Here is a 144,179-nt window from a genome sequence, read left to right as displayed (position 1 = left end):
GGCACCTGGGTGGCTCAGTTGGTTAAGCGACTGCCTTCGGCTCAGGTCATGATCCTGGAGTCCCAGGATCGAGTCCCGCATCGGGCTCCCTGCTCAGTGGGGAGTCTGCGTCTCCCTCTGACCCTCCCCCCTCTCATGTGCTTTCTCTCTCTCTCAAATAAATAAAATCTTAAAAAAAAAGTTCTTTAGAGAAAAAAGTGATAAAGGTCAGAAACTCAGATCTATGCAAAGAAGAGTATCAGAGAAGAAATAAGTGATAAAATAAAAATAAGTTATAAAATAGAAGCTTTTTATTCTTAATTGATGTAACAGATAAGTTGGTTCAAAATATTAATAGCCACAATGTGTTTGATTATATGTGGTTTTTATTTATATATAGTTATTTAATATACATACATTTAATATTAACATATTTAAATATTAGTATATTTGATATATAGCGAGAGTTATATAAGCTTAAGTATAAGAGAAATGAATGACAGCAAAAATAGAAAGAGCAGGAAGGAGGAAATCAAGATTATTTTGTTACTATAAGGTACTCACACTGTGAAATGGCAGTGTTACTTGAAAGTAGACTTGAATTAGTTGTAAATGTATATTTCAAACACTAGGGCAACCACTAAAAACGTTAAAAAAAAGAGTATAATTAAAATGCTAAGGAAGGAAGATAATTAAATTATTTGAAGTGCTCAATTAAAACCACAAAGGTCACAAAAAAGAGTGGAAGACAAAATAGGAACAAAGAACAAGAGCAACAAATAGAAACAGTAACAGTTATGGCAGATATTAATATAACTATATCAATATAGTTATCACTTTGGATGTCATGGTCTAGATTTATCAATTAAAAGACAAAGATCATCAGAGATAAGACCCAGTTATATGTTGTCTATAAGAAATCTACCTTAAATATAAAGACACATACACATTAAAAATAAATGGATGGAAAATATATATGCCATTCTAACACTAATCAAAAGAAAGAAGGAGTAGCTACATTAATTTCACAAAGAGCAGAGTTCAGAGCAAGGAAAATTATCAGGGATAAAGAGGGGGCATTATATAATGATTACGAGGTCAATTCACCCAGAAGACGTAACAACCTTTAGCATGTACGTACCTAAGAATAGAGTGTCAAAATATATGAGACAAAAAACTGATAGAACTGCCAGGAGAAATAGGTGAATCCATTATTATAGTTGGATATTTCAACACCCCTCTATCAGAAGTGGACAGACCCAGCAGGCAGAAAATCAGTAGGGACATAGTTGAACTCAATAGCACCATTAATCAACTGAATATAATGGGTATCTATAGACTATTTCATCTCAGAAGAGCAGAACACACATTCTTCTTAAGCGCATATGGAACATTCACCAAGACAGAGCACATTCTAGGCCATAAAACACACCTTAACACATTTAAAAGAAGAGAAATCATACAATGTCTGCTTTCAGACTACAGTGTAATTAAACTAGAAATCAATAACAGGAAGATAGCTAGAAATCCCCAAGTACCTGGAGATTAAACACACTTCTAAATAACACACAGGTCAAAGAAGCAATCTCAAGAGAACTTTTTAAATTTTTGAATTAAATGAAAATAAAAACACAACTTATCCAAACTGTGGGATGCAACAAAAGCAGTGCTTAGAGAGAAATTATATTATTGAATGCATATATTAGAAAAGAAGAAAGATCTAAAATTAATCATCTAAACATCCACCCTAGGAAACTAGAAAAAGAAGAGTGAATTAAATCCAAAGTCGGAAGAAAATAATAATAAAAATCAGAGCAGAAATTGAAAATAGAAATAGGAAAAAAACACAATGAAACTAAAAGCCTGTTCTTTGAAAAAAATAAATAAAATCAGTAAGTCTCTAGCCAAGCTAACTAGAGAAAAAGAGAGAGGACACAAATCACTAATATCAGAAACAAAAGAGGGGACATCACTACAGACCTCATGGACATTAAAAGAATAATCAAAGATTATGAATAACTTTATGCCCACAAATTTGATAACCTAGACAAAATGGATCAATTCCTTAAAAAGTATAATCTGCCAAAACTCACACAAGAAATAGGCTATGTGAATAGGCCTATATTTATTAAAGATATTGAATCAATAATTAATAACTTTCCAAAATAGAAAGCACCAGTTCCAGATTGGTTCACTGGTAAATTCCACCAAACATTTATTTAAGGGAAAAACATTACACCTATTCTCTATAATCACTTTCAGAAGACAGAAGCAGAGAAAATACTTCCTAACTCATTCTGTGAGGCCAGCATTACCCTCTGACTAAAACCAGACAAAGAAATGACAAGAAAACGACAAATTTTACAAAAATCTCCCATAAACATAGATGCAAAAACTCTCAACAAAATGTTAGAAATTGAATCCAATAATGTAAAAAAAGAAAAAAAAGTATATACTGCAACCAGGTGTGATTTATCTCAGGTAAGTAAAGCTGGTTCAACATTTGAAAAACAATGTAATCCACCATATCACAAGGCCACAGAAGAAAAAAACCACAAGATCATCTCAGTATGTGCAGGAAAATTATTTGACAAAATCTAACACCCACTGATGATTTTTTTAAAAATCTCAGTAAACTAAGAATAGAGAGAAACTTTTTCAACTTGATACAGAATATCTATAAAAAAAACCCTACAGATAACATTATAATGGTGGGAAACTCAAAGTTTTCCCACTAAGATCAGCAACAAGGCAAGGATGCCCCCACTCATCACTGTTTTTCAATATCATACTGGAAGTCTTAGAAAATGCAGTAAAATAAAAAAAGGAAATAAAAATAACAGATCGGAAAGGAAGCAATAAAACTGTCTTTGCAGATGACACGATCATCTAGGTAGAATAAAAAAAATCAACAAAAGATTCCTGGAACATTGCAGTATACAAAGTTAATACACACAATTTATTTGCCTTCCTATATATCAGCAATGGACAAATGGAACTTGAAATTTAAAATGCAATACTACCAGGGTGCCTGGGTGGCTCAGTCAGTTGAGCCTTTGACTCCTGGTTTCAGCTCAGGTCATGATCTCAGGGTTCTGGGATCGAGCCCTGTGTCAGCTACAAACTCAGCAGGAAGTCTGCTCCTCTGCCCCCTCTCCCTTTCCTCCTGCCCCTCTTCCTGCTCACATGCTGTCTCTTTAAAATAAATAAATAAGTCTTTTTTAAAAATAGATAAATATTTTTTTATATTTATGCCTGCATGGCTCAGTCAGTTAAGCATCCAACTCTTGATTTCAGCCCGTCATCCCTCTCACCTTCTGCAGCTGGTCTGTCCAAGGAGGCAGGGCCTTCTGAGTACTGCATGGCTCAGTCAGTTAAGCATGGCTGCATGGTTCAGTCAGTTAAGCATCCAACTCTTGATTTCAGCTCAGGTCATGATCCCCGGGTCATGGATCAATCCCCTTATCATGCACCGCTCAGCACAGAGTCCGCTCTGGATTCTCTCTTTTCCAATACCCCACACCCCACCGCTTTCAAATAAATAAATAAATCACAATACTATCTACACTTGCACCCTGAAAAATGAAATACTTAGGTATAAATCTAACAAAATATAAACAAGATCTGTTATGAGAAAAACTATAAAACTCTGGTGAAAGAAGCCAAAAATGGGGGTGGGAGCAAGATGGCTGAGGAGTCGGAGACCTGGATTTCATCTGGTCTCAGGAATTCAGCTGGATAGGGATCGAACCATTCTGAACACCTACGAACTCAACAGGAGATCAGAGAAAAGAATAGCAACAACTCTCTGAACAGAAAAGTGACCAATTTCTGGAAGGTAGGACGTGTGGAGAAGTGAATCTGAGGCGATATTCAGGAGGATAGATGGCGGGGGAGGGGGCCTCCGTCAGCCGCTTCTGCCAAGTGATAGAGCCCCAGAGCACAAAATCAGAAATTTTACAAGTCGGCTTTTCTGAGGGACGTCGCTCCATTGGCTAAGCGGGGTGGAACCCTCACAGGACAGTGTGGTCTCAGGACCCTCAGGGTCACAGAAAGACCGGGGGGTGCTGAGTGTGGCAGAGCTCCCAGGTATCGGAGCAGGAAAGCCGGCTGCAGAGACAGAGCTGAGGCATGGGCTCTCAGCTCGGGGTTGCCAAAAACTGTGGTCTGTGGCACAGTCAGGCCACTGCTCCTCCAGCAGGGACCCAACAAGCGGCAGGTCTGGGGAGACTCCCCTTCCTCCCCTGGGAGCAGCAGTGCAGGAGCACACCACAGGGATCTGCTGGGTTTGGAGACTCCACACCCAGTCGGGTGCCAGAGATAGAAATGTTCGGTCACAGGCCGGGTGAGCACAGAGTGTGGCCGGAGACCGGGGAGACGGGAGTGACTGACTGCTTTTCTCTGGGGGCACACTGACGAGCGGGGCCCCGGGTTCTTGGCTTCTCTGGGGCAGAGATTGGGAGGCCACCATTTTCACTCTCATCCTCCAAAGCCGTACCGAAGGCCTGAAGGGAACAAAAGCTCCCAAGAGCAAACCCGAGCAGATTGCTTAGTCGGAACCGGCAAGGGAGGGGCATTTCTGCCTCCAGCAAAGACATTTGGGAACCACAGCAACAGGCCCCTCCCCCACAAGATCAGCAAGAACCACCAGCCACGACCAAGTTTACCGGTCAATGAAAACAGCAGAACTCCAGCACTAGGGGAATAATACACATAGAATCCATGGCTTTTTTACCATGATTCTTTAATCTTTCAAAGTTAATTTTTTTAACTGTTTTTTTTTAATTTTTCTTTTTCCCTTTTCAACCAACATCTTATCAATCCCTTTTTTAAAAAACATTTTTATTTTTCATTTTTAGAGTCATATTCTATCCCTTCATAGTAGTAACCCTTATTTTTGGCTTATATATAACTTGTTCTCTCTTTAAAATTTTGAGATACAGTTTCTTCTAACAGATCAAAATATACCCTAAATCTCTAGTGTATGGCTTTGTTCTAGTCTCCTGCATGATCACATTCTCTTTTTTAAAAATCCTCTTCTTTCTTTCTTCAAACAACTTCTTAACTTATCAATTCCTCTTATAAAATTTTTTATAATTTTCATCTTTACAGTCGTATTCCATCCCTTCATCATATTAACGCTTATTTTTGTACATATATAAGTTTTTCTTTCTTTAAAATTTTGGGAGGCACTTTCTTCTAACAGACCAAAATACACCCACAATCTAGTGTGTGGCAATGATCTATGTACCGGACTCATCATATTTGATCATATTCTGTTTTTGTTTTGCTTTTGTTTGTTTTTATCTTTTTCTTTTTTTTCTTTCTTTCCCTTTCTTTCCCCCCAGTTTCAGGTCTTTCCTGATTTGTTTAGAGTATATTTGCTGGGGACATTGTTATGCTGTTAGCATTCTGTTCTCTATCTATTCTCCTATGGACAAAATGACAAGATGGAAAAAATCACCTCAACAAAAAGAACAAGAGGCACTACCGACTGCCAGGGACCTACTCAATATGGATATTAGTAAAATATCAGACCTAGAGTTCAGAATGATGATTTTAAAGATACTAGCTGGGCTTGAAAAAAGAATGGAAGTTATTAGAGAAACCCTTTCTGGAGAAATAAAAGAACTAAAATCTAACCAAGTCGAAATCAAAAAGTCTATTAATAGGTGAAATCAAAAATGGGGGTGCTAACTGCTAGGATAAATGAGGCAGAAGAGAGAATTAGTGATATAGAAGACCAAATGATGGAAAATAAAGAAGCTGAGAAAAAGAGAGATAAACAATACTGGATCACAAGGGCAGATTTTGAGAGATAAGTGATACCATAAGATGAAAAAACATTAGAAAAATTGGGATCCCAGAAGAAGAAGAAAGAGAGAGAGAGAGAGAGAGAGAGGCAGAAGGTATACTGGAACAAATTATAGCAGAGAACTTCCCTAATTTGGGGAAGGAAACAGGCATCAAAATCCAGGAGGCACAGAGAACCCCTCTCAAAATCAATAAAAATAGGTCAACACCCCGACATCTAATAGTAAAACTTACGAGTATCAGAGACAAAGAGAAAATTCTGAAAGCAGCTCAGGAGAAGAGATCTGTAACCTACAATGGTAGAAATATTAGATGGGCAGCAGACCTATCCACAGAGAGCTGGTAGGCAACAAAGGACTGGCATGATATATTCAGAGCACTAAATGAGAAAAATACGCAGCCAAGAATACTATATCCAGCTAGGCTCTCATTGAAAATAGGAGAGATAAAAAGCTACCAGGACAAACAAGAGTAAAGGAATTTGCAAACACGAAACCAGCCCTAAAAGAAATACTGAAAGGGGTCCTCTAAGCAGAGAGAGAGCCTAAAAGCAACATAGACCAGAAAGGAACACAGACAATATACAATAACAGTCACCTTACAGGCAATACAATGGCACTAAGTTCATACCTTTCAATAGTTACCCTGAATGTAAATGGGCTGAATGCCCCAATCAAAAGACACAGGCTATCATATTGAATTAAAAAACAAGACTCACGGATATGCTGTCTGCAAGAGACTCATTTTTGACCCAAAGACACCCCCAGATTGAAAGTGAGGGGGTGGAAAACCATTTACCATGCTAATGGACACCAAAAGAAAGCTGGAGGGGCAATCCTTATATCAGACAAATTCGATTTTAAACCAAAGACTGTAATAAGAGATGAGGAATGACACCATATCCTATTGAAAGGATCTATGCAACAAGAAGATCTAACAATTGTAAATATCTATGCCCCTAACATGGGAGAAGCCAATTATATAAGGCAATTATAATAAAAGCAAAGAAACACATCAACAACAAAAAATAACAGTGGGGGACTTTAACACCCCCCTCACTCAAATGGACAGATCATCTAAGCAAAAGATCAACAAGGAAATAAAGACTTTAAATGACACACTGGACCAAATGGACTTCACAGATATATTCAGAACATTCCATCCCAAAGCAACGGAATACACATTCTTCTCTAGTGCCCATGGAACATTCTCCAGAATAGATCACATCCTATGTCACAAATCAGATTTCAACTGGTACCAAAATTTTGGGATCATTCCCTGCCTATTTTCAGACAACAATGCTTTGAAACTAGAACTCAATCACAAGACAAAAGTCAGAACTCAAATACATGGAGGCTAAAGAGCATCCTACTAAAGAATGAATGGGTCAACCAGGAAATTAAAGAAGAATTAAAAAAATTCATGGAAACCAATGAAAATGAAAACACAACTGTTCAAAATCTTTGGAATACAGCAAAGGCAGTCCTAAGAGGAAAGTATATAGCAATACAAGCCTTTCTCAAGAAACAAGAAAGGTCTCAAATACACTACCTAACCCCACACCTGAAGGAGCTGGAGAAAGAACAGCAAATAAAGCCTAAACACAGCAGGAGAAGAGAAATAATAAAGATCAGAGCAGGAATCAATGAAATAGAAACCAAAAGAACAGTAGAACAGATCAATGAAACTAGGAGCTGGTTCTTTGAAAGAATTAACAAGATTGATAAACCCCTGGCCAGACTTATCAAAAAGAAAAGAGAAAGGACCCAAATCAACAAGATCATGAATGAAAGAGGAGAGATCACAACCAACACCAAAGATATACAAACAATTATAAGAATATATTATGAGCAACTCTATGCCAGCAAATTAGATAATCTGGAAGAAATGGATGCATTCCTAGAGATGTATCAGCTACCAAAATTGAAGCAGGAAGATATAGAAAACCTGAACAGACCTATAACCACTAAGGAAATTGAAGCAGTCATCAAAAATCTCCCAACAAACAAAAGCCCAGGGCCAGATGGCTTCCCAGGGGAATTCTACCAAACATTTAAAGAAGACTTAATACCTATTCTTCTGAAACTGTTCCCCAAAAAAAATAGAAATGGGAGGAAAACTTCCAAACTTGTTTTATGAGGCCACCATTACCTTGATCCCCAAACCAGACAAAGACCCCATCAAAAAGGAGAATTACAGACCAATATCCTTGATGAACATGGATGCAAAAATTTTCACCAAAATACTAGCCAATAGGCTTCAACAGTACATTAAAAAGAATCTTCACCATGACCAAGTGGGATTTGTCCCTGGGCTGCAAGGATGGTTCAACATCCGCAAATCAATCAACGTGATACAATACATTAATAAAAGAAAGAACAAGAACCATATGATCCTCTCAATAGATGCAGAAAAAGCATTTGACACAGTACAGCATCCTTTCTTGATCAAAACTCTTCAGAGTATAGGCATAGAGGGTACATACCTCAATATCATAAAAGCCATCTATGAAAAACCCACAGTGGGGGCACCTGGGTGGCTCAGTTGTTAAGCATCTGCCCTCTGCTCAGGTCATGATCCCAGAGTCCTGGGATCGACCCCCGCATTGGGGTCCTGCTTGGCGGGAAGACTTCTTCTCCCTCTCCCAGTCCCCCTGTTTTTGTTCCCTCTCTCGCTGTGTCTCTCTCTGTCAAATAAATAAATAAAATCTTAAAAAAAAAAAAAGAAAAGAAAAGAAAAACCCACACCGAATATCATTCTCATGGGGAAAAACTGAAAGCTTTCCCCCTAAGGTCAGGAACACAGCAGGGATGTCCACTATCACCACTGCTGTTCAACATAGTATTAGAAGTCCCTAGCCACAGCAATCAGACAACAAAAAGAAATCAAAGGCATCCTAATTAGCAAAGAAGTCAAACTCTGACTCTTTGCAGATGATATGATACTTTATGTGGAAAATCCAAAAGACTCCACCCCACAACTGCTAGAACTCATACAGGAATTCAGTAAAGTGGCAGGATATAAAATCAATGCACAGAAATCAGTGGCATTCCTACACACCAACAAGACAGAAGAAAAAGAAATTAAGGAGTCTATCTCATTTACAACTGCACCCAAAACCATAAGATACCTAGGAATAAGTCTAACCAAAGAGGCAAAGAATCTGTACTCAGAAAACTATAAAATACTCATGAACAAAATTGAGGAAGACACAAAGAAATGGAAAAACGTCCATGCTCATGGATTGGGAGAACAAATATTGTGAAGATGTCAATGCTACCTAGAGCAATCTACACATTCAATGCAATCCCCATCAAAATACCATCCACTTTTTTCAAAGAAATGGAATAAACCTAAAATTTGTATGGAACCAGAAAAGACCCTGAAGAGCCAGAGGAATGTTGAAAAAGAAAAGAAAAGCTGGCGACATCACAATGCCAGACTTCAAGCCCCATTACAAAACTGTCATCATTAAGACAGTATGGTACTGGCACAAAAACAGACACATCAATCAATGGAACAGAATAGAGAGCCCAGAAATGGACCCTCAACTCTATGGTCAACTCATCTTCGACAAAGCAGGAAAGAATGTCCAATGGAATAAAGACAGTCTCTTCAACAAATGGTGTTGGGAAAATTGGACAGCCCCATGCAGAAGAATGAAACTGGACCATTTCCTTAAACCACACACAAAAATAGAATCCAAATGGTTAAAAGTCCTAAAGGTGAGACAGGAGTTCACCAACATCCTAGAGAACACAGGCAGCAACCTCTTTGACCTCAGCCGCAGCAACTTCTTCCTAGAAACATCGCCAAAGGCAAGGGAAACAAGGGCAAAAATGAACTATTGGGACTTCATCAAGATAAAAAGCTTTTGCACAGCAAAAGAAACAGTCCACAAAACTAAAAGACAACCGACAGAATGGGAGAAAATATTTGCAAATGACATATCAGATAAAAGGCTAGTATCCAAAATCTATAAAGAACTTATCAAACTCAACACCCAAAGAACAAATGATCCAACCAAGAAATGGGCAGAAGACATGAGCAGACATTTTTCCAAAGAAGTCATCCAAATGGCCAACAGACACATGAAAAAGTGCTCAACATTGCTCGGCATCAGGGAAATCCAAATCAAAACTTCAAAGACATATAACCTCACACCAGTCAGAATGGCTAAAATTAACAAGTCAGGAAACGACAGATGTTGGCGGGGATGCGGAGAAAGGGGAACCCTCCTACACTGTTGGTGGGAATGCAAGCTGGTTTAGCCCTGGAAAACAGTATGGAGGTTCCTCAAAAAATTGAAAATAGAGCTACCCTACGACCCAGCAATTGCACTGCTGGGTATTTACTGCAAAGATACAAATGTAGGGATCCAAAGGGGTACGTGCACTCCGATGTTTATAGCAGCAATGTCCACAATAGCCAAACTGTGGAAAGAGCCAAGAAGTCCATCGACAGATGAATGGATAAAGAAGATGTGGTGTATATATACAATGGAATATTATGCAGCCATCAAAAGGAATGAGATCTTGCCATTTGTGACGACATGGATGGAACTGGAAGGTATTATGTTGAGCGAAATAAGTCAATCAGAGAATGACATGTATCATATGACCTCACTGATATGAGGAATTCTTAATCTCAGGAAACAAACTGAGGGTTCCTGGAGTGGTGGGAGTGGGAAGGATGGGGTGGCTGGGTGATAGACATTGGGGAGGGTGTGTGCTATGGTGAGCGCTGTGAATTGTGTAAGACTGTTGAATCACAGACCTATACCTCTGAAACAAATAATACATTATATGTTTAAAAAAAAAAGAAGATAGCAGGAGGGAAAGAATGAAGGGGGGGGAATCGGAGGGGGAGATGAACCATGAGAGACTATGGATGCTGTAAAACAAACTGAGGGTTCTAGAGGGGAGGGTGTGGGGGATGGGTTAGCCTGGTGATGGGTATTAAAGAGATACATTCTGCATGGAGCACTGGGTGTTACACGCAAACAATGTATCATGGAACACTACCTCAAAAACTAATGATATAATGTATGGTGATTAACATAACATACTAAAAGAAAAGGAAAGAAAAAAAAATGGATGAGCCTTGAAAACATTGTGCTAAGTGAACTAAGCCAGACATAAGACAAATATTACGATTCCACTTACATGAAATATGTAGAATAGACAAATTCATAGAGACCAAAAATAAATTAGAGGCTACCAGAGGCTGGGAGGAGGCAGAAAGGGAGAGTGATTGATTAATGAATGCAAAGTTTCTGTTTGAGTTGATAAAAGTTTTAGAAATAAGATGGTAATTATGGTTGTACAACACTGTGAATGTAAATAATGCCACTGAATTGTATACTTAAAATGGAAAACCCTGTTATATATATTTCACTATTATAAAAAATATCTAAGTAAATCCCAAAAAGGATAAACCTAAAGAAAGACATGTCATAGTCAAATTCTGAAAACTAAAACTGAGAAATAATCTTGAGAACAGCCAGAGAATAATAATAACTTGTCTACAGATAGAAAAAACATCTGAATGATAGCATATATCTCTTCAAAAGCCATAGAAGTGAAAGGAAGTAGCACAATATTTTTCAAGGCTGAAAAATAGAACTGTCCATGCAGAATCCTGTATCTAGTGAAAATATCCTTCAGGAATAAATGGAAAATCATGGCATTTTTCAGATGAAGGAAAACAAGATTTGGCATCGTTTATCTATCCTAAAAATAATAAAGATGTTTTCTAAACACAAAAGAACTGGAATATCAGGAAGTGGGAGGGAGGGAGGAAGGGAGGGAGGGAGGAAGGAAGGAAAGAAGGGAGGGAGGGAGGGAGGGGAGAGGGAGGGTGGGAGAGAAAGAGAAAGGGGAGAGGAGGGAAGACAGGTAAGCAAAAATATGGTATCACATTGATTTTTTTTTAAAGATTTTATTTATTTATTTGAGAGAGAGAGAGCACACACAGAGGGAGAGTGAGAGGGAGAAGCAGAGTCCCCGCTGAGCAGGGAGCCCAATGCAGGGCTTGATCCCAGGACCCCAGGATCATGACCTGAGCCAAAGGCAGATGCTTAACTGACTGAGCCACCCAGGTGCCCCAATATTTTGTTTTTTAATTTTTTTTACTGATATATAGTTGACACACAATGTAACAGTAGTTTCAGGTGTACAATATAGTGATTTTACAACTCTACCATTATGCTATGTTTACCACAAGTGTAACTATCACACCAATTGATATTTTAATATTAAACCAGCCTTGTATCCCCAGAATAAACTCCATTTGGTTGTAGTGTATAATTCTTTTTATATATTGTTAAACTCCATTTGCTAATATTTTGTTAGGATATTCTCATGAAGGATATCTGACTGCAGATTTTTTTTTTGTACTGTCTGTCTAGTTTTGGTATCAAGGTAATACTAACTTTATAAAATGAATTGGGAAGTGTTTCCTCCTTTCCTATTTTCTGGAAGAACTTGAGAATTGTCTCATTCTTGATATTGGTAATTTATGTCTATTTTTTTCTTTTGTCAATATTGCAAGAAGAGTGTTAATTTTATTGATCTTTTTAAATAACCAGATTTTTGTTTCTTCTATTTTCTCTATGTTTTTTTTTTCCATTTCATTGATTTCTGCTCTTTATTATTTCTTCCTTTTGCATACTTTGGGTTCTTGCGGTCTTTTTTCTCTAGATTCTTGAGAGAGTTTACATGGTTGATAACAGACTCCCTCTTTCCTAATATATGTATTTAGGGCTATAAGTTTCCCTCTTTTCAATGTTTTAGCTATGTCCTACAAGTATGACTTCCATCACTCTTATTCAACATAGTTCAAGTTCTAGCCAGTACAATCAAGCAAGAAAAGGAAGTTAAATATATACTTATTGAAAGGAAGAAATAGAACTGTCTCTAATTTTTAGATGACATGACTGTCTTTATATAAATTTACAAGAACTATTTTTTAAATGTTTTAACTCATAGAACTAATAATTCACCAAAGTTGGAAAATACAAATAAACATACAAAATCAATTATATTTCTATATCCCAGCAAAATACATGCAGACACCAAAACTGAAAACACAACACTATTTACAATAACTCAAAAAAATCTAACAAAATATGTACAGGATTTATATGCTAAAAACTGTAAGATTCTGATGAAATAAATCAAAGATCTAAATTAATGAAGAGACATACCATGTTCATAGATTAGAAGACTGAACATAGTAAAGATGACAATTTCTCCAAATTGATATACAAGTTCAATGCATTTTCTACCAAAATTTTAAAAAAAATCTTGTGGATATAGACAAGATTACTGTAAAATTTATATGGAAAAAGTGAAGGAACTAGAATAGCTAAAGGCAATTCTGAATAATAAGAATATTCTACTTGAGGAATTTCTGGGTGGCTCAGTCGATTAAGCATTTGCCTTCAGGTCAGGTCATGATCCCAGGGTACTGGGATGGAATCCTGTATCAAGCTCCTTGCTTCAGCGGGGAGCCTGCTTCTCCCTCTGCCTGCCGCTCCCCCTGCTTGTGTTCTCTCTGACAAATAAGTAAAATCTTTATAAGAACACTTTACTTGATTCTAAGACTTAATATATAACCACAGTAACCAATACTGTGTGGTATTGGTAGAGAAATCAGCAGATGGATCACTGAAACAGAAAAGAAGACCCAGATACAGGCCACATAAATATGCAAAGCTTATTTGTGACAGAGGTACAAGAGTAATTCAGTGAAAGCAAGATAATTTTTTCAACAAATGGTACTAGATCAGTTGCACAACTCTTAGCATTAAACAACAAAATCCACCTTGACCTAGGTCTTACCCCTTAAGCAAAACTCAACTCAAAATATACCATAGGCTTAAATGTAAAATAGAAAGCTATAATGTTTTAGAAAACAAGATAGGAACATCTTCAGAATATAGGGCTAGGCAAAGAGTTCTTAGACTTGATACCAAAACATGATCCATATAAGTAAAAACTGATAAACTGAACTTTATGAAAATTTTAAAAAATATGTTCAACAAAAGATCTTGTTAAGAGGCTGAAAAGACAAGCTACAGACTGAGAGAAAATATATGCAGATCATATATCTAATGAAGAACCAGTATGTAGAATATATAAGTAACCTAATTCGACAGTAAAAAATATAAAATAGGGGCCCCTGGGTGGCTCAGTCAGTTAAGTGTCTGCCTTCAGCTCAGATCATGATCCTGGGGTCCTGGGATCAAGCCCTGCATTGGGCTCCCTGCTCAGAGGGGAGTCTGCTTCTCCCTCTCCCTTGCTCTCTCTCACTCTCAAATAAAATCTTAAAAAAATAAAAATTTAAAAAATAAAAAAATAAAAACAAAAAAGAAAATATAATTAGATAAACAAAAGACATAAAGAAACATTTCATTAAAGTAGATATAGAGATGGCAGATAAGCACATGAAAATATGTTTAACATCATTAGTCATTAGAGAAATGCATATTAAAATCACAATAAGATCATTACACATCTATCAGAATGACTAAAATAAAAAATTGTGACACCAAAGGCTGGGAGAATGTGGAAAAACTGGATCATGCATTCATTGCTAATGGGAATATAAAATGGTACACCCAGCTCTGGAAAACAGTTTGGCACTTCCTTCAAAAACTAAACATGTAACTACCATACAACCCAGAAAATGCACTCCTGGGAATTTGTTGTGGAGAAATGAAAACTTACATTCACACAAAAACCTACTTAAACATTTATAGCAGCTTTATTTTGATATTTCAAACTAAAAACAACCCAGGTGAATGGTTAAACACACTGTGGTGGTACCTCCGTATCATGGAATGCTACTCAACAATAAAAAGAAACAAACTACTGACACATGCATCAACCTGGATACATCTTCAGAGTATTATGATGAGTGAAAAAGACCAAAAGGTCCTACATTATTTTGTTTACATAACAATTTATGAAATGACAAAATTATAAAAATGGAGAACAGATCAATGGTTGTCTGAAGTTAAGAAGGTGCAGGCACCTGGGTGGCTTGGCTGGTTGGGTGCCCAACACTTGATTTTGGCTCAGGCGATGATCTCAGGGTTGTGGGATCAAGCCCCACGTCAGGCTCTGCACTCAGAGTCTGCTTGTCCCTCTCCCTCTGCTCCTCCCCCCACTCTCATGTGCTCGCTCTCTCAAATTAAGATAAATAAATTCTTCAAAAAAAATAAAAGAAGTTTTGGAGGGGGTAGGGGCAGGAGATAAGTGAGATCCTCTTGATGATGGGAATGTTCTGTATCTTGACCAAATCACATCAATATGCAGGTTGTGATATTGTACTATAGTTTTAGAAGATGTTACCATTGAGGAAAACTGGATAAAGAAGGGTAATGTAGATCTCTGTGCGTTATTTTGTACAAATGCATGTGAATATACATTTATTTCAAAGTAAAAAAGTTAATTTTTTTTTAAAAAGTGTCTGGACAGCATGAGCTGGAGACCTGAATTTTTTAACTTTCATCCATGGACCTTAGGCAAGTCACTTCACCTTCCTGGGCTTCAGTTTTCTTACCTGTGGAGCAGAATGGCAAAAGCTAGCTCAAAGTTCACTTGACTTTGATGTATAAATATAGAAAGCAAAAGCAGGATGAAGGAAGTGTGCACACAGTGATATTACCAGCCTTGCCTACCTTACAGGGATATTTTGAAAATAGTATGGCAGAGAATATCCCGAAGTGAACTGGAAACAGCAAAGTATTATGCCAAAATTAGTAATTATTGCATTCTTTCTAGGCCAAAAAAAAAAAAAAAAAAAAAAACAGGGGAGAAGGATCTGGATACATCCTGAAGGATATAACAGTTAATAAAATAATTGGGTTAAATTGCCTGAGATTACCATGTGGAAAGAATAACATTTGATATGGCTTTATTGTGTCTTGTCTCTTACCGTTCTACTGCTACACCTTCAGTCTCCTAAGGCTGGACAGAGATTCTCACAACCTAAGGCTGTAAGGTTTGGGAGTCTCCCACATCCACACAGGAAGGAGGAGGACACTTACTGTACATAACAACAAGCGATCTCCTGAAAGCTAACCATATGTGTCGGCACCCATTCTCCATTCTTAAGACAGGATCCACTTCATCCTCTTGAAGAAAAAAAAAAAAAGAACAATATTTTATAGATCGGGGGTGAAAGAGAAGCAGAAATAATAGAACTAGAGATCTCAAGTCATCCAACGACCACTGGCAACCCATATGATGAGCCCTACAACACTCAAGAAAGCATTGCTGCGGAGACAGAGAAATAAAGGGAGCAAAGAAAAGGCAAAGGTAACTTAGCACCACAGTCTAGAGAATTACAGGCTTTTTCTGACACCTGGCATGTGGGCAAAAGGATAGTCCAACACCAACAGATAAGAAATTACTTTGCCACCCATCATAAAAACACAGCAGTGGCCACTTAGGGGTACATTTATAACCCCTTAATTGCAGAGAGATACGCAGCAGGAGACAGCAGGTCCACTCGGTCAAATAAAGGGAAGATGGGGGTGTTTGTTTCATTTCTTCTAGGGCACCTGAAGTAAAAGAAGGAAGAGAAAAGATGCCTTAGGACACTTGAGAGACAGAAATAAAGGAAAGCCCTCCAACCTTCTCTGAAGATGTGAGGTCTTCCTAAGCCTGGGGCCTTCACACCTCTAGAGAGCCCAGGACAGAGCTTCATGTGAAAAGAACCAGGGCAAACTGGTGGATAATTGGGCACAAGACAAATCCCTTTGCCTCAACTGGTTGTGAACGTTACTGTTCAAATAATTTCCACAGTTCCTTACTTACTGCCATAAAGAACTTTTAGAATTTTATGGAAGCACCTTACAAAAAGAAAACACAATACTTTTCTAGGGAAAAATTAGGATTTGTCAGCAAAGGGCATTATCGAGTAAATGGCCCATTCCAGGATGCAAGAGGGTATTCCAAACACCTTGAAAAGAAACAATGTAACTCACAGAGAAAAAAAGATTACTTCCAGATGGAAAACTGTTCTTTCTCCTCCACCAATCCTGAGAGTTTTATTAAGATGTAATTACCTTTAAAATATACAATGTGATGATTTGGTATACATATATATTGTGAAATGATTACCACAATACGATTAGTTAACAACTCCATCACCTCACATAATTACCTCGTGTGTGTATGTATGTGGGGGGGGGGGTGGTAAAGAACATTTCAGATCCACTCTCTTAAACTTTCATGCATATAATACAGTATTGTTAACTATTGTCACCGTGTTATACATTAGATCCTCAAAACTTATTCATCTTATAACTGGCAGCTTGCACCCTTTGACCGACATCTCCCCATTTCCCCCAATTCCCAGTCCCTGGCAACCACCATTCTATGCTCTGTTTATATGAGTTTGGCCTTTTTAGGTGGAAGATTGTTCTTAAGTTCCATTCCAATTCATATATTGCTAGCACTGTGGTAGAAACATATGAGAGGGAAAAAAAATTTTTAAAAACTGTCTATATGCAACAAGTTGATAATCAAGAAAAAAACCAAAGAGCCTTGTGTATAGTGAAGACCTAATGATTAACTTATATATTTCTTTTTTTTAAAGATTTTATTTATTTTATTTGAGAGAGAGAGCACACGAGAGGGGGGAGGATCAGAGGGAGAAGCAGACTCCCTGCTGAGCAGGGAGCCCAACGCGGAACTCGATCCTGGGACTCCAGGATCATGACCTGAGCCGAAGGCAGTCACTTAACCAACTGAGCCACCCAGGCGCCCAACTTATATATTTCAATCTATTAAAGATAGCTCAGAGATTACATACATACATATTTTTACATATATATTATATGTGTAAATATAAGCATAGAATATTTGAAAGTGGGATTTTCTCCTTGGTTCCAAATATATCTACTCAAAACATTTACACAAACTCCTGCTATGTGGTTAGCAGTGTGCTGGGCACAGGGTTGCAAAGATGACTGATATACAGTCAAAAAGTAGAGAGAGATGGGTGCTTATAATTACAAAATAGTGAACTGTTTGGGGGTGATGGCAAGAACAAGACAGGATGATTCACAAAAAGGGATGAATAGGTCGGCGGAGCAAGATGGCGGAGTAGGAGACCTGGATTTCGTCTGGTCTCAGGAATTCAGCTGAATAGGGATCAAACCATTCTGAACACCTACGAACTCAACAGGAGATTGAAGAAGAGAGTAGCAACAACTCTCTGAACACAAAAGTGACCACTTTCTGGAAGGTAGGACGTGTGGAGAAGTGAATCTGAGGCGATATTCAGGAGGATAGATGGCGGGGGAGGGGGCCTCTGTCGGCCGCTTCTGGCAAGTGATAGAGCCGCGGAGCACAAAATCGGAACTTTTAGAAGTCGGCTCCGCTGAGGGACATCACTCCAGTGGCTAAGTGGGGGGTGGAACCCTCGTGGGACAGTGTGGTCTCAGGACCCTCGGGGTCACAGAAAGACTGGGGTTGCCTGAGTGTGGCAGAGCTCCCAGGTATGGGAGAGGGGAAGCCGGCTGCAGAGATGGAGCCGAGGCACGGGTTCTCAGCTCGGGGTTGCCATAAACTGTGATCCGCGACCCAGTCGGGCCACTGCTCCTCCAGCAGGGACCCAACAAGCGGCAGGTCTGGGGAGACTCCCCTTCCTCCCCCGGGAGGAGCAGCGCGGGAGTGCACCACAGGGATCTGCTGGGTTTGGAGACTCCACACGGGGTCGGGTGCCAGACATAGAAACGCTCGGTCACAGGCCGCGTGAGCACAGAGTGCGGCCGGAGACCGGGGAGATGGGAGTGATTGACTGCTTTTCTCTGGGGGCGCACTGAGGAGCGGGGCCCCGAGTTCTCAGCTCCTCCGGGTGGAGATTGGGAGGCACTATTTTCACCCTGGTCCTCCAGAGCTGTACCGAGAGCTTGCAGGGAACAAAAGCTCCTGAGAGCAAACCCGAGCAGCTTGCTTAGCCCGGACCGACAAGGGCGAGGTAATTCCGCCTCCAGCAAAGACATTTGGGAACCACGGCAAAAGGCCCCTCCCCCAGAAGATCAGCACGAACAGCCAGCAAGCCAAGACCAAGTTTACCGATCAAGGAGAATGGGAGAACTCCAGCGCTAGGGGAATACTGCACATAGATTTCATGGCTTTTTTTACTATGATTCATTAGTTTTTCAAAGTTAATTTTTTAACTGTTTTTTTTATTTTTCTTTTTCCCTTTTTCAACCAACATCTTATCAATCCCTTTTTTCAAAAAACATTTTTTATTTTTCACTTTTAGAGTCATATTTTATCCCTTCATAGTAGTTACCCTTATTTTTGGCATATATATATATATATATATATACACATAAGTTGTTCTGTCTTTAAAATTTTAAGATACAGTTTCTTCTAACAGATCAAAATATACACTAAATCACTAGTGTATGGCTTGGTTCTAGTGTCCTGCCTGATCACATCTCTCCCCATTTTTTTTTTAAATCTTCTTCTTTCTTTCTTCAAACTACTTATCAATTCCTTTTATAAAATCTTTTATAATTTTTATCTTTACAGTCATCTTCCATCCCTCCATTGTATTAACCCTTATTTTGTACATATATGTCTTTCTTCCTTTAAAATTTTAGGAGGCACTTTTTTCTAACAGACCAAAATACGCCCAAAATCTAATGTGTGGCACTGATCTATGCACTAGCCTGATCATATTTGATCATATTCTGTTTTTTTTGTATTGTTCTGTTTTTGTTTTTATCTTTTTCTTTTGTGTTTTTTTTTCTTTCTTTTTTCTTTCTTTCCCTTTCTTTTTCCCTGGTTTTAGGTCTTTTCTGATTTGTATAGAGTATATTTGCTGGGGACGTTGTTAACCTGTTAGCATTTTGTTCTCTTATTCATCTATTCTCCTCTGGACAAAATGACAAGACGAAAAAAATCACCTCAGCAAAAAGAACAAGAGATAGTACTGTCAGTCAGGGACCTACTCAATACAGACATTAGTACGATGTTGGACCTAGAGTTCAGAACCATGACTTTAAAGATACTAGCTGGGCTTGAAAAAAGCGTGGAAGTTATTAGAGAAACCCTTTCTGGAGAAATAAAAGAACTAAAATCTAACCAAGTCAAAATCAAACAGGCTATTGATGAGGTGCAATCAAAAATGGGGGCACTAACTGCTAGGATAAATGAGGCAGAAGAGAGAATCAGCGATATAGAAGACCAAATGATGGAAAATAAAGAGGCTGAGAAAAAGAGAGAGAAACAACTACAGGATCACGAGGGCAGAATTCGAGAGATAAGTGATACGATAAGATGAAACAACATTAGAATAATTGGGATCCCAGAAGAAGAAGAAAGAGAGAGAGGGGCAGAAGGTATATTGGAGCAAATAATAGCAGAGAACTTCCCTAATGTGGGGAAGGAAACACGCATCAAAATCCAGGAGGCACTGAGAACCCCTCTCAAAATCAATAAAAATAGGTCCACACCCTGACATCTAATAGTAAAACTTACGATACTCAGAGACAAAGAGAAAGTCCTGAAAGCAGCTTGTGAGAAGAGATATGTAACCTACAATGGTAGAAATATTAGATTGGCAACAGACCTATCCACAGAGATGTGGCAGGCCAGAAAGGACTGCCATAAGATCTTCAGAGCACTAAACGAGAATAATATGCAGCCAAGAATACTATATCCAGCTAGGCTCTTATTTGAAAATTGAAGGAGAGATAAAAAGCTTCCAGGACAGACAAAAACTAAAGGAATTTGCAAACACGAAACCAGCCCTCCAAGAAATTTTGAAAGAGGTCCTCTAAGCAAAGAGAGAACATGAAAGCAGCATAGATTAGAAAGGAACACAGACAATATACAGTCACAGTCACCTACAGGCAATACAATGGCACTAAATTCACACCTTTCAATAGTTACCCTGAATGTAAATGGGCTAAATGCCCCAATCAAAAGACACAGGCTATCAGATTGGATTAAAAAACAAGACCCATCCATATGCTGTCTGCAAGAGACTATTTTAGACGCAAAGACACCCCCAGATTGAAAGTGAGGGGGTGGAAAACAATTTACCATGCTAATGGACACCAAAAGAAAGCTGGGGTGGCAATCCTTATATCAGACAAATTAGATTTTAAAACAAAGACCGTAATAAGAGATGAGGAAGGACACTATATCCTACTTAAAGGGTCTATCCAACAAGAAGATCTAACAATTGTAAATATCTATGCCCCTAACATGGGAGAAGCCAATTATATAAGGCAATTAATAACCAAAGTGAAGAAACACATCGACAACAATACAATAATAGTGGGGGACTTTAACACCCCCCTGACTGAAATGGACAGATCATCTAAGCAAAAGATCAAGAAAATAAAGACTTTAAATGACACACTGGACCACATGGACTTCACAGATATATTCAGAACATTCCATCCCAAAGCAACAGAATACACACTCTTCTCTAGTGCCCATGGAACGTTCTCCAGAACTGATCACATCCTAGGTCACAAATCAGGTCTCAACCGGTACCAAAAGATTGGGATCATGCCCTGCATATTTTCAGACCACAGTGCTTTGAAACTAGAACTCAATACCAGGAGGAAAGTTGGAAAGAACTCAAGTACACGGAGGCTAAAGAGCATCCTACTAAAGAATGAATGGGTCAACCAGGAAATTAAAGAAGATATTAAAAAATTCATGGAAACCAATGAAAATGAAAACACAACTGTTCAAAATCTTTGGGATGCAGCAAAGGCAGTCCTGAGAGGAAAATATAGAGCAATACAAGCCTTTCTCAAGAAACAAGAAAGGTCTCAAATACACAACCTAATCCTATACCTAAAGGAGCTGGAGAAAGAACAGCAAATAAAGCCTAAACCCAGCAGGAGAAGAGAAATAATAAAGATCAGAGCAGAAATCAATGAAATAGAAACCAAAAGAACAGTAGAACAGATCAACGAAACTAGGAGCTGGTTCTTTGAAAGAATTAACAAGATTGATAAACCCCTGGCCAGACTTATCAAAAAGAAAAGAGAAAGGACCCAAATCAACAAAATCATGAATGAAAGAAGAGAGATCACTACCAACATCAAAGAAATACAAACAATTATAAGAACATACTATGAGCAACTCTATGCCAGCAAATTAGATAACCTGGAAGAAATGGATGCATTCCTAGAGATGTATCAACTACCAAAATGAACCAGGAAGAAATAGAAAACCTGAACAGACCTATAACCACTAAGGAAATTGAAGCAGTCATCAAAAATCTCACAACAAACAAAAGCCCAGAGCCAGATGGCTTCCCAGGGGAATTCTATCAGACATTTAAAGAAGAATTAATACCTATTCTCCTGAAACTGTTCCAAAAAATAGAAATGGAAGGAAAACTTCCAAATTCATTTTATGAGGCCACCATTACCTTGATCCTAAAACCAAACAAAGACCCCATCAAAAGGAGAATTACAGACCAATATCCTTGATGAACATGGATGCAAAAATTCTCACCAAAATACTAGCCAATAGGCTCCAACAGTACATTAAAAGGATTATTCACCATGACCAAGTGGGATTTATCCCTGGGCTGCAAGGTTGGTTCAAAATCTGCAAATCAATCAAGGTGATACAATACATTAACAAAAGAAAGAACAAGAATCATAGGATCCTCTCAATAGATGCAGAAAAAGCATTTGACAAAGTACAGCATCCTTTCTTGATCAAACCTCTTTAGAGTATAGGGATAGAGGGTACATACCTCAATATCATAAAAGCCATCTATGAAAAACCTACAGCGAATATCATTCTCAAAGGGGAAAAGCTGAGAGCTTTTCCCCTAAGGTCAGGAACGTGGCAGGGACGTCCACTATCACCACTGCTATTCAACATAGTATTAGAAGTCCTAGCCACAGCAATCAGACAACAAAAAGAAATCAAAGGCATCCAAATCGGCAAAGAGGAAGTCAAACTCTCACTCTTTGCAGATGATATGATACTGTATGTGGAAAACCCAAAAGACTCCACCCCAAAACTGCTAGAACTCATACAGGAATTCAGTCAAGTGGCAGGATATAAAATCAATGCACAGAAATCAGTGGCATTCCTTATACACCAACAACAAGACAGAAGAGAGACAAATCAAGGAGTCAATCCCATTTACAATTGCACCCAAGACCATAAGATACCTAGGAATAAATTTAACCAAAGAGGCAAAGGATCTGTACTCAGAAAACGATAAAATACTCATGAAAGAAATTGAAGAAGACACAAAGAAATGGAAAAACCTTCCATGCTCATGGATTGGAAGAACAAACATTGTGAAGATGTCAATGCTACCTAGAGCAATCTACACATTCAATGCAATCCCCATCAAAATACCATCCGCTTTTTTCAAAGAAATGGAACAAATAATCCTAAACTTTGTATGGAACCAGAAGAGACCCCGAATACCCAGAGGAATGTTGAAAAAGAAAAGCAAAGCTGGCGGCATCACAATGCCGGACTTCAAGCTCTATTACAAAGCTGTCATCATCAAGACAGTATGGTACTGGCACAAAAACAGACACATAGATCAATGGAACAGAATAGAGAGCCCAGAAATGGACCCTCAACTCTATGGTCAACTCATCTTCGACAAAGCAGGAAAGAATGTCCAGTGGAAAAAAGACAGTCTCTTCAACAAATGGTGTTGGGAAAATTGGACAGCCCCATGCAGAAGAATGAAACTGGACCATTTCCTTACACCACACACAAAAATAGACTCCAAATGGTTGAAAGACCTAAACGTGAGATAGGAGTCCATCAACATCCTAAAGGAGAACACAGGCAGCAACCTCTTCGACCTCAGCCGCAGCAACTTCTTCCTAGAAACATCGCCAAAGGCAAGGGAAGCAAGGGCAAAAATGAACTATTGGGATTTCATCAAGGTAAAAAGCTTTTGCACAGCAAAAGAAACAGTCCACAAAACCAAAAGACAACCAACAGAATGGGAGAAAATATTTGCAAATGACATATCAGATAAAGGGCTAGTATCCAAAATCTATAAAGAACTTATCAATCTCAAGACCCAAAGAACAAATAATCCAGTCCAGAAATGGGCAGAAGACATGAACAGACATTTTTCCAAAGAAGACATCCAAATGGCCAACAGACACATGAAAAAGTGCTCAACATCCCTCGGCATCAGGGAAATCCAAATCAAAACCTCAATGAGATACCACCTCACACCAGTCAGAATGGCTAAAATTAACAAGTCAGGAAACGACAGATGTTGGCAGGGATGCGGAGAAAGGGGAACCCTCCTACACTGTTGGTGGGAATGCAAGTTGGTGCAACCCCTCTTGAAAACAGTATGGAGGTTCCTCAAACAGTTGAAAATAGAGCTACCATACGATCCAGCAATTGCACTACTGTGTATTTACCACAAAGATACAAATGTAGGGATCCCGAAGGGGTATGTGCACCCCAATATTTATAGCAGCAATGTTCACAATAGCCAAACTGTGGAAAGAGCCAAGATGTCCAACGACAGATGAATGGATAAAGAAGAGGTAGTATATATACACAATGGAATATTATGCAGCCATCAAAAGGAATGAGATCTTGCCATTTGCAACGACGTGGATGGAACTGGAGGGTGTTATGCTGAGTGAAATAAGTCAATTAGAGAAAGACATGTATCATATGACCTCACTGATATGAGGAATTCTTAATCTCAGGAAAGAAACTGAGTGTTGCTGGAGTGGTGGGGGGTGGGAGAGATGGGATGGCTGGGTGATACACAGTGGGTAGGGTATGTGCTATGGTGAGCGCTGTGAATTGTGCAAGACTGTTGAATCATAGATCTGTACTTCTGAAACAAATAATGCAATATATGTTAAGAAAAAAAGAAAAAGAAGAAGAGAGCAGGAGGGGAAGAATAAAGGGGAGTAAGTCGGAGGGGGAGAGGAACCATGAGAGACGATGGACTCTGAAAAACAAACTGAGGGTTCTAGAGGGGAGGGGGTTGGGAGGTTGGGTTAGCCTGGTGATGGGTATTAAAGAGGGCACATTCTGCGTGGAGCACTGGGTGTTATGCACAAACAATGAATCATGGAACACTACATCAAAAACTAATGATGTAATGTATGGTGATTAACATAACAAAAATTTTTTTAAAAAGGGATGAATAAATTCTCTGGTTGATGGAGAAGTTGTAGGGGAAAGATGGTGTGGTGGTGAAAGGATAGGAGAGGCAGTCAAAAAGCCAATGGTCACTCTTTAGCTATGACCTATAAGTGGCTTGAAATAGGAGAAGGAATTGTGTAGGCAGGAACTAGGTGCCTGACTGGTTCTTGTTGAACAAATTCCCAAATAATGATTATAGTTATTTCCCTGATATTCCCTGGTTGTATCTAATTTACTTTCCTAAAACATAAGAGCAACATTAGAATGACTTCTTCCATTGGACTTGCTTTATTGAATTTGATGATACTTCTGGTAAATTTTTCACTGTAATTTTCCCCCCTCTAGCTTCCCTAACATAGTATTTATCTGAAAGGAATTGCAAGAAAAGATGTAATCACCTTGACTCAAGGCATGATATCCCTGATTTCCTGGCCTTTTATCTTTTTCCTATAACTTTGGTACCGACCATAAATACCAGTGACTTGGAAGCAAACATACATGGAGATGGTTGTGGGACATGCTTTTCTCACAATGTCTAAACTCAACTTCCTATTTCTGGTCTGAAATACAATTCTTGCTCTGTTCACTTCCTCTTGTATTTCCCATGACAACTGAGACAAGATACCAGTTTGATTTTAGACCAAGCTGCATCAGACCACCTACCATGGGGAGTTCATACTAGAAACAAGGGGAGTCTTTCTGTAGCCAGAAGCCCATTCAGTTTAGAGTGAGGCAAGGGCAAAATCAGAGCCACTGGTTAAAAGCCCCAAGCCCACAATTTTCTCCTTTATTCACATTTTCTATTATGCACTTGGAGACATGCCCATGCACTGATGAACAATCGTATTCTGTGTTTTGCATTCTGCTTTGTTTGTGGAGACCTGGAGAGATTTGTGGACACTGGAATAAATTATGTGAAGTGATGTGACTATTCTTTACTGTTCCAGGTGATGAGAGCTGGAAGTCCATGGACATCTAGAGAAATTATTTTCAGAAAATGAGCAGTGGTGGCGGATCATGTGATGAACTCTAGGCACAGAAATAAATTATGATCTGAAACAGCTTGGACATTCGTTATTCCTGATGGAGCTAGGCCCTCATTTGGGTTTGGAGATTGTTGTGATGTATGTATCTCAAACAGAAAATTCCTCAACCCTTTGCTACAATATGAACTCCTGAGCTGAAGGTAAGGTATGAGCCACTGATCATCCAAAATTTGAGAGTTGTTTTCCATGCTCGTGTTTCCATATTTACTATATATTGAGAAGGGTTCTGAAAATTAACTCCTTCATCAAGACATTAAGCCATAGGAAACTCTGTTTTATACTGGGTTACAGGAATTTGAAAGTCCTTCTTCGAAATTCATGAAGCCAGTTAGGCACAAAAATTTCTCACAAGGATAATTTGAAGGGCTTTTCTGCTAAGGGACATAATAAAAACAACAGATCTTATTTTTCACTGGATAAAGCCATTATAAATTGAGAATTTCATTTGGGGCCACTGTAGATGCTTAATGAACCAATCGGAAGATGTCCTGTCTTGATTACATGATAAAAACCTAGGTAATTCTCTGATGTTGACTTTCCATGAATCGTGGCCCCCACCACAGAATAAACATTTAAAATAAGCAAAATGGAAAGTTTCAGTTTTCTGGCACAGAAGAGCATCCTTTTCTTCCTTCCTTTCCTGATTACAACAATCTCAGGGCATGGCACATTTCATTTCTATCAATTTGGATCTCATTTCTGGCCTCATGCCCATTGGGCCCAGTTATGTTCAAGGGCATTTTGGAATGTGTTAAGTGGCAGGTGTAATCACTTGTACTTTTATACCTCTGAGCATGGATGGGAAAGGATCCCCAGCATCAGTCTTCTGGATCCTTGGCCCAGGGTTGTGGTATGGCACATTTCATTCAATGTTTTTCTTGCTCAATAAAGGTCACCTAGCTCTGAGTAACTTTGTGTCAGGAAATTCTGAGATGTTAATTTTGAGTCAAGAACTTAGCTTTAGGAAATGAGTTGGTTTTGTTTTCTGCTGTTCTGCTAAAGCTGCCATCCTGAGTTTCTGATTACATGTGAAAGCATCGCCTATTATTCCACAGAAGGACCACTGTCAGCATCCAACTGTTGTGTCTAATAGGGAAGGCAGGACACTCTCTGCCTATAGAACCTGTGTCATTCTTGACTTGCCTGACTGCTTCCCCTTTGACTCAAACATGTACCTTATAACATTTTCCTTGGGAGCCAAAAAGAACAGTGAATAAGCAAATCCTCTGCTGGAGCTGAATAAGTGGCAAACCTCATAAAGAAAAAGATGATATGGGCCTTATACAGAACATCTCACCCTGCGCTGGCTGCTGGCATATTGGGGTGTGTGCTCCCTGGCTTATCTGGGAGCCCAGATGACCTGAGGCTGCCTTATCAGTCAGTCCAACTGTGACCTCACAGAGATCACTGATAGCTAATATTAAGTACCAAAGTGGTACCCATAGTTCTTGGCCTTAGCAGCCAAGGACTCAACTGCGTGGTAGGATTCACTACCTAAGCTTATGGCAATGAGCTTATTAGGAAGTAGCTAAAATGATAGGGAGTATGCACGACAGAGTGGGGAAGAGCATCAAAGCCAGGTGCACAGGCTTTGGGTTTGGACTATAACATTTAACATCTGGGTAACCTAAGACAAACCTTATTAATTCTTGATTTTCTCATCCATCCAACCACTTGTGTGACAAATGCACATTGAGCAACTATTATGTGTGAGGTGCCATACTAAGGACGGGGAAGCAATGAACAAAGTTGCATGGAGCTTGCAATCTCATTGGGGGAGACAATGAACAAAATAAATAAGCAAAATGAGGTATGTTCGATGGTAAGAATGGTCCTGGAATAAAACAGCACCTATTTCTTAGAATTGTTATGCAGGTTACATGAGATGGTATCTGGCCCTAAACAAGCTCTAATATTGCAAGTGGCACTAATATTAGGAAAGCACTAATAGGAAACAAATTATTTCTGTTTGAAGTCTGTCTTCTTCAACAAGTTTATAATCTACTAAGTGGGGGGAAGCAAGAATCCCAAGGAACTGAACAGATCACACAAAATATGACCCATAGAGGATCACTACTCTGTCCTAGGCCTCCCACAACCTTCCCCTTTCTCTCTTTCCATGAGCCTAAAGATTCAGGTCCTCTTGAGACCTGCCATGACACACCCAGGGCAAGACAAAAGTTCTTCTTCTCCAGCACTGACTGCTAGGAAGAATGGAGTCTCCTTTTATGATATGATGCAAAACAAGGTTTGCATCCTTTTCATTCAATGTTTTTCTGCTATTTCCACAGGAAAGCAGTTGTTCAACCATAATTACAAAAAAATAACAAACTTGGAGAACTTACAAAGCCTCCAGCAGCACTGTGTCTGGTCGGTGTTCCTGACCTCAGAGGTACTCATAACCTGAACATCCCAAAACTATTCTCTTTCCTCAACACCCTGCCCTCTGTCTCCTGCTCTTTTCTGGGTCCCTTAGACCTTTGCTACTCAAATTGTGGTCCATGGACCAGGAACACCAGCATCAGCTGTGCGCTTGTTAAAAATTCAGAAGCTTAGAACTTCTAAATAAAAATCTTCATTTTAACAAGATACTCTGGTGATTTGTGTGCACACTGACATTCAAGGAGGACCATTTTGATCCTTGTCTCTTGCAGAGTGAAGACAGGATAGCACGTGTTAAAAAGTGATAATGATAATAGTAAAAAAAAAAAAAACAGCATTACAACTACCACTACCAACACTAATAATAGGATTTACTGAGAGTGTACTACCTGAAAGGACCATGCTAAGGGCTTTCTATTCAATAGCTCCTTTAACGATGGACTCTGAAAAACAAACTGAGGGTTCTAGAGGGGAGGGAGGTGAGGGGATGGGTTAGCCTGGTGATGGGTATTAAAGAGGGCATGTTCTGCATGGAGCACTGGGTGTTATGCACAAACAATAAATCATGGAACACTACATCAAGAACTAATGATGTGATTATGGTGATTAACATAACAATAAAAATTTAAAGAGAAAAAAATAGCTCCTTTAACTAGTGCCTATTCTAGTGTCCCTTATGTCTCAGTAAACTTTAGGGTTTCCCATCTCAGGATATCCTTTGTTCCACATTTCATATGGGAAAAGTCACCTTAAAGCATAAACTCTCAGGAAATCCAGGCATCAGAGAAACCAGAAGCCTAGTTGGGTACAATGTCCACACAAATAGCAAGGAGGAGAGCTGCCAGAGTGGGCCAGATAAACAGATAGCCATGGGGAGATTCACAGGAACTGGAGTTAAGGGAACAGGGCCAGACAGAAAGAACAGAGTGAAGGATTGCTAGTGAGGGAGCCTGTCCCAAGTTCACTGCGATTACTATGCCTTACCCTCCTGAGTCTGTCCCAAGAAAGCTCAGCCTTCTACCTACAAGATAAAGGCATCTAGATACACACACAGACACACAACCACCCTGACTGAAAGTACCTAGGCAGAGTCAAAGAAGGGCAGGAAACAAACAGCTCCTTATGACTGAGATGGGACTAGAATCCAGATGTAGACAGATATATATATATCTGCCCCATAATGATAAAAGCCCCCACAATGGTGGGATGCTGCAGGAGACTGTGATTTGACAAATGACTGGGCCATAACATGAGGAAGCCAAGGTTGCATGTCACTTCTCATATGGGTCAGGCTAAGGTGGTCCACGTCCAAAGACACACCCTCAAAAGATGTTTCACAGTCTCACAACCAAAAGTAAGTGGACATAGAAGTATTGAGTGGGAAAGTGGCCACAGATACAACAAAAATGAACCTAAAGGCCAGCTGTGATAAACTTCACTCTACACTACATCTCTTCTCAAGACACTGTCTTCTAGATCATTGATCCTTACTCATAGATATGAATGGGTTTCAGCAGCATCTAATACCAGAATTGATGCTGGAAGTGAAGCCTACACCCATATTTGGGTTGTCAATCACTATCTCGTGTGTGTAACCTAAACGATGTATTGAACCTGATTGCCTAGAAATGCACTTGAGAAGGACTAGGTGACATTTCAAAGGAGAGACAAGATACTTTCAAGTCAATTAGAATCATCAGAGAATTCAGTGCCTGGGGGAGGAGCTTACCTCAAAGGAGCAGCCCCCTGAGAATGTGAATTAAGCCCCCTCTGATACACCAAGTCCTCCAATAACCTCCAACATCTAAGAGATATGGTTGCCTGCCCCATCACCCATGCTACCATCAAGATGCCATGGCTTTCTGCACCAGACCTGTAAGATGCAAGATGGTTGTGACTGTCAGGATAAATGCAGACTATTGACTCACATGGAATCCCAGTCTAAGCACCTAACATCTCAGGTTTGGAAGACGGTTGCTTTGACTTGATAAATAAAACATAATCCCTTCTATCTGCAAAGCACTCTGTACTTTTCAGACAACTTTAGCCTCTCATACTCTCAGTGGCACCTACTATAATCCTGTAAGAAAGACTCAGCTATCATAATTATGCCCAGATGAGAGGTGAGGAAATTGGGATCTAAAAAGATCCACCAATTTAGTCAAATTCACCCCATTAGGTAGTGTCCGATGTTCAACTAGAATCAGATTATCCCAGGGACCTTTCCATTTAATCTCATAGGCTTTAACCCTGACTAGGGTGGGGGAGGAAGCCTTAGGAAAGGCAAGCTACACCAGGGGATTTTAGTTCTGTACATGAGTTTAAAACAAGGTCCATTTATTAGATCTGCCTGTGACTTTAATGCCAGTCTTACAGTCAGGCAGAGTCCTACCCTAGAAAGGAGGAGAGCTCCCAAGAGCCTGGTTTCCCAAAGACAAGTCAAACACTCACGGGCAGATTTTCAGGATTTACCAAGCCTGAAGCTTATAAATTTGGGAATTCCTGTTTTAGAAAAGAATATAAAATGACAAACTCGCAGGGCAGGGTGTCTGTCTGGCTCGGTCAGGAGAGCAACTCTTGATCTCGGGGTTGTGAGTTCGAGTTCCACACTGGGTATAGAGATTACTAAAAAAATCACAACAACAACAAAGAAACAAGATGACACACTCAAAGTTAAGTAAGTGTAAAGGTAAATATTTGTTCAGAATGACAAAATAAATCACAATAAAGTATAAATTTTAAAAAGCTGACAAATACCACAAATACCAAAAATTTTTCAAATTTTAAAAAATAACCTAATACTGTTATTAATTGCTTGACAAATTCTACATTGCTTTTTTTCATATATTATTAAATGCATAATCACCTTTTCTGATGGCAGTTATAAGTTTCTATAGAGAGAACAGAAAGTTCAGTCTTTATAGCTGGCGACCATTTCTTATTAATAATTTAGAGAAGTTTCTTTCAGCTTCCTACTTGTAATTAGCAATGTCATGTAAATTTTTAGGATTGTTGGCAAATTCGGGAAAACTTCTGTCAAGTTTCTTTCATATTTGATCTGAAAGATTTAAAAGACTTTTCCATAGACTAGCTTCTGTTTCAAAACTTGTTTATTCTCCACCTACATCCAGCACCAGGCAAAATAGCACATCCTAATATCATGAAAAGACCTCCAGCCCTATAATTTTGGAGACTGGTGATGGTACCGGGGGTGGCAAAAATATTTCTAGAAGCCATTCCTATACTGAGGCAGCTGGCAATAAAGTAACTCCAAATGGAACCTTTGTGTTTTGTGCGTCTGTTAACAGACCCACAAAACACAAACTCAATGTCTCACCTCAGCTTCTCCTTAGCATTCCAAAATGCCCTTAGACATTCCAACATCTCCCTACACAAGGGCAGCAAGACAGAGCGGAACTTGGAGTTGAAAGAGCAATCTGAACCAACTATAATTTTAAAAAAAATTAATATCCAAAATGTATAATCATGAATGTATTTCTAGAGTGTCTCCCAGGTTCTTAGAAGGGGTTCTGCTATAGAGGCACTCTGCAAATGTCCCTTTTGCCCATTGGTGTTTTTGCCTATCAATAAGATGAGGTGGCCAATCATTTCCACTCCTCTAAGAGGATACAGGATTAACCTGGATTAGAGACGACTTCACAGGGACTAAACATGGGGGTTCTCACATCCTGATCCAGAATGTCCGGCATCTGCCACACCCATCCTCAGCTGGAGATGCAGGATAAAATGGGATCAATTGAATACTGTGTGGGGTATAGAAAGCACTTTGAACTACTTGAAGAAAGAACAAATTAAACACAAGTCAAACAGAAAGAATACAAACAGGTTGTTTTGTAGACTCCCTGGAGTCTGCTATTAAGCCTGCTTCACACTGATACTGAAAGGCTGGTCAATTAATCCCAGCACACCCTGGCATCCTGGCTTCCATGTCCCTCCAGTGTCCAGGCTTTAATGTAGATCCAGATAATGGCTCTCTCCTCCCTCCAATCAGGCCAGGCAGCCTCGTGGTGCTTTACTCCAACAAATCTCCTGCAGCTCCAGTAACTGCTGCCACTCACTGCTTCTTTAAGGGTCTTAACAAAACTTGCTTATCCTCCTGGCATGGAATCCAGCTGCAGCAGGGCAGGTTTTATGGAGTGTGTAATCACAGGATTTCGTGCCCGTCATTACAGGGGTCCAGCTTCCTTAGCCACCCTGCTGCCCTGTACACTGCAGGACTGTCCCTAGCACCACTCTGCTCTGCTCCTCTCCCCACCACTGCCAGGCCCTGTGGACTGAGTGTTGTGTGATTCTGTGCAGACAGAAGAAAGGGGAGAGGATAGGGGGAAGGGAAACAGGGAGGGAAGACAGAGGCAGAGATAGAGAAAAGAAAAAGTTAGAGAAAACTGTATCGAGTCCCTAAGGAAATCAGATGGAGGTGTTCTTTTAGCTCAGCCAAAGGAAAGAGTGAGCTTGTGTTTTTAAGCCCGCAGGCTGTTGGCAAGGAAAATAAACCTCAGAACAGCCCCTGAATCCGATGGTAGCAAGGAGGAAAGGATGGAAAACTGAGAACAGGAGAGTGGGGGAGTTGGGAGAAATGACTGAATTTTCCCTAAAGTATTGTAGAAGAATCCTTTGAATGCAGAGTGGCACTGACCGACTTCAGCCACTGACTTTTCCATGGAGGCTGTAGATCAGTAACTTAAGCATTTACATTAATGTAGTGATCAAATGGATGAATCCCGAGTGTATTTTGGGCCAGGGGAGGTGGGAACTTCATGGCATGCCAGACTCAATGGTTATCATTGTCACAAACATCATCATCAACACCACTTTCATCATTGTTGGTCTTTTAGTTGAGAAAACCCTTCAAGAATAGGCTCCTGCAATTCTGACTCCCCTCCCCACCCTATGTCTTCTGCATTAACAGACCCCAGGGCACAGCTGCAAAGACATTTCCCCATGTAGCTCTCTGCACTCTCCCCTCCCCCTTCAACTTTCTTCCCGGTATGTGATTGTGGGGATTCTGGTATAAAGCCAAATATCATGGAGTTGTGGATAGGAAACAAGAGAAAAGGACAAAGAGGGAAAGACCAGAGAAAAAGCAACAAAATTTAAACTTAGCATTGCCTGAAACACATAAGCACTGTTTATCTAGGTACTCAGAAACCATATGCAGATCACATGCAAATGAACCCATGGCCCTCTTAACTAATTTGCTACACCTGGATGTGGCTCTTAGGAAAAACCTAATGGAGACACCTGCTACCAACACTGAAGGAATAGTCCCCCTGGTAGTATTTCACCCCTTCTGTTTCTGCTACCAATTCTAACTAGGAGAAGTAATGAGCTGGCACAAAACAATAACTAAGAGCTGGGGGGGGGGGGGAAGTAACCGTTGAATTTCATTCAAGCTGTCAGTATTCTGTCCTGAGAAATTACCAGAAGGCATCAACCTACCCATCAAACCTCAAAATGCAAAACACACTTCATATCCTATACAAGGGACGTAGGGCACATTAGTCAGAGGTAGCCATGTTTCCAGCCTCTACCTTCCATGATGGAAGAGAAGGGGCCCCTTTTCTGCTGCCTGGGCTAGGGGAAGGGAGTGTCAGCCTTCATTCTCTCAGCTAGCTCCCAGCAGTCAGCAGGGGACCAGGAGAAACAGTTGGACCAAGCTGGCTTCTTGTTGGGAACTTCCTCTGATCTTGGACTGAGTGACAGGTCTGTGATGTTCCCACACTGCAGTAGGAGAAAGCAAATGATGCTCCCTCCTTCATCTGCCTGCCCTGCACTGGAGGGGTGCTGACAGGGTCTGCTGCACTAACTTCCCAGCTGAGCCCTTTCCTTGAAGTCTCACACGCACTTGGCTCCTGCAGAGAAGTTGGTCTTTTAGGATTAGGATGATTTAGGACCAGACAGTCTCAAATTTCCCAAAGATTTAAATGAAGAAGGAGGAACAGGGCTGGAAAAGGAGAAAATATGTACATCGAGGGGCACACTTGATAGGTACCTGGAAGAGGTTTTTGCAATATTAATACATTTTTCACCCAGCAAACATGACGTCTTATATGTGCGGACTATGTGAGATTTCGGGTCCATTTCCCAGAATAGAAAATGGAAAAACACGTTGGAGTATGCCCAGTCACAAGGACACTATCCTCAAGTCCCTAGACAGCAGTCGTAAGGGAATTTCATGGGGGTTCACATCTCTATTTCAACCTGTATCAGTCAGGGTTCAAAGAAGCAGAACCACTAGGAGAGCTGGTAGATACACAGGCTGGCAGGCAGATGCACAGACAGATGGACAGATGGGGAGACAGATTTATTACAAGGATTTGACTTGATACAATTGTGAAACCTGGCTAAAGGGCAGCTTGGAGACCATGGGGCAGGTGATCAGGACAGTGGGGGAAAGTAAGAACGAGCAGGAGGTCAGAAGCCACAGAATGGACTGAAAGGCATGTCAGTTCTTGCCTCTGGTCTCGGTGGCATGGCTCTCCTGGAGCCAGGCTCCTTTATCGTGGAGCCAAACACACACATCTGGCCTTAGAGTCAGGGAGGCTGGGAGATCCAGAAGAAGGTGGAACAACCCGGGCCCAGTCGCTGCTTCTCGCTGACGGATGTCCAGGAGCTACCCAAGGGCTGCTGCTTCACTGGCACCCTCCTTCACTTGCGTGAACCTCACCAGCAGCTTACCTGCACAAGAAACATACAGGAAAGGGAGTTCTGGGAAACCTAGTTCTGCCTGCCTGAGTCCACACATTGTAAAGCCACCACGCCATCTAAAGCTTCTCTCCCAGAAAAGACTAGGCTCTGGGCTTCACCTCTGCCAGCAGATGGTATCTTGTCACAAGCAGGAGCTCTAGGCTTTCAGGGCTGGCCCCTGACACGGCTGGAGGAAGGACACAGAAGCACATCTGAGGGAGAGAGTTTGCAGACTCACCCAAATGTGCCAAGGGCCAGTGATGGAGAGGGAAGCCTGGCTTGACACAGCCTCCACTCCTCTCCTTCCCCAACCCCGGGGCACTTGGACCAGTGAAGGGACACAAACTATCATCTTGCCAACCTCACTGGCAGATTCTGCAGTCTCCTCCTGGGCTGGGGACTTGTTCATTTTATTATTCAGCTCTGACTGCTTATAAAGAAAGGAGTCAGCCTTGCTGGAGGATGCAGACAGGAAGGCTCTCTTCATCCTCAATTTTCACTTTGATAGTGGGTTTCATTGCAGGGACTTGCAATCAGCTGTGTTCTACTAGTGCTACTGTGGAAACGAAGGAAAATTGCCTGGGGTTGGATAAAAAGGAGCTAGATGTCCTAGCCCCATGTTGGCATGCACAGAGATTATTAAACTCCTCATTAACTGAACTAGGGCTTTGCCAGGACCCCAGGCAAGTGGTGTGGGACTGTAAGCACATGCATGACTCAGAGGATGAGTGCATCCAAAAGGCAACACTGATGGTGTGGCTAATTCCTGACACTCCTCTCAGTGAGGCAGGATTCAGAAATGCCCCCTTTCCTGGATAGCCCCGTGGGAATGTCAGCTACTCAATCCTAGAGGGGCCTGTTTCAGCAAAACAGATATGCACCCGTGCTGATGCTCAATCTAACTTACCAGATGGCATTGAAAAGTCACAGCTTCCGTTTTTCTTACCCTGACAAGGTTGCAGAAGGGTAGAAATGAAACACTTATTCTAAGTGAAATAGTGTCTGTTCTGGCACTGGGGAGGCTTCCTTCCAACACGAGAGTGCGGAAGCTTGCATATGCGTGTGTGCACTTGTCTGTGTGCCTGTGTGAGGAGGTTGGGGCAGGGATGGTAGAACGTGTGATCCCTAAAACCCTACTCTCTTCTCACATCCTTGCAAACTCTAATACTCAAAAACATAGTCCAGGTCACAGAACAGGTACACAGCAACAGTCACAACATGCATCAGGTAAAAGCAAATTAAGTGTACAAGTAGTTAACTCAAAATCAGTCTTTGTAGTCTACAATATTGACAGCATATCTTAATCAGGGGTATCAAGAAAGTCAAACAGCCAGGACAAGATGGACCCAGGTTGGAGCTCTGTTCTCACTGATACGGCACCTTCGATTAGCAAGCCATGCCACACTGCTGTAAATTATGAGTTGCTCTGCAAAGTAGTCCAAGGCAAGCTGGTCAAGATCATCGGAGATGCTGGAGCTAACAGTGATACTGAGAGAAGCTAAGAAATTAGTGAATTGTGGCAGAATAGGCAGTGAGAGGTTCAGAAAACACAACTAGCTTAGTCCCTACTTCCAGAGAATGACAAGACAGATCCCCAGTTCAGGCTGTTGATGTCAAAGCCCACCTGTTCATCTTCATCGCCTGCCTTTCAATGCGATGATTGGCCACAGTCAGCCGAAAGCATTTCCCCATTCACACTTCTGGATTCAGGTTTCCTCAGATCTGGGACTTTGCAGAAATATGAGTAAGTTCGATATTCATATCACAGAGTTATGGAAGCTGCATCTTTGTTGCAGCTTACTGGAGCCTACATTTCAAAACTTCTCCCTGCCCCAACCTGTTCTTTAACCTTCAATTCTGGACCCCATATGCACCTCTTGGAACAATAATTTCCTAATTCTTTTCTTGCCTGAGACCTCCTAGACCTTCTTCCAGAGACAGAATCTAGTAACAGTGACCCTTAACTCTTTCTGAAACTCAGCCTTGCCTCTTAGGGTAGCTAACATCCTGTTTCTTCCAACATCAGATAAATGCATTCTGGGTCATGCATTCTTTGTGTCTGGCCCAGCAAAAACATTAGAGCCTCTGCACCTGAGTTGGTCCCAGTACAAAAAATACTACTCCTTCTTCTTGATAATCCATTTAGATTGGTAGGTGAGGTATCCACCGAGCACCAAGCTTGAGCCACTGTAGAGAAAGCTCATCTCTGTATTGGTCAGAGCAGGAGGAGGATGTAGCCAAATTTTGGCATCATTAAACTGGTCAACCAGCTGCAAGACATTACCAGCTGCTGTGTTAATCATTAATGAGGCAGACAGTGCCTGTTGCCTGTGTAGTGAACCAAACATTATGACTTGGGTTTTCATTTCATTTAAAATTAACTCACTGAATGAAGAATCAGTCACCAGCTTGTGAGACAGAGCTGTTGGCACAAAGAGGGGACTGGCAGGCCAGAAGCACAAAAGGAACACAAAGTCCTCACTGACATGATCCAACTGTTTGCATGCAGGCCATGTCTTTTAATTCAATTCAATCTCAGCTCCTCAAAGCTTCCGCTCAAAATATTTCTGTGTTCCCAAGCAGAGCCTCCACGTGTCACAGTTCCTTCCTGCTATGGCATGTGCTGATGGCTCTCCAAATTAGTTTTACTATGGCTTAAAACTCAGGCAAAGTGGGAGCATAGTCCTAATCTTTATTTTTGATTGTATTGTCTTGTTCAAGAAAAAGATATGCAATTTTTGGAAAACTTTTTATTGTGTTTAAACACTAAGTCAGAAAAAATATAATGAACCCACACACACATTTTCCTTTAGTAACAATCAATATTTTACCAATCTTGTTTTATCTATTTCCCCAAATTGGTTGTTTTTGTTTTTCCTAGAATATTTTGAAGCAAAACCAAGACAGCATGCCATTCAACCCCAAAATTATTTGGTATGGATTTCTAGCTGATAAGAACATCACCTATCTATCTATGCCCATATAACCACTACACCATTATTAAACCTAAAAAAATTGACACGTATTTATTACCATCAAACATGTAAACATTTCAAATTTCCTGGATTGTCTCAAAGTTGTCAGTTTACAACTGGTTGTTCTATCCAACATCTAAACAAGGTGCACACATTGCATTTGGTTGGTAGGTTTTATTTTATAACACTCTCATCCTTTTTCCCAGAACAGTTGGTAAAACTGGGTCATTTGTTCTTCTCTAAAAAGTCCTATATTCCAAATTTGGTTGATTGCTTCCTCATGGTGTTATTGGACTTGTTCTTCTATCCTCCATATTTCCTGTAAAGTGGAGGTCAAAGCTGGAAGTTTGATGAGATTCAAGTTCAGGGTTTTTTAAAAGTGAAAAGCATTCATAGATGGTGCTGTATATTTTTTATTGCATCATATCATAAGGTACATGGTATTTGGAGTCCCATTTTTAGTGAGGCTAAGATTAAACAATGGGGTCAGTGGTTCACTCTATTATAATATTCTTCATTAAACTTTCACCTAAAAATTGTGCATCACCTGATCAATTGATGACCCATTGTCTCATTAGAGGTTGCAAATGGGAATTTTCAATTCCATTAACTGGAATTCTGTAAAGAAGAACCTGTCTTTATCAGTCATTGATTTTCCTGAATACAGTTCCTACAGCAAAGGCAAGATAATGGCTTAACTCTTACCCATTTTTTTAAACCAATCTTCAGAGTAATGAATTGTGCCCTAGAAAGGCCCAATAGTGACCACTTTTGTATTAACAGTTTGAAGTCATGGGTTCTTGTATGTTTCATGTGTTTCAATTAAATGTGGTTAATGATCAACTTTCCCCATGTAAGCTCTACAAGTTGGTTTCATTGTTCTTTTGACATGACCATTAGCTTTTTAAAAATATTTTTACTGTGGTATAATACATATATATCATAAATTTTGCCATTTTATCCATTTTTAAATGTACAGTGGTATTTATTACATTCACAATGTTGTGAAATAATCACCACTATCTACTTCAAAACCTTTCCATTATTCCAAACAGAAACTCTGTACCCAATAAACAATAATTCTTCATCTATACTTAGAGCCTCTGAATAACCAATAATCTATGTTTCTATGAGTTTCACAATTCCAGATATTTCATATAAGAAGAATCATACAATATTTGTCCTTTTGTGTCTGGTTTAGTTCACTTAACAATGTTTGTGTTCCTTCACTGTGTCTCTGTCAAATAAATAAAATCTTTAAAAAAAATATTTTCAAGATTCATCTATGTTGTAGTATGTATCCATCTATGTTCACTCATTTTTATGGTTGAATAATGTTTCATTGTATGTACAGACCACATTTTGTTTATCAATTCATCTGTCAACATACACTTGAAATGTTTCCACCTTTTGGCTGTTGTAAATAATGTTGCAATAAACAATGGCATACATGTATCTGTTTAAGTCCCAGTTTTTGATTCTTTTGACTATATACCTAGGAGTGGAACTGCTAAGTCATTGGTAATTCTATGTTTAACTTTTTGAGGAACTGCCAAGTTGTTTTTCACAGCAATTGAACCATTTTACCACCAGCAGTGTACAATGGTTCTAATTTCTCCACATTCTCACCATTGTGATCCATTAGTCTTTGATAGCTTGCCAGTTTTCTGGCACAACATCATGCTCAAAATAATCTTGTACAATTATTGCTCTAAACTTGGAATCAGCCATTTCTCCAAGGAGTCCTTTCTTTAAATTAAGAATAGTATTTAGGGAACACAGGCTAGGTACTAGGGGTGCTCATAGATGCTGGGTTATTATTGCTTCTGAGTCATTTCAGTGAACAGAGATATTTACTCTACTGGTACTCTTTTAATTCCCAGCTTTTTCAGCTGGCAAAGGTTCTTTAAGTAAGAATAAAGTCAGGGCAAAGACCATTGTCAGTACAATGTGGCCTCAAGGTAAGGATCAAATTAAGAGTGGCTATAAGACTTCTTGTTAAGAGTTCAAAAGGATTTATGGCATTGTCTCAAATGCCCTCAAGTAAACAAAAACCCTTCTAAGGATCTTTCAGGCATCTTACCAAAGCACCCAATTTGCAGCTCAAACTGGAAAGAGATCTACTCATAGAGATCTGTAGGTGCCTTTCTAAAATGAAATGAACCCCCAGTAAGAGTCATAGAATAACGCCTGGATAGCTCAGTTGGTTAAGCGACTACCTTCGGCTCAGGTCATGATCTCAGAGTCCCGGGATTGAGTCCCGCATTGGGCTCCCTGCTCAGTGAGGAGCCTGCTTCTCCCTCTGACCCTCCCCCCCATGTACTCTCTCTCTCTCATTCTCGCTCTCCCAAATAAATAAATCTTTAAAAAAAAGATTCATGGAATACTTACAAAGTTTTAAAAGATAATTTTATAAAAGGCAATACAAGTTCAGATTAAGATGCACAGAAAGAAAGAAAACTTCTATGGACATACAAAAGGCTAAGAAAACTAACTCACTTGAAAAATTAAACCATTTCCTAAGGATACCTCAGAGATCCCAGCCCAAATCCCAGAAGACAGAGCCAAAAGCTGAAGAAGACCAATCCCAAAGACCAGAACTGTGCCTTTATCATGGACTATCCTATAGTCCCCAGAGCAGGGGGGTACTGTGGACATAAGCCCAACTGGATTTTATAATTGCTATGGGCCATTGACTGCCATATGCCTTACATTTCCCTCTTTTTATTTTTTATTTTTATTTTTTTATTATGTTATGTTAGTCACCATACAGTACTTCATTAGTTTTTGATGTAGTGTTCCATGATTCATTATTTGCATATAACACCCAGTGCTCATTGCAGTATGTGCATTTCCCTCTTTTTAAATAGGAGTGACTACTGCAGTTATTCTATCACTGTCTTATTGTTTTATGTTGGATATGGGTGTTGGGGGGGGCAGTAACTTTTTCTCCAGATTGAGAAGAAGTGCACTTGAGAAGCCTAATCCACATCTGGACTTGATGCAGATCATGAGATGCTGGAGTTCAGCCTGATGCCATAATTGGAAGAGACTTTGGTGACCTTGGAAGGGAGGTTGTGGTGTAGTTTTCACATGGGAGGGAAGTGAATTATTGTGGCCAGAGGGAAGAGTGTGATAGATGGTCTCTAAGATAGGCACCATCAATTCTTCCTCTCCTGTACACACATGCTACTCCATATATTAAGTGGTGACATCTAGGCTGAACTTGAGACTTGCTCTGAACAGAAGAATGCATCAGAAATTATGTTCTAGGACTTATGAGTCCAGACCTTAAGAGAACTTGTGGCTTCCACATCTTCTGTCTTGGAAATCAGGCACCATATACTAAAAACCCAATTATCCGAGGACCATCATTCCATGAGAAAGCCAAAGTCAGCAACTTGGAGAGGCCTGACAGAATGAGAGAAGGAAGACCAGTCAGCCACTAACTCTTCTGGAAAACTATATTGGTGAAAGAACTGCAGTTTTGAGTACCAAATATATGAGTAAAGAAACCCTCTTGGAAATTTGAGGTCCAGCAGACACCACGTGGAACAGAAGAATACCCAACTGAGCCCAGCCCAGACAGCAGAATAAGAAAACTTTAAGTTATTCTTTCAAGCTCCTGCTTGTGGCACCTTATAATGCAGCAATAGATAATTGAAATGCTGACTGAATAAATTCTTCATTTCTATTTTATTTTTTATTTCTAGCATGTCCACTTGATTCTTTTTTACAGATTCCATTGCTCCTTGAAATATCCCATTTATTTCTGTGTGTTGTTCACCTTTGTTTTACGAAGCCCTTTAATGTATTTATTATAGTCATTTTAAAGTTCTTTGATAATTTCAACATTTTGGCCATCTGAGGGTCTGCTTCTATTGATTCTTTTTCTTTTGATTATGTGTCTTATGTTCTTGCTTCTTCCACTGACCCATAATTTTTTACTATGTCAGACGCTTTTTGTAAAAAAAAAAAAAAATGGATTGAAAAGTAAATATATGTTCCCAGAAAACACTGCATCCTTTCTTCCATCAGGCCACTATTGTAAGGGTCTGTTTCCATCTAATCTGTATTAAACTGGGCTTTGTTGCAATTTTACTTAGATTTAGTTTACAGCTGAATTTAAATATTTTCAGAGCAGGATTAGAACTTTTCCTTTAGCACTAGCTTGGGATCAGAACACTAGGGAGACTGTAGAGGTTTTCTTACACTTTGTATCCCAGCCACCAGCTTTCAGAACAGTGAGAGACCTCTGCTTTGCAGCCTAACCACCAGCTTTTGGGTCACTGGGGAGTTCTCTTTTGTTTTTAGGCCCACTTTTAACTTTCTGTACTTCAGGAGATCACTCTGCACTCTGATGTCGTCTCCAGTTTTTAGAGAACTATAGCAATGGGTAAAGACCTGAAGTGCCTAGGAGGGATTTTTTTCCACCCATGTTGCTCTTCCCCCAGCTTTCAGGGAGCATCTCCAGTGCATCTGGGGAAGAGCCAGTGATAGATTCAGTGAGCCTTAGAGAGATTTCCATAAATTCTCTTACCCTGATGACAGTCTTCAGTGGGCCATTACTTTGTACTCAGGAAAGGCCCCATGCATCTAGGTGGAGGATTTGTTCAGTTCAGATGCCCTCCCCCAGCATTCATCAGGCCACTTCATTGCACTTGGAGAAGGTCCTCGCCTTTCACTTAGGAAAGACCCTATGTTTATCATGGAAATTTCTCTCAGCTCTCTTGCCCAGTTCCTACCTTTGAAATTCTTTTTCTGTGTGCTTATTGAAGATTCAAGATGGAGTTGGCAGGTAGGTACTAACACATTCCGTGACTGAGGATACCACTGCACCAGCACCCATGTGGTCATTAAAATCCATGGACAGTCAGCTTGATTTCTCTTTATACCTGTCTATGGTGGATTCCTCACTTTCCCACTGTTCTCCCAGTGAGGAACACAACCAGGGGTCTCTTTTATTCTCAAATATAACTCACACAGGTTTCTTTGCATCTTCAGCTCTTTGTTGGGTTTTCTTTAATTATGATTTCATATTTTACCCTGTTTGTTCTTGTTACTTAGGTGGTCAGTTAAAAAAGGAAGCTGTATCAAGAACTGATATTTTCAGACTTCCTATTGACTTAGTGAGTTTCAGTTCTACAAAACTCAGTTTCTCCATCTATAAAACAGCTGCCACCTACTACTCAAAAAGTTGTAAAGATTAAATAGTAAACAGTGGTAAAATACTTAAAAATGGGGAAGGAAGTAAAATGCCAGTTTTAATTTAGACTCAACCCACACACTTATTTGCTTCATCTTCCTCACACACTATACTCTATGGCTCCAATTTCCCTTCAGTAAGTTCCTTGAAAATATCATGTGCTCTAGCCTCTGAACATGCTGTTCTCTTTTCCAGGAACACTTGCTTCCTCTTCCCTCCTTTGGCCTTCCTAACTCTTAGTTTATACATTATTTCTTCCAGGAAACCTTCCCTGACTCCCACTCCTCCAATTAAGTACTTCCCCATCGGAACACTTACCAGTCTGTATTATAATTGTGTATTATGTGTATACACACCTCACTGGACTATAAGTTTTCTGAAAGCAGGAATTATGCTTGCCTTATGAGTTGTTACATCACAGCATATAACAATCTGTATATAGTGAGCACATATTAAGCATTTGTTAATAAATAAATGACTGAATGAATAATTCACTCAGAATAGTGCTATTCTTCCTTTAGAAAATATTTATTAGACACCTAATAGCATGATGCTAGGTGCTCTTGAAACAATAATGTATATCTATCTATAACACAGGGCTCCCAGCCTTAAGGAACATAACATCTAGCTGGCAAGAAGAGAGATAAAAGAACATTGGAAAATCTAAATAGCATTTAAATATTCAACAAAAATAAGGTGGTCAACACAGTACTAGAAATCCTAGCCTCAGCAATCAGACAACAAAAATAAAAGGCATTCAAATTGGCAAAGAAGTCAAATTCTCTCTCTTCACAGATGACATGATACTTTACGTGGAAAACCCAAAAGAGTCCAACCCCCAATTACTAGAACTCATACAGCAACTCAGCAACGTGGCAGGATACAAAAATCAATGCACAGAAATCAGTTACACTTCTATACACTAACAACGTAACTGAAGAAAGAGAAATTAAGGAATCGATTCCATTTACAATAGCATAAAAAAACCATAAGATACCTAGGAATAAACCTAACCAAAGAGGTAAAGGATCTATACTCTAGAAACTACAGAACACTTACATGAAAGAAATTGAGGAAGACACAAAGAGGTGGAAAAACATTCCATGCTCATAGATTGAAAGAATAAACACTGTTAAAATGTCTATGCTGCCCAGCACAATCTACTCTTTCAATGCAATCCCTATCAAAATACCATTGACATTTTTCACAGAGCTGGAACAAACAATCCTAAAATTTGTATGGAATGAGAAAAGACCCCGAATTGCCAGGAGAATGTTGAAAAAGAAAACCAAAGCTGGGGGCATCACAATGCTGGACTTCAAGCTATATTACAAAGCTGTGATCATCAAGACAGCATGGTATTGGCACAAAAACAGACACATAGAACAATGGAACAGAATAGAGAGCCCAGAAATGGACCCTCAACTCTATGGTCAATTAATCTTCGAAATGAGGAAAGAATATCCAATGGAAAGAAAACCATCTCTTCAGTAAATGATGCTAGGAAAACTGGAGAGCCACAAGCAGAAGAATGAAACTGGACCATTCTTACACCATACACAAAGATAAACTCAAAATGGATGAAAGACCTCAGTGAGAGAGAGGAATCCATCAAAATCCTAGAGGAAAACATGGGCAGTAACTTCTTTGACATCAGCCAGAGCAACTTCTTTCAAGACATGTCTCCAAAGGCAAGGGGAAAAAAAAGCAGAAATGAACTTCTTGACTTTGTCAAGATGAAAAGCTTCTGCACAGCAAAGGAAACAGTCAACAAAACTAACAGGCAACCCACAGAAGGGGAGAAGATATTTGCAAATGACATTTCAGATAAATTGCTCGTATCCAAGATCTATAAAGAACTTCTCAAACTCAACACCCAAAAAACAAGTAATCCAGTCTAGAAATGGGCACAAGATATGAACAGACACTTCTCCAAAGAAGACATACAAATGGCTAACAGACACATGAAAAAATGCTCAACATCACTAGCCATCAGGTAAATACAAATCCACAATGAGATACCACGTTACACCAGTTAGAATGGCAAAAATTAACAAAACAGTAACAACAAATGTTGGTGAGGATGTGGAGAAAGGAGAACCCTCTTACACTGTTGGTGGGAATGCAAGCTGGTACAGCCACTCTGGAAAACACTATGGAGGTTCCTCAAGACATTAAAAATAGAGCTACCCTATGACCCAGCAATTGCACTACTAGGTGTTTACCTCAAAGATACAGATGTAGTGAAAAGAAGGGGCATATGCATCCCAGTGTTCACAGCAGCAATGTCCACAACAGCCAAACTGTGGGAGGAGATGAGATGTCCTTCAACAGATGAATGAATAAAGAAGATATGGTTCATATATACAATGGGGTATTACTCAACCATCAAAAAGGATGAATACCTACCTTTTGCTTCAACAAAGATGGAACTGGAGGGAATTATGCTAAGTGAAATAAGTCAACCAGAGAAAGACAATTATCATATGGTTTCAGTCATATTTGGAACATAAGGAATAGCAAGGAGGACCATAGGGGAAGGGAGGGAAAACTGAGTGGGAAAAAATCAGAGAGGGAGACAAACCATGAGAGACTCTGAACTCCAGAAAACAAACTGAGGGTTACAGAAGGGAGTTGGGGGGCGAGATGGGGTAGTGAGGTGATTGGCATCAAGGAGGGCATGTGTTGTGATGAGCACTGCATGTTATATGCAACTAATGAATCACTGAACACTACATCAAAAACTGAACATAAGAAAAAATTATAATAGTTTCAATCAGGAAAGATGGGATCAACTTTTAACAGTACCAGGGTTGTTGATAAAAGATATAAAATCTGAGACTGTGCCTTTATGCTTGGCAGTTAAGAGGTTAACAGTGAACTCAGAGAGGAACTTCCAAATTTGGTGACAATAGAAGCCAGACTGCAGGGCATTTGGAGGGACACAGTAGTGAGAGAACTCAGTCTGTGGGTGGAGCCCACATATTCAAGAAGTTTGGCAAGGAGAGAACAGGGGACCACTCTTTTGGAGGCACTAGATCAAGCTTGTTTAAAGGCAGATGGGAATTTTCCCACAGAGAGGAAGAGAGACTGAAAATGCCCAGGAAAAGCAGATAGAACATCATTCTGAAAGAGGAGATAGAAACCAGCAGTACCTACTGGGGCCAGGAGTGAGCTTAGCAAAGGGTGACTCCTCCTCCAAAGATAGGAGAAGGATAAAGGCAGAAACTTTGAAGAAGCAGGTGGAAAAGGAGAAACTGACAGATGGCTCCCATAGTCTCAGAAAAGCACAGAGCGAGGCCATTTGCTGAGAGCAAAAGAGGACTGCTAATGTGGGAAACTTAAGGAGAGTGGAGAAGGTTTGGAAGAGCTAATATGCAGAAGTGTCCTTTCTTGGATCATGGTCTGTCAGATGTCCTTGTATTCAGCAAAACAGGGCAGATATATGAGGGACACATGACATAAAAACTTCCACCGTGATTGGGCTGGTTTCTCCCAGACAGGCTAATGAAGAACACTGACAGGGAAGGCAAAGGCATTTCCAAGTGCACCCTATGGCAGAGTAGTAGAAAAATAAAACCCAGAGGAGTGTTAAATCAGACCCCAGCATATATGAGAGAAATGCTCAGCACCAAGGTAAAGACCAAGCTGAATAGTGAAGACTGGAACAGAAGCTTCAAAGAAAACAGAAAAGGAGATAGGGATCAGAGTTCTAACTAGTGAAGTTCAGAGTACCCGGTTATTTCACAACATCCCAGGATGTTTGGCTATATTTTTATCAAACCATCCACAACTGCAACTATTTTCCTCCTAGAACATTTTAAAAGTACGCTTGAACAGAAAAGCGACCGCTTTCTGGAAGGTAGGACGTGCGGAGAGGTGATTCCGAGGAGATATTCGAGAAGATAGATGGCGGGGGAGGGGGCCTCCAATGGCCACTTCTGGCAAGTGATAGAGCAACGGAGCACAAAATCAGAACTTTTAAGAAGTCGGCTCCACTGAGGGACGTCGCTCCAGTGGCTAAGTGGAGGGTGGAACCCTCTCTGGAACAGTGTGGTCTTGGGACCCTCGGGGTCACAGAAAGACCGGGGGTGCCTGAGTGCAGCAGAGCTCCCAGGTATGGGAGCAGGGAAGCTGGCTGCAGAGATGGAGCCGAGGCGCGGGCTCACAGATCGGGGTTGCCATAAACCATGATCCGCCACACAGTCGCAACAAGCAGATCTGGGCAGACTCCCCTTCCTCCCCCAGGAGGAGCAGTGCTGGAGTGCACCGCAGGGATCTGCTGGGTTTGGAGACTCCACACGGGGTCGGGTGCCAGAGATAGAAATGCTCAGTCACAGGCCGGTGAGCACGGAGTGCGGCCAGAGACTGGGGAGACAGGAGTGACTGACTGCTTTTCTCTGGGGGTGCACTGAGGAGTGGGGCCCCAGTTCTCGGCTCCTCCGGGGCAGAGATTGGGAGGCCGCCATTTTCACTCTTGTCTTCCAAAGCTGAACGGAAAACTTGCAGGGAACAAAAGCTCCGGAGAGCAAACCCGAGCAGATTACTTAGCCCAGACAGGCAAGGGCAGGGCAATTCCGCCTCTGGCAAAGACATTTGGGAACCACGGCAATAGACCCCTCCCCCCAAAGATCAGCAAGAACAGCCAGCCAAAAAACCAAGTTTACCGATCAATGAGTATGGCAGAACTCCAGCGCTAGGGGAATACTGCACATAGAATTCATGGCTTTTTCCCCATGATACTTTAGTCTTTCAAAGTTAATTTTTTTAATTTTCTTTTTTTTTTAATTTTTCTTTTTCCCTTTTCAACCAACATCTTATCAATCCCTTTTTTAAAAAATCTTTTTTATTTTTCATTTTTAGAGTCATATTCTACCCTTCATAGTAGTTAACCATATATATATATATATAAAGTTGTACTCTTTTTAAAATTTGGGGATACAGGGGCACCTGGGTGGCTCAGCTGGTTAGGCGACTGCCTTTGGCTCGGGTCATGATCCCGGAGTCCTGGGATCAAGTCCCACATCGGGCTCCCAGCTCAGCAGGGAGCCTGCTTCTCCCTCTGACCCTCTCCCCTCTCATGCTGTTTCTGTCTATCTCTCAAATAAATAAATAAATAAAATCTTTAAAAAAAAAAAAGAATTTCATCTGCTGATCCATACTCAAAAAAGAAACCAAAAAAAATATATTTTTTAATTTTTTTAATTTGGGGATACAGTTTCTTCTAACAGACCAAAATATACCCTAAATCTCTAGTGTATGGCTTTGTTCTAGTCTCCTGTCTGATCACATCCTCTCCTTTTATTTATCTTCTTTCTTTTTTCAACCAACTTCTTATAAATTCCTTTTATAAATTCTTTTATAATTTTCATCTTTACAGTCATATTCCATCCCTTCATCGTATTTACCCTTATTTTTGTATATATATAAGTTTTTCTTCCTTTAAAAATTTGGGAGGCAGTTTCGTTTAACAGACCAAAATATGCCCAAAACCTAGTGTGTGATCTTTACAGCAGTCTGATCATATTTGATCATACTCTGTTTTTTGTTTGTTTGTTTGATCTTTTTCTTTTTCTTTTTTCTTTTCACTTTCTTTCTTTCCCTTTCTCTTCCCCCAGTTTCAGGCCTCTTCTGATTTGTTTAGTGTATCTTTTTCTGGGGTCGTTGTAACCTGTTAGCATATTGTTCTCTCATTCATCTATTCTCCTCTGGACAAAATGACAAGACAGAAAAAGTCACCTCAAAAAGAACAAGAGGCAGTACCAATGGTCAGGGACCTAATCAATACGGACATTAGTAAGATGTCAGAACTAGAGTTCAGAATGACGATTATAAAGATACTAGCAGGACTTGAAAAAAGCATGGAAGATACTAGAGAGACCCTTTCTGGAGAAATAAAAGAACTAAAATCTAACCAAGTCGAAATCAAAAAGGCTATTAATGAGGTGCAATCAAAAAAGAAGGCTCTAACTCCTAGGACAAATGAGGCAGAAGAGAGAATTAGTGATATAGAAGACCAAATGATGGAAAAGAAGGAAGCTGAGAAAAAGAGAAATAACTACTGGATCACAAGGGTAGAATTGGAGAGATAAGTGATACCATAAGACAAAACAATATTAGAATAATTGGGATCCCAGAAGAAGAAGAAAGAGAGGGGGGCAGAAGGTATATTGGAGCAAATTATAGCAGAGAACTTCCCTAATTTGAGGAAGGAAACAGGCATCAAAATCGAGGAGGCACAGAGAACCCCTCTCAAAATCAATAAAAATAGGTCAACACCCCAACATCTAATAGTAAAACTTATGAGTCTCAGAGACAAAGAGAAAATCCTGAAAGCAGCTTGGGACAAGAGGTCTGTAACCTGCCATGGTAGAAACATTAGATTGACAATAGACCTGTCCACAGAGACCTGGTAGGCCAGAAAGGACTGGCATGATATACTCAGAGCACTAAATGAGAAAAATATGCAGCCAAGAATACTATATCCAACTAGGCTGTCACTAAAAATAGAAGGAGAGAACAAAATCTTCCTGGACAAACAAAAATCAAAGGAATTTACAAACATGAAACCAGCCCTACAAGAAATATTGAAAGGGGTCCTCTAAGCAGAGAGAGAGCCTAAAAGCAACATAGACCAGAAAGAAACACAGACAATATACAGTAACAGCCACCTTACAGGCATACAATTGGACTAAATTCATATCTTTCAATACTTACACTGAATGTAAATGGGCTAAATGCCCCAATCAAAAGACACAGGCTATCAGATTGGATAAAAAAACAAGACTCACCGATATGCTGTCTGCAAAAGACTCATTTTAGACCCAAAGACACCTCCAGATTGAACGTGAGGGGGTGGAAAACGATTTACCATGCTAATGGACACCAAAAGAAAGCTGGGGTGGCAATCCTTATATCAGACAAATTAGATTTTAAAACAAAGACCGTAATAAGAGATGAGGAAGGACACTATATACTACTTAAAGGGTCTATCCAACAAGAAGATCTAACAATTGTAAATATCTAAGCCCCTAATATGGGAGCAGCCAATTATATAAGCCAATTAAAACCAAAAGCAAAGAAACACATCGACAACAATACAATAATAGTGGGGGACTTTAACACCCCCCTCACTGAAATTAACACCCCCCTCACTCAAATGGACAGATCATCTAAGCAAAAGATCAACAAGGAAATAAAGACTTTAAATGACTCACTGGACCAAATGGACTTCACAGATATATTCAGAACATTCCATCCCAAAGCAACAGAATACACATTCTTCTCTAGTGCCCATGGAACATTCTCCAGAATAGATCACATCCTAGGTCACATATCAGGTCTCAACCAGTACCAAAAGACTGGGATCATTCCCTGCCTATTTTCAGACCACAATGCTTTGAAACTAGAATTCAGTCACAAGAGGAAAGTTGGAAAGAACTCAAATACATGGAGGCTAAAGAGCATCCTACTAAAGAATGAATGGGTCAACCAGGAAACTAAAGAAGAATTTAAAAAATTCTTGGAAACCAATGAAAATGAAAACACAACTGTTCAAAATCTTTGGGATACAGCAAAGACAGTCCTGAGAGGAAAGTGTATAGCAATACAAGCCTTTTTCCAGAAACAAGAAAGGTCTCAAATACACAACCTAACCCTACACCTGAAGGAGCTGGAAAAAGAGCAGCAAATAAAGCCTAAACTCAGCCCGAGAAGAGAAATAATAAAGATCAGAGCAGAAATCAATGAAGTAGAAACCAAAAGAACAGTAGAACAGATCAACAAAACTAGGAGCTGGTTCTTTGAAAGAATTAACAAGATTGATTTGATAAACCCCTTGCCAGACTTATCAAAAAGAAAACAGAAATGACCCAAATAAATAAAATCATGAATGAAAGAGGAGTGATCACAACCAACACCAAAGAAATGCAAACAATTATAAGAACATATTATGAGTAACTATATACCAGCAAATTAGATAACCTGGAAGAAATGGATGCATTTCTAGAGATAAATCAACTACCAAAACTGAACCAGGAAGAAAGAGAAAACATGAACAGACATATAACCATTATGGAAATTGAAGCAGTCATCAAAAATCTCCCAACAAACAAAAGCCCAGGGCCAGACGGCTTCCCAGGGAAATTTTACCAAACATTTAAAGGAGAATTAATACCTAATCTTCTGAAACTGTTCCAAAAAATAGAAATGGAAGGAAAACTTCCAAACTCGTTTTATGAGGCCACCATTACCACCCCAAACCAAAGACCCCATCAAAAGGAGAATTACAGACCAATATCCTTGATGAACATGGATGCAAAAATTCTCACCAAAATACTCACCAATAGGATCCAACAGTACATTAAAAGGATTCTTCACCATGACCAAGAGGGATTTATCCCTGGGCTGCAAGGTTGGTTCAACATCCGCAAATCAATGTGATACAATACGTTAATAAAAGAAAGAACAAGAACCATATGATCCTCTCAATAGATGCAGAAAAAGCATTTGACAAATACAGCATCCTTTCTTGATTAAAACTCTTCACAGTGTAGGGATAAAGGGTACATACCTCAATATCATAAAAGCCATCTATGAAAAACCCACAGCAAATATCACTGTCAATGGGGAAAAACTGAGAGTTTTCCCCCTATGGTCAGGAACACAGCAGGGTTGTACACTATCACCAATGCTGTTCAACATAGTATTAGAAGTCCTAGCCATAGCAATCAGACAACAAAAAGAAATCAAAGGCATCCAAATCAGCAAAGAGGAAGTCAAACTCTCACTCTTTGCAGATGATATGATACTTTATGTGGAAAACCCAAAAGACTCCACCCCAAAACTGCTAGAACTCATACAGGAATTCAGTCAAGTGGCAGGATATAAAATCAATGCACAGAAATCAGTGGCATTCCTACACACCAACAACAAGACAGAAAAAGAGTAATTAAGGAGTTGATCCCATTTACAATTGCACCCAAAACCATAAGATACCTAGGAATAAATCTAACCAAAGAGGCAAAGGATCTGTACTCAGAAAACTATAAAATACTCAGGAAAGAAATTGAAGAAGACACAAAGAAATGGAAAAACCTTCCATGCTCATGGATTGGAAGAACAAACATTGTGACGATGTCAATGCTACCTAGAGCGATCTACACATTTAATGCAATCCCTATCAAAATGCCATCCACTTTTTTCAAGGAAATGGAACAAATAATCCTAAAATTTGTATGGAACCAGAAAAGAACCCCGAATAGCCAGAGGAATGTTGAAAAAGAAAAGCAAAGCTGGCGGCATCACAATGCCGGACTTCAAGCTCCATTACAAAGCTGTCATCATCAAGACAGTATGGTACTGGCACAAAAACAGACACATAGATCAATGGAACAGAATAGAGAGCCCAGAAATGGACCCTCAACTCTATGGTCAACTCATCTTCGACAAAGCAGGGAAGAATTTCCAATGGAAAAAAGACAGTCTCTTCAACAAATGGTGTTGGGAAAATTGGACAGCCACATGCAGAAGAATGAAACTGGACCATTTCCTTACACCACTCACAAAAATAGACTCATAATAGTTGAAAGACCTAAATGTGAGACAGAAGTCCATCAACATCCTAGAGGAGAACACAGGCAGCAACCTCTTTGACCTCAGCCACAGCAACTTCTTCCTAGAAACATCGCCAAAGGCAAGGGAAGAAAGGGCAAAAGTGAACTATTGGGACTTCAAGATAAAAAGCTTTTGCACAGCAAAGGAAACAGTCAACAAAACCAAAAGACAACCAACAGAATGGGAGAAGATATTTGCAAATGACATATCAGATAAAGGGCTAGTATCGAAAACCTATAAAGAACTTCTTAAACTCAACACCCAAAGAACAAATAATCCAATCAAGAAATGGGCAGAAGACATGAACAGATATTTTTCCAAAGAAGACATCCAAATGGCCAACAGACACATGAAAAAGTGCTCAACATCACTTGGCATCAGGGAAATCCAAACCAAAACCTCAATGAGATACCACCTCACACCAGTCAGAATGGCTAAAATTAACAAGTCGGGAAATGACAGATGTTGGCAGGGATCCAGAGAAAGGGGAAACCTCCTACACTGTTGGTGGGAATGCAAGCTGGTGCAACCACTCTGGAAAACAGTATGGCAGTTCCTCAAAAAGTTGAAAATAGAGCTACCATACAATCCAGCAATTGCACTACTGCGTATTTACCCCAAAGATACAAATGTAGTGATCCGAAGGGGCACCTGCACCCCAATGTTTATAGCAGCAATGTCCACAATAGCCAAACTATGGAAAGAGCCAAGATGTCCATCGACAGATGAATGGATAAAGAAGATGTGGTATATATATATATATATATATATACAATAGAATACTATGCAGCCATCAAAAAAAAAACCCCGAAATCTTGCCATTTGCAACAACATGGATGGAACTAGAGGGTATTATGCTAAGCGAAATAAGTCAATCAGAGAAAGACATGTATCATATGATCTCACTGATATGAGGAATTCTTAATCTCAGGAAACAAACTGAGGGTTGTTGGAGTGGTGGGGGGTGGGAGGGATGGGGTGGCTGGGTGATAGACATTGGGGAGGGTATGTGCTATGGTGAGTGCTGTGAATTGTGTAAAACTGCTGAATCACAGACCTGTACCTCTGAAACAAATAATACATTATATGTTAAAAAGAAGAAGAAGAAGAAGAGAGTAGGAAGGGAAAAATGAAGGGGGGGAAATCGGAGGGGGAGATGAACCATGAGAGACTATGGACTCTGAGAAACAAACTGAGGATTTTAGACGGGAGGGGGGTGGGGGGATGGGTTAGCCTGGTGATGGGTATTTAAGAGGGCATGTATTGAATGGAGCACTGGGTGTTATACGCAAACAATGAATCATGGAACACTACATCAAAAACTAATGACATAATGTATGGTGATTAATAATAAATAAATAATTAAATATTGGCTGAATATTAAAAAAAAAAGTATGCTTGGCCTTTGGCATCAACAAACAAGCAGGTGGCACCAGAGAAATATGTCGAAGCCAGCAGGGCTCAAGATCAAAGTCAGGATCTAACACAAGTTCACAGTCCTAGAAACCACTAAGGTATTACCAAACAGATCTGGCACAAAGGGAACAAGTCAAAAGCTTTACACTAGAATTGAGATTCATTCTGAAGATTAGTTCTTGAGGAAGAGGTAGAGTAGACCATTTATTAGAATTTGGGAGAGAGATGACTGGGACTTAAAAACATGACTGATCTTGGGCCTCTAACTAGTTACAAGAGTCATATTAAATCAATTTCTCCTATCACCATCAACATGAGTTTGGGAACTCCAAAAGGATTGAGCCAGCAGGGACAATGTACAGGCTTAAGACATGGTGCAAATGGGTTTGGATACGGAATCCCACGAGATCTCGTAAGCCAGAGTGAAGCTACATAAGACTCATGAACTAGGTCTAGAACCACAAAGTCAGGGGAGTGGAAATAATCATCATAAGAGTGCAGACAAGTAAAGACTACTGGTCCAATGTAGTCAGACACCAAGCCATTTCTGAAAAGAGAAGTGTAAATAAGATGGGATAATTGTGACAGCCCAAAGGCATTCCCTACCCTCAATTTTGAAGGCCTGTGTTCAGCCTGGGGAACCAGCAGGTCTCCATAGCGCATATAGTATAGGAATCAAAAGGACACAAAGGACTCAGCACAAGGAAGCTTAAGTGAGATCACCTAGTATATTAGTGAACCTGGGCTGAATTCTGAGAGCCTTTCTGATCTTGTGAAAATGGAATTGGGAAATGACAGTTTGGTGGAGGTGACCACAGGTAACAACTAAAATGTGCAGTGGACAAATATGGTTTTTTGCTGCCAAGCATCCATTCTCCTAATCTGTGAGGAAATATCCTTCTACCTGTGTGTATGTGGTCTTGGGCATGGATGGTTCACAGTGACTTCCACTACCACCTTCCATCATAGAAGCTAAAAGAACCCAGATCCTGGTTCATCCCATATTTTGCCATCCTGGAAAATAGGCACTGGGCCCTATGCTCAATCAGACTCTAGGATTTTGAATCCTGAACACATAAGACAGGGAGGTAAGGATTGGTGGACACTGCAGTGAGAGTAATAGGATCCTTCGTCCCTTCTAATTTTCTAAGTCTATTCCTGATCTCATCAATTCTCTGAGCCCTTCATATCTTTCCAGTCTATGCCCTTTCTGGTTACAATTATCAGAGATGCTTTCTATCACTTGCAATCAAAACTCCTGACTGACACAGTATGGTACATGGTCAGAAGGATGAGAGCATATCTAGTTGTCAGCAAGGGCACTATTGATTAAACTGACCTTGAAATGGAGAACACAGAGAAAGATGTTACTGGTTGAGGTGAAACTGAGGAGTCAAAAGTTAAGAAAGTTGTGGGCCTCAATGGGTTTTGGAGAGAGGGAGACCACACATAATTTAGTAGTTGCTTTGGAAAGGATGAGGGGCTGGTGGAGACACAGAGCTTACTGTCTAGCAAAGAAAAGAAAATTACATGAACAATCACCACAAAATGTGATAAATGTCACCGTTAAGAATATGAGCTTTGAAATAAAAATATCTACATTCAAATTCCATCCTTCATGAACTATATGAATTCTCAGTACTTAAGTTCCTTTATTTGTAAAACAGGGTAGTAGTCTATACATGGAAAACAATTAAAATAGTGCAGAAAAGTTGGCATATACTCAAAAAATGTTATTTCTTTTTATAGGGAATGCAGGGTGTTCTGTGGCAGCATAAAGCCATTTGTCTAACCTAGTCTTGGAACAGGGGCAGAAGTTAGTGGTAACAAAGAAAGTGATGTTTAAACTAAGACCTGAAAGATGAATAATAACAATAGTAGTAAGAATTGCTAACATTTATTGAGCTCCTTCCATGTGTCAGGAGTCTTAAAGTCTTTTATTTGTCACAAGAGCCCTCCAAGATAGGCACCAATATTATCCCTGTTTTGTGGATGAAAGAACCTGCTGCTCAGAGAAGTTAAGCGCCTACACTGAAATCACTATGTTAACTAGATGATGAGGAAAATGAGATGTGGGAGAGAGGCAGAGGGGTAGCATACTGGAGACTACTCAAAATAAACTTCTGATCTGGAGTCCTGTGAAATCCCTCATTGCCAAAGACCCTGCCTTCACCCCCTACAGATTGGAGGCATTTTTCTGCCTAAAAACATCCTCAGTTTTATAACATAAGATGTTCAGAGGACACAATTCCTTAGACTAAATTTTGTTTTCCACCCAGTTTTCAAGAGCATGTATTCTTCGTAATCAAAGAGTAACTGATGTGGTTATTGACCATGACATTAATATATTTTAATTTGATTCATATCAGAGCACCTCTCAAAATCCTGCTCAGTTTCCTCCTGCCTCTGATGTGAGTGAGGAAAAAACATGCTCAGCGCTCTCCTTTTCATTCAAAGAGAGGCCACATTTGTCCTGCACACTAATCAAAGAAATGTGCTCCTGTCTTTTCCTGATGGGAGCCCTGACTTCATTACTAAAATGCGGTGTCGGCTGAGGTGGGTGACTGGGGCAGCTGTTCAACATATGCCTAGCAACAGTGAACAGTCCATGAGTCCAGGAAGTGAGGGATGCTCTATCCCTTCGACGTTGAAGGGAAAATTGTAAGTAAACTTAAAGTAATTACCCAGTTGGAATCTGTCCAGGCCATGTTCAATGCAATTGAAAGCTTTTGTCCTTGATGCCAACCTTCTCCAGCTTAGGGAGGTCAGAGAATTTGGAATATTTTCACCACTCTCTGCTGCAGAGACCTGATCTGCTTTGAAGATCTGTCTGAAATTCACTGAGGTCGCTGAGGGGAGGGATTACCGCCTTCCCAGCCAAAGAACATCCTGTCTCCTGAGAGTTAATATCATTTCAAATGCTCTTTGGTTCATGTTAAATATTGGTGCTCTCTTCCTGTGTGTAGTGGTGTACAGAGTGCCTTCCACAGATATTATCCTATTGAGCAGTACAACAACCATGTGAGGGAAACAGGGGCATGTATTCTCATTCCCAATTCAGAGGAAAGGAAACAATGATAGAGAGAGTAACTGATTGAGTGAGGATGGAGTCATGGTCTTCTGAGTCTTGTCATCTGGGTAGTTAGTGTCTGTTTTTCTCTACCCAACTTGAACTCTAACACCATGATTCCCAATTGTAATGGTTAATTTTATGTGTCAACTTGACCGGGCCAAAATTAACATTATTTCTGGGTCTGTGATGGTTCCTCCAGATGAGATTAGCATTTGAATCGGTGGACTCAGTAAAGTAGACTGACCTCCCCAATATGGGTGCCCACCATCCAATCCATTGAGGGCTTGAATAGAACAAAAACTGGAGGAAGGAGGAATTCACCCCTTTTGCTTCCTGCTTGCGCATTTGAGCTGAGACACTAGTCTTCTCATGCCCCTGCACTGGGGTTTACACCACTGGCTCACCCAGTTCTTGGGCTTTGAGGCTCAACCTGAGTCTCCAGCTTGAAGACAGAACATGGTGGGACTTCCCAACCTTCATAATCATTTGAGCCAGCTCCTCATGATAAAGCTCTTCCTTATTAATTTGTTTATCTTTGGTTCTGTTTCTCTGGAGAATCCTTACTAATACACGAGCCAAGCCTCATTTGGGGACATTTGAGGGTTTTTTTTTTTCTTTCTAATTGCCTTAAAGGTCTTTAAGAAATAGCCCCTCAAAAATATTTTTCTCAAAAGAAAAGCCACATAAAGTAATATTTTTAAAGATTCACATTTCAGCTTCTGAATCTTATGAAGATAACCTAGTACTTGCTGACTCCTTCAAATTCAACAAGGCAGGTGGGACATGTGACTCTTCGGAGCTAACAAAAGAGCATGTGAATCTCATGGGAGGCTGGAAGATGTTTTGAACTGGTAGGTGGGGAATATACTGCATTCTGAGACAAAAGGCTGTGAGATGTAGCAGTGAGAAAGTAGACTGGAGAAAAGCATTTTGCTGTAGCTCTTGACTTTCTCCCTCGTTGCTTTGAGAAAATTATCACCAACAACCTCTTCCCTGCAAAAGTCCTTTGACATTCCAGATAACTGTTGGCAGTATGATTAAGCAATGCAGATGCATGCTGGGGGAAGAGATGGTGAATGCAGGGGCAGCTAACCAGGGCACTGCTAGAACATACGACACTGTATGCATTAGGGAAAGGCACCCCTGCCTCCAGATAGGCAGGGCCTCACACCAGGGTACACAGCTGGGGAGTGGAGGTTGATGGCGACATCTGCTCCCCCTCTCCCATGAGTTGAAGCCAACTGCACAATTATGAGCAGCATCCTTATCCCTTCAGTAACCTGACCCCCGCTTACTCTTCCCCCAAACTCCCATGCCTGGAGGAATTACAATCTGTGGAGACTGATTCATCCCAGTGCTCCCTCTCCCCAATAATTCAATTTAAAGGAGAATCTATCCAGGGAAGTTGCCCAGGGAACAGGCAGTAAAAGGCAATGATACGAAGTGCTTTGATGGTGCCTGTTGTGCTATGACCAAGGGTCAACACATCCCATTCCTTAAAATGTGTCTAAATAGATAGAGACTAGAGCTGATATTTGGTCTTTTCCAACAAACATTACCAGGCAGAGTACCTGATATCCACAGCAGAGCGTGAGTTATAAACCCAAATAACATGAGTTATAAACCCAAATAGCATGAGTTATAAACCCAAACACTAAAGAAAGACAAAAACAGAACATCATACACTATCTGAAGCAGAACCATTTCAACAAATGGAAGAATGTAACATTAGCAAGATAACTATGTTTAAGGAGATGTGGGATGACATTAGTGAAGTAAAGTAAGAATGAGATATCTTAAAAAAGAACCAAATGAAATACTAGATATTAAAAAAGTATGTATTGGAATAAATAACAGGATGAAATTGAGCTAGAGAAAGAATTAGTGGATTGGAGAATCAGAATGCAAAATCCTTCATAAAAGCAACAGGAAAGAATAGACAGAAAATATAATTAGAGAAAAATTTAAAAGCTAAAAAATATAGAGAATAGAAGTACTAACATCCAGATAATAGGATCCCAGAAGGAATGGGGGTAGAGAAATAGAAAAAGAAAAATATTTAAAGAAATAATGTAGATAAATGTTCCAAGATTAATAAATGATAAAACCCTTCAGAATGAAGAGGCTCTTTGAGGAGAGATAAAGAAATATCCATACCTATTCACATTATAATAAAATTTTAAAATATTAAAGCACAGAAAAATACTTAAAGCTTCCAAAATGGAAAGGAAAAAAGGTCCCCTATGAAGTAGCAAGAGTCAGGCTAACACTAAAAGTTTCAAGAACAAGGAAAGCAAGATGATAATGGCATTTTTTTAAAAAGGATAATGGGGTATAATTTTCAAGCTTTGAAGGAAAAGTAATTTCAAACCTAGAATGTTATTATAATTCAAATATGAGGGCATAAAAATATTTTCAACTATAAAAGACCTCAGGAGGTTTTACATACAAAAATCCCCACTACAAACACTCTAGTGGGATATATTCAAATAAGAAAAAAAGTAGAAATGCTGCAAGAGATAGGCAAAGTAAACATAGTTAAATATCTTGATGTTTATTGTTCATTATTCAAGCTGGTTTTTTGAACAATAAGCAATAGAAAGAAAACTCTGACAAATCTGATCAAAGAAATATTGGAAATACTACAATAAATAAAATACAGGGGGAAAATAGCAAACAACTATAAATACAACAAGGATTCAGATGATAATATCGTCAACTACATATTGATAACTTCTGAGACCTAGAGAACAGAAAATGTGAAGTGCCAAAATTAGTGCAAGGTGAAACAGAGGACACGAATAAACAACTAACTATATCTAAAAGGCAATATCTCAAGTTAAAGACCTCCCTTCTAAAAAAAAAAAATTATAATCCCCATGTTCAGACTGTTTTAGAAGTGAATTCTGCCAAAATTCTAAGGATTAGCTATTTCCTAGTTTATACAAATTTTTCAAGAGAAAGGAAAAAGCAAAAAACACCCAGCTAATTTAATGAGGGAACAATAATCAATATTTTCTTTAAAACCAAATAAAAGGGGCACCCGGCTGGCTCAGTCAGTTTAGCGTCCAACTCTTGATTTTGGCTCAGGTTGTGATCTTGGGTCCTGGGATCTAGTCCCATGTCAAGCTCCACAGTCAGCGGGGAGTCTGCTTGAGATTCTCTCTCTCCATCTCCCTCTGCCCCTCCCCCACCCCTCCCCCTCTCTAAAATAGTCTTTAAAAAATATAAAATAAAACCAAATAAAAATAAGAAATTAATCATCTTAAACATAGATGAAAAAAAATCTAAGTAAAAGTCTAGCCAAACGACTAAACATAAACACATCATAATGATACAATGATTATGTGGTTTTAAAGATCTTTCCTTTGAAAGTTACATACTGAAGCATTTTTTGATGAAATGATACAATGTCTGGAATTTGCTTCAGATGATCCAGTCTGGAGGGATGTGAAGAAAAGGCAATAGTTGAAACAAAATGGATGATAAATTGGTAATTATTAAACCCAAATGGTGGGTATACAAGAGATGGTTATATTATTCTCTGTACTTTTTAATTTTGCATAAGAAAAAATTAAAAAATGATTATGAGTAGTTATTCCTGTATTGAAACAGTGGTTTCAAAAAATCAGAGCAATCTATAAATGTAATTCACAATAGTAACAGATTTAAGAATAAAAATATGATTCTCTCAATTAATGCAGAAACAGCATTTGACATAGTTCAACACCTCTGTTTATGACATTTTAAAAAATATATTCTTATCAAATCAGAAATCCAGTCAACTTTCTTAACTTTTTAAAGTTAAGAGAACCTATAGCAACATTATATTTAATGGATAATTTTAGATGTTTTCCCTATACAATTGGAAGAAAAGTAACTAATCATTAGCACTACAACTTTTTAACACAGTGCTAGAAGTCCTAGTCAACACTATATTGAAAAAAAAAACAGAAACAAGGGAAATAAGGCATTTCAAGAAAGAGAGAAAATATCATTATTTACAGAGAGATTAAAAAGAAAATTCAGCAAGTTTGTAAAGTACAAGATCAATTTATAAAAATCAATAGGATTTTAATATCATGAAGCTGTCAGTTCTCCCCCATATTAATCTATAAACTCAATGCAATCTCATTCAAAATACCAGTTGGAATTTTGAGAAACTCAATAAGCTCATTTGAAATCTTATATAAAAAATTAAAGATCCACAAATATTTAAATCAACCTTGAAAAAAAAAGTTTAAAGATTTATTATTTATTTATTTATTTATTTATTTATGAGAGGGAGAGGCGGAGGGCCAGAGGGAGTGGGGGAGAGAATCCCAAGCAGACTCCCTGCTGAGCACAGAGCCTGACTCGGAGCTTGATCTCACAACCCTGAGATCATGACCTGAGTTGAAATCAGGAGTCTGACACTTAACTGACTGAGCCACCAGGTGCCCTGAAAGAAATTTAAAAGATAGAAGCATGGAGTTGTTTTACCACATATTAAATATAGTAATAAAGTCCTAGTAATGAAAATAAGGTGATATTGGCATGAGAACAAAATATGGACAATGGAAAAGCATTGTTCCATAGAGAACAGTAGTTCAGAGAGAGACAGCCATGTATGCATGAGAAATTAATGTATGATAAAGATGGCACCCAAATCAAAGTGGAAAAAAATGATTGTTTAGTGAATAAGGTTGGGGAAATTAGCTCACTACATGGACAAAAATAAAACTAGATCTCTACTTAATATTTCATATAAGCTGGAAAGTGGATGGATTAAAGATCTAAATGCAAACAGCATTTTTTATAAAGTTAAGCAGGAAAAAAAAAGCTGTATGAGAATATCTATGTGGCCTAGGTATGAAAAAGGACTTCTTAAACAAAACTTCCAAAGTACAAGTCATAAAGAACACCCCCCAAAAAAATGTTTGCATCAAAATTAAATATTTCTCACAGAGATAGAACAAACAATCCTAAATTTGTATGGAACCACGAAAGACCCCAAATAGCCAAAGCAATCCTGAAAAAGAAAAGCTAGAGGCATCATGATTCCAGATTTCAAGCTCTACTACAAAACTGTAGTCATCAAGACGGTATGGTACTGGCACAAAAACAGACACATAGATCAATGGAACAGAATAGAGAACCCAGAAATGGACCTTCAACTCTATGGTCAACTGATCTTTGACAAAGCAGGAAAGAAGATCCAATGGAAAAAAAGACAGTCTCTTCAACAGATGGTGTTTGGAAAACTGGACAGCCACATGCAGAAGAATGAAACTGGACCACTTTCTGACACCATACACAAAAAAAATTTTAAATGGATGAAATACCTAAATGTGAGACAGGAAACCATCAAAATCCTAGAAGAGAACACAGGCAGCAATCTCTTTGACCTCGGCCATAGCAACCTCTTTCTAGACGTGTCACTGAGGCAAGGGAAACAAAAGCAAAAATGAACTATTGGAACTTCATGAAGATAGAAATCTTCTGGCACAGCAAAAGAAACAATCAACAAAACTAAAGGCAACCTACAGAATGGAAGAAGATATTTGCAAGTGACATATCTGATAAAGGATTAGTATACAAAATCTATAGAGAACTTAAACTCAACACCCAAAAAAACAAATAATCCAGTTAAGAAATGGTCAGACGACATGAATAGACACTTTTCCAAAGAAGACATCCAGATGGCAAACAGACACATGAAAAGGTGCTCCATATCACTCATCATTAGGGAAATACAAATCAAAATCACAATGAGATATCACCCCTGTCAGAATGGCTAAAATTAACAACACAAGAAACAACAGTGTTGGCAAGGAGAGAGGGGAACCCTCTTGCACTGTTGGTGGAAATGCAAGCTGGTGCAGCAACTCTGGAAAACGGTATGGAGGTTCCTCAAAAAGAACAGAACTACCCTACAACCCAGCAATTGCACTACTAGGTAATTATCCAAAGGATATGAAAATACAGATTTAAACGAGTACATGCATCCCAGTGTTTATAGCAGCATTATCCACAATAGTCAAACTATGGAAAGAGCCCAAATGTCTATCAACTGATAAATGGATAAAGAATACTCAGCCATCAAAAAGAATGAAATTTTACCATTTGCAACAATGTGGACAGAGCTAGGGTGTATTATGCTAGGCAAAGTAAGTCAGTCAGAGAAAGACAAATACCATATGGTTTCACTCATATGTGGAATTTAAGAAACAAAACAGAATTAACATATATATGGGAGTGGGGGGAACAGAGAGATTGGGAAACAAACCATGAGACTCTTAATGATAGAGAATAAACTGAGGGGTGCTGGAGGGAGGTGGGTAGGGGACGGGCTATATGGGTGATGGGTATTAAGGAGGGCACTTGTTATGATGAGCACCTCATGTTGTATGTAAGTGATGAACCACTGAATTCTACTCCTGAAACCAATATTGCACTGTGTTAACTAGAATTTAAATTAAAATTAAAAAAAAAAAGCAAAACACAATAAGATACCACTACACACCTACTAGAATGGCCCAGATTTAGAACACTGACAAGACCAAATGCTGTTGAGGATATGAAACAACTGGGACTCTCATTCATTAGGTAGGAATGAAAATGGTAGGAATGAAAAATGGTACAGCCACTTTGGAAGACAGTTTGGCAGTTTCTTAAAACTACTAAACATAATCTCATCATACAATCCAGCAATTGTACTTCTTGATATTTACCCAAAGAATTTGAAAATGTATGCCCACACAAAAACCTGCACATGAATGTTTATAGTAGTTTTATTCATAACTGCCAAGACTTGGAAGCAACCAATATGTCCTTCAGTAGGTAAATGGATAAACTGGTAATCGAGATAACAGAATACTGTTTAGTAGTAAAAAGAGACAAGCTATCAAATCATGAAAAGACATGGAAGAAACTTAAATGCATTTTATTAAGGGAAAGAAGGAAATCTGAAAAGACTATGTACTGTATCATTCCAACTGTATGACATTCTGGAAAAGGCAAAACTATAGAGATAATAAAAGATCAGTGGTTGCAGGGAATTGGGTACAGGGAGGAATAGGCAGAGCACAGAGGACTTTTAGAGCAGTGCATGAAGTATCTATGTCATGATACCTGATGTATCTATGTCAAACTCATAGAATGTACAACACCAAGAGTGAACCCTAAGGTAAACTACGAAGTTTGGGTAATTTCAGGGTGTCAATGTAGGTTCATCCTTGGTAACAAATGTGTCACTCTGGTGAGTGATGTTGATAGTAGGGGAGGCTATGCATGCTTGTGGGGGTGTTTATAGAAAATCTCTGTACCTTCCTCCCAATTTTGTTACAAACCTAAAACTGCTCTAAAAAAGATCTTAAAAAAAAAAACAAAATTAAACATTTCTCTATTCAACAAAGGGCACCAGGGGCACCTAGATGGCTCAATTAGTTGGGCATCCACCTCAGCTTCATGGTCCTGGGGTCCTGGAATCAAGCCTGTGTCAGGCTCCCTCCTTGGTGAGGAGTCTGCTTCGCCCTGTCCCTCTGTGCCTCCCCACTCCTGCTCGCGCTCTCTCTCTCAAATGGATAAAATCTTGAAAAGGGGGGTGGGGCATCAAAAAGTTTATAAAGAGATAACAGATTCAGAGAATATATTTCCAATGTCTCAAATCAAAAAAAAAATTCCATCTGGAATATTACAAGGCACTCGTAACAACTCAACATTAAAAATGTATATACAGGGACATCAGTTTGCAAATGGGTAAAGTATAGGAACATATAATTCACAGAGAAGAAATCTAAATGGCTACCAAATATATGAAGACATGCTCAAAATTAGTAGTAATCAGAAAACCATAAATTAAAGCAACAACAGGATGTCACTTTATACCAATTAAAGTGACAAGAATCAGAAAGCTGGTTAATGTGTTAGTGAAGGTGTGGGATTATAAGAACCCCTGAGCACTGTGCAAGGATACTCACTGAAGCATGGCTCGAGATGGTAGCAGAGATCATCCAAGTCCCCATCAATGGACAGTGGATAGGCAAACTGTGGATAATGATATCCATTAAGGAGCTAATACCAACAGTATGATATTCTTTGCCTAGATGAATGCACTTCACAGAATAAGTTAGAAGCAATAGCGTATATGTACATATATAGTAACACGGATTGATCTGAATATACAGTGCTGATATGTGTATAATACAATTGTATAAATTGAAAGTACATGTATACAAAACAATAATTTACATCTTAAGATAATACATCCAAACAAGAGCATGCACATTAGACTTTCGAATGGTTGCCTAATGGGTACAGAGAAGGAAATAGGGTAAAAGGAAATAAATGAATAAATAAATGAAAGAGTGAATAACTAACCTTACATGGATTAATGATAATGTATCGTGAATGGAGGGGTGTGAATAACTTAACATTCATTAGGTTTCAAAATGAATAAATAAATAAATAGATAGATGACAGATAGATGGATAGATAGGAATTCATAAGTACCTGTGTCTGATGGCATTCTGAAGAGAGATAAACAGTGAAGAGATGAGACAGAGCAAGGCAAAATCAGCTACATGCAGCAAATAACTAACCAAAACTGAAAACTCTTGCTTTGGTTTATGGTTCACACACTTGGTCAGTCTCTGGAACACTTTCTTCATCAAGACTAAAGACCCTGAGAACCACCAACCCCACCCACTCCTGCTTATTCTCACCTCTCTAAATCCTTTCTGAGTGTCTAGGAAGATGACCACAGCTTTTTATGAGAAGTGATGATGAAGACTGACTGATGAAGACTGACGCAAGCTAATGATGGACATTACAAAGAACTGCCATGGTGCCAAAACACTTCCCTTAACCCTAAACTGCAAAATAAAGCTTTGGAATTCTAACACCTACAGGGAGGTAAAAAAGGTAAAATCTTTAATTAATGATGAAATTTGTGACACTAATGACTAGTGAAATATCTAAATAGCCTTACTCTTAGGTGTAGAGTCCAACTTTCCCAGGGTTCTTGTTTCTCTTTCTACTGCCCTTCTGCCCTGCCCTGACATATTCAGAAAACCAGGCAGGAAGCAAAAATTATATAACTGGTTTTAGCCTAAGACGACCTCCCTGTGGACCTGTGCACTGCCGGGGTTTAGAGCAGCTTGAAGAGGTATCATCCTCACTGCTACAATGGCTGAGATCTGACCTTTTCCTCCCCATAAAGGAAGCCTTTCCACCCCTGTGGTCCCCATGCAGATTCACTCATAACTATGCTCCCTGTGGCTCTGTTTCCCACAAGTTCCAACCTATGTAGACTACATCCATGGGTACCCTTGTCGTCTGGCTTCCAGCGGAGTTCGGTCAATCAGGAGTAATGGCAGGAGACCAGAATAGTGGGAAATTGCCCCAGTTCCCCTCCTGAAGGGTTGCCTTGTAGGGCTGTCTGCATTCCAGAAATCTTGGCTATAGTCAAATGACGCTCCCAGAAGCCCTGAATGTCCTAGGGCTCCAGGAGCCACTCAGTCTCACCACTCCCTCAGACTGCAGGGCGGTGCTGGAGCCCACTGTTGCTAGCCTCCAGTGTACTACTTAGTTTGCCTACACCATATCTTTAAAAATGATCCTTTTAGGGGCAGCTGGGTGGCTCAGTCGTTAGGCGTCTGCCTTCAGCTCAGGTCATGATCCCAGGGTCCTGGAATCGAGCCCCACATCAGGCTTCCTGCTCGGCGGGAGGCCTGCTTCTCCCTCTCCCACTCCCCCTGCTTGTGTTCCCTCTCTTGCTGTCTCTCTCTGTTAAATAAATAAAATCTTTTTTTTTAAATGATCCTTTTAATAAAAACCTCCTAAAATTATCCTGATGTAATCCTCCGGTCTGTTTCCTCCTGCACCAATGACTGACGCACCCAACCTGCTCTGCATCTGGCAAAGGGGTCATACACACTTTTGATCCTAGAAAGTAGTTCACTTTTTTTGAGGACCATTTTTTAAGCCCTCTGTGAACACACAGAGTTTCAAATTTTGATGTTGCTTAGAGGTTGTGAGTCAAAGTTATAAACCATACTGGTTTGGGGCCCTGGTCTGAATCACCCAAAATCTGCTGAGAGGACCTTTGAAAATGATGGACCAAAAGTTTTCCTCAATCTGTTCTCGGAGGTATCGCCTCCCTCCCCTTTCTGGGATATTTTGCTGGAGACTACCCTCTGTGCTTTTATAGGTTTCATTACAATTATAACAGTTTTATGTTTCATTGTTAAGAGTTTAATAAAACTTTACTCATAAAAAGTAAATCATTGCAAATCCCTAGACAAATGGAATGGTCTCTGCATCATAATATTAATTCATATGGCATATGCGGCATAACTTCCATCTGCAGAGCACCTCAGGTTAAAATGACTTACAGGGTTAAAGAGTAGTTGGGGCAGGCTGAGAAGGAGCTAGTCCACAAGACAAATGTACCAAGTGGATATTGATAAGCTAACACGGGGATCACTTCGCCACTCTACTGGGTGCCCAACAACTCGGAGGTGAAACACCACAGCTGTTAACTTCTAGAGCAAAAAGTCTCAATTTAAGAAAGGGAATAAAGAAAAATGGCCTGCCGACAAGAACTGCACAAGGGGAGTTTAGAAGGCACAGTACAATGAATACAATTAGAATCACTTGGGAGAGCCGTGGAGTGCCATGGAGTTCCATCTCCTGCCACGTGGCCTGGTTCCCTAACTACGCTATTACTTAAGGCGAGGTATTGGTGTTATTTCTTATATACTCTCTCCCCACTGCACACACAATGCAGACACACACATTCATGGGACAGATACACAGAAGAGGCAGGGTTCAAGAGTGCCTACCAACCATTCACTCGACAAATGTGTCCTATGTTCCTGGCACTGTCTGAGCCCTGAGAAGTGAGAGTAAATACAACAGTCCTTGGTCTCATGAAGTTTATATTCCAGTTGTCTATGTGGTTGGATGGAGTGGGGGAAAAGGGATAGTAAATAACAAACAAATACATAAGATGTCATGTAGTATGAAAGCGTTAAGGGGAAAAAATATGACCCAACTGAGAGTGATAGAGGATGCTATTTTAGAAAGTTTAGACAAGGAAGCCAACAGCTAGGAAAGATAGACAAATCAGATGAGGTCCTCTTATCTGGGAAAGTATTCACATTTTTTAATACAGTGATGCACAGGGCTGGATGACCCCAGAGTAGACTTCAGCCTTTCCTAAAATGACTCCTGCTGCTGAAGGCAGTCCAGTACCTACGGTGTCCTAGAGAAAACAGTGCATTGCTGGTGCCATCCCCCATGAGCCCAATTTTATACACCCTTTTGATCCTGAGATGCAATGACAGATAAAGCTCCGTAGGAAAGGATCAAGAGGAAGGTAAGTGACAGGTACCAAGTGAGTCCCACGGGCTATAAACCTGTCGTGAGGAAAATAAGAATGATAAGAGTTTATATCTGCAAAGCTCTAGCCTCCAAGGAAATCATGGGTCTCTTTCCAGATTGCCTATTGAAGTAATTAAACAGTAAGACATCCCTTAGTGGTACAGGGAAATTCTCCTTGACTTCATTTCATAGATGGTAAAACTGAGGCCCTGAGACATTCTTTAATTACCCTATCTCAGGTTAATTATGACTAGCAGAGGCAAAACATAGGGTTGGGGCAATTGGTACATTATTAAAAGGGAAACATACACCTCAGACTAGTGTAGGGAAAATAGGGAACTTCTGCCTGAATTGTATAAAGTGACTACATTTACCTAATAATTGTTTCCCTCTTCCCTTCACTATGCTTATAAGGTCTTGCCAGAGATCATTAATGAGGTTTGAGAGATGGTATGTCACAGTTGAAAGAACACAGGCCATTCATGAATACGCATTTTATAAGAACACAGAAACAAATCAAAACAAACAAGCCACTCCTTTACCTGAGGCAAAAATCAAACAAATACCTTACGTAGAGAGTCAAACAGACCTGACCCAGTGGCTCATTGGCAAGTCCTCAACTCTTCTGAATCCCAGTGTCATGCTCTGAAACACAGACATAATAATATAGACAGCCCCTGTCAGTTTTCAGAATTATGGCACATGGGAAGGACACCATGGCCGACTGCAGTAGGGCTCGCCAATGTGCAGTTCTTTTCCTTCCAACAGGGCTCGCTAATGTGCAGTTCCTTTCCTTCCTCCGCACATGGAAGATCATGAAATTAGCCACCCTGAAGTTTGCAAAACCACACAGTGATTCAGGATGAGTCAGCAAAAGTCTCAGTGACATTCTCCAGTTTCCATCTTTCCCCTTGGCAAAGAGTTTGGGGGCCATGTATCTCAACGGGAGGGCCAAAATTACTGAAGCAGGATGGATGGATAGATGGATGGATGGGTAGGTGGATGGGCGGGGAGAGCTTCCTGGATAGTTGCAGGAAACCACAATGGATTTTGCAGAAGCAAAAAATAAACTCTTATTGTTAAACCACTGACATATTGGGGTTGTTTGTTACTGCAGCACGGTTTACTCCAAGATGACTTATACACATGCAATCTCCACCTTTCTTGAATAGCCAGGAACAGCTATAACCTCAGATCCTGCAGGACATGAATGGTAGGGAGAAATCAAGCGCTGGTCTACTGGCCTTTTGAACTTTTAATGTGAGCCTAAGGGCTGGACATGAAGACCTGGGAATGAGGAAATAAGCCATGGTCTACCACTAGAATTTAGAATGCTTGGTTCATGTGCAGGCATCACTGTATAAACCTGCCTAGGCTGTCTCTGGGAGGGAGCTTACCCTAATCCATGAAACTCTCCCCTAGATCATCCAGTCCTCTGTGCATTTTTTTCCCCAGGAGCCACTAAAGCGCAGAGCAAATCCCCTTATGTGAAGATTTTACAGTAGCCCTTCCCCTGCCTCTGAGTAATAGGAGTTGTCTGTTATCTCTAGCTAGAAAATTAAAGTTTTACTTGGCCACAGCCAAAAGGTAATACAATTCTATAACCTTGTGGTTTCATCTGTTTATTACTTACTGTTTGGGGAAAAGACAATAAATAAAATATCTGTGCATGTAATGTCCCCTTTTCCCTCCAGGGACTCATATAGGTTCCAAATTTCTAAATAACCTCAGTATGAAGCAATGTTTGTAAACAGTCCACCAGCTTCCTTATGGCTCTCTCATTAACCTTTTCAACCTTCCAATTCCTGTTTCTTGGGTCTGATAACTTCTATTTAATAATCTTAGTACAAACTACTACATAGACTAAAATAACAGAACGGGCATGTCCTCACACTTGCTCAAACAGTGTGCCAGCCCCTGTGTAATTACAGGACTATAAAACATCAAGAGGGGGCCATGAGATAAAGGGGAGGCTATATATGGATGATAACATAAGTCACAGAAAAACTGATCTTGGTCATATTACCTAGCAGCTGGTTCTCCACCCAAAACCTCTACATTCACTCCCTCCCAGCTGTCTTCAGTAGAAAATGCAGGAGCCAAGAACTGTGCTAAGAAGAACCACCAAAAAGCAGGGTAATGAGATCCTCACAACCTTGCAAGTTTCTCATCTTCAGAGTTTTCAGTTGCCCTGGAAAGAGCATCCTGAGTATATTGGCAGGGGGGGCAGGGGCGTGGGGGGTACTTCTGTTTACTATAAGAGTAGCCTGCTATCGATCATCCCCACCTCTCCTCATCTGCTGCTCTGGCTTGGATTTGACACATCACTTCTATAATATGAAGCCAGAAGGACACTGGGCCTCAGGCATTTTCATTTCTTAAAGACTCTTAATGACTTGTTAAGATTCCAGGAGAACAGTCACCCTGATGTACTTCTTTCCAATGTCATCTGCCCAGTCTTGATCTCCTGGTCCTTCTGCCTTCCTGTTGCTTCCATCAAAACAGAAGAGGATTCCATAACCTCAGGTCTTTTACAACTTGATAAAACGCTTTCATAATAATGTATTCATTCTCCTAGGTAATTTTAAGCCTCTTATCTTTAATTGTAGAATTAAGGATTTTATCTCCCATGAAAGGAATTTATCGCATCAACTAAGCCATGTGCAGGGTAGAGGTGGAAGTGAGCTTCCTGGGGCTCCTACAAATCACGCTAAGTCTTAGGGGAACCAGAGCCAACATTGCTTCAGGAACATGAGGGATGGAGGTCAGAGGAGAGAGCCTGAGTCAGAGAGAAGCATGAGTGTTCTGCTTCCTTGCTCCCTTGACTGTCCTCAGGTGCACAGGCCTTGTGCTGCTTCCTAACAAGCTCTTTCCTGCAGTGGTTGCAAGGGAAAAGATCCTGGAGTGGCTGGTTTCCGGCACTGCAGCCCCTGGTCCTGGACCAAGAGGATCTGAGCCCCCTCCCCTTCCTTGGTCTTCCAGGATCCTGTTTCATCCTAATACTCTGGGGCTACCACAGCCCAGTCCTTCTGTCCCTCCATCTCCTCTCCCCAGAGCCACCCTCACTGACCTGTCGGTGCCCCTTCACCAAATGCCCCCCACTGCTGCCACTTTCCCTCTAGAAAGATTGTCCACTCCTTCAAAGCACAGAGTTCTCTGCCTTGAGGTCTTTAACAAAGGGATACCTGAATTGTGGGAAGAGGAAAAGAGCTGGAAACTTCCCATTGCTCCAGAAGTATCACCTCCAGAGATAGGAGAGCCTAGGTAGCCACAGAGTAAGCTTCAGTCATGGGAGAGGTAGAGCGAACAGAGACCTGGGAACCCAGTCTAGGATATTTACCACTTTCCCTTCATATGCAAGTGCATCTGTGAAAGAGACACAGAGAACATGAGGGTGTTGAGGGAAAAACTGATGTCTTTGACAATAATTATAGTTACCAAGAAACTTTAAAAGTGAGAAAAAGAACTGAAACCTTGGCTAAATACTAATTACAGCCTTTATGCAAATTAACTCTAATTATCATGCAACACAATAATAATATGTCTATCACTATAACGTGTCAGATTAACTTTCTTGTAAATTTTCCATAACAATTCTGAGCTTTCTTCATGTGCAAGAATTGTGTAAGTAAAAACTATAAATTAGCAGGACTACCTTGTCTTTTCAAGTCCTGTGCACACATTTCTACATGCTTATCTTTTTCCTTAATGATTTTTAAATGGTCTTTATGCATTTAGGAAAGAATTCATCTACTACATGTGCTGCAAATACTTATTCCAGTTTGGAACTTGTCTTTTAATTTTGATGGTGTGTTAGACTATATAGAAAAGTTGGTCTGACTGGGTCCTTCATAATCATACTTCATGAGCTCACTTTTCATGAAGCATACTCTCCCGCTCACAATTTTTTTAAAATATAGGAAAAAGTACCCATTATATCCATTTGCTGAAGCCTGAAATTCCTTTGAACAAGAAATAATCTTTCATTCCACAATTAGAGATAAAAGGTTTACAAATGCACAGAACCTTAGAGATAATACATTAATGTGTTTCAGGTAAATGTGTGTGATGGTAACAGTCTTGCCTATTTATGGGAGGGGGGTTCACTTAGAAAGCAATAGAGAATTTGATGCCAGAATGGGGGAGGGAGGGAGGAAGGGAAGCCACCAGGAGCAGTTCAGAGTCCAAGACTGACCACCTCCTAGAATCTTCCCGACTTCCACGTCAAGTTAGATAGCTCTTGCCTGTGGTCCCACAGCACCTATGTATATCTCTGTTGTATCCCACGGGTCTCACAGCATTACAATTACTATTCACTTCTGTCTTGCCTTCTTTGCTGTAAGATGCTTAAAGAGCAGGGACTGCACTGACTAGTTGTGATCATTTCCATAGCACCATGCCTTATGCATTTTCAATAAATATTCACTGAATGCATGAGTAAAGGAATACCTCAATAAACAAATATTATTTTCCTCAGGGCTTATGTGACTGGATCACTACTTCTGTCATAGAAAGATAGAATAGGACTGGATATTAAAGGAGAAGATTGAGTCCTTACAGGATTACCACCACCTTTCCAGGATTTAGCCCCAAAATGCCCACTCAAAGACCATGCCCTCCCACAGAATTCAGATTCCAATGTATCCAGATGAATGCCTCCCTCCCCTCACTCCCCAAGAGAAACAGAGCTTCCCTAATCAGCTGAGATCCTCACCCAGCAGGGTACCTTGTCCAAGCCAGAGCTCCTTTAGCATTCTCCTGAGTATTTTATTATTAATCTGGCTTGAACCTCTTTACCTTCTTGGAATTTGCTGAGCTTTCAATCCTCCATTAACTGACCTCAGATAACACCACATCCTGTTCTCTGTACCCATGACCAGCTGCAATGAATCTCAGACTCCTATCTAGACAGCACAGGCTTTGCCCAACACACCATCAGAGCTGACCTCTCCTCTGGCCTTCCTGGCAAGTTCAGCCTGACTGACCCTGGCTTCTGCCTCATTCTGGTACCTTGTACAGACAGGCACTTCCCTATTCCCTGCCCCACTCTAAATACATTCAGCCCTGACCATACACCCTTGCCTGCCCATGCCTGAACCTGCTCTGTCTGGACAATGTCAGCTCTTCCTGGACAAGGTCTATGCATGTGCATCACATAGTAGGGGGTTGTTTGCCGCACTAGTGTCTTCTTGCATCCAGTGCTGTGTGAGTATCCCCACCTGCTTACCTCTGTTTTCAAATTCCTGTTACCTGAATGCTTTAACCTAGACTTTTAGACTCCTATCGTCCTAGCATTGGCTTGGATTCCTCCTCCTGGTTACTTAGTGATCATTCTTCTGGGAACCATCCAGGCTGCCGCTCAGAATTCAGGACTGATCTCTGCTCTGTTGCTGGTAACTGCAGGCACCTTCAGATGGTGCCTGAGCACCCTCCCCACTGCACACTCTGTTCTTCCGTTCCAGTGGGCACCCTCCCAGCACTGCTCACCTGGATCATCATTGTCCAGCCCTGAGAAGGGGATATAAGTACAACCTCCACCTGTGCCACATAAAATAAAATCAGATCTCTTTTGAGAAGTTCATCGGCAAAGCAGCAGAGTGTGCAGGTTCCTTCCCATCCTGGGGAGAGGCTTCTGAGTGGAGCAAAGCTGGGTAAACAATGGAAAGGGCTCTAGTAAAAAGAATCTATCCCCTAATATTCTAAAACAAATTTTGTAGGAAAAGGTGGCTGAGGGACATCTAGTTGACCGTGTGACAACAAGGGCTTTAGAAGTGAAGAGATCAGCTCCTGGTATTAGTCAGTCTTTCTAATGAGCTGACTCAGATGGTTGATCCAGCTTCTAGCTACACAACCAAGAGCAGAGGAAATGAGCCTCCAGGCCATCCAGATAGCTTTTCTCTCCGGCTCCTTCATGCCTGGATTACCATCAGCCCCCACCCCCAGCCTGAGTCCCCACTGTTGCCCACACAAGCCTATTCTCAGCTCTTACACAGACATCCACAGCCTACTTCCTCCCCAGTCCCCAGCAAGATGAAAGGTTCACAAATGCACAGAGCCTTAAAGATAATACATTGGTGTTTCATGAAAAAGTGTGTAATGACAGTCTTTTCCTATGTTTGTGGGAAAGAGTTTTATCTAGAAAACAGTGGAGAGTTCCATGCCATCATGGGTGAGGGAGTGAAGCCACTAAGACGAGTCCTTGAGCTGCTCTAGACTTGACAGTTTTTCTCACTGCAGGGACCCTGTCCCAGTTTATGTCACTTTCTCAATCTCCTGCCCACCTCTGACCAAAACTCACCCATCTTCTAATTCATTCTCCTAGGACCCCGCTCTCTATTAGAACCGTAGAGCCATAGAGTTTTAGGTGTACATGATCTAATTATAACATGGAACCATAAAGATCTCTAGCCCAGTGCAGTAAAATCACTTTTACAAAAGGTGGGATTTTTGGTCTTTGTGTCCCCTCCTTTATTGACAGGTCCCATTTCCTCTCTATAGCACCCTGTCCCCTATCCTTCTAAATCATCAGCTATTTGATCCTGGCTAACTGTCTAAATCTTTTTATGCCTTTGTTTTTTCATTCAGCAAAATGGGATTATATTGTACCTTTTTCAAAGGATTGACCAGAGGATTGGAGATAATCCTATGTGAATCACTTAGCATGGCACGTGGGACACTCCATAAATGTTAGCTCTTACTATTTCTTTAAGCCTTTATATCTCCTAATTATTCTTTAAGAAAACCAACCCAAACCAACCTATTAAATAGTATTTAAGGGCAATGTATTTTGCCAGGTAATTGAACTTTCCCAGGTAATATAACTACATTGAGCCTGCAAGTATGTTTTCATCCCATGAGAGATGTACCTGGAGAATCCCAAGCTTCCTGGCAGATGGAAAAGGGAAGTACTTTAGGGGAAGTGGGACTCAGTGATCCCTGATATCAAACAAAGTAGAGAATGACCTGGGCTTGTTGTTCAAATTCCTTAAACCCAAATGGAAAAGGACAAGGACTTATTTTCACACCTCCATTAGAAAAGGTTATGATAGATCATTTTACTTCTCCTGCTCATGCCATAAAGTCTTTCTTTTTAATTTTGCTTAAGAGTTAAAGCATGGCATGACTAATTTAATGTAAATTCCTAAACTCTTAGGCTATTTAACAACTATAGCAATGTTTATCTTTTATAGATTTTTTTGTATGTCCAAATCAATTCCACTATTCTGCTAAACACTGACATCAGTTTTGGAAGACATTTATTACAAAGGTGCTTCTAGATTTTCCACAGGCTGATATATTTCTGAGAGTTTATTTAAATTCTACACAAACACCAAAAATTCTCCTAAGGCAAGCTCCCCACCCTGAACTGCCTTCCAGTTTTGATTAGCAGGGCTATTTCCTAATGGAAAGCCAAAGGTGTAACATGTTTCCTTCCCTGCTTTTTATCAAATGCTCCTTTGGAGGAGTGTTCATTGCATGTTAATTGTCCAAGTTTATTTCCTTCATCGGTCTTATTAAAGGAGAGTTGGCAGAGGGGGCGACAGGGAATGTAGCTGTACCTCAGCAGCCTTCAAAGTCATCTTTAATCTTATAATCACCTTCATCCATCAGCCAGCCTCCCTTTTCCCTTGCCTCCGTTTTTTCCTGGTTATTCAGAAAAACCTTTCTCATTCTCATTTGCTCACATTAATTCACCCTGCTCTTTGGCTGCCCTAACTTGCGTTGCATATTCTCATTTGATTCCCTCCTGTTCCTTTCCTTTCCAAGTCAGATTTTTCTTTGCTCATAGAGTTTTAAGCCACCCTTTGTGAATCCACTTTGCAAAGAGCAAGCAATCTCCAATCTTCTTTTCCAGAGCAATTGTAATCCATTATGCTTTAATTATAGTGTCTATTCAGATGTTCAAAATTCCATCCAGTTATAGATTTTAATACTTCTTCCCTCTGCACCATATTTATTAGATTAATTCCCCAAATGTGCTTTTTTGAAGTTTAATACCCTCGGTCTTTGAAGCCATTGCTTACTTAAAGAATTCAAAAAGATCATGATTGCTGGTAACAAGGCAGCTGCCTTGGGTTTAACTACATGACTCAGTTGTTGCTATCCCAGTTAGTCCTACTGCTGTTCCACTCTAAGCTTGAGTTGCCAGCATCTTAATCAAAACCCTGTCCTCTCCCTGTCCTGGAACACACTGCGACGGATGTGGTTTTGCCTATAACCCATGGAGGATCTGTACCCAGGAAGTTTCACAGAAAGATAAATCAAGTAAGGATTGGCTTCTTTTCTATTATTGTTCATTCTCAGATGATTGATAATAAGTTAAAGCAACTCACATTTATCTGGACCTTCATTTTCATACAGTGAAATGAAGGAGGGCTAGATGATTTTTTAAGATACCTTCTAGCTCTTGTAAATGCCGTGCTTCTACGATTCCAATTTATTCTCACAAATTGTGAAGTTCATTATTTCTGGCATATTAATCTGCCATATTAATCTGGAATATGAAACACTTTGTTTAAAAAATAAATATTTTAGATATGTTGAGTAGTTAAATCTATCTTATCTTTTTTAACAGCTTTATTAAGGTAAAATTCACATATGCACATAAAGTGTGCCATTTGATATGCTTTGCCATCTGTATATACTCGTTACACAATCACCACAATCAAGATAACATTAATATCTATCACCCCTACTTTGGGATTCGTTGAGTATCCCTTATGATTCCATATTATCTACCTTGTTGGAATTTTAGCTAGAATTCTTTGTAGTTTTGGTTCAGGAGTAACTCCAAAGTTTATATAACATATCCATCTTTAACCTATTTACCTTTAACCAATCTACCCTCAAGTGATATTGTACCACTTCATTTATAGTTTAAGAACCTAGCAACCAAAAATTTCATTTCTTCTCTCTTAACCTTTGTGATATTGTCATACGTTTTAATTATTTATTTTATTGAGCGCCTGGGTGGCTCAGTCGTTAAGCATCTGCCTTCGGCTCAGGTCATGATCCCAGGGTCCTGGGATTGAGTCCCACATTGGGCTCCCTGCTCGGCAGGAAGCCTGCTTCTCCCTCTCCCACTCCCCCTGCTCATGTTCCTGCTCTCGCTACCTCTCTCTCTGCCAAATAAACAAATAAAACCTTTAAAAATTTATTTATTTTATTAAAGTATAGTTGAAAAAAAAAGTATAGTTGACACAAGATTTTACATTAATTTCAGTTAAATGACATAGTGATTCAACAAGTCTATACCTTATGCTATGCCCACCACAAGTGTAGCTACCATCTGTCACCACACAATGGCTATTACAATACCACTGAACATACATTTTGCTTCTCTATGTTATAAACTCCAACATAGCTATTATTTTTTTCTTTAAATTTTTTTAGTTATGTTAATCACCATACATTATATCATTAGTTTTTGATGTAGTGTTCCATGATCCATTGTTTGTGCATAACACCCAGTGCTCCATTCAATACATGCCCTCCTTAATACCCATCACCAGGCTAACCCATCCCCCCACCCCCCTCCCCTTTAGAACCCTCAGTTTGTTTTTCAGAGTCCATCGTCTCTCATGGTTCGTCTCCCCCTCTGATTTACCCCCCCTTCACAGCTATTATTTTTGCTTTCAATAATCATTTTCTTTCAAAGAAATTAAAATAATTGTTTGAAGTCTTATATTTACCCACATAGTTACCATGTCCAGTGCTCTTTATTCCTTTGTATAGATTCATATCTCCCTTATATCATTTTCCTTCTATCTAAAGGACACCTTCTCTATAGTAAGAATATGTTGGTGCCAAGTTTTTTCAGTTTTTGTACATCTGAAAAATCTCTTTTTTATTTAACATTAGCTGTTGAAACATATTTTCACTGGGTATAAAATTCTGAGTTAACAGTTACTGTTCCATCAGTACTTTAAATGTTGACTCACACTCTTCTCTTGTATTGTTTCTGATGAGAAATCTGCTGTCATCCTTAACTTTGTTCCTCTATACATAATGTATCCCTTTTTCTCCTGGCCACTTGTAGGGTTCTTCCCTTTATCACTGAATGTTATACAGTTTGATTATGATGTGCTCCTGTGGTTTTCTTCATGTTTCTTGGGCATTGGTGAGCCTTGAAATTATGGATCTACAGTTTTGATCAAATTTGGACAATGTTTGGTCACTATGCCTTCAAATTTTTTTGCTACTCTGCTCTCCTCTCTTTGAGGATTCCAATTACATGTATCTCAGGTCACTGGAAGTACACTACAGTTAACTGAGGCTCTGTTCATTATCTTTCCCAGGCTTTTATCTCTGTGTTTCATTCTGGATAGTTTCTACTCTGTTTTCATGTTCAATAATCTTTTCTTCTGCATTGTCTAATCTGCCATTAATCTTACCTAGTATATTTTTCATCTCAGAAATTGTAGTTTTTATCTCTAGAAGTTCTTTAAATATATTTCCCACAATATGATCTTTAATATGCTCCATCTTTTCTCTAGTTTCTTGGCCATATGAAATGTCTTTGTCTAATAATTTTGTCATCTGTGCCATTTCTGGGTTGGTAGTGATTGATTTTTCTCCTGATTATAGATCATATATTTTCTTGCTTCTTTGCATGCCTGGTAATTTTTTTACTGGATGCCAGACATTGTGAATTTTATCTTGTTGGGTGCTGGATATTTTTGTACTTCTATTAATAATCTTGAGTTTTGTTCTGCTTCACCATTAATTTACTTGGAAGCAGTTTGATCCTTTTTTGGCCATTCTCTTAAACTTTGCTAGGCAGGATCAGAGCAGTGCTTTGTCTAGGACTAATTTCAAATCCACTGCTGGAGCAGGACCCTTCTGATTATTCTACCCAATGTCTCATGGATTATGATATTTTCCAGGTCGGTGGGAACGGACTATATTCCCAGTCTTGTTTGAGTTTTGAGACTGTCCCTTCCAATCCTCTCAAGTTATTCCATCCCCAGCTTTGGGGAGTTTCCTTATAAGCACATGCTGATCAATACCCAGCTGCAGACTCAAGGGAGACTATTTATGCAGCTCTCTCCTGAGAGGATCTGCCCTGCAAAGTCTAGCCACATTGGCCTCCCCAGACTATCAACTCTGTCTGCTCAAACCAAGGAGACCCCCAAGGTTTTTCTGCATTTCCCCTCCTATTCCATGGCCTGGAAATTCTCTCTTGGTAACACTGGGATAATCAGAGGACTCACATCATTTGTTTTCTCTCTCTCGGGGATCACTATATCCCTTTTCTTTGATGCCTAACATCTTACAAGCCATTGTTTCATGCTACTTGTCCAGGTGTTTAGCTGTTTCATGCAAGCAGGTAAATCTAGCCTCTGTTACTCCACCTTGGCCAGAAGCAGAAGTGATCCACCTGAACTGGAACTGCTACAGAACTCTCATTTGGATGACCATCCCCCTAAGTATTTCATGACTATTTGCCACAGATTGCCCATTTGTCTTCCAGTACTACAGCTTCAAGTCATCCTCAACAACCTTTCTTAGCTCTGCACCTAAATATATATTTACTGCTTCACTAATTTTTCTTCAATAAACAGTTTCATGAAAATACCATGAATGCTTACTGCTTTTCTTTCTACATTGGTTTCCACTATTTGTAAATCACATTATTACAGAAGTCTTAGTAGAGGCAAGCTCATCGGTGCTGGCTTAGTTGAAGAACCAGAGACAAAGATTCAAACATTTTGGTGACCTCATTCTACGTCCATTTTACATGTTTCATATGTACAAATTTGGTGATGACTTCCAAGGATAGGGGAAGGTTTTCTCCTGGGGGAAAAAATTGTCTCTGTGCATAAGAAAGAAACCCCCCCTTCCAATTATTCACTGTTTGCAAAGTATAAACTGGCCCTGATTTCCCAACAATGCCACAACTGAATTGTAATGATTTGTGCAAAATCAGTTCTTCTTTAACTCCCTTCTGTTCATTACATATTCTCTTATTTCATCTAATACTTAATGGATGAATTTAATACATACACATACACACACCCTTATCTAGTGCTCTGTTCATGCCAATATAGACTATTTCTCAACCCATTTTTTCATGTACAATAATAAAAAAAAAAAAACTGTTACAAAATAAATAAATGATACCAGAACTGAGGTCCTGAGAGAACCCATTCAATTGAAAGCCTGTTAATAGACAGTAAAGTGCCCTGTGCCCTAGGGAAGAAAGGTGCTATAAAAATCTATAATATTGTTGCCACAGTTAGACTAGCTCTATAGTACACAAAAGAGCCAGAGACATTTCCTTTAATCTAGTTCCTGTGATTTCACCATGTCACCTTGATTTTACATCAGGTAACAGAAAAAAAAAGTTTTCTGTCCCAGCTTCTGTCTTCCCAGTGGGCCTATGCTCCATGCTTATATGCACTGTTTTCTGTTCTCCTGGCAGCAGGGCAGCAAACACTATGGACGAGATTGGCAGCCTATAAGGAGCCTGAGGGTGCAGGCTCATCATCCAGGAACAGAGGGAACCAAGCTGCAGGCTTGTTCTGAGGCTCAGCACATGCTCCCTGTGTGTGGCCAGGGCAATTAGGATCAGTCAGACCCTTTCTTAGCTCAGTTACTTACAGTCACAGAAGGGTTACTGGTCCACTGAAGGCCCATTTCTCCCAGACCCTCCTTCACAGGCCTACCAGACAAGCAAACAAGGAATTGTTGGACCATGTGTTTCCTCAAAAGCCATTTTCTGCCTGCAAGGTTAGACCTCACAAACTAACACAGCCAATCATATGAAACAGGCCTCCAGACAATGTTTTCAGGGGTGAGTGATCAATGTAGTCTCCTTCCTAACCCTGGAAAGGGGCACAGGGTGTTGGAGAAATGCCAATGACCTTCTAGAATGAAACAAACTTATTTGGTTCTTCTTCACTAACAAACTTCCTCCACTCAAAAAAACATGACTTATAGTTGAGTAACTCTTGATATATGCTTATTTAACAAATACATATCAGGCCCCTGTTCTGCAGCAGACACGGTGCTAGGAGGTGGACATGTGGAAATGAGCAAGGCAGACATGGCCCCAGCCATTACAGGGCTCACTGTTTGTTGAAGAGATCAGACAAGACAAAAGCACTTGCAACAATGACAAGAGAAGCCCAGGATATAAACACACATAAGAGAGGCACTGCATGCAGGCTCCAAAACCTTAGGGAAAACATCGCTGTGGAAGTCATGACTAAGTTGAAATGTGCCAGATGAGACTAACACAGGCTAAAAGAAGTAGAGGGGGAGAGAGAGAGAAGAGTGTTCCAGGCTGAGGAACCATCATGAAATAAGGAAGATCTTTGTGAGCGCTTTCTCAAGACTGGAGTCCAGTGTGGGCTTCAAGTAGGGGGCAGGATATAATGAGGGGGAGTCATGGGGTGGCAGCAGGGGCCCAATCCAAGGCTTTGGGACTTTAACATGCAAGGTGTTTGAATTTTAACCTGGTGGCAGCAGGGTACCACTGAAAGGTTTCAAGCAAGTTCCATCCAACAGGATGAGAGTCACACTGTAGAAAGACCACTCAGGTTAGGAGAGTGTGGGGCACAGGTAATAAGGTGGAGATGAGGAAAGTAATAGGAAACTATTGTCACCTAAACAAGGAATGACCCTGATCTGAATCAAGTTAGTAGCAGTGGCATTTCAGAAAAGTAGATACATTCAGAAATCCATATGAGGTAGACTCAACAAAAGTACACAAGGGAGAGGTGGGAGCCAAGCAAGATGCTTCTACAAAGGGGATGGTGGTACCATCTGATGAGAGGAAACATAAGAGGAGACAGAGGTCCATAGTGCACACTAAGTTTTTCTTTCATCAGTTTGGTTCAGGTGCCTGTAGGAAGTGAGGGAGGTGGAGAGGTCAGATGGTCCCCGACACCCCTGTGCCCATCCTCACTTGGAGGATGAGGGTGACAGGCAGGATACTGAAAAGCAGAGAGGCTGAGGCATGATATGTAAAGAAGATATTCCTCAAGGACTCACAGAAAGTTCATGGTTGGGTCCCCAAGTTTTGGTCCAAAGTTCCAACCTCCTGACCTAGTATCCTTATCAAAGGGAATTTCTGATTTTACATTAAATGCCAGGTAGTAGTTTGGAGTAGATCCAGAGGCCCCAGAGCTAGAGACATATTTTAAATAAGTCAAAATAGATGAATAAATCAGAGGCTACTGAAGCCAGCTTGTTACCTTCAGGCTTGATATGTGCCAACAACTGCCTTGCTTAGGACAATAGGGACAGCTGAAGGCTGAGCCCACATGCCCTGAAGGCTATACTCAGCCCACCTGCCCCTTTCCTCTGCCTCTTGCTCCTCCTGCTGAGGACACAAAGGATCCTGGTTCTGTTATCAGTGCTCTCATCCTCAGATGCAACTCTTCTCTTCAGACCCTTCTCCTGTTTCTCCTGCCATCTGTATGCCACACATATTAGAAGAGATCCCCTTTCTCGACAACCCAAAATTGTGCGTGCCTCCTTCAAGCCCCCGGTCCTGGCTTCAGGCTGCAAACAGATCCCTAGGCCACCATAGCCACCCTCTGTCCTCTAAACCTGCAAATGAATAACTGTGCTGTGATTTTGCTGGGGAACTCTCATTGCACACAGGCACATCAGACTGCAGAGTCGATGCTCTTTCCCATAGAGCTGGAAATGTAAATAGAGAGAGAAAAACGACTGTGCCATGAAATGCTCCACAGGGTTCCTAAGGACCTAATTATGAATGGACATTAATATTTAATCTCATCTTTAACCCTCGAGCCTGAGGTCCAGAGTGGGCCTGACTTACTCCACCAGCCAAACTCCACAGGATTTTCCCACATCAATTTCTCTCCCATGGATAGTTTAGCCTCACCATCAAAATGTACCCTCTTTTCTCTCCACTTATGAAAACTTGCTCCTACCCTTACCTCCTTGCAGCTCCTCCTTCTTCCCAGTGAATCTTTCTCAGCCTAAAAATCAGTGGTTTTATAATAGCACCATTTTAATTTAATGCTAACAATGATGACAACCACTGGCATCTACTGAATGCCTACTATGGAGCAGGCCCCGGGGGTGCTTTAGAAACCTTACATATGTTCTTTCATGTAATCTGCAGAAAACCCTATGAGGCACTTTTTTGGGGGGTTTTTGGGGGGCGTTCTATTTTATTGTGTTATGTTAATCACCATACATTACATCATTAGCTTTTGATGTAGTATTCCATTATTCTTTGTTTGCATATAACACCCAGTGCTCCATGCAGAACATGCCCTCTTTAATACCCATCACCAGGCTAACTCATCCCCCCACCCCTCTCCCCTCTAGAACCCTCAGTTTGTTTCTCAGAGTCCATAGTCTCCCATGGTTTGTCTCCTCCTCCGATTTCCCCCTCATTTTTCCCTTCCTACTTTTTTTTTTTTAACATATAATGTATTATATGTTTCAGAGGTACAGGTCTGTGATTCATCAGTCTTACACAATTCACAGTGCTCACCATAGCACATACCCTCCCCAATGTCTATCACCCAGCCACCCCATCCCTCCCACCCCCCCACCACTCCAGCAACACTCAGTTTGTTTCCTGAGATTAAGAATTGCTCAGATCAGTGAGATCATATGATACATGTCTTTCTCTGATTGACTTAATTTATTCCTATTTCATAGATAGAAAACTGCAGTTCAGCCAGAATAACTGGCCCAAGTTATATCGCGTATAATTGGTAAAGCTGGGATTCAAACCCAGGTCTGACTTCACAGTTCATGCTCATCTACCATATGATAAAAATAATAATACTAAAAACTCACCCTAGAACTCAGCGAAATCCTAATACCCCTTTTAAGCATCAATAATCCTGGCTTAACTTCGGTTCTCCCCAAGATCCTATAAGGAGATGTGCACTGCAAGGCAAACAAGGCCATGTCCAAAGTACAGAGAAGAGGAGGAAATTATGTCTAGTACCTTGTAGGTGCCAGAGGCCCTGAAGCATTTTCTATCCCACTGAATCTTTACAACCATGTGCATAGGTATCATTACTTAGGTTTTTCCAGTGAGGAATCTTAGATAACCTGTACCTATTGTCATAAACCAGCTGAACTGTGGCACAGAGTTGATCTGCATCACTCTCACTGCCAAGCCCAAGAGTGTTCTAATCCTAACTATTACCACACACAAAAAGCAGAGGCACTTCCCTCTTCATTAATTTTTATAGGATGCCGGATGTGGCAGTCAGCAATGCCTTCTGTCCTTCTGAGGTGGTGCAACTGAAACCTTGATTTCTGACTTTGTCCTTCATTTGAGGCACATGTTTCACAAGAGCCTGCGGGGATGTCTGTCCAAAAGTAAAGGTAAATCCCAGAGTGTCACTTCCAAGGTGGCCCACCATACTCCTGTGATATTAAACTTCCCACAGATAACAATAAACTCTGGAAAAAATCCAGAAAGGAAATAAAAAAAATAACCTGAAGAGTGAAAAACCAAAGCAGGCAGATTCTGGAGGGGTGTCAAAAGGAAATTTGCATGGGATGAGTTACCCATTCTTATAAATTTAAGAAAGAGATAGAATTTTATAGGGTTTATAAGCTAAAGTAGTCAAAACAGAAAACCATAATCTTTCTGGCCTGAAGAACCAGAAGACAGAGTTTGGTATATTTACAGTCACTGGAAAGAGAGAATCACAGAAACAAAAGAGAGTTATATAGATGGTCCCCCAGATTCTGTGCATAAACTCTACCCTGCCCAAACCTCTGGCTCACCCTTCACAGTACCAGATGGACTCAAAAGCAGTTCAGCTAAGGATAAAAGAACTACATTTGGCTATTGGCCAACATACAGGATGTGCAGTTTAAATTCAACCAAAGTAATTGTCTGGTAAAACAAAATGTCAATAGTCTTCAAAGATACATAACTGAATCTGGAGTGCCCACAATAAAACCAACAGTATTGAGGGTAAAGTAAAAAATATTTGACATTTTAAATAGGCCAGAAAGGGAAAGATAAATACTATATGATTTCAATTATATACTGAATCTACAAAACAAAACAAAACAAAACAAAAAAAATAGACCCAGAAATACAGGGAACAAACTGATGTTTGTCAGAGGTGAAGGAATGGGGAATGGACAAAATGGGTGAAGGGGAGTGGAAGATACAGGCTTCCAGTTATGGAATAAAAGGCACAGTATAAGAAATACAGTCAATGATACTGTAATGATACTGTCCTGATGTACCAGGACAGATAGTAGCTATACTTGTGGTGAGCATAGTATAACATATAAAGTTATTGAATAACTATGTTGCACACCTAAAAGTAATGTTAACATTGTGTGTCAACTATATTTCAATAAAAGAAAAATATCTGACATTCTAAGAACTATGAAAATTCAAAGGACCAAGAAAAAAAGTTATCAACAGAGATTAAAAACAAGTCGACCCAGAAATTGGAATTATCAGGGAAGGATTTTAAAGCAGCTATTGTAACTCTGCTCAGTAGTATGAAGTAAAATATGCTCACAATGAACAAAAGATATGAAATCTCAGATGAACTATTTTTTTAAACTGGAAGTTCTGAAACTGAAAAATAGATTCTACAAGATAAAATTCATGGGGGGTGCCTAACAGCAGAACAAGATGACAGAAGAAAGAGTCAGGGAACCTGAAGATAGATCAACACAAATTATCCAATCTGAAGAGTAGGGGGAAAATTATTTTAAAATGGACAGAACCTTAATGTTAGGGGACAGTATTAAAACATATAATATATGCATAATTGGAGGGCCAGAATAGGAAGGACAATGGAGCAGAAAAAACATCTGAAGAAATAATGACCAAAATTTTTCCAAATTTGATGATAAACAGATTCAAGAATCTAAGGGATGTAAATAAGATAACTGTAAGAAAACTATGCCTAGGCATATCATAATCAAATTGCAAAAAAGAAAGAGAAAATCTTGCAAGCAGAGGAAAACAATACATAACATACAGAAGAATAAAATATAACAATTACCATAGCCTTCTTGTCAGAAGCCTTGCAAGCCAAAAGATAATAGAACAATGTCTTTAAAGTGCTGTAAGAAAAACTGTTAACCCATAATTCTCTATTCAGCAAAACAACCCTTCAAGAATGAGGCAAAATTAAGGTATTTTCAGTTATTCTAAAAATAAGAATTCATCACCAGCAAAATTGCAATATATTAAATGCTAAAGGAAGCTCTTTGGGATAAAAGAAAGTGATACCAGGTTGAAACTCATATCCTTAGGAAAGAATGAAGAATATTGGAAATAACAAATATATGAGCAAATATGAAATACTATTTTTTCTTTTTATTCTATAAAATACATATGACTACAGAAAATTATATAGGATTATATAATTATAACATGTAGTCTTATAGGGTTTCTGTAGATTTAATACATATTCCAATTATAGCATAAATGCCTGATTGGGGTTGAGGTAGGTAAATGAACCTAAACAGTTGCAAATTTTCTATATGTTATATGAATTGGTACAATATTAACTCTTAGTTGGTTGTGAAAAGTTAAGAATTTATATTGTAGCCCCTAAAACAACCAGTAAAAAATGCAAAAAAAGTAATTTAATAGAGAAATTACTGTGGTATTCTAAAAATTATTTGATCGAAAAGAAAGCAGGAAAGGAGAAACAGAGAAACAAAACCGAAGTATACAAAGAGAAAACAAATAGAAGACAAACCAAAATCCAAACATATCAATAATTACATTAAATGTTAATGGACTAAACACTCCAGTATAAGTCAGAGATTGTTAAAAAAAAAAAAAAAAAAGAAGACCCAACCATATGCTTCCTATAGGAGATTCCACTTTAAATAGAAACAGATAGGGAAACACTCTTACACTATTGGTGGAAATGCAAACGTGCAGCCACTCTGGAAAACAGTATGGAGGTTCCTTGAAAAGTTAAAAATAGTACCCTATGACCCAGGAATTCCACTACAAGTCATTTACCCAAAGGATACAAAAATACAGAATCAAAGGGGCACATGCACCTCAATGTTTACAACAGCATTATCAACAATAGCTAAATTATGGAAAGAGCCCAAAAGCCCACAGACTCATGAATGGATAAAGAAAGGTAATATGTGTATGTGAAGAATGAAATCTTGAAAAAAGAATGAAATTTTGCTATTTGCAACAATATGGATGGAGCTACTGAATTATGCTAAATGAAATACATCAGTCAGAGAAAGACAAATACCGTATGACTTCACTCATGTGTGGAATTTAAAAAACAAAACAGATGAACATGGGGGGAAGAGAGAGAGGAAAATCATAAAATAGACTCTAAACAATAGAGAACAAACTGAGGGTTGCTAGAAGGGAGGTGGGTAGGGGGATGGGCTAAATGGGTGATAGGTATTAAGGAGAGCACTTGCTGCGATGGGCACTGGGTGCTGTATGTAAGTGATGAATCACTAAATTGTAATCCTAAAGCCAATATTACACTATATATTAACTAACTAAATTTAAATAAAAACTTGAAACAAAAGAAAGGAAGGAAGGAAAAGAAAAGAGAAAACGAAGGGAAGGGAAGGGAGGGAGGGAGGAAGGAAGGAAGGAAAAGAAATAGGTTGAAAGAAAATGTATAATATGTAATATATGTAAAATATATATACCAGGCAAATAGCAAAACATAGGAAGACTAGAGTGGCTATTTTAATATCAGATAAAACACACTTCAAGATAAAAAGTAACATTAAAGATAAAGGACATTGCAATGTGATAAATGGCTCAATTGATCAAGAGGACGTACTAATGATCAATGTGGCATGTATCTACATATAGCAGAGCTACAAAACACATAAATCAAAAATTTACAGAATTAAAAGAGAAACAGACAGTTCTACAACATACTATGATATTTTAACACCCATCTCTCAACAACCAATAGAACTCTTTAGACAACTAAAAAATCAGTAGAGACATAAGTGATCTAAATCATACTTTCAAACACCTTGACCTACAACCAAAGAATACATATTCTTTTCAAGTGCACATGGTATGTTCATCAAAACAGACCATATGCTGTGTCATAAAAGAAGTTTCAATAAATTATAAACCATTGAAAATACAATAGCCCTCTGTGGAACCTAAAATTTAAACTCCATAAGATCAGAGACATTTTTTGTTCTCTGCTATATCTCTGGATCAGGCAGGGTTCTCTAGAGAAACAGACTATTAGGAAATAAATACCTATATATTATCTATTACATATCTCTTGTATAAAATATATATTTTATGTTTTACTTTTAATTGTATATGTATGCGTGTGTGCATATATATATGTATGTATATATGTATTAATATATAGATTTAAGGAATCAGATTATGCAATTTGAGGGCTGATTAAGTCCAAAATCTGTAGGGCAGGCCAAACAGGCTGGAAACTCGAGCAGGAGTTTGCTTCAGTCTTGAAGCAAATTTCTTCTTCCCCAGAAAACCTGTCTTTACTGTCAAAGCCTTTAACTGATTAGATACAGCTCATCCACGTTATCAAGGGCAATCTCCTTTACTTAAACTGATTGTAGATGTTAATCACATCTACAAAATACCTTTGAGGAACACCTAGGTATGTGTTTCATTAAATAATTGGGTACCATGGTCTATCTAGGTTGACACATAAAGTTAACCATCACAATCTCTAAAGCTAAGAACAAACTGATACTTAAAGGTTAACAATAATCGTTTGTTGAATGGACACTGAATATATAATTATGGGATCATGGGGCCAAAATCTGAAGGTAGAACATAACCTTAGAGACTAGGCCAGGATGTTGAAGCTTCAGAGATTCCCCATGCTTCATCTTCCAGAACACTGAAGGGCTGTGGTGGAGTCCAGGAAATGGTTTTTTACAAGCATACCAGGGCCTCCACATGGGGATGTGCAAATTATTCAATGTACTAATCAATCCCATTGCCCCACTAGCATCCACATGTGATCCCGATGCGAAAAATCCACAGATCACAATCTGAAACCTCTGAAGTTACTGACTCATCAAATATAATACTCTCTGTGGCAGTCCAGACAGTAGCCCTCTAGTACCTTGAAGGAGTGTGTGCTCACTACCTACTCAAACAGTCTATTTCATCTTTAGTCAGCTGAATGTTTAAAAGTCCTTCATTATATTGGGTCTAAACAGGACTTTCTGAAATTTCTGGTCATTGATACCAGTTCTCCTATGTGCAACTCAGTATTTCAGGGTCTATGGCTGTTCTACAAAAGATTGATAGGGCAGCTTAGCTTCATACAGTGGTTTAGAAGACTTGGTCCCTGGGGCATCTGGGTGGCACAGTCGGTTAAGCATCTGACTCTTGGTTTCTGCTCAGGTCGTGATCTCGGGGTCCTGGGATTGAGCCCTGTGTCGGGCTCTGTGTTGGGTGTGGAGTCTGCTTGAGATTCTCTCTCCCCCTCTGCCCCTCCCCCTGCTTATGCACATGTTCTCTAAAATAAAATAAATAAATAAAATCTTTTTAAAAAGAGAGAGAGAGAGAGACTTGGTCCCCATGATGGCTTCTGCTCACCTGTGAAGGGACCTAATGTAAGCCAGATATATTGGCGAGTGTGCTAACATGTGGGATTGTCTGGGAAGAGCCCACAGAGGCACCGACTAGCTAGAACATCAGGAATACTTTATAGGGTCACGGTGGTACAGTGAGCCATGGACACCTACTTCAAGGAGGTAGGTTGTGATGGCAAATACCTGGTCCTGCTTACTAGAGGATGGACGACCAGACCTAACAAAAATGCTAAATTATAAATCCAGAGTAAGGAACTAGAATAAAGCTGCTTAAGATGACTGGAAACAGCAAAAGAAATTTGGATGTAGACAATGCTGGGGCTTTTCTACCTTAGCTGACACAAGTTGGTATACTCTCTAAACCATTCATTTGCTGATTCACTAAATATTGAGTACATGCTTATTGTAAAGCAGGTACGAGGAATGGGTGGTAGTTTAACATGGTCTCTTCCCTGGTGGGATTCAAATCTGGTGGGGGTGACAGAGTATATAAGCCAAAATGTAAGTATGTTAAATAATGAGCACCTTATGAAAAATTAGGGTATCTTTGTAGAAGGAATAACAAGGCAGACCAGGTGTTCAGGGAAAGCTAGAGCATGAGATCTGAGGGTGAACAGAAGTTTATTGAGTGCTCTAGGCACAGGCAGAGGGAAAGGCACATGCAAAAGCTCAGAGGCAACAAAGAACTTGGCACAGACGAGACTCTGAAAGCCAGTGTCGTGGGAGCATGGGTGAAGGGAGGCTGTGGTTCAAGATGAGGCTGTGGAGGTAGACAAGATGGCTGTCACGGTAAATATTGGAAAGGAAGCCATTGAAGGATAAAAAGCAGAAAGCTGAATAATTCATGTTTGAAGGGATTACTCTGGTTATAGTGGGAGAACAGAATGGAAGGGGACAAGACTGAAGGAGGTTATTTAATAAGTACTGCCCAACTGAGAAATATTGGTGGTAAGAACTAGGGTATCTGGGGAAGAATCTGAGAAAGGCAGATGCACTCAAAATACACTCATGAGTTAGAATAGAGTGTATTCCATGAGAGGAGAGACCATGTCTGTTTTGCACAGCAGCGTAACTTCCCTTAGCATGGTGTCCAGTATGGAAATATGAGTAGGGTCAATCCTCATTATTCACAGATTCCATATTTGTCAATTTGCCTACTTGCTAAACTTTACCCCCAAATAAGTATTTGCGGCCCTTTTGCCATCATTCACAGATATGAACCCGTGCAGACAGGAGAGAACTTTGAGTTGCCCGACACACGTGTTCCTAGCTGAGGTCCAAGAAGGCAACATTGGTTTCTTGGTTCAGTGCTCATGCCTCATGAACAGGTGTCCTTCTCACTGATACTTAGTGCCACTTTGCCTTTTTGTGCTTTCTGCTGGTGCTTCTACTGTTTCAAAGGATGCCTACGTGTAGTGTCTAAGTGTTTTCTAGTGTTCCTATGTGCCAAGTGGAGGGGAATGAACAATTCCATTTTGACATGTATCTTTTGAGACACCTTGGATGTGATGACATCCAAGTAGAGACGTCAAGTAGCCAGGTGAATATACGAGCCTGAACCTCAGGGATTTCTGGACGGGAGACGTAAGTGTACACGTCATCAGCATGCAGATGGCATGGAGAGCTACAGGAATAGAGGAGACTGTGTAGGAAGTAAGTGTAGGCACACAAGGGGGCCCAGGGCTAAGCTCTAGAGCACAGCCCTACTCAGAGAGGCTAGACTGAAGCGAGTAGCCAGCAGGGAAAAGGATAATCAGGAAATGTGTGGAGTTGTGGAAGCCAGGAGGGGGCTGTGTTGAGAAGAAACGTGGCCAGCCCTGGCAATGGTGGCCGGGGAACCATGAACACAAAGACGAGAGCTGCCCTTGGACAGCACAAGGACTGTGTCAGGGAGCTTGAGCCACCTGCCGGGCAAAGGAGCAGACTGAAAAATGACCAAAAGAGGAGAGAAAATAAATATAATTCAACAACTTTTAGAAGTTGGGCTCTGTAGGGAAGCAGAGAACTGAGGCATTGGCTGATGCGAAACAGGGTCAAGACAGGATTTTATTTTGATTGGATTTTAATTTGGAAAATACTACAACGTGTGTGTGAACAGGTAGGAATGATGCAATAAGAAAGGGGATAATCGGTGATGCTAAAGAGAAGAGAAAACCGAAGACCCTGCAGAGGTAAGAAATAATGGGATCCAGGGCACATTTGAAGGAGCTAGACTTTGTCAAGGGGAGTGATCACGGCTCTTGTTCTGCGCGTGTGTGTGTGTGTGTGTGTGTGTGTGTGCATGCGCACACGTGCCCTCACCCATATACCTCTGTAATTGATATCCAAGGTCAGTGTAAGACTCCCCGTGTATCCCTATTATCTTACTGATTTTCACCAAAGTTCCAACAGGTACAGTGCCTCCAGTCTCCCTAGGTTTGCATCCTTCTTTTTTCTCTATGTTTCAACCTTCAGACCTTTGCACTTGATTTCCTATGAAGTTACCCTTCTAGGGTTCTTCTAAGTCTCTTTCTGACTCTCAGTTCCTTCTAGAGACTTATCTTCTGTTCCCTTCTCCCAGCTTCTAAAAATTTGAGTCATGTCTTTTTTCTACCAGAGGCACTGCCTGAAGGCGGCGAACTAGCCTGGAATAGCTCTATCCCTCCTGCTTCACTGCCACCTAATGGGTAAAGTCCCCAAGCATGCACTGCCCACAGGAAAAAAAGGGCTTGGTGTGTAGTAAAGGCTGTGTTTCCTTAGAAACTTTATTTCTGGCAGTTCTATGTTTATCTATTCTCACCAGTGTTCAGAATTCATTGGAAGCATGACTGCACTAATAGTTGTTAAGTTTCACATACCCCAAGAATTTCTAGCTCTCTCAATCTACTACAGCACGTGACATCCATTGACCTACTATGTGCTCTGCTCGCTGCTTTAAACTTATCACCTCATTATTCCCCATAACACCTATGAGGTAGGTTTCATCATTCTCAGTTTATGTATTAGGAAACTGAGATTTAGGGGTCACACAGCTAATAAATCAGGGAATCAGGGTTTGAACTCATGTCACCCTCTAAAGCCTAATACCTTCCTACTTTAGCCATCTTGACAGGCAGTGTCCTCTTGGCACATCTTTTTGGGCCACCATGTTATTCTATGTATGCTCCAGCTCCCTAAATCAGCAGAGGTTGCCATGAAGAAAAATACCAATTCAAATCAATCCAGGTCCGCACCTGGCTCAATCCCTGACCCAGTGAACAGCTGCCTGTTACCCTCTGGAAGGCCATGGTTGGGCTTCCTCTTTGGGAGAAACCACCATATGCTGTGATTTTAACCACCTTCCCCAATGTAAGTCATGGAAATAAGATGGGGGTGCAATGATTTTAAGCCCCTGGCAACTTCTTTGGCATGCTCTGAAAAATGATGTTCTAGAAGAGGCCTAGTCGATGTAAAAATGAATAATAAATAATGAGCTTCAAAGCAAGGAAGAAATGACACTGCAGTGACTGGAAAGGGACCATCGCAGCCTCGAATGCACCCTGCTCATGTGTGCACATAGGTGGTGGGGAGGGATGTCTCCCTGCAGTAGGTTTTGTAAGGAGACCAACAGTACCCAAGCCACACCAAGAGAAGAAACAGCCTGATTCAAATGAGAGCAGCAGAGGAAAGCTTTAGAGTAAGAAATGGACCCTGTGAGCTGGGGGTGCTCAGGAGGCCCCCTGGCTTGCTGCAGCGTGAGCCTAGAATTGGGCCAAGTAAAGCAGCAGCGGAAGGAAAGGATGAGGCAGGCAGAGAAGCTGCAGACAGACTTTGTAAACCTCACAAATCACAGGAGGATGTTTAGGGCTTTCTTTGAAACAATGTAAAGGAAGCACAGAGGCAGACTAAGAAGTGATTGATAACAATTAAAGATTAGAGCCAATCTTATTCCACTTGATATCCTTTTTTTAACCAGGAGTACAGAGGTAGGTTGCTACAAATCAATTTACACTTTATTCTATTTTAATAAAGAGGGCTCTGATTTTTTTTTTAAAGCAGATGTGATTAGATTATGTCCTAATCTCTGCCCAATTAATAGTGTTACTCGGACTGTCTCCAAAGTGCATCAAAACAACTAGTTAAAAAGGAAGGATTAAGTAAAATCCATTTTTGGCATTAGGTGGTTGTATTGGGGGAATACCTGGGGACACCTGATTTCACAACCTCTTCCTGACATTCAAACCACCTTATGTGCATAGGCACAGGCCCAAGACAATGACAGCCAGATTTTCAAATCTAGTTTCTCACAGACCCTTCAGCCCCCTCAGAGACAGGAGAGGATTCAGTGGTGAGGTTTGTCTAATTAATGGCAAAATGTGGGAGTAAAAAACCCACACCACAACCCAAATACTTCATCACTCTTTCAAGCAACTTTTTTGAACACAGAGTTTTGTAACATGCAGCTGCACAAGACAGAGGTGAAGGCAACACAACACTCACAGAACCATGTATGCATGCACCGCACATGCCCACACACACAGCACACACACGTATGCACGCACACAGAGCCCACAGCACTCAGGGCACACCTATGCTACTGCTGGACTTGGTGAAGAAGAGAACCAATCTAACCTCAGGAGATGAAAAGTTTAAAATAAATGTCTTGATACAATTGTTACCTGAAATCACCTGCTCCAAAGCAAGATCATTACCATAACTATTACTGTTAATATTAAAAACAAAAAAACTAGTATTTGCATAACATTTTACATAAATTATTGGGCTTTGAAGATATTTTGCTGACATTTTCAACAAATAGCCAAGTTAGAGTGAACAAAAAAGAAAAAAAAAAAACCTTTGTATCAGGGGCTCCCAGGCTTTCTATCACCAAATACCCCCTTTTCCTTCTCCCTACAAGGTTTCTTATTTTTAATGTTTTTGTCTGACAATCTTTACTAAAGAACATTCTATTTCCTTATCTTTATTCATCAAAGAACAATCAGTGCACAATAATCCACATTACCTCACAGAGTTAATATAATTCCATGAACTTGGTGTTTGAGTTACCCCCTGATGCCTTATTATCAGTAAATCAATTCTAGTTTGGCTTTTTGATATACTGAAGATAACTTTAAGGTCATCACCCTCTTAACGGACTTCTAAGGATCCTCCGGCTCTGGGCAGGGAAGCAGTGACTGAGATCTCAGATGATTACTTCCTACTTCATTCTTTTAAAATTAAATATGTGCAGATAAAGGAAGGGTTTAAAATTTTTAAAAGAAAACTCAGATATCTCTGATATCAGATATCACAAAGCAAAGATGTAGGCACATGTGCATATACACACACACACATGAAGGCAGGCAAAGAACTAACCACTGCCAATACTAGTCTCACCAAAACCACATTCTGGCCTGGCAGAGCTGTTTATAGCACTCTCACCGGTGTGGAGCTCTCAGGTCAATCCAGTTGACCTCCTTCCCTGGCCGTCACTTCTTAAGTAAATGCATGGGAAAGTTTCTAAACTTCTCCAGCCCTCAGCTTCCTCATCTGGAACATGGGTTCATAACAGGCCCACCTGTTAAGGCTCAATGGGACCTCTATGAATAATTACACAAGAAACGCTTAACATGGCGTCTGACACATGGCAAGGAGGTGATACGTCTTAGCTATTATTATCATCCTAAGTACACACTTCCAGGACCAGTGGCTGGTTCCCAAGCTATTTCAGGGCCATGAAAAGAAAAATCTGGTCATTCATGAAATCCATTTCTGTTGAACTTCTTGTTCCCAATATTGTTAGAATAACTGGGCATCTCTGCTTTGGTTAAATCTGAATCGGCAGGCATAGAAGTTAGGAATGAAAACTGTGAAGGCAGAATTGCCTCTTTTCAAAGAATTTCTCTAGCTCCTACCATTTAGGAAGAGCTGGATATAACCTGGAGCATATCTCTAAGAGGGAGAGAAACTTGAGTATATTAGTACTGGAGTATACACCTGGAGTATACTCCCCAAGCCTCATGTTTCCCTATCCGTAAAAGAGATCATAACTATCTCCTGATGCACTAGAGATTTAAGGAGATGGCAGATCCCCTCCCCCTCAAAAAAAAAAATTAGCTATCATGATTACTATACGTTAGCCCATGAAAGTATATTTGCTGAATCTAGTCCCTGGTGCAAAATAGAAGACTTCTGAAATTCAAATACATCCTCATTTACTAAGGCAAAGCACTTAGATAAACCGATAATTAGCCTTGGAAATGGAAGGCTAAAAAGAAATATCACTAGCAAGTTTACTCATTTTTCTTTTCCCCTCGTACACATTAACTGTGGCTTGATCTTGAACTATGTCAATATACATCAGCTAGTTCAACAGTTTTAAGTGATCTACTTATTTTGCTGGTGCCTTCAGTTAAAGGACCGATTAGTAGTCAATTAACAGCTGGTCAGTTTAATCAAAAGCATCAAACCGCAGTAGTTTCTCCCTAATGGTGCAGTTGTATCAGAGGTCCTACGGGAGACCTATGGAGAGGAGAAATTTTTCACAAAGATGCCCATGCATCCCCTTGCTTCTAAGATGGCTCAGATGACCTCCATGTCCAGCTCCACCCCAGATCCCCTTCCTCAGCCAACTTATCTATCCAAATCAAATTTGACAGGGAGGGCCCTTCCCTTTCTTCTCCGACTCTGAACTGAAGCTTTTATAGACCTTCTCCGTGGTTCTATGGGGAAAACCAAACCCTACCTAAATAATAAAAAGTGGAGAAGTTTCCCCAGGCAGACTGTCTCTTCCGTACCTTGATTAGCCAAGCAAAATGTAGACATAAAAAGCAATTGCTTTTTTTTTTCCCAGATGCTAAAAATGTCAGCCTTGATTTACCCCGATACTCTGACTGACTCACGGCAGACATAAATCCTTCACGCCCAACGCAATCATTTTTTGACCTGCTCAGCGGTGGAGAGAGGGAGGGCTTTGCATTTATCTTCCTGGTACCAGCACCTCGATTCCAGTAACTTTTCCTTCATCTACTCCTATGAGGAGCAAAGCCTGGAGGAATCAAGACAGAAAGGCCTGTGTTTACTATATTTTTTTTTCTGAAACCTCATGCAACAAGGGTATTTTTTTTTCATTTATTAAGAAGGGAAGAAGAAAATTAAAATAATATTTTTACAGATTTCCTCTCACCTGACCCACAACCTCACCTTATCACTGCTTCATCCTTGATTAGGAAAATGCAAGAATACCTCAACCCTGGAAACCAGCTGTCTTTCTGCTACAGGAAAAACCTGATGTCTTTCTGCTGGATACTGTCCCAGGTCGGCACAGGTGACATTCCAGGGACTGACAGGAGAGCTGTGAAAATTGCCATTGTTTGTAGTTTGCCCAAACACAGTCAGGTGGCCCATCAGTGTGGAAGCACAGCCTCCATAAACTTGGCATGTGAAACACAATCCACTATGCAAATGGGCACTGACTGGTTAATAGGGTCTCACCCCTCACTAAGAGAGGCTCTGGACCAGTCATTTCTTTCTTCATAATTAGGACCCTGAGTTCTTAAGATGGTCCCATACATGTCTCATCTTTTCCTCCACAGGGACCTTGTTGCATTTTGAAATGCTTTGGGCTCTCCTGAAACAAGGAAAAATGTAGATTGAGGGCACTGTTCTCTCTGCTCTTCATGGCCATGAGCCAGAATAATGATGCCCAATGCTCCCATGAGAGGGGTCTCTTGCCTTCCAAATTCACAAAGTGTATCACCTCTGAGAGCCACTTGTCTCCTATGTAGCAGGGTGACATTCTCTCTCTACCCGCTCACCCAGTCCCCTCCCCAAGGCCATGATGGCCAAGAGGCCCTTCCCAGGACTCCCATTTCTCCTTTTACTCCTGTCCTTTGTCAGTGAGGTTTTCTCTGTCCTCTTCGCTTTGAGTCTGTAGCCAGGAAGTTTCTTAATGGCAGAGACTATATCCCTGTGCCCGGTGTACAGTAGGTGCCCGATAATAAATTAATGAAATGAGATTGTCTTCTCATAGCCCCAGTCTTCCAACCCTTGGCCAAACAACCCTCTCATAAAAAAGACCCTCCTAAATCTTTCCAGAGCCAAAGACTGGAGGATTCCCCTCCTACCCACATACTCCTGCAAATCCTGATTTATCTCCCTCTGTCTCCTTCTGTCCCAGCCTACAGAGGTCATTGAGAACTTAATTCTGGGGCCACTGGATGGGGCAGGGGTGGGCAAAGGCACATCTCTCCCGTATGTCCATGACCTCCTCGGCAGGCCACCTCCTCCCGCCTGGCCCAGCCCCTGCCTGTCTCTAGCTGCCGACAGCTTACTTCAGGAGGGCCACACCCATGTACAGCCTCTTGGCTCTCTGGAGTGTGGGGTGCCCTCAGAGACGAGAGGGCAAGACACTCTGAGTGCCACATACAAGACTGACTGCCTCCATACCTACAGCCAAGAGGGCCTCCAACCTCGCCTTCCAGGGAAGGCGGGGTTTTTAGAAAATTGTACGTCTTCGCAGCAACCAGAATAAGGATGATGAAGTGTTTAAGCAGCACCCTCAGCATTTTTATGAATTTTTTGTCACCGGACCAGAATCACACTAGAAACAAGTTTTTCCTGACATTGTGAAAGGTGAAGTTGAAGGTCAGCAACTTTGATCATCCCTCTCTGGTTGAGGTTGGTTTTACTAACCCTTTACTCTCACCCCACAACTTTCTCCCAGTTCCAGCTGGTCCACCAAAGGAGCAAAGTTACCAGAGCCTCTTCACTCATGCCCCGTGTGGACCATGAAGACCCAAGCCCCATGGAGGGATGAAAGGGGCCCTGCAGCAGCTACTTAGGCTCTAGCTCAAAGTATATTGTCATCAAAGCTCCATTCTGCAAATCCAAGAGGAAGGGGGAAAAATTAACACCAGCATTTAAGATGTTATGGAAACTGTGTGACATGCTCTGCTAGCCAGCCCCTGGCCTTGGAATCCATACATTATTTAATGGGAAAGAAGACATGTTCTAAATGAGCCGGAACAATTGCTTAAAGGGGGAAAGGGTGGAAAGGGAAAGATTGTGTATTTTTTTTTTAAATTTCTCAGACCGTGCCCGTTAGTTTTGTTTCTTATTTAGGATACAGCATTAATCATGCTAATATTTTATAGCCGGGCTTCACTCTTTAGTCATTACTTTAATCAACCCCATCAGCGAACGAAGGAACACGTTACCAGGTGGGAATAACTGCTGCCGCTCGCTGTTAATTACTTTGCATTTTACAGCAATCAGCAACAGGGGTTGAGATCATAATAAATTCATGACTTATGGGCCCATAAAATCATTACTGTAGGAAAATATGTTTTATCGGGGATTCGATGGGCCGCTGCTCAGAGAGAGATTTCTTGAAGGAAATGACACCCATGAAATTAAACTGATCCTTGCAGTCAGCAGAAATGCAAATGAACAAAGAGAGCAAAATTTTACTGTGGGAGAAAAAGGCTGGCAGGAGGTAGGACTGGTTGCAGGTTGAGCAGAGAGGGGCGTGGCTACAAACGGGGCGGGGCCAAAACGTGCTGCGCGTCCGGGGATCCGCCGCTAAGAGGCTCCCAGTCAGAGGAAAGCAATTAGAGAGAAGGAAAGCGACTCAGTGACTGTGGGCTGATCCAAAGTCCTGAGAGAGCAGTCCTTTTACTATGCCATTGGCTCTACCCTGTCCCATACTTCTTTATTTCAGCCAACTTTGCCCCATTGGTTGGGGCACTGAGACAGGTGGTCGCAGCGGCCAGGAAGGCGGTAGTGATAAAGGCAAAAGGACAAGTCAAGAAATCATCCCTGAGAGAGTTAGAGACGGGACGGAAACCCGCTCCTGTGTGTCCTCCCCTCTCCTCAGGCAACTCAAGGAGGTTGTTTGATGGATAAGATCACTCTTTAACTGAGGCAACCCTGCCCTCGGCAGCTAATTCCCATTGCTACCCCATAGGGCTCCAGCCTAGCCTGTGGGTCCTCCTGCTCTTGAAGGCCATCTCTGGCCCGTAGGAAATGCTCTCCAAGGAAGATAATTACACCCACGGTGTTTGTTTTGTTTGGGGGTTTCTCTATCTTCAAGTTTCTCCCAAGGTGCTTTCATGCCATTTGTTTGAAAGTAACTGTTTCCCTTTTCCTTCCCTTCTTCCAATTATGCTAGACAAGCACAGACCCTTATTTAGTGTTATTTAAGCATGAAATTATAACAGATCCTTTTAAATGCTAAGGCACTAAAAATAAGTCCTTTTATCAAAGCACACCAGGTCCAGATCTAGTAGCTCATTAATTTCTGTAACTCAGACAAGATGAAATTCAAACAAAACCCAAAAGCTTCCAATGGAAGGTTTATTCATTCTTCCTGGAATGATCACCACCCTTGTTCATCACTATCATCATAAATCACATTTCTAAAGGGCAAGGGAGGGGCTGTCTTCTCAACCAGAGTAAATAGCACAGCTGAGAGGGATCAATGTCACCAAAAATAAGGAACCACACGAGTTTGAATCCCACCCCATCACTTACTAGTTGTGCAGTCTTAGAGAATTTAACTTCCTAGACCTCAATTTTTGATTCTGTAAAATAGGGAAAATTGTACCTACCTTTAAGTAAAGTTATTTGGAAAATGAAATGAGCTCACTGTGTACATGTAGCAAAAAATAAAACATTAGGCAGGTCTTCTGACAAAGTTGATCCACTTCTTGGAAACTCTCCACCACCCCAGCCCAAGGTCAGTCAAGGTAAAACTGCCAGCTCCCTGAAGGAAGTCAGGATGCTAAGGAGCTGGCTGGGACAAGTTGGCCCACAGGAACCCTGCACAGCAGCAGCCTGTTACATGAAATGATGAATGAATAGTGTGGGACATTTGGCCACATTCCCACCCGTCACTGTGACTTTCAGGAATATGTACTGCACTCTTTGGTTCTCGGGAGATTCTGCATCTCATAAGAGAAATTTGCTTTAGGTGCAAGAGTCAGGGACAGAAGGCATCAGCTTACCTGGAACAGATGGGAATGCCCTGACAAGCTGGGCATGGGCTCTGGGCTGTGTTGTCCACTTTTCCCCATTATAATCTCCTCCTCTTTCATGTACCTTTTTGAACCATTGGTAATAAAGAGAAAGAAGGAGGACTCTTGCTTTCCTTTGTCCCAGAATCCTCTCCCCCCCGAATCCAAGGCATGGCTGCAGCATGCCCCAACCCTACCGCCTGCAGCCTCAGAGGCAGTGGTAGCAGCAAAGTTCCACAAGGGAGCCCCTCCTCCCTACGCTATTAACTGCCTTCACCACCAGTAAGAGCAAAGCTGGACCTGCCTCCCTGCCTAGTTCCTTCCCCTGGCCCCCAGCCCAGTCCACCACCTCGACACTAGGGAAAGAAAAAGAGATGAGGAACTATGGACAAGATTAATTATTTTTAAATAAGAAAACCAAGAAATGCAATAACTCACCAGCATTTCATCTCTCAGGAGATCAGATTTTTCAATATGATTTTTGAATCACAAGTGAAATGAGTTTGAGGGATGCTGACCTTTCAGCCACCTGTGAGTCCTGGATAGGTTGTCTAAGTGAGCCCCTGTCAGTGGGCTGAAATAAAATGAGGGAGGATTCAGAAGTGTATGAGGTTTTCTCCCCTAAGTTTTCTGAAGCAATGTTGGAGCAGCTGTGGTACCATGGAAAAAGAACAGTACCATCATCAGCACAGACAGGTTCAAGTCCTCCCTCTATCACATACTAGTCTGAGTGCATGAGTTAACCACTCTGATCCTCAGTTTCTCCATCTGAATTACTGGGATTATGCATCTACCTTTCAGGACCGTTATAAAGAAGTAAATGATTAATGCTTCTGAAACATCTATAACAGGGAAAATAGTCACAAATACTCAGTTATTTCTTAATTAAAACCTATTACTAAATTAGCATCTTGTTACTGAAAAGGCTCCAAGGAGCTATTACAATGAGTAAGAGTGAGGATTCTAACCTGTGTTAGAAACCTCAAAACAGTTTGTGCTATAAAATGCAATATGTGGTATCAGAATGCCTGTATCAATTAGGATTCTTTGGCTATAAGCAGAAGAAACTTACTCTAGACATCTCCCATATAAGATGTATTTATCAAAATAGATAACATATAGCTCAGTAATTTAGCTTTAAATCTCAACTATCATTAGATGCCATTATGAGAGATTCTAAAGGAGATTTTACCTAACCCATTGTTGAGGGAGCAGGGGAAGACTCAAGAACTAAGAGAAAGAGGAATTAAAGCTCCATGTCTGTGTCTTCCATGTCTTCACATTTATACTTTAGATATGTCAAGTCATCTGGACTACTACAAAAAATTCCCACCATATTCAAATAACAGCACAGAGGTACTGTTCTTCAGACGCCATGCATACATGCCACTTCCTATCTTCCAGGTACTATAACACATAGGAGATCAATAAATACCTTGATACTGATTATTTTAACAGAAAAAAACTTTCAGTTATAGACATTAGCTTGGGGACAATAGTAGAGAAACCTCTTCTTTGAAAGGGGAAAGGAAAAGAAAGTTATCAGATACCAAACCTGTGCTAGGTATTTTCACAATTGATCCTAACAACAACCTAGGAGGTAGGGAGGTTAAGATACTGAAGGATGTAAGAGCATGCCAATATATTTGTGTTACTGATGGGGGGAGAGAGAGAGAGAGAAGAAAGAGAAAGGGAGGGAGGGAGAAGAAAGGCTTTAAAAATCAAAGAAAAAGAAGAAGATAGCAGGAGAGGAAGAATGAAGGGGAGTAAGTCAGAGGGGGAGACGAACCAGGAGAGACGATGGACTCTGAAAAACAAACTGAGGTTTCTAGAGGGGAGGAGGGTAGGGGGATGGGTTAGCCTGGTGATGGGTATTAAAGAGGGCACATTCTGCATGGAACACTGGGTGTTATGAACAATGAATCATGGAACACTACACCAAAACAAATGATGTAATATATGGTGATTAACATAACAATAAAAAATTAAAAAAATCAATAGGGATAAATAAATAGAAATTTGGGTCTTAAGAGCAACCATCACAAAATCAAAATTAGAAGTATATCAATAAATCCAATGAAAAGCAGGGAGTAAAACAAAAGGACAGTAAGTAGAAAAAATTAATAAGATGATAGAGTTAAATTCTAACAATAGTAATTAGAATACAAATTAATGCATTAATTGAAATGTAGAACCTGTCTGATTTTTTAATCCAACAATATATTGGCTACAAGATACAGACTTTAAAATACACAGATATATTAGAAATAAAAGGATAGAAAAGATGTATTAGTAAAATATGGAACCAAAAGAAAGCTTAGTAGTGATCATATTATCTGGACAAGATGGAATTTAAAGCTAAATAATTTTGAAAGGAACAAAGAACATCACTAGTTCATTAGTTCATAAAAGGGGGAAGGAAATAAAAAAGGTATAGCCAACATAAACATGTATGCATTGAATACAGCTTCAAGTATATAAAGGAACAGTCCTGTAAACTACAGGAAGAAAGAAATTAATCAACAATTGTAGTTGTGGTAGATATATTAGAAGCCAATATACCGAACAGAAGAAAACAGCACAGATATAAAAAACCTAAATAACATAATTAGTAAATTCTAGCAAGCATATAAAGAATATATATGGAAATTCTGCCCCAGTAAATAGAAATACAGTTCTTATCACATCACAGTTACAAACGTAGACCACATATAGATCATTAAAGCAATCTCAATAAATTACTAAAGAGCGACATCAAACAGACTATGTTCTTCAACAATAATGAAATAGAAATTGAAATTATCTACAAAGGGACAATTTAAGTAACATTTGGAAATGAAATCACATTTTATTAAACATTTCTTAGGTTAAACAGGAAAAGATAAGGTAATTAAGAAATATTCAAGACTGCATAATTAAAACACCACCTGTCAAAATCTGTGGGACGTGAGTAAGTCCGTGCTTAGAGAAAAGTTTATAGTTTTAAATAAATTATCAGGAAACAAGAAAAGTTAGAAATAAATTAGCTAAGCATGCAACTAAGTTGGAGAAAGAGCCTTAGAGCAAACCCAAAGAAATAAAAAGAAAGTAGAAACAGCAAGGGCAAAAATCAATGATATGGAGAACACACACAACAACAAAAGAGTAACAAATTTAAAAGATGTTTTGCTTGTTTCCTAATAAAAATAAAATATAAAGATCATTGACAAGACTGGTCAAAAAAAAAAAGAAAAAAGTTGCATGCCTTCCCCATGAAAAAGGATGAAAAGGAAGGAATTAAGAAAAATAGCTGTAAAAAAAAAAGAAAAAAGAAAAATAGCTGTAAAGTGAATATATATGACAAAATAAAAGAAAATTTTAAATGCCAAAATTTATAACAATAAGACTTTGGTAGCTTAAAGAGACCAACAAGTATTTTAAAGAGCTAGAGAGGGTATTCGTGATTTTCCTGCCCCCAAACTCGCCATTTTTTGGAGAATTCTACAAAATTCTCAAGGAGTGATGTACTCCAATTTTAAAACACTGTTTAAAAAAAACTAAACAGAAAAAGAAGAAAACCCACCTAATTTACCTTATGAGAAAAATATGATCTTGATTCTAAAACCAGATACAGTATAAGAAGAGACAATTATAGAACTATTTTACTTATAAATTTAGATGCAAAGATACTAAAATAGTACCTAACAGAATCAACAATGGCGTGTGTGCATGTGTGTCAAGCTGATGTTATCCATGAATGTATCAAAAATCGAACAGCATATTTTACCACATTCAGAATGAAGAATAATAATAAAACTACATATAAATTATTGGGGCACCTGGGTGGTTCAGTCGTTAAGCACCTGCTTTCAGCTCAGGTCATGATCCCAGGGTCCTGGGATGGAGCCCCCGCAATGGGTTCCCTGCTCAGCAGGGGTCTGCTTCTCCCTCTGCCTGCCACTCCCCCTGCTTGTGCTCTCTCTCTCTGTGTCAAATAAATAAATGAAATCTTTAAAAAATTAAAAACTATATATAAATTAAGTTTATCAATAAATTATGTAATAATTATATAATAATGAACTGATACAGAAAGAGCAGTTGGTAAGGTTTGACACCTGTGATAATGCATTCCATCATCACTACTATTTTAACTTAGGATAGAGGTCAGTTACAAAAGAAGTGCAAGAAAATAAGAGTTATAAGGATTGGAATGCAAATATTTAAACTGTCTTCTATGCAGATGTGATTAATAATCTACCTAGAAGAACCAACACAATTAACAGCTGACAAATGCAATATCAACATAAAAAAATCAAAATAATTTCTCTATACTAGTAAAACCACTTAGAAAATTTCATTTTAAAAAGAGGAAAATACAAGGTGCCTGGGTGGCTCAGTCAGTTAAGCCTCTGACTCTTGGTTTTGGATCAGGTCATGATCTCAGGATCCTGGGATCAAGAGTCGCATCACATCCGGGCTCTACGCTCAGCAGGGAGTCTGCTTCTCTGCCTCTCTCTCTCCCTCTGCCCCTCCCCCTGTTCAATCTATCTCAAATAAATTTTTTAAAAATAATAAAATTTAAATTTTTTTAAAAAAATAAAAAGAGGAGGGCGCCTTGGTGGCTCAGGCGGTTAAATGTCTGCCTTCAGCTCAGGTCATGATCCCAGGGCCCTGGGATCCAGCCCCACATCAGGCTCCCTGTTCAGTGGGGAGCCTGCTTCTCCCTCTCCCTCTGCCTGCCACTCCCCCTGCTCATGCCCTTTCTCTCTCTCTCTCTCTCTCTCAACTAAATAAAATCTTAAAAGTTTTTTAAAAATAAATAATAAAAAGAGGAAAATACTATCAGTAAACGACTACCAAAGTATCTAGAAGTTAACTTCACCAAAAATATATGAAGACCTCTGTAAAGAAAATGTAAAATTCAAAGGACATGAAAGAGGACAACATGCATGCAAAAAATAAATGAAGAGATTCCATGCTTTTGGATAGGATAGTTTAAAGATGTTACCTCTGAATTAATATACAAATTAAGGCAACTGAATTGAAATCTTAAGTCAAATTTCTGTGAAGCACAATAATCCTACTGTAACATGGATATGGAAAAATAACTCTACTGATAGTTATGTCATCATGAAAAGAAATGACTAAATGGCGGGGGGGGGGCTTTCTCTGCAAAATAGTTATAATAGTTTTTTAAATGCCCTATGTACAGCATAGCGACGATGCTTAATATTACTATCCTGCATATTTGAAAGTTGCTAAGAGTAAATCTTAAAAGTTAAAAAAAATTCCCTATGGTATTACACAAAACAGGTAAATAGACCAAAGGAAATGAAAACTCAGAGATCTATGACATGATAGAAATATAGAGTAAATTAGCTCTATAAATCATTGAAGAAAGAATTATTTAGTCATTTGGCAGAAATTGATTCACTAGAGTAAAATAAAACTGTATCCCCGATTAATACCACATAGAAGAAATACAGTTGAATATCACTGTGATGTAAGAGTGTAGAACTTTCTAAATAAAATTTCCAAGGGTAAGTCCTAAAATAATAACTCAATGAATTTTATAGCAACAAAATTTATCATTTCTATGCATTGAATGACACCACAAAGTTAGTTAGAAGACAGATATTTTCAAGGTTTAAATCTGTACAAAATTAATATCTAGAATCTAGAATGACTATAAATTAACATCAATGAGAGCATCTCCATTAGAAAAATGGGCAACTAATATAAACACACAATTCATAAAGAGGAAATCCAAAACCTGAGAAGCATATCAAGAGATGCTCAAACTCATCAGTAGTCAGAAAAATGCAAATTAAAACATTGAGATTTCACTCTATAGCAATTTGAATAGCAAAAATTAGAAAACTGGATAATGCCCAGCATTGAAGCAGGGAATGCAGGTATATTGGAATTGGCATTTTCAGGGGAAACAGTCTTGCACTATCCACAGAAACTAAATGTACATACCTTATGACCTAGGATGTCTCCTCCTAGATTATATAGTTAAAAGAAATTTTCACATAAGTCCAAAAGGGGATGTGTTCAAGATATTTGCCGTAAGGGTTATTTGTAGTCTGTGCAAATGGCAGCTCCTGGAATGGTACAGGTGACAACCTATAGGCTAAACACAATGGCCTAATCTTGGCCATCCACCACTGGGAGCGTACGTCAAATGTGGAGATGCGCACTATGTTGTATCATGCTGTATTAGATGCAACAGATATTTATATACATACCAAGCATAGTTCTTAGTGGAAAAGTCAGAAATATGATGAGATACATAAGGTAAGACATATACTTCTTTCAAAAACTAAAACTACATGCACACAAAACAAAAATAAACGTTTTATAAGAACACATATGTACTCAACTCTGCCACTGTAACAAGAAAGCAGCCACAGATAAAAAAGAAAAAAAGAAAAGAAGAAAAAAGAAAGCAGCCACAGAGAGTATGTACAAGAACAAGTATGGCTGTGTCCCAAATAACCTTTATTTACCAAAACCAAGGTGGTGGGCAGGATTTAGCTCATGGGCCATAGTTTGCTGCATTAAAGGACTCTTTGTTATGAAGACTTTGTTTACAGATCCAAAAATCTTGTTATGTGGCCTGAAAAATTCCAGTGTACTTTAGTGAGCAAGAGAATAGAATAAAGAATAAAAACCGTCTCAGACAACCTGTGGGTTTAATGTCTCAGACTCCAGGCAGGAAGAGAAGATAGAGTTGAAATGATCTCTAGGTAGAGTTATTCTTACTGAAACTCTACTAGTTTTTTAAATTGCTACTTCCATGGGAGCTACCAAATCTGGAAAAAGAGGCAGAAGCTGGTCAGGGTCCTATTATTAGAATTCTTATATAAGCAGAAAATGACAGATACCAGGATTCCATATTATAGTCCTACAATCCTATAAATACCATTTTCTTCTTCTGGGAAGCATCTCTGACCAAAACATATGAAGCAATGTGAAGGCTAGTAGAAGAGAATAGAGGTTTAAATGTCAGCTGAAACAATGTTCATTTCCTTAAAAAAATAAAATAAAATCATTCACACAGCTCTTTAGCCACCAAGTAAACCTCTTACAGTTTGAAGTTCATCCAGAAAATCCTTTTGCAAAATATTTGCTGAAACACCGTATAATATAGGAATTGTAAGAGATTAAGGTTTGTTCTGTTTCTCCTCCCCCACACCTATCTTCCCTGAGCCAACTTCCGCAGCCTGGTAAATCCATGTGTCTAAGGCCCAGATGCCAAAATCAACATATCACTCTCCCACTCCCACCGAAAACTAAAATGTTACTGAAATGTCTGTCTTATAACTAAAATCTGCTTTGGTGAGTAGACCATAGATCTGTTTGGCAATCCTCTTAGCCCCCAAACTCTCCCAACAGATCCTCTTTTGTCCTTCACTTGTTCTGATATCCATGAGCTCCTTGCACTGTAGTGTTTCAAACGCAGTGTGGTCCCCTGCCCTCAAATCACCACCGAGCTCAGCCACTGAGGCTCATAGAGGGAACAGCTGTGTGGCAATGACCCCAAGTACAACGGTTCAAAGAGGGGAGGAACGAGTGTGGGCTGCAGTGGTGGAGGGGGTCCACCTTTCTGAGGACAGAATGTCCTGTAACAAAAACATCCAAAGTATGAGGAGATGTCTGGCAGGGGAAAATGGAATGATGGTTTTATTTTAACTACAACAAATTAGAAGGTGCACAGCACCCTAAACAGGACACGGAATTTTAAAAGGCTTCAGGATTTTTCACCGGCTGCTTACTAACTTTTGTTTTTATCCACTTTTCTCAATAGAAATCCCTGTCACAAGTATAGATGTTGCAATCATATTATTTACCAGTCAGGTATTTTAAAAGTAAAAAGGATTTCAGGTTTCTTAAACTGCTATGTCATCAAATTTTATAGGCTCACCTCAGCCACTGGATTCACACTGACCCTTATTCTATGTGAAACATACCTGGGTCTTAAAATGTATAAACCGAATCTTCTCTACTTCATCCCTATAGCCTCAGCCACATTGTTTTCCACACAACTTTTTTCAAACACCTATAATAGATAATGGAATACCTATAATGTATAATGGAAACTGCATTCAAATATGCCCAGTGTTGGGTTAGATAATGAATCTACAAACCCAAGTTTTTCCATTCCTGTAATTAGTCTTGAACGTTGCCTTGTGAGAACAGTAGTCACTCATATGCATATGAACGTGTTGCATGAATATCTGTGTAACAATATGTAGAATAAGATTTTGCATTCCTTAACCATTTGCCTCAGCCACCTGTATGCCACCCCCACGTCCCAACTGTCTATGAAAGCAGCTGACCATGCAGGGAAGTGTGGGAACAGAGAGAACCACTGGAAAGCATGGCATGGAGACTAACATGGTGGTTACTTGTGCTATCAATGGAACATTTCTGCTGCTTCTCCCTTTGGGGCATACAGCATGGTTGCAGGCCCTGACCCTTTGGTCAAGATAGGACCATGGGACTAGTTGTAGATTATATGTCACTTCTAGGTCAGAGTGGAAAATGGCCGGTGTGGGGCCTCCCAGAGCTTGTTTTCCCCACCTCTGACACAGCAGCCAGCACCATTCAGAGGGTAGCTTCTATTCAGCAATGATAAACATCCGTACCAACTAGCAATGGACAAGTAACTCAAACAAGATTTTTTCTGTGTTGTCTTTAGCTCCCAAGGCTTAGGGGAGTTTGTTACCATCAGAATGTAGCACACCCTGACAACATTAAAGGAAGGAGTACACTATTTTCTCCCCACTTCCATCTTATGTTCCTATCATCCTCCAAGCCAGAAATGGGGACTCAAAGAGAAGTATTTTTAGAGACTGAGGATACTAGCAAAAAAGGGAGAATGGCCTCTTTTCCTCTGCTAAATTATCTGCTTATGTAACAGATTTGATGCCTATTTGACCAAGTGAAAAATGAATGAGAGGGAGACAGCAAGGCAGAGAGAGGAGTAGAAGTTCAGTTGACTAACCCTCCATGGTGATGCCAAGGATGTGAGAGGTTCCTGTAGGACGAAAGAAAAGACCTTCCAAGTTACCTGGGCTAACTCTACCAAAGTGCAGATCAAGTCCGCTGCATAGGCAAATGTTCACATGGGCCACGTGATGTCAGCCTTCCCCTGTATGCAGGCTCACCCAGTTTCTGTAATTGATCCTTTGGGGCTCTCTCTGCCATTGTCACCAAAATAATTTCACTTGGCTGAGCAGGATGGTAAGCAATAGTTGAAAAGGAGATGTGTGTCTGTCTGTTGATCTTGGTCCTCTTTCCAACACATTAGACAATAAAATGAATGCTGAAAAGGGCCCTTCCTCTTCCTCACAGTAGACCTCTCCAGGAAATGGTCAGTCCAAGAAATGGGACTAGCAAATTAAATAAGACTTTACTGGATCTTAGTAACTGAAAGTGGCCAAAAAACTACAGGAAAACATCTATATCATTCTAAGAGAGGAAAGTTGGACAATATGGTCAAAAGCAGTGATCAGAGAAAGAAAAATTGCTTCATGCTTGTACAGCAATGAGTTTGGAATGTTCACTAAAATAATTACATATTTAGCTAAAAGTAATGATTAATTTTTTTCTAAAGCACTCAAGAACTCATACATCCAAAAAGGTACTGTCATTTAAAGTAATCTCTAAGGCTAAAATTCTTCATCCAGTAATGCTGCCATTGCTCAAAACATCTTTGAAATTGCCTTCAGAGTCAGTTTATGAACCAAAGAATAAAATGTCTCTTTATAGCCACAGCTCATCCCTCCTTGGATTACTTCTTTATTTGCCCTGTCTCCCTCTCTTCTGACTTTATGCAGCCTAACTCCACACCTCTCCCTCCCACTCTATCAAATAAGGCAAGCGAATTTCATGCTTACTCTAGAAGAGTCCTAGGTTGAGAGATATAAAGGACTGGAGAGATGAAGCGAGGAAGCAAAGGGAGTTTTATGAGAAGTAGCCCATTTGGATGTTGCCCACTGAAAAGCAGTAAATTGCTAACAAGGGCATTGCTGGCTGACTATCACAAATGTGACCCCCAAAGTTTAATTCCTGTGATTTTAAAAAAGCATTCGGGACCATAATATAAGTCGCAATAAATTTAAAGGGATTCAAATCATACAAAGTATGTTCCATGACCACAATGGAATTAAATTACAAATCAATAACAGAAAGATATATGGAAAATATACCCCAAACATTTGGATACTAAATAACACAGGTCTAAGCAACCCATGGGTCAAATAAGAAATTAAAAGGGAAATTAGAATATTGAACAGAATGGAAATGAAAACACAACATACCAGAATTTGTGGGATGCTGCTAATATAGTACTTAAGGGGATATTTATAGCACTAAACAAACACCTATATTAGAAAAGGAAAAAAGTCATAAATCAATGACCTCAGCTTTGAATTTAATAAACTAGAAAGAAAAGACCAAATTAAGCCCAAAGTAAGAAGAAAGTAAATGATAAAAATCAAAACAGGAATCAATGAAATAGGAAACAGGAAAACAATAGAAAAAAAGCAATGAAACCAAAAGCTGGTTCTTTGAAAAAAAAATCAATAACATTGATAAAGCTCTAGTAACACTGATCAGGAAAAAAAAAAAAGAGAAAACACTAACTGCCATATTGGGTATAAGAGGTGACATCATTATAGATTATACAGATAACAAAAGGATAATAAGATTATCATCAACATCTGTATAATGCCTATAAATTCAACTAGTTAGATAAAATGGACAAATATCTTGAAAGACACAAACTATGAATCTCACTCAAGTGTAAATACATAGAATTCAATAGAATAAAAAATGATAAGGCAATAAATAAACATGTAGCCTGAACAGACTTATTTTTTATTGTTATGTTAATCATCATACATTACATCATTAGTTTTTGATGTAGTGTTCCATGATTCATTATTTGCGTATAACACCCCGTACTCCATGCAGAACATGCCCTCTTTAATACCCATCATCAGGCTAACCCATCCTCCCACCCCTCTCCCCTCTAGAACACTCAGTTTGTTTTTCAGAGTCCATCGTCTCTCATGGTTCATCTCCCCCTCCAATTTTCCCCCCCTTCATTTTTCCCCTCCTGCTATCTTTTTTTTTAACATATAATGTATTATTTGTTTCAGAGGTACAGATCTGTGATTCAACAGTGAATAGACCTTTTTTTTTTAAAGAAACTGAATTTGTACTTGAAAACCTACCCACAAAGAAAATTCCAGGCTCAGATAACTCCACTGGTACATTCTAAAAAAACACTGAAGAAAGAAATAATATCAATTCTAAAACAAATTTCCTCCAAAAAATTGCAGAGGAGGAAATACTTCTCGATTCAGGCTCTGAGGCCAATGTTATTCTGATACCCCAAACAAAGCATCACTAGAAAACAGACCAATATCCCCATGAATATAGCTGCTATATTTCTAAACAAAATTTTAACAAATCAACAATATTTAGAAAGGATAATACATTATGACCAGATCGAATTTTTTACTGGAATGCAATGTTGATTTAACATTCAAAAATCAATCGATGCAACTCACCATATTAACAAGCCAGACAAACAAACAAACAAACAACAACAAAAAAAAAACCAGGTGATCATCAACATAATGGAAACAAGAGGGAAAGAAGAATCAAGGATGAATCCTAGGATTTTGGCCTAAAAAAAAGAAAAAGTGTCAAATGTCAGACAACTCCAACAAAAGAGATACCAGCCCAGCCATTTAGGTTTGATATTCAAGAGATCATTTGTAGATTTTCAAAATAGTTTCAGTAGAAGGATGGGGATAATAGAGCTGATGAGTAAAGGGGGTAAACATCACACATGAGTAAGAGACCACTGCTATTTCTACACAATCCCCACCCTCAACCACAACCTTTGACAGAAGAGGAATATTTCTCCCCACTTCCTATCTGGATATAAACTGCATCAGATAAAATATTCTGAGTTTTGAGCCAATATAAATTCAGTCTTGGTCCTACATAAACCCTGACTATACTTACAAAGTAGCTTACTGAAAAATATGCTAAAGAAAGTCTTATCCACAAATTGTCTCTCAGAACCTAGAAATTAGGGAAAAAGAAAATGTGGTGGTAAAGCACGAGGTGCTTTAGACCCAATTGACAAATTTAGAAACAAATAAATTATGGGGAGTAGATGGCACCCATCCAAGGGTCTGATGGAACTCAAGGATGAAACTGTGAAGCTGTTGGCCTCGAGGTTACAAATGGCCACATGCCACCAGAGTGGCAGACTGCCAGAGGGCTTCTCTCCATGACAGGAGCTGCGGGGAGGGCAGGGCAGGTCTCCCACCCTCTGAGGGGATGGAGGGTGGTCTGGGGGAGTGAGCAACAGCTAGAAATTGGGAGAACCACTCTGCTGTCTATTCTGCTCCTACCAAGACTGTAATCACCCTATGTTTCATTTTCAACTGCAAAATGGGGCTAATATCTACCCCCATAAAATTGTTGGGAGGTCGAGAGGTGGTAACAGAGATTATTATGTTTTATGCTAAAAAAAAAAAAGCCTATGTCCATCGGTGGCATTCATGTGTTAAGAAGGATAATAACAAGTATTCTGCTCTACTAAATGCCTGTAGAAAAGAGAGTGAAAACCCAGTGACTGCTCCCCTGTCACAACACTATTAGCCACCTCCTTTTGTCTCTCCTCTCCCCTGATTTTCATTACTTTGCATGTATCACCCTCCACCCCCGGCTACTCTTCGACATCTGTGTGCCCTACCTGAGCCTCAACCCTGAACTCATCAGTTTTGTTCCCAACCTTGTGTCTCCACCGTGTTCCTTGTTTCTGCTAATGGTACGGCAGTTTTACCCATGACCCAGGCCTTGGACCTTCTTTTCTCCTCCACTAAACTCACAAGTGTGTGCGCACATGCACGCGCACGCGCACACACGCACACACACACACTAAACATTTTGCTAATTCTTGTCAATTCTCTATCAAGATGCCTCTGGAATTCATTCCTTCATTTGATTCCTCCCAGGGCTAACCTAATTCAGCTCCTGCTATCTCAGTCATTCTCTGAGAACATACTGAGACCCTTCTATGTGCCAGGTATCATGAAAGATGCTGAGGATGTGAAGGTGAATAAGACATGAGTCTTGCTCAAAAGTTTCTCAGAGTCAAGAGCTGTCAGTTGAGGCTTTCTATAAAAAGGAGATCGACCACGTTATGTGGCCAAGGTAAGAAGAGTGTACTGATAATAACAGAGGATCTAGGAGAGATGAGGTATCTCCTCCAACATAAGGTGCTCAGGAGAAGTCTCCTAGCAGAGGAGATTCCTGAGCAGAAATCTTCTAAGTGGAGGCTGCAGGGCTGTAAGCATACAGTGGAGACAGGAAGGGGTGTAGGAAGGAAAGAATTCCCATCAGAAGCTGCAGAAAACGTTCAGGAAATTATAAGCATCTGAGGATGTTTGAAACACATCTTGTGAAGGAAGAAGCAAGACAGAAGTGTCAAGAGGGAGGCAGGAGCCAGATGTTTTAGGGGGGGCTTGTAAACTATGGTACAGTACTTTCACTTTAGGAAGAAGGGAGAGGTTCCGTGCATGGATGTGACACGGACTGACTGACTGTTTGTTTATTTGATTTATTTATTTATTTTAGCGAAATGACCCTGTCAGAGCCAAGCCCCACATCTCAGGGCCTGGTATTCTGCCTCAAATGTTCACAGCATGTCGCCCACCCAGCTTGGTCTCTGCACCCAGAGCATGCCAGCCTGTTGAATGCCTTGTCCACTCTGTTGCTGCCCAGAGACCGGGCCTCCCGTTCAGGCCACAGATGAGTCCTGGGGGCTGAGCTGCACCTCACCCCCAGCAGACTGTCAGGACCTCTTGCCTTGGCAAACATGCAGCCAAATGACTCTTCCTTCCTCAGTTGAGGCCCTTATGATGGTTCATCCTCTTCTCTTATTTCCAAGCAACTGGGTGTTTCTTCTCCCCTGATCCAACTTCTGGCACTCCCATTTCTCCTAAATCCTTGCCCTACGTCTCTGGAAGTTCCATTCCTTAAATTCCCTTGTACCCTCAAATTCACCAAATGTCCGTTTACTCCATTATCTTGACATGCTTGTCCCCTGAGAACCGTACTTCCCCTGTAGCCATCTCAAGTGGAGGCTTCCTGTTTATCCAACACCCCATGCCATTCAAGACTGGCAGCCAGGTCCAAAACCCTGTAACCAGCAAGTCCCAGCCCACCATCATTCCACCCTCTTACATAATCCAGCCCGGCTCTCTTCCCTGTGGCAGCTGAGCAGTCCTCAGCTTGGTCATCCACTGCCCTCATGGGCACTGTGCTTCATTCACTGAAATCTGCAGGACCTCCCCCAAGTCTGCCGCCATTTTGACCAGCCCCAAACACCCTGACTCCTGAGTAGTTCTTTGACTTTCTAACCTCCCAAGAACTTCTCTATCTAGTTTCTTATCTTCACCAGAAACTCTTTTATTTCCAAAGAGTATACCCTATAATCATACAGCATGCCATCCGTCCAGCTCCTCAGGCAGGGACTCCCATTATACCAGTTCCTCCCCCTCACTGGGACTTCCAGTTCACAGACCTTGCTAATCTCTCAACTCCTCCCCACTCCCCATGCATCTTATACTCCATAATCCATTACTTGAATCACTCTTTGGCTGACACGCTATATTGAGTCTTTGTAGAATCAATTCAGTTAGCACTCCCATTTTCAGAAACCCATGCCCTGTGCTAAATGGGGTATCCCTGTATTATCAAAAGACTCCTAACCAGTATCTTCCTATTCTAATATTCTTCCCACCCTAAAACATCTAGTACCTCATTTCCTAAATCATTTGCCTAAGGCTGAGCTTTGATTACTCTACTACTCTGCTCACAAATTGTCAAGTGACGCCCATTGCCTAGCAAAGTAACTTTACCCATCTGAGACTCATATTCCAGAACCTCCCCCAACCCACCCCACACCTCTCTGGTCTTCTCCTCCTCTGCTCCTGTCCATTTTTAGTATCCTCTAATCACCCTGATCTCACTTCCCACCCATGTCTCAAACACACCATACTTTTCTCTTCCTCCAAAGGCAGGGGTGTGTGCATGGATGGGTGTGTGCATGGGTGGGTGGGTGTGTGTGTGTCCTGAATTACTGTTGTACAGCCAGCTCAGTGCCATGCATCCCCAAAGTTTTCCCGGCTTTCCCTGGAAGAAGCCAGGGATACCACGACACCACATGGTGCAGCCAGTGCCTGGTCCTGCCCCAGTCCTGCCCCAGTGTTGGCCACGTACACCACGTGCTGACACTTCCCCCAGGGATAGAGCCATTTCTCCTGTGTGATCCCACCCCAAGACTTCCTCTACCTGTACCACTCTGAGCTGCTTCCTCAGCTTCCCCTCTCCCAACATACTCCACGGAACCATGATCCAAATTTGTAATCCTAAAAGAGAGCTTTTGGGTATTCCCAACATTTCACAGAGGGTTTGTGTGAAATCCACATTTCACTTTCTGCTTGCAATCTCTCTTCATAGGAATCAGCCATAAGGCCATGGAGACTGGCTGGTGGAGAAAATCTGCACAGAGTGTTTTTCTCTGAGCCTTTCCCGACTCCCACTCCCACTCCCCATCTCTGTCATCATATCTCCCCTGAAGCTGATCACAGACCCAGTCAATAAAGGGCTTTCTTTTTACAGTGAAGTTTTCTGTGAGGTTTGGCAGAAAACTCTAGTCAGTAATCCAAAGGCCAGGCTTCACCACTGGTGACCTCAAGAGAGCCACTTGGCTTTTCTGAGGGGCATGCCTTAGCTGCCCCAACTAGAGCAGAGCTGTTGTGAGAACCATCCAGGATGATACACCTGAAATAAAGCTGTAAATCATCAAATGTTACAGACATGTAAGCTTCTAAAAGGCAGAGATCTTGGTGTCTAGCCTAGAGCAAATTAATTAACTTGCCACACCTCAGCTTCTCCATCTATAAAATGGGCTAATAAGGATCATCTCATAAAGCCACTTTGAGAATGAAATGTACAGGAGATGACTAATAGTGTACTTGTGACCAGAAGACCATAAGTCTAGATACGTGTGTGATGGCCATGGTCGTGGTGCTATTCCATGAGAGAAGGTAAAGATGATATCCCTACTGCACATCTAATACAACACTGTATGTTAACTAGACTGGAATTAAAATTAAAAACCTAATGAAAAAAGATGATATCCCTATCTTGAAACCTGAAGGTTTTAGCCTGCTTATGTAAAAGTCCAGCTGGATCTTCACTGATTTGCTGATCTTACCCAAAAGATACAAAATACCAATTAGTACTAGAAATCCTCCAAAGGGAGATTTCTTGTTACTTAGAAAACATTTGAAGATTTTCTAGTAAAGGAATTTTAAAATTCATCTATATTATAATATTATCCAATATCCATAAAACATCATTATATGTAATGGCATATATAATTTGAATGTTTCAAAATCTCTTTAAGATATTACAAAAATTCTACTGCTATAAAAAATATATCTGCAGTGTTGGCATATTATACAGACATACTTTTATAACATCAGTATAATTGTTCAGGGCCAATTTTAACTCCTTTTCGTCTGGTATATTTTTGCCCAAGATTTAATTTGGGGATAAACAGCCCAATACACGCAGAGCAGAAAAGGCACCACGTGGTAATTTCATATTTTCAGCACATTGTGTCTGGCCATACATTTTTAATATGATAAAATTGGCTTGTTCTGTAATATTTTGATTGGAGATTTATGCATACTGTTGCCACATTCTTTAAACAGATGTGCAATAAATTTGATGAAAAAAACAAATCTCTTCCTCCTAAAACTAGGGCACTTGCTCATTTAAATAATATAGAACAACAGTCACTGTGGATGTTTTGGAAACACAGGATGTTCTACAAAGTAAAAGGCCTCAAAATGTGCGGTCATGGTTTTATTCCCAATTCACTGCAGACCTTCAAAAGAGCCAACTGACGTACTGCTCTATTTCCTACAGCGGTCATTCGTACCCATATTGTCTCATGGTCAGTAGCAACACAAAACACCGGGAAGCAAGAAGACTGGCCTCTTAGTCAGCAACGGCAGCCCTGTAGGGGGGGTTAAACGGACCATGTCCAGGGCCTAATCGAGGCTACAGAACGATGGAGAGGACCCAGGCTTTGGAATTAGACATTCAGCGTTCTGATCCCAGTCCTAGAACTCACTGCCTATGGAACTCTGTTCTCCTTCAGTTTCCTCATCTGTCAGATGGAGATGAAACCTACTCTGCGTGAAGGCTGTTAAGAGTTTGATGAAATCAGCCATAATGCCTCCAACAGTTCATGGCCCACAATAGATTTCTCTGTAAATTATATTCAGTATACTTCATATTTTGTTATTAGAATCACTATCTTGCTAGTAGGTATCCTTGATCTAAATGAGCCTCAAGAGAAAGGTGGAAGGATCTTTATAAATCCTCACCAGCTACTAGAAAAACAATAACCACCATCACAACACTATGCCCGTTCCTTAATGGCAACAGATCTTACATGCAGAATAACAATTATATTAAAAGCCTCCCCAAACCCACCTTCATCATGAAATTTTCTCGTAAGTTATGGTTGTAAGTGGGCTTTGCATACCATTTTGAACAACCTTCCTAATTCCAGAGACCATACACTCTAAAACACCTGAACTAATTTGCATATTCTGTGTGATGTTTTTATTGAATGCTCTAGCTGTATTAATCCCACAACTAATCCCAAACCTCATTTAAATGAGTTGTTTCCGACTCCTCCCCAACTGAGGCTCTTACTAAATTATTTCCACCAGTATCCAAAGGGACTGATTTGAGTTCTTTCTCCTCTGGTGAAGATGCTAATGAACACCAATAGTCAAATGCCAAAATACCAAAGGCAAACCAGGGGCTTTGGATTATCTGCTAAGGATAGATAATTAAGCACAAACTATATTTTAATTTCATACTTTGCTTGGCCTTAGCAAACTTTACATCTGGAGTCACTCTGTCAATCAAACCCTCCTTTATCTGACACCCCCTCCAGCGACCACTCCATTTTTCTGCCCCCTTTGTAAGCAAAACTCCAGAGTCATCTCTTTATTATTTTCACTTTCCCCTTTCCTTTCACTCTCAAACCCACTTCAATCGGCTTGCCCAATAAATGCTTCACTGAAAATTCTTTTGTCCTAGTCACAAATGACTTCCATATTGACAAATTCAGTGGTTAAATTACTGTTTTTCTTTTCATTTAGAATTTCTTAGGCAATATTTACACTATGCAAAAAGTATAAATAATTCAGTGATAATCTGTGTACCTACCACCCAGCTTAAAAAGCAAAATATTACCAATATTGCTGAATGTCTCCTGTGCCTACCCTCCTGAATCACTTTCTCTTCTCCCACTCGTAAAATAACTAGTATCCTAAATTTCCTGTTTTATTTTCTTTATACTTTATTTCTTTATACTTTGACTATGTAGGCTCCTCTAAGCAATGTTTGTTCTGCATACTTTAAACTCTGTAAGTGGTATTCAACTGCTCATATTCCTCAACTTTTTTCCTCACTACCGTGTTTGTGGGATTCATCCACATGACTCTAGCTCATTCATTTTTCAGAATAAAATTCCACTGTGCAAACATAGCACAGTGTGTTTACTCATTCTCCTATTGATAGACATTTGGGAATGCTTCCAATATTTTGCTAAAAATAAACAGCGCTTCTGTGAGCACTCTTGTATGGTTCTTGTATTGACCCCAATAGTCAATTATCATTGCTGTCCTTACTTGACCTCCTAGAGACATTTGATGCAGAGCTCACTCCCTCCTTAAAATGGACTTCTAACAGAACTTGACTTTTAACTTGACACCACATTCCTGTTTTCTTCCAACATCACTACAGATTCTCATTCTCCTTCGCTGGCTCCTCCTCTTTCCAACCTCTAAATGTTGAGGTGCCACCGGACTGAGGCTTTAACATTCCTCCTTTCTTTCTTTTCACTCTCTAATCTCATCCACTTCTATGGCTTTAAATCCCATTTTTTGGATAATGATTCCAAAATACAGATCATTAGCTCTGCCCTCCCCCATGACCCTCAGGCTTCTTTATCCAGCTTCCTATTCCATACCTCCTTGGGATATCTAAATTTAACATATCCAAAATTGATGGATTTCCACCAGTTGTCTCCTCAAAGTTTTTCCTTCCTGTCTTCTTTCCATTTCATTGAATCAAATCATTCAATCAGTTGCTCCAGGGGAGGGGAGAAAAGGCTCTCCTCTTTTCTTCCTGTACACCATGTCAAACACTTCAAATCCACCCAAAAATCCTACGGGATCTACCTTCAAAATATACTTCAAAATACGCCAGTTCTCATCACTGCCACCTCTACCAAACCACCATATTCTCTTACCCAGACTATGTAATAGCTTCCTGCTCTGCCTACTTTCACTCGAGCCCCCCTGCAAGCCACAAAGCAGCTTTAAGAAAAGTAAATGATATAAATCATATTATGTCTTTCCTCTGCTTGGAACTCCCCAATGACTGCCCATAATCCAAACATCCCGTCATAGCCTGTGAAGCTCTAGATGATCTAGCCCCCTAATTTCTTAGTTTCCTAATCTCCAACCACTTCCCTCCTATCACCCGGGCCTCTTTGCTGTTCTTCAAACATACTTAACATTCGATACCTCAGGTCCTTTGTATATGCTGTTCCTTCTGCCTGGTTGCTCTTCCTCCCACTAGATTTGCATAACTTGGCTTCTCATGTCATTCACATCTCTAACTCAAATGACTCCTTCCCTGACCATTTTATGGAATATTTCTCCTCCATTACTCCCTACTCCCTTACCCATACCACTCTTATGAATATGATCTAGATTCTTTTGGAATTCCAGGTGCTCTGACTTTACACTTCAAGTGTTTGGGAATCGAGGCCAAAGCAGAATTTTTCAGTATTTCTGTTTGACGTTTGCATTACTATGATTCTTTTCATGGGTGAAAAGAAATGCCTGACAAGAGCTTGAAGGAATGTGCTGAGGGATACATTTTCACTCTGTTTTCAGGCCACTTACACTACTGTTGCCCAACCCAAGATTCCCTAGAATATTGGTGTAGACAAAAACTGCCAAGTTTGTCTGCTAAATCTTGCCTCAGACTTTCATAGAAACATCATGGAAGATCTGGTGACACAGAGCTCTCTTGTGGGAGCTGCAGGAATAAATTCATTTAAGTACTGAACAACCATAAGACACAAAGCACCACTATCACTCTATTCAAGAATATGAAAGTGTAAGGCATGGTCTCCAGTACATCACTGGCCCAATGATAGGTCTCTGGGACATGGAGATGGGTAGATATACAAATAACAAGACATGTGCTGCAGTTCAGAGGAAGGAAGGTCAGCAAGTAACAACAGCCAATATTTGTTGAGCAATTAGTGTGTGAGGCTCAGAGCTAAATGATCTACATATATTATATTGGTTCAACTTAAAAATAATTCTTGGAAGTAGACATTTACTATAATCCCCATTGTGCAGTCAAAAAAATTGAGGCCCAATATCACACCAGTAGAAGGACCTCAGTCTGTTCCGCAGCGAAGTCTGAGTTCTTCATCCCTATGCCTGCATGAGAGGGTGAGTGCAATGTCACCCACTAGGAGTTCTGCCCTCTGAGCCCTCAGGGTGTACTTCAGTCACAGTAGAGCTTGGAAGATGAGGGAACTAGAATGCATTCCATTCACAAACATATATTTAGTGTCAGCATTGTGCCACAAACTGGGGGAATAAAGATGGACATGTGGAGCCACCATCCGCATAGAGATCAAAGCTGAGTCAGGAAACCGGCATCATTAAAGGTGGTGCTGTGGGGTTAGACCATCCAGATTGAAATCCTGGCTCTTCCACTTACTTACTGAGTGGCTTAGACAAGTTATGTCACCTCTCTCTGCTTCAATCTTCTACTCTATAAAATGTTGCCTTGTTCATGCATTCATTTAGCAAATCATTTTTGAGTACATATTATTTGTTCTAGCTGTTGGGAAACAGAATTGAGCAAGACCAACAAAATCCAGGCTTCATGGATCCTTCCATCTAGAAAAACATCAGAGTCTACCCCATAGGTTTTAACAAATATAAAAGGAGATAGTAAGCATTTAATATATGTTAGCTATTAATATATTTTCAACACATTCATTTATTCAACAAATGTTTGTTGGTTGCCTCTACTGTGCCAGGCACTGCTTTAGGCACTGAGGATATAAAAGTGACCAAAACAGATGAAGTCCCTTGCCCCCATGAAGTTTACAAGCTAGATGAAGAGACAGAAAATGAATAAATGCACAATACAATGTCAGGTGAGAACCATGAAGAAATATAAAACAGAATAATAAACCAGAGGATGACAAGGGCCAGAGGGATTAATAATGTAGAAGAAATAGAGCAGGGAAGGCCTCCCTGAGGAGGTGTCATTTGAATATGGACATCTGGGAGGAGAAAAAGACAGACATGCTAGTATCTGAGAGGAGAGCGTTCGTTCCTCTTAGCACTCTCTGAGAGCAGAGAGAAGGGCTGAGGTGCAGGAATGTGCCATCCGTGTTTAAAGAACATCAAGGAGGCCAGAATAGTTGGAACGCAGGGACAGAGGAGAAGAGAGATAGAGGCTGTTCACTTATATAGGGCCAAGTGGAAACATGATGAGAACCAAGTGACATGGCCTGATGGTTAATTTTATGTGTCAAGTTGGAGGGTGTTTTGGGATGAAATTAACATCTAAATTAGTGAATGCTGAGTAAGCAGACTGCCCTCCATAAGGTGGGTGGGCCTCATCCAATCAGTTGAAAGCCTGAATAGAACAAAAAGACCAGCATCCACAAGCAAGAGGGAATTCTCCAGCAGCCTGCCTTCAGACTTCTATTATCTCTCCTGGGTCTCTGGGCTACAGGCCTTCAGGCTGGAACTGCACCATCAACTCTCTTTGGTCTCCAGCCTGCTGGTCCACACTGCAGATTCTGGACTTGCCAGCCTCTAGAATCATGTGAGAATCTCCTTCTACACATCCTATTGGTTGTTTCTCTGGAGAATCCTAATATACCCAGGAAGCACTGATGGTTTTGAGCAAAGAGTTACACAATTTAATTCGTCTTTCATGTCTAGCTTCCACATGGAAGATACACTGTAGTGAAGCAGACATGGAGGCAAGGAGACCAGGTCAAACAGAGCTCAGTAATAATGATGAGAAATGACATTGGTCTGCACTGGAGTGGTAGAAGTGGATGTGGTGGGAAGTAATCGAACTTGGGATATATTTTGAAGGTAGTGCTGACAAGATTTGCTGATGGAATAATTATTATAATCATTGTAGAAATAAATTATGACAGAATGTGGTAAGAGCCATAATTAAGGGACACATAAGGTCATGTAGGATCAAAGATTAAGGAGAAATCAGTTCCTCCAGGAAGGTGAGGGTTCCTGGTCAGAAGAGCACTGAGATACATTAAAGTGACCTTTGGGTTGAGCAAGTCCCATGTACAAGGTGGGGCAAAAGGACATTCCAGGCTGACAGAGAGACATTCCCTGAAGCAGGTGGGCAAGAACACACAGGGCACATCCAGAGAAGATCCAAGTAGCTTCGTGAGACCTAAGCAGAGGTCCTACGGGGGAAATGCCTGGACAGGAGTTTGAAAGGAAGACTGGGAAGGTAGACAGGGGTGTCAGCAGGCACTTTATCCTATTCTAATCAGATGATGGTACATGAGAAGATGCATTTGAAGAGGTTGGTAATGGACTTCTGGGGCCTCACAGGCCGATGGAAGAAACTGAAAGGCATCTCCAACCCCAGCTGAAAGTGGCTGGTGACCCTGAGCAGCTCACACTGCCTAGGTCCCAAAGCAAGACCAGCACTTTCAGAATCAAGTTCATGGGTGCAGACTTATATTCATCATCTAATGCCAAAGAAAAAGTTTTCATTCTAAGATGAGAAAAGCAGTGGGCTATTCATTCCTACAGCTTAAATTTGCCCTCCGTGCCTGCTAAACACATTTTTTACCATCTGGCAGTAATCTTTGCCTATTAAGCATCTCTGACCACAGAGAAGTGATATTGATTTATTCTATTTTTATGGCCAGAGGTATTTATTCCTATTTGCACCCATGCTTCTTTATCCCAGCTTTAAAAATATCTATGGTGGTGGTAGATCCTGGAGCTGATTATTCATAACTGGGGACATTTGGAGGAAGGGACACTGAAGGTGAACAGATGTTCACCATGACTTCTTCCTGGAGACAGAGCGAGCACGCTCTGGTCTGGCTAGACAAAGTGGAAAAGGACTCAAAATCAGTGCAAAAAGAAGGGTCCATGGATTCTAACCAGTTATCTCATTCCTCTAGATCCACTATATGTCAACTGCTGTGCTCAGAGCTGAAGGTGCGGAGATGGAGGTAGGCAGGGCCTTTAGCCACAGAGCTTACAGTGGGAGTCAGATGTGCCAATAAAGCAAACCATTATGACAGAAGATGGGCGTTGCCTTAATGGATGTGTGAACACTGTTTTTTTTTTCTTAAAGATTATTTATTTGAGAGAGCGAGAATGAGAGAGAGAGTACATGAGAGGGGGGAGGGCCAGAGGGAGAAGCAGGCTCCTCGCCGAGCAGGGAGCCCGATGCGGGACTCGATCCCGGGACTCCGGGATCATGACCTGAGCCGAAGGCAGTTGCTTAACCAACTGAGCCACCCAGGCGCCCTGGATGTGTGAACACTGTTAAGGGCAATGGGAATCCCAAAGAAAGAGCACTAGATCATCCCAGGGAGGTGAAGAATGGGCTCACTGGGAGGTGACCTGCAGCTGAGATGTGAGAAAAGCAGTCAAGAGACAAACAGGGGAAGGGCATTCTGCACAGAGGCAACCATGGTGGAGCAAAGGATGCTTCGAATATAGTCTAACAAGAAAATTACAGCAGTCTCTCTGCTCAGTAAAACTTTACCAAGGACAAAAGTTCAGCTGCTCATTTCACACTAGCTACTTTGAAAAGATGTTAGGACATTGGTTTTGTACAGAAATAAACGGTAAGCACTTTGTCCAGTTTTAAGCAAAATGTCTCCATAATTGTCTTAAATTCTGCCAGTGCTGGTACTGGGGCCATCCCTCATTCCACGATGCTCTATCTGGGATCAGAAATGACTTCAGCGGCACCAGCAAAATGGGGCAGGTCTAGGGAAGCCAATGGCTACTCCAGGGATAGAAAAAACCACAGGCAGGAGAGAATGTAAAAAAGAAAGGATGAAAAGATGCAGAACAGGGGAAAGACAAATAGGAAGGAAGACGGGCCAAGAAAAGAGAGGATCAGCTTCGTTTGAGATCTGGGAAAAGTCCTCACCAACAATTGCCACAAAGGTTACTACCTAGGCACAGGACCCAAATCTGCCGTGGTGTGGCTCACTCATAGTGTCCAGGGGTCCTCAAGCTTGAGACAAGGGGTGGGAGCTAAGAGCAGGCAAGAGGAAGATGTCCGCTGCTGCCCCAAGGGGCCTCCAGCCTGAAAGCTTCCCAAGTTATCTTACAAATACCTTAGACCTAAAAAAAAAAAAAAAAAAAAAACCCACAAACAAAAGGAGGTGGCTCCAAATACAAAAAGAAAGTGTAAAACTGAAATTAAGTGTTTAATTGAATGTCTACAAGATGTAATACTATGTCAACTCCATTAATTGTTCAATTTAGTATTCATCAAAAAAGTCATTATATTAGAAATTATTTAAGATTTCTCATCCCATGAGAACTCTTGAATATGGATGTAATTTCTAAAAATCACCCATCGTAAATAATTTTAAAACCAAAATTAGAAAATTTTAAATTTAATAGCAAAAAAGAGAGATAAATTTACTGGGATCTATGGAAGCATTTCAGATCCTATCACATACTTGGGATGTTTAAGAGGATCTAGGCTGAGGCTTCATGGGTAAGAGGGCCCAGGGCCCACAAAATCCTCGGAAGAGCCCTGGCTATCCTACAAGGTCCCTCTTGATCCTTTTCTGGGACTTCCTACCAGCGTCTTTCACCAAGACAACAAAAACTACTGGGAACCACTTTTGAGTGATTCAGAATATCCTCTGGTAATAAATAATGCTCACTCGGAGCTATGTTTGATTCCACTGTCAGCATAGGCTCAGATTCTTAGAATGTTTTCTGGAACTCCCAATAAGTAACAGAATGCCTTTCTAAGACATCACTTTTCCTGAGGGTAGGATTTACTTGACAAGTAAATAACTTGGTGAATGCCTATCACAGTGCTTAGCACATAGTTTGTGCTTAATAAATATTTATCTAATGGGCAAAAGCTCTTTCGATGCTTTATAAATCTCCACCTCCAATGCAGCAGGTGTCTACTGCACTGCAGTTTTTGGTGTGTTTTTCTCTTCTTTTGGGCATGAGTGTCCCCTCTGCATGAGAGGATGGGCACTATGCTTCATTCACACGTGGAGAGCTAGCATCTCACATGGTCCCAGGTGCTCAAAAAGTAGTTGTTGAGTGAATGAGAGGTTAAAGGATAGAGAGATAAGAAATCTAAAAGATTAAAGCAAGGTTTTTTCCTAATGGGTCAGCTCGTGCTAATTCCAGTTCTAATAATAATTCCACCTGCCAGTTTTTGAATGGCTAGTGCGCCGCTGCACGCCGCACACTTCTCAGTGAAGCCCCGCATGTGTATGAAGAAGGCAGTAGTGAGATAAGGAGACTGAGATTTGGGGACATGAAGCGAGTCGCCCATGGTCATACACCTGAACTGGTAGTACTGACATCCTCCCCACCCACCGACAAAAAAAAAAAAAAAGCAGGCTTTCTTTTACTCTGTTCTGTACTGTCTTGCTTGCTTTTTCCCAGACACTCAAGATCTCACGGACATGAAGTGGGTCGGAATTCCTGCCCAGAGCAAACACACATGGAACAGCTCCCCACGTCGACTGTCCTGATCTCCCAGACCCAGATTCTGACCATACCCTTCAGGAAGGGGGCACTGCCCGTTAACCATGCAGCGAGAACAGACAGGAGTAGAAAGCAAGGCAGAAACAAGAGTCAGGGCAGTGACCCTCTGAGCCCCTCCAGAATGGGAGCCACACACCGTGCGGGAGAGGGTGCTGGCCTGGGACCAGGAAGCTGGGGCTCGGGGCTCCACCTCGAAGTGGCTGTGTGACCTCAGCCAAGCCTCCTAGCTTTCCGGGATTAGCACGGCCTCCTCCATGCTAACGCCCTCTCTGTCTACAGGCCCAATCTCACCTCCACTTTTTTTGCATCCCAGGGGACGTGCCTCTTCTCAACCTGGCCGTCATGTCATGTCTTACTGCAGAGGATAAATTACCTCAGGAATTGCAGCCTTAACCAGTGTAACTGCCAAAATGTCTGTGATTCTTCCAGCCATCTGAAAGCCCAGCTCACGGCTTGCCTCAGTTAAGAGCAAGCAGGTTGGGTTCCTTCGCAGGTTAATTACACATTGAGTGGAGAGCACTTCCTTTCATCAGTTCTAAATTTGCTCCCTTTTAATTTTGTCAAGTGCGGCCTCTTTCTCCTATTAGGGGAAAGGGCAAGAGGGAGCCTGCAACTGGCTTGCTGCTCCCATTCATTACACTTGCCACCTCAGAAAGCGCTCACCCCTTTCTTCCGCTCCTTTCAGAACGAAATGTGTCATCTTTCTTGGTGTGGAAGTCGCCCCATCCCCCATATCCATCTGTTCTGCCCTTCTGGGGACCTTTTCTATTTCTGCTATGTCCTATCCGAGATGAGGTGAGCCGCAAAGTGAAGCTAGTAGTCAAGGTGAGGAGAGAGTGCAAATTTACCGCATGGAATAACAATTCTTCCCCAACTGTGCTCCAGTTCTTTCTTTTTTTAAGATTTATTTATTTACTTGAGAGAGAGAGAGAGCGCACATGAGAGGGGGGAGGGTCAGAGGGAGAAGCAGACCCCCCGCTGAGCAGGGAGCCCAATGTGGGACTCGATCCCCAGACTCCAGGATCACGACCTGAGCCGAAGGCAGTCGCTTAATCAACTGAGTCACCCAGGCGCCCGCTCCAGTTCTTTCTTAATGCCGACTAATGTCTCACTCACCTTTTGAGTCTTTCCCTTTAAAAACGAAATCCAATAGCGTATTCAAGAAAACTAGTAGATCCTTTTTACCCAAAAGGGTGCCAGTAATTTAAGAGTCAAACTCGGAAGTTTAAATTTCTCTCTCCAGCGGTACCTGGGACCTTTGCTACTTTATTTGTCAATACATGTCATCTTCCCAAGAAAGAGAGAAGTTTGTTCCTTGAAGTAAAATAGCATAGTACTCTCAGGCCCAGCGATCCCAGACCCAGAAGGTGACTGTGCACTGGGCACAGATTCCTTATATTTGGGTCTGGATGTGGCATTCAAGGCCATCTAGCAGCATGCCCCCCCATTAGGCCTACCAAGCCCAAGAAGTTTAGTGGGTTGTCCCAAGTAAGCCATTCTCTGTTTGACTACTTAAATATTCCTTGAGCACTCACTATAAGCAGACACTGTCATAGGCATTGACAACACAGAGATGAATAAAACAGATCTAATCCTAACAGCTACCAGTTTCTGAGAACTTGCCAGGCATTCAATAAATCACTTCATATGGTATCTCACATCATCCTACCCACAACTATGAGGAGAACATGGCTATTCTCATGCTCATTTTTCAAGTCAGGACACTGAAGCTTAGAAAGGTCACAAGCTTTGTCCCTAGGTCCCACAGCCAGAAAGCTGTGGAGCCAGGAGCCAAACCAAGAAGGTGTGACACCAGACTGTGGCCCTGCCTCGGCAGGCTCAGCCTGCTATCGGGGAGCCCGCTGCAGCCTACCTTTAAAGCTGGGCTGGGAGCTTTCCTCTCACTATGGAACACCGATTATTTCTTCTAGGTCTCATCACTCCACCATGCCTCAGCCCATCAAGGGCTTTTTGGCTATACCTAAGTCCCACATTAACATCTGAGCCCTAGATTATACCCAAACAGAGGTTTTCAGGCTTCATAAATGACACCAATAGTTCTGAGGTTCAGGGCTTTGGATTCAAAAACCCCACCTTAACCTGACTCACGATGTTATTCCCAAATCAAGTGCCAGAACCCAGAGCAGGGAGCATCAGGACGTTCCTGAAAGAGGGTGCTCACGAGCCCTGCTCCTGGAAGGAGCTTCTGCTGGGCTGCTCGAGGCATGTGAAAGAGGAACAATGTTCATACGTGCACGTCTGGGTTCTGGGTGATGACGAGAATAGGTTACATCCAGTGAGCATTCACTACGGACGAGGCACTGTGTCAAGTTCTTCCCCCACATTACCTCATTTAAGACCCACAACTGCCCTATGAAATAAGTACTATTATCTTCTTTAACAGAAAAGGCTGAGACACAGAAAGCTTAATTAACTTGCCCAAGGTTGCACAGCCAGGCAGGACTCAAACCTGGGCTGTCTGATTCCAAAAGAGGAATTTAGAGGGAAAGTCTCAATGATGTTTAAAGAAAAAGAAACTCATAGATAACCACGGAGGTCAGCGGCCCATCGACACAGGCTCCTGGCTCTCCTACACGGAACCAGCATACGGATTTTTCTCTCCTGAGCTCAGGCCAGCCATGTGACTGGAATCCAGGAGCAGAAAGAGAAGCCTCTGCCCTTCCCCAGTAGCTCTGTCTGCTTAAACCTGTGGCTGTTTATTACTGACTTCTCCTGATCTAGTGGGAGTTGAAATTTCCATTAATTAAGAATATAAATAAATAAATGGGTAGGAAAGAAAGCGAGATGGTGGCATGGTGCCCAGAAGGCTCTGCTGAAAGCAGCCAGTTCATGCTTCATTAGCATCTTTGCTTCCTCTCCAAACCTGCTAGCGCAGCCTTTCTCCGAGACACACTCAGGGAACTCCAGTTTGGAGGGGATGCTTGGGTTTCAGCCTTTGGTGCTCCTATGCATTTCTCATTGGCCTTCCATGGTCTTTAAAGACCAGCTTGCCCTAAACCCAGGGTACTTCCTCCGCTCGGTCCCCCTCTTTCCCACAGTGCCTTCAAAAAGAAAGCGATTTCTGCAGGTCCCCCAATGAAAGCCTCAATGCAGTCACAATGCAATGTTGTGATGGTGACTCAGCTGGTCATTAACATTCTCTTGGTCAAGTTTTCCCCTCAGCTAGGTCTTTATGCCCCTCAGGTCAAATCCCTTCTCCCCAAAGTGAGCATTTTATCAGCAGGCTATTGCTGTTGGCCAGGAGCCAGAGGTGGAAGGGGGAAATGAAGAGGGCAGGACAATGGTGGGAAGTCCACTGCACCAGCAAGCATGCCCGGCTCACCTGTCACCCTGGGCTTTTGGTCAGATACAAAGCAGCGGAGGCAAGTTCACTGCCCTCCACATGCAGCTATTGCAGGGAGAGGACACAACACGACAGCCGGCAGCATTTAACAAGGACAAAACTGTGTGCTGCAGACTTAATACAACAGAGTTCGGGAGAGATGATGGGGGTGCCAGAGGTAGGAAGAAGCTCCAGGAGGTCTACATGGTAGAGAAACAGAGGGCGGGCCTGGGCCCTGACTTTATTCACAGCTGCCCTGCCAGTAGAAGCACACCGCAGTCCTTTGCTACAGTGTAAATGGAGCGGGTGGACAGGAGTGCCCATTAGCACCTCCCAACAAGCAGTCCCCTGGTGCTGCCACTCTCATTGAGGGCTATGCCATCCCGGAGGCCAGGGCTCACGCTCGGCCAAGACCTTTCATGGTAGGTCTTGGAATGGAATGGTAGACATTCCATTCTGCTTCCTCATGAAAAACAGGATTAGCAGCTAAAATGGGTGAGTGGAGCTGGGATCTATGGAGAATTGCTTCCGAAGTGGAGTCAGAGAACTCAGTCACGTTCCAAACAATGCAACTGGACTGCTGTCTTACACCACCCACAAAAATCAACTCAGAACGAAAAGGCAGCCTACCAAATGGGAGAAAATATTTGCAAATCATATATTTGATGAGGGGCTAATATTAAAATTATATAAAGAACTCATACAACTCAATAGCAAATAACAGTCTGACTAGAAAAGGCGCCAGAGGATCCGAAGAGATATTTTTCCAAAGAAGACATACGTATTGGCCAACAGGTACATGAGAAGATGCTGAACATCATGCATCATCAGGGAAATGCAAATCAAAAACCACAACGAGACATTACTTCACATCCATTTGAATGGCTGTTATCAAAGAGACAAGAAATAATCATTTTTGGTGAAGATGTGAAGAAAAGTGAACCCTTGTACACTGTTGGCTGGAACGTAAATTGATCCAGCCACGGGCGCCTGGGTGACTCAGTTGGTTGAGCGGCTGCCTTCAGCTCAGGTCATGACCCTGGGGTCCTGGGATCGAGTCCCACAACGGGCTCCCTGCTCAGCAGGGAGTCTGCTTCTCCCTCTGACCCTCTTCCCTCTCATGCTCTCTATCTCTCATTCTCTCTCTCTCTCTCAAATAAATAAATAAATCTTTAAAAAAAATTTGATCCAGCCACTACTGAGAAACAGTATGGCGGTTCTTCAAAAAACTAAAAATAAAACTACTATATTATCCAGTAATTCTGCCTCTGGGCATTTATCTAAAGAAAAAAACACAAATTTAAAAAGATATATGCACCCCCATGTTCACTGCAGCATTATTTACAATAGCCAAAATATGGAAACAACCTAAGTGTCCATCCTAGATGAACAAAGAAAATGTGGCATATATACACAATGGAATTCAACCATAAAAAAGAATGAAATCTTGCCATTTACAACAACATGTATGGACCTCGAGGGCACTATGCTAAGTGAAGTAAGTCATACAGAGAAAGACAAATATATGATCTCACTTATATATGGAATCTTAAAACAAAAAAAAACAAGCTCAAAGATACAGAGAACAGATTGGTGGTTGCCAAAGGATTGCGGGGGGGGGGAGAGAGAAATGGGTGAAGTGGGTCAAAAGGTACAAATTTCCAGTTATAAATAAATAAGCCATAGGAGTGTAATGCACAGCACGACAACTATAATTAATAATGCTGTGATGCTCACTTGAAATTTGCTAAGAGATTAGGTCTTAAAAGTTCTCATCATGTAAGGGAGCGAGCTCAAATCCGAAAGTGACTTGCCCACAGCCCTGCCTTGGTAACAAGGAGAGAACAGTGAACTCAAAGGGTTCGGGGGCGCCTCGCCTGTGTGTCTTGTCCCCGAGGCCATTCATAGCCAGCTTCAGATCCCATTCCTCATGGACAAAAACTGTTAAAAAGGGAGTAAACAATTTAGGTGATACAAACAAACGTTAGCACTTGCTGAAGTGAACAGTCTCCTTTAGGAGAACTACAAAATTGGGGGTGGGAAGAAAAGAAGCTTTTATAGGATAAAATATAAAAAAGAATGAAGAGACAAATAGAATTATAAAAAAATACAGAGAGATATACATATCCGATTGGTTGGGGCCACCCAGTCAACCTTGTTTGGGGTGAGAAGCCCCAGAGTTGGCTTGGCATTTGGGGATTGACTGCTAGGTAGAGTTTCTGGTCAAGCAGAGCATTTATAGGGACAAGAAAGTTATGAAATTCCTATTTGCTGAGGTGGCTCCCTGGGCAGGAGCGGCTCCATCTTGTAACAAATTTATTTCAACAGACCCCAAACTTGTTCTTATCCCTTCCTTTCATACTTTGCTTACTATTTTTTCCTAAAAATTAAAGATAAGGCAGCAGCCGCTGGTCCCCTGGACCTGTCCCTGGCTTCCCCAGAGTTTGGACGCCCCTTCTTCCCCCCTCCCCTCCAGCCTCTAACCTCTTCTGCAGGCACAGCCTCCAGAACCATCTTCTCTGCGATCCTCTGCCCCCGCGAGCAGCCAGCAGAGCATCTTGAGCTTCCTCCTCGTCACCTAGGACCATGAGCTCCCGGCTTCACCCGAAGGACTCCACCGCCTGCGGGCCTCTCACCCACCTCTCTCGGGGCTTCCACTCGTCGGCGGCGGCGAGGTGGCTCCCCAGGGCGTGGGTCACACCCCGCAGCCCCGGGGCCGTAGGAGCCCCAGGGCCGAACCCAACCAGACCCTCTGGACCTGCAGGCCCGGTGCCGCTGACTTCCGGACGGCCACTTCCGGCACGAGCAGGTGACACCCATCAGGAAGATGCCCAGCACCTGACTCACCTCTGCACCTGACTCACCTCTGCAGCCTGCGCCGGCGAGTTCCCCTCCAGAGGCCCACCCTCCAGCACTGGCCAGGAGCCCCGAGCCCAGCAGACTCTGAGGGGTCCCGCTGCCCACCCCCACCCCCACCCCCAGCCCCAGCCCCAGCCCCAGCCAGGGCTTCTACCAGAGCCTCTCCTGCCCGCACTGAGCAGCTGTCTGACCACCCTGCACCCTCTCCGGAGCGGTGGGCCAAATGGAAACAATCAAGCTTTTTTCAGGCATTAAAAAAAAAAAAAAAAAAAGAATGTAACAGTAAGATTCCCTGCAATCGGCCTGCTTCATAGGTTATCCTCATCAAAAGAGCTTCACGGTGTAATTATTATAAATATCGTCCTATTTTGGGTTCTTGGAGGTTAGGATTAAACTTCAGGGTCATTAATTTAGTAATTTGGGGGGATGTTGGGTGTGAATAAGGACAGGAACACATTTTAGGGCATTAGAAAGAGCTCATCCAGCATTTCTAGCTTTCTTCCAAATTAAAGTGCAAATCATGTCTGTTTCATTTCTTCTGCCTCTCAATCCCTGCCTAGTCCTCTCAGAGTTTCCAGAGAATAAGCTCACCCACCTTGATTGTTTAAATGAGAAAGGAGCTGCTATTCTTAGCCAGGGAGATTCATGTGTGTTGCTCTAACAACCTGCCTTTCTATCCTTTCCCCTGAGAGCTCGTCTCTTTCTATAATGCAGTGGTTCTCGGCCCAGTTACATATTAGAATCACCTGGGGGTGCTCTTAAAAAAATACCAACACTAGGCCCCACCTCCAGTGATTCTGACTTAATTGCTCTGCAGAATGTTTCTAATATTCAGCCAGGTTGAGAATAATTGCTGTAGTGTATGAAGTAAATTTATCACCCATTTTCCTACCCTAATCAAACAATGGGCTTTTCCCCTCCTCTAATGGGGTGAGAGTCCAGTTCTACTCATGATTTGCCTAGCTTTGGATGGATTGGGATTTTTTTTTTATTAGTTTTAGGGATGGTTTTTAGTGAATTAGGGGATTAAGATCTTTGTCTTTCAGAGAACTGTCAGTTTATTACATGAACCAACTCACCCCTCCTTTGACCAAAATGAAAGAGGGCAAAAATATTTTTAAAATAAGACTCTGTGATGGGCATTAAGGAGGGCACATGATGTGATGAACACTGGGTGTTATATGCAACTGATAAATTGTAGAACACTACATCTGAGACTAATGATGTACTATATGATGGCTAATTAAATTTAAATAATAATGTTTTAAAAAGACTCCATGAGACTCCCAATTCAGTATAACACTTTGACAGATGCTAGGATCACTTAGCCCTGCATTTCTCAACTACAGGGCTGCCTCAGAATCACCTATGCCCTGCTCAATGCCCCATTTGAATCCAGATACCAGGCCCCATCCACAGAAATTCTGATTCAACAAATCTGAAGTAGGGACCAGGAATCTGAAGCTAAAACAGGTTTCCCAGAATATTCTGATACATAGCTAATTTGGGGAACCACTTATTTTGACAATTTCTCTCTTGCATTAACTGATGTGAATGCCTTAGTTTCTACAGTAGTGTCCTTCAACCATCCTCTTTCAAAATGGTGTCCAAACTTTGAACTGTTGATGCCTCCTCCCTAGTACCCCTCTTAATGGTGTATGTAGCATGTCCTGTTTACAGTTAAAGAAAATTTGTGTTGAAGATTCTGAGAAAAAGTTTAGGGCTAGGGTTAGGATTACAGAACTCCCTTTGGAAACAACACCAGACAGGTATACTACAGTGAGAACACACTTGAATCAGGAATAAAGTGGAAGGGGAAAAAACATTTGAATAAGAACTTGGCACTCTCCCTGTTCAAAGACCATGAAAGAGTCCCTTTCGTGGGTGTTGATAGGGGTCTATCCTTTCTCCCCAACCCTGTGTGTACTCTTCAATGCAAAGGAAATGAAACAGACTTGAAAGAGAAAACTGGAGGAAGGCTAAGGTAGAAGGGAGTATAGAAAAGGAGGGAAAGGATCCTGTAAGGAACAGTATGAGAAGCCTCCAAGTAGAGTTTAACATTGGGGGAGAAAAAACTCAGAGAGAGAGAAAATAGGGTACGCCACATGCTTCAACCCCTAACACTCTGACTCCAAGTCCTTAGGATGTCCATGGACCACTCCCATCTCTGAACACACAAAACTTGATGCGGCATCATTTTTCCGCAGAGCTGTATGCACCATACAGATAGGAAACGGGGCTCCACATTTTCCACAGTACTTCTTTATCAACTTACAACATCCCTACATTGCTTCCTGCCTGCAGAAATCTTGGAAAAATGGAGAGGAGACAGTCTGCTGGTGGAGTTACACAAACATAAGTTGAAATTGAGATCAAGGGAGGCAGTACTTGGGCCATAAATCATCAAATCCCTTGACTTTCTCTTTTTAAAAAATCACTGAGCACTTGTTAGGTATCCTTCATTTACCCACACATGATCTCATTTCATCCTCGGTAGGGCCCTAAGGAGCAGGATTACCATTTACATTTTACAGAGAAGGAAACTGAAGCTTCAGGAAGTAGCATGAAGCATGACTGATCCAAAGAAGTAAAGCCAAGTTCAAATCCAGATCTTCCTTTACCAAGAATGGTACTCTTTCTGCTGTCCCCTGGCTGCTTTTAGATTTAAGCTCCAGGTTTTGGTCCAATAGAACTAGAATGTCTTTTTTTTCCTACTAACTGCTACATTTGGAATATGAAAAAGCTGCTCATGTTAGGGGAATTAGTAAAATTAAGGAGACAAGTGCATCAGAGGGCATCCCTTTGATGCTTCCTGGTCTTTTCCCTAAATTTTCCTCACTCTGTTAATTTCCTTAACAATTGCCCCCTGCTTGTCCCCATCTTGCATTCATAACAGTTCTCCAGCAATCTTCCTATCCAGCTAGGTTCAGGGTCATCTGTAAATGGGAGAATAGTTATTATAGCCATAATTTATTTATTTTATTTTATTTTTTAGCCATCATTTATTTTTAGTGAGTGCTCACCATGTCAAGAAACTAAACTAAGCACTTCATAGGCATTATCTCACTTAATACATACAATAAACTCTTGTGACCAGTTCAGTTAGTATCTCCATTTTACATATGAGAAAACTAAGGCATAGAATTCATGTAACTTACCCAAGATCTCAAGCCATTGAATGGTTACTCGAGAGATTCAGATTCATGTCAAACTTCAGAGTTCACATGACTAAACCAACCTAGATGAGTCAAGAGAACCATGAAGCTCTCAGGCCAGATCATTCAGAAAAAGCATAAAGTCCACACCAGAATTTTACAAATAGAATGAACATGATATTAAAATTTTAAGCAATAATTTGAAACCTAAAGTTAATAGGGAACCACAAAAGACTCCAAAAAGCCAAAGTAATCTTGAGAGAGAAGAACAAAGCTAGAGACATCATGTTCCCTGCTTTCAAATTATATTACAAAGCATAATAATAAAAACAATATGATATTGGCATAAAAACAAACACAAAGATTAATGAAACAGAATAAGGAGCCCAGAAATAAACCCATGCATATATGGTCAGTTAATTTATGACAAAGGAAACAAGAATATACAATAGGAAAAGGACAGTGCCTTCAATAAATGGTGTTGGGAAAACTGGACAGAAATGCAAAAGAGTGAAACTGGACCACTGTATTACATCATACACAAAAAATAACTCAAAATGGACTAAAGACATGACCATAAGACCTGAAACCATAAAATTCCTACAAGAAATATAAGCAGTAAGTTCCTTGACATCAGCCTTGAATATAATGATTTTCTGGATTTGACACCAAAAGCAAAGGCAACAAAAACAAAAATAAGCAAGTGGGATTACATCAAATTAAAAAGCTTCTACACAGCAAAACAAACCTTCAACAAAATGAAAAATCAACCTATGAGTGGGAGAAAATATTTGCAAATCATATATCTAATGAGGGGCTAATATTCAAATTATATAAAGAACTCATACAACTCAATAGCAAATAAGCAATCTGATTTTTAAAAAAGAGGATCTGAAGAGACATATTTCCAAAAAAGACCTACATATTGGCCAACATGTACATAAGAAGGTGCTCAACATCACTCATCATTGGGGATATGCAAATCAAAACCACAAGGAGATATCACCATTAGAACGGCTATTATCAAAAAGACAAGAAATAGTAATTTTTGGTGAAGATATGGAGAAAAAGGAACCCCTGTGCACTGTTGGTGGGAATGTAAATTGGTGCAACCACTGTGGGAAACAATTCCACTTCTGGGTATTTATCTGAAGAAAATGAAAACACTAATTTGAAAATATATGCACCTCCATGTTCACTACATTATTTACAATAGCCAAAATATGGAAACAATCTAAGTGTCCATCAACAGGTAAATGCATAAAGAAATGTGGTATATACATAAAATAAAATATTATTCAGCCATAAAAAAGAAAGACATCCTGTTGTTTATGACAACATGGATGACAAATACTGTATGATCTTACTTACATGTGGAAACTTAAAAAAAGAAGAACTCATAGAACAGACTGGTGGTTGCCAGAGGCAGTGGGGGGAGGGGAGGGAGAAATGGATGAGGGGTTCAAAAGGTATAAACTTCCAGTTATAAAATAAATCCTGGAGATGTAATGTATACCATTGTGACTATAGCTAAGAATACTGAACTATGTATTTGAAAGTTTCTAAGAGTATAAAACTTCCCATCACAAGAAAAAAGAATTTGTAAATATGTGTGCTGACAGATTTTAACTAGACTTATTTTGGCAACAAAAACTAAATTAAAAAACAGTTAATAAATGTAGAGAGTGGAATGAGAGATTTCTTTCTTTTAAAAAAAAACAGGTTTATTTATTTATTTTAGAGAGAGAGAGAGCACATGAGCAGGGGCAGGGGCAGAGAATCTCAAGCAGACTCCCCACTGAGCACAGAGCCCAATGAGGGGCTGGATCTCACTACCCTGAGATCATGACCTGAGCCAAAATCAAGAGTCAGATGCTTAAACGACTGAGCCACCCAGGCACTCCTGGAATGAGAGATTTCTAATGCTGTTCCAGAATAGATAAGAACTAAGAGTTTTCCAAAATGAGTAATGCAAGAGTCACCAAGTCAAGACTGCCCTCTGACTGCTAAGCAAGGAAAATAAAGATAAATCCATATCTGACACTAGTGAGCCTGTAGAACATCAGGGAGAAAAGAGAGAGAAATGCTTCAAAGCTACCAGAAGAAAAGCCAGATTGCCTACAAAGGAATGACATTTGGAATGACAGAAGACTTCTCCCAAGCAACAAAGAGGATAGATGACAATCGGGTTATGTTTTTGAAAAGCTGAGGGAAAAATGTGAGCCTAGAATTACAGACCCAGTTAAAATACTGTTCAAGGGTGGGAACAAAACAAAGGCAAGTTTTAGTCACAAAATGGCAAAAAACATATCATTTATATCTCCTTACTAAAAGATGCACAAAAGGATGTACTTCAACAAAAAGAGAAATGAATACAGAAAAGAACCATGGCAACACAGGAAATTAAAATTGAGACAGAAAATAATTTAAGTCAATAAATTTAATTAACTATTGTCCATAAACATTGACAACATTTTTGTTTTATTTTTTTAATTTAATTTTATTTTATTATGTTATGTTAGTCACCATACATTGCATCATTAGTTTTTGATGTAGTGTTTCATGATTCATTGTTTCTGTATAATACCCAGTGCTCCATGCAGTACGTGCCCTCCTTAATACCCGTCACCAGGCTAACCCATCCCCCCACCCCCCTCCCCTCTAAAACCCTCAGTTTGTTTCTCAGAGTCCATAGTCTCTCATGGTTCGTCTCCCCCTCCGATATCCCCCCCTTCATTTTTCCCTTCCTTCCTAATGTCCTCAAAAAAAAAAAAAAAAAAACAGGTAAAGCCACACATTAGACAACAATAATGAGATGGGGATGTAAGAGTTGTACCCATTGGAAAAGGGCACTAGGTCCATATTATGTTCAAAAAAAGGAAAAAATTACTTAGCAACTTGAAAGTATTTATAAATACTTCAGTCAAGTGTGTATTTTTTAAAGGGTAGGGGAAGCTACCAATAAAAAAGCAGTACCATAGTCTTTATCTTCTAAGCCAATGGAAAAAATGTAAGAGGTTGATGGTGGAAATATAGAAAATTGATCAATCCACAGAAGACAAGAAGGTAAAAAAATAAAAGAAGGGGGAAAGATGATAAAAACACAAAATAAAAATATTAAAATAAGTCCAAATATACCACTGTATGTGTATACAGATTAAATTTTCAACAAAAGATCAAAGAATAGCATATTGGAATTTATTTTAAATATAACTATTATTGCTTAAAACAGACACACCTAAAGCAAAACACCCAGAAAATTTAAAATAAAGAGTACATCACTTAGGAGAACAAGTTATCAATATCTAGGTAAAGTCCAAGATGACCAAAATTCTTACTTCTTGGTAACATATCACAGAACATTGTTTTCCAAACTGCATTCTGTGACCCATTCCTCGGTCATGGAATCAATTTTGTAAGACACACATACATGTGCGCACACACACACGCACACACACGGACTCACACACACACAGAATAGGAAATGGAATAAATAGATTAAGAAAGGATAGGATATGACAACAATGTATATATCACAATGCTTCATGGATAGAAGAATGTATTGTTTTCATAAAACTTACTTGTGGTGTGTGTGTACATGATTATGCAAACGTGCGTCTTACTACATTACAACATAAAAGGCAGCTCTTCCTTTTTTTTATTTTAAGTTTGAGAAACCCTAGACTAGAGAAATTCTTGCAAGTGTACCCAAGAAAACATATATAGGGAAGTTTACTGCAGTATTATTTGTAATCAGGAAATACTGGAACCATCTTGAAAGTTCATCAACAGGAGAATGGATATATTAATTGAGGTAAATATGCATACAAAAAAGAAAATAAACTAAACCTGATTTTGTCAACAATCAAAAACGAAATATTACATGAATAAAGGAAGCTGCAGACATATCTACACTATATGCTAAAATTTATACAAAGCTTGAGAGCAAGCAATACTCTGTACTGTTATGAATGCATACTTGCCATCTGTAGAATAATGGTATAAAAAGGGCAGCATAAATACCAAATTCAGGAGAATAGTTAACTCTCGGGAACAAGGTGGGAGCAGGTAGTGGGGATAGAGAGGGTTACATGAGAGGCTTCAACTATATCCATAATGTTAAGCAAAAAATGGAAGCAAATATAGGAGAAATGTTTATATTTAATAAGGCTGGGAGGATATATGAGTGTTAACAATTTACTCCTTATATTTTTCTCTATAATTGAAAAATTCTAGAGCCAAAAATTATAAAGTTTACAAAATCTGTGATTTTAGTCTCTGGGCTAATCTCAGGGGCTGGCATGAGCTTCCACCCTCCCAAACCTCATGTTTGGCTCATCGATATTCCAAATATTGACCCACTCTCTTACTCCTAAGCATGTAGACATGGTCAGCTTTTCCATGATCACATGAAGCAAAAGAAAATTCTCTTACACTGAGTGTGAAGCTCACACATTTATTTTTACCTGCAGCAGAAGCAGAGTTAGAACTCAGCTCTATGTGTAAAAAGGAGGCTGCCACATTAACCCTGAGTGTAACACAGGTCCCATTGTGCTTCTGATGAGCGAAAGATGGCTGTATCACTTTACTCCACCTAATGAACATTTCAATCTTCTAATAAACACCCTAATAAAGAAAAATTAAGACTTAACTCACTTTTATTATCCCAACTGACATGTTGCAAGGTCTTAATTGGGCTGAAAACGGCTTGCAATAATAATACCCTCCTTAATTGATTCATTAAAGGGGCCCCTACTGAGACAGAAGTGCTAGTTCCAGGAAAAGGAATGAAATAGAGCCCCAATTTCCCACTGAGTGGCTATGATCCCTCTACTATCAACTCCCCAGGCCACTGAAGAGGACGTTAAGAGTGTCCAATGCCTGGAATCATTCTTCTAGTCCCAAATTGGGCACACGCTCACCACTCCCTTAGTGAGGTAACAAAGGAAAGTAATGGAATCTCATGGAATTCTTAGTATCAGATGAATCGGCAAATTAAGAAACCAGGTAATGGTAACTACACCCACCATGGTGACAACTGAGTATAGAATTGTCAAATCACTATGCCATACACCTGAAACTAATATAACGTTGTATGCCAACGGCAGTAATAAAAAATTTTTAATTAAAAAAAAAAAACAGGCGAGGGGATACATTAATAGCAAGAGATTAAAGCCTTTTACAAGATTGAACCAAAAACTACCATAGCCCAGCATGGCTGGGCAAGGAGAGGAGGGAGAAGCTATAGCAGAGAGAAGACATGAGGATTAAAAGAAAATTATCTGTTTGCAAGAAAGGGTGGGTTTGATCATATTATACAGATAAGATAGTCTAGTCATTAAAGCCATGGGATTTGAAGTCAGGCAGACCTGGGAGTCTGTCCTGTTCTTCCTTCCACTTACAAGCTCTGTCACCCTGGACAGGTTACCAAGCCCATCTACCACCCAGTATCCTCAGCTATAAAACAGAAATGATAAACTAATAATCTACCCCAGCAGCCAGAGTAAGTCAGATTATAGCATTCTTTTGCTCACCGTCTCCAGGGGCTCCTCACTGCATTCCCACCCTATCTGTGCCCTCCATCACCTCTCCCAATCCAGCTCCTACTCCCCTCCCCAACTCACTTCCTAGTGCTCTGCCCTCCACCCACTCACCCACCCTAATTCCTTGAAAGCACCCAGTAGGCTCTCATCTCTGGCCTTTGCTAGTGGTGCCCTCCCCCTCCAGCTCTCTGTACTGCTCACCCTTTCACTTCTGTCAAGTCTTTGATCCAACATGACCATTCTATTTAAAATTGAAAACTGTCCCTCTGCTAATTCCAATACCACTTTCTCTGCTCTACTTTTTTTTTTTTGCATAGCACTTATCACCTTCTAACAAACCATATAACTCATTTGCTATGTCTATTGTTTATTCTCTCCTGCTGTTTTCTTCACTGATCTATCCCAAATGCCTAAAACACTAAAGAGCATATAGCAGGTGTTTAATTTTTGTTACATGAAAACCTCATAAGATTGTTTTGTGACTAAATTAGATAATGCATGCAAAACACTTAGCTGTATGCAGGTATACAGAAGCGTTCAGTAAATATTATCTCTTATTACCATAGTGGTTACTATTATTGTGATTATTCTTATTTCCCATTCAACAGGAGGGATATTATTAACCAATCAGGTCATGGTTCTTTCAGCCATTGGTTCCTGGAGATGGAAGTACTAGATTTAATTAAGCAGAATTTTCTGACACTATATGTCATCTTGTTATGTATACATCACTGGCCAGGTCCACTGGCCAAGGATTAAAGATGCCAGGTCACCTATAGACACCATCACATCCCATCCACTCTGCCAACACACATAGGGCTGAGGGCAGCTGCTAAGTTAAGAATGTATATCAAGGTACATCTCGGAACTCTTGTCATTTTAGGACTGTACTTCATATAAATACCAACTTGACAGTAACTACATAACAGCAGAAGGGGAGAAAGGGTTTTATTTTACAATTAACAAAGAGTAAGAAAGGAAACAGGGAAAGGGATTATCCCACTGGCTTGCTGAGTCCCCAGAATTTACACTTCTGCCACATTCTCTGAGACATTTGTGCTTCTGTCCAAGGAAAGAAGAAAAGAGTAACCATCTGCCTACCTCACAACCTCCCAGGCACTAATGAGATGCTTTCTTCTTTGTCAAACACTTAGGAGCTTCCATGATAAAATGCTGTCCTGGGTAAATAATGAATGGAACAGACCCATTAGCTCAAAGTTCAACTGCATCTTCTGTTTCCTGAACATGAACGAAGACAGGAGCAGCCTAGTCAATGAGCCATCCAGCACTCAAGAGCCAAAGCTTGTTCTCTGATTCTGAGCTGATAAACCACGTGAAGAGTACACACCAGCCAAGATGCCAAATGCAGGTTTCTGTGTGTTTTCTTTCCCATAATGCCCAGCTCTCTTTCATGCTGCAGATGGCACCTGCACAAGGAAACACAGCTGGTGCATGTGAGCATGCTGATGGAGCCATCAACTTGGCCATCTACAGGGACACCAGGGGGTAGGGACAAGGCAGCAGTTCAATGGCACAAGCACCTGAAAAAACACACTGTGTTCAAATCCTGACTCTGTCAATTAGCATGTGATTTCCCACCAGTTACTTTATCCCTTTGAGCCTCAGTTTCCCCATCTGTAAAATGTGATGATGTTAGCAAACTCAAAGTTTGTGGAGGACTGAATGATCAATTAACATTGAGTCTGGAGGATAGTAAGTACTCAGTAAATGTTACCCTTCCTTTGGAGGGCAGAGGGTCTACAAGGAACAAAAAGTTTATGCCAATCATCTATTCATTCAACAAATATTTATTGAATATTTACAAGTTCAGTCAAATATTTATTGAATGCTTCCCGGTTCCAAGTCCTAGGTCTAGCTCCCAAAGATACAGCAGTGGGCAAAGCAGACAAGATACTCTGACCTCACAGAGTCTACAGTCCAGTGGATAATAGTGGCCAACACATAAAAGGTACTTACTGTATGCCAGGCAGTGTTCTAAGTGCTTTAGCCATATGAACTTATTTAATAATG

The sequence above is a fragment of the Eumetopias jubatus genome, unplaced genomic scaffold (assembly GCF_037043125.1).
Source record: "Eumetopias jubatus isolate StellerSeaLion01/CBP00866 unplaced genomic scaffold, mEumJub1_p1.0 scaffold_12, whole genome shotgun sequence".
In the NCBI taxonomy this organism is placed as follows: domain Eukaryota; kingdom Metazoa; phylum Chordata; class Mammalia; order Carnivora; family Otariidae; genus Eumetopias; species Eumetopias jubatus.
This window is presented reverse-complemented; position numbering follows the sequence as displayed.